Source organism: Rhinichthys klamathensis, unplaced genomic scaffold (genome assembly GCF_029890125.1).
Source record: "Rhinichthys klamathensis goyatoka isolate OS25496 unplaced genomic scaffold, OSU_Roscu_1.1 h1tg000221l_1, whole genome shotgun sequence".
Lineage (NCBI taxonomy): Eukaryota > Metazoa > Chordata > Actinopteri > Cypriniformes > Leuciscidae > Rhinichthys > Rhinichthys klamathensis.
Window position 1 is genome coordinate 2,101,841 of NW_026606745.1, and position 144,179 is coordinate 2,246,019.

General features: G+C 39.3%; 4 protein-coding genes across 10 annotated transcripts; 1 reads left to right on the plus strand and 3 right to left on the minus strand.

The window, feature by feature from the left end:
* The first annotated feature begins 3,875 nt into the window (after positions 1 to 3,875).
* si:dkey-71h2.2 (low density lipoprotein receptor adapter protein 1) lies at positions 3,876 to 41,308 on the plus strand. Of its 3 annotated transcripts, none has more exons than XM_056264481.1 (10): positions 3,876 to 4,133; positions 25,478 to 25,620; positions 26,723 to 26,835; positions 32,226 to 32,340; positions 32,659 to 32,731; positions 32,828 to 32,908; positions 33,012 to 33,130; positions 33,853 to 33,887; positions 39,396 to 39,424; positions 40,518 to 41,308. In XM_056264481.1, the coding sequence occupies exons 1-10, from the start codon at positions 4,049 to 4,051 to the stop codon at positions 40,562 to 40,564; spliced, it is 840 nt and encodes a 279-aa protein (XP_056120456.1). In that variant the 5' UTR covers positions 3,876 to 4,048; the 3' UTR covers positions 40,565 to 41,308. The 3 variants fall into 3 exon arrangements, with proteins under 3 accessions (XP_056120456.1, XP_056120457.1, XP_056120455.1); XM_056264482.1 differs by having other exon boundaries at positions 3,877 to 4,133; positions 39,396 to 39,433; positions 40,518 to 40,605; XM_056264480.1 differs by lacking the exon at positions 39,396 to 39,424 and having other exon boundaries at positions 3,877 to 4,133; positions 40,518 to 41,307.
* Positions 29,031 to 85,265, minus strand: fndc4a (fibronectin type III domain containing 4a). Of its 3 annotated transcripts, none has more exons than XM_056264484.1 (6): positions 84,756 to 85,265; positions 70,396 to 70,511; positions 64,435 to 64,639; positions 54,020 to 54,109; positions 49,241 to 49,374; positions 29,031 to 29,150 (listed from the first exon to the last, which is right to left on the minus strand). In XM_056264484.1, the coding sequence occupies exons 1-6, from the start codon at positions 84,829 to 84,831 to the stop codon at positions 29,124 to 29,126; spliced, it is 648 nt and encodes a 215-aa protein (XP_056120459.1). In that variant the 5' UTR covers positions 84,832 to 85,265; the 3' UTR covers positions 29,031 to 29,123. The 3 variants fall into 3 exon arrangements, with proteins under 3 accessions (XP_056120459.1, XP_056120458.1, XP_056120460.1); XM_056264483.1 differs by lacking the exon at positions 29,031 to 29,150 and adding an exon at positions 44,088 to 44,999 and having other exon boundaries at positions 84,756 to 85,263; XM_056264485.1 differs by lacking the exon at positions 29,031 to 29,150 and adding an exon at positions 44,088 to 44,999 and having other exon boundaries at positions 85,078 to 85,262.
* Positions 85,266 to 92,331: 7,066 nt separating this feature from the next.
* blk (BLK proto-oncogene, Src family tyrosine kinase) lies at positions 92,332 to 106,697 on the minus strand. 3 transcript variants are annotated; one of them, XM_056264487.1, is made up of 15 exons: positions 106,514 to 106,697; positions 106,128 to 106,169; positions 105,824 to 105,918; positions 105,647 to 105,740; positions 105,344 to 105,380; positions 104,971 to 105,064; positions 104,519 to 104,617; positions 103,292 to 103,395; positions 101,227 to 101,376; positions 100,689 to 100,841; positions 99,007 to 99,186; positions 98,823 to 98,899; positions 93,126 to 93,276; positions 92,709 to 92,840; positions 92,332 to 92,606 (listed from the first exon to the last, which is right to left on the minus strand). In XM_056264487.1, exons 4-15 carry the CDS (start codon positions 105,737 to 105,739, stop codon positions 92,404 to 92,406), a joined length of 1,473 nt encoding a protein of 490 aa, XP_056120462.1. In that variant the 5' UTR covers position 105,740; positions 105,824 to 105,918; positions 106,128 to 106,169; positions 106,514 to 106,697; the 3' UTR covers positions 92,332 to 92,403. The 3 variants fall into 3 exon arrangements, with proteins under 3 accessions (XP_056120462.1, XP_056120461.1, XP_056120463.1); XM_056264486.1 differs by lacking the exon at positions 106,128 to 106,169; XM_056264488.1 differs by lacking the exons at positions 106,128 to 106,169; positions 106,514 to 106,697 and adding an exon at positions 106,222 to 106,330.
* A 12,442-nt stretch (positions 106,698 to 119,139) lies between these two features.
* Positions 119,140 to 125,240, minus strand: rp1l1b (rp1 like 1b). The gene has a single exon (XM_056264500.1). The coding sequence runs from the start codon at positions 124,571 to 124,573 to the stop codon at positions 120,059 to 120,061; it is 4,515 nt and encodes a 1,504-aa protein (XP_056120475.1). The 5' UTR covers positions 124,574 to 125,240; the 3' UTR covers positions 119,140 to 120,058.
* Between the last annotated feature and the right edge of the window lie 18,939 nt (positions 125,241 to 144,179).

The following is a 144,179-nucleotide window of genomic DNA, read 5'->3' on the forward strand; positions in this document are numbered from 1 at the left end:
CCTACCAATAGACCCTGAATGAATATTCAGCCACTCTTTTATACTGTTGGCTCCTCCCCTATTGGAGCCAACCATTTACCAAAAACCAAGGGGAATATGAAATTTCACAGTGCTTAAGTACTACATAAACTCGCACTAATAAACATTAAACATAAATATATACCCATAAAATACATACCAACATCACAAAATATTCTTCTAAGACATAAATTAACTATGGACACAAAAACATTTCCCACATCACATGACACATAAGGCTTGTTTGAGATGCGCCTTGCCTCGCCTGAAATGTAGTCGAGAGTAGGCGGCTGCAGTGAGAGGAGGAGTGAAAAAAGCGCAGGCAAGCCGGACAGATCTCGCTTCTCGCAGTGGATCAGACACCTGTGAGATCAAAGGCGGATATCGCGGGATTCACGCTCGTGCACGGTGTTGCTAATAAACTGGATGTAATTTAAGTTTTGTTGCTTTTATATGAAAATAAATATAATGAACAAGACACCCAAAGTACTTATTTAATTCCATTTTAAATAGGCCTACATGTTTATGAATAATTTTTTCTTTAATACAGATGTGTTCTTTTTTTTTTTTTTTTTTTTTACATCACATAGATCGCACTGTCAGAGAGTTTGGGGATATCCACACATAATTTATACACATAAAACATTATATCAGAGTTTTAAAATCAAACATTTTAAAAGAGAACAATACATCACGGTTGTTTAAACCAATGAGCATTAAGCTGTGCCGTCAGCAAGTCGTTTCCCATCATGCTTTTGATCAGCGCAGTCGGTGGAGAGCAACTGCGCGCGACTGCAGAATCCGACACGTGCGCCTTGCAGTCGCGAGAGTTTTTTGACATACGTCGGCATGACAACAGAGCAAGGCGGACCGCACTCGGACACATTTCTAACCGGCATGCATCTCGCGCTGATCACCGGTGATCGGTTCTGCGCAGATTTTGCTCATTTCAAACAAGCTGTTAGGTGTGTTCGACATCGGCTGCGGCTGGATGTAACCGATCGGCGAGAGTTGCCGCGTGCAGGCGGGGAGGAGCTGCAAACGGAGACGTGAAGTCGGACACATTCTGGTTCCCGTAGTGACCGCTCACGTGGTGTTTGCATACTTTACCACAGCCGAAGTGAAATAAATGCAATATTTGCCAAATACACAGATATGTCAGACACATTTTCATTCAATACTTTAATGCTTCATACAGCATCTGTTTGAACAAGAATAAAGTTCAAAATAAGCCTATATCAATCTAGTGGAGTGAACGTTTTTTAATCAGTTTTATACTGATAAACATGACTATAACATCGCGACTACATGAAAAGACTGTTTACTGTTATACAAAACGGATTTGTGAGCTTTAGTAGAACAAGGTGTGAGAATAAACACGAAACGCACGTGATCGTTGTCATGCGGTGAATCCGGCGAATCGTGGAACAGCTGTGTCGTCATCAGAGCTCGTGCAGCTGCTCTTGAGAAACTGCGCTGGCTGAGTCCTCCGGCTACTCTCGAAACACTCTCGCGGTACTTCGATGGCATACGTCACAGTCATGTGGCGTCGGCGCTGCATCAAGTCGGACAAAATTTCTAACCGGCATGCACTGTTTCAAGTCAGCCGCCGATCGGTCTGCGCAGAGCTGCATGAAGTCGAACAAGCCTATAGTATCCTCCGTTCCGGGTGACGCCATTATTGCGGAGACGTGACAGTGCGCTATAAATAGCCCTCTATACCCACAATCACGTTTAATCTGTCTCTTTCACACCTAGAATCAACTTATTATGAACAGGTAAATCTATTTGAACGTATGCGTGTGTATGTGAGTTTATTGTATCAGGTCGATGGGTACTTTGAGTTTGAATGAACAAGTGCTATATGTGTCTCGTGTGATTTATTATCAATAAAACTCAAATGCCTAAATTGACCGGCTACACATGTCCGTGAGACCGTGGGGTATCCCATTTGTCATTTTAGGTTTCAGAAGGATGCTCGCCTTTTCAGTTGATGGCTGGATCCCAAATGGCACACTCCGGCCTTGTGAACCTCCTTCGAGTTCACACTTGGTGACGCGAGGAAGACCTAAGGGGCGCTGGCCTCGAGTCCACGAGGGCATGTGAGAGTGTATTTTGCAAGGGGGTAATCCACCAGGCGGAAACTGAAGTCTCCCCGGGCGCCGCCATTGGCTAACAAGCCTTCACCTGCTGTTAGCATTCCATTGACTCCCATTCATTTTTGCGTCACTTTGACAGCGAATAACTTTACATCTGAGACGTTTAAAGACTCCATTTGTCCATTATTTATTTCTAAAGAAACACGACAATGTATAAAATGCTCCATTACCTTGTATCTTACGTTGTGGCCCCGTAGAGGCTTGATGACATCATGCCACCGAAAGTCAAACAGCCATGAAATTCCTCCCCTCATTTATCTGATTGGGCGTTCGCAATGATTCCTGGGTTGGTAACTCGTGTGGAGGGTGCGAAAGTGGGGGCTTCACCGAAGTCCGCATCGAGGGCACAAAGGCGGCGCTCGCGAGCACACTTCTGAGCGCTGAAATGCTGAATGGGACACTCTACGGACTCATACACTTGGCGAGCACGCGCAATTTAAGGCCACAAGGCGCGAGTCCACATGAAGTGTACGATTTGGGAGCCAGCCGATATGCGCCCTAGATGCGCACTTTTTTCCGAGCCCACACTTTGGCCCCCCTGTCCCAAATGGCACCCTAAACACTTGTGGTCCTACGAGTCTATACTTTCGTGACGTAATGCCGCTTTGACTGTCAGGAAGAAGTCTGCTGCGGAGCTCGCATCCGTGTGGGCTCAGCAAAAGTGCGCATCGAGGGTGCATATCGACCGCAAAGGGGGTTCTCGCGAGCACCTTTCTGAAACCTAAAATGACAAACGGGACACTCTACGGTCTCATAGACTTAACGGACACGCGGCAGCCATTGTAAGTCCACAAGACCGAAAGTGCATTATGAAGTGTGCCATTTGGGACAGGGCAGCAGACTTCTTCCCGACACTTAAAGCGGCATTACGTCACGAAATTGCCGATTCGTAGGAAGTCCGTGAGTGTTTAGGGTGCCATTTGGGACAGGACCTATGTTTTTATCATTATTAATGTGAATCCCATCCAGATCTTGATAATAATACGATTTTCTCAGCTTTTTGCTCAAAATTTTTTTTTTTTTTTATGAAACTTAACCACATTCTACTGTTGATTAAAAAAAGAATAATGCATGCATCAAGCTAGAATAAAACGTTATTTTTTTTGTTGTTGTTTTTTTTAAAGCGGGGGTCTGTTCTTTCTTTTGATAAAGCCTATTGCATATTCAGATATTCATACAAAATTATAAAAAATGCTGGCGGTGGCTGGCAACTTTTTTCAAAAACGCTGGCAGGGAAAGAGTTAAGATCGCTCCCTACTGACAAACCAAACATAAGATAAAGTAATAAAAAAAGGTAAAACATTTACTACCTGAAAGAGTAAACATCCTTATTATGATTTTTTGGTGTGTGTTTGTGTGTAAATAGGCTATTTTAATTATGACGGTAACAGGGTTGACAAGTTCAAATATAATATCTTTCAAATAAAATATTAGCTATTATGTAACATTATATAGTCTAGGAAGAATGAATAAAACATTCCAGACTTGAAATAACCTGGAATGCATAATGCAAAAATGACACAGTAAAAGTTATATTAGCTTTTCGTTGTTTAAGTCTTTGTTTACATTGGTCACATCCGGACTTCATGGAATAAACCGGACGAATAATTATATGGTTCGCCAAGATTTGCATGGCTGTTCTCATTTTATTATGAAACGTCAGCGGGTGCGAAGGGAACAGCTCGTGGGTCTCTGTCAGACGGGCAGTGAAGGGTTAATGTTACTGTACAGATACAGGACTGCGAGAGGTGTCTATAGGCTGCTCGTGTCCACTCGCTCCATTACTCGCTGCATGTTACTCTACTTTCCCCATTCCCACAGTAGGCACCAAAGAAGAGCTCTGCACCTGCTCTGCAGACACCTCCTCCAGCATGGATGCGTTAAAATCCGCCGGGAGAGCAATAATCAAAAGTCCTGGAGTTCCGCGGCACACATGGGGAGCGTCCAAGCACGAAAGTGAGTAGCATATGCGTGCCTTTATCTCTGTTTACATCTGAATACAACTGCATCCGTGCTGCTGTTCACGCGATGCTACGATAACACTGCCTCTGTTACACATATTTTATTCGTCATTTTACTGTTTTTTTTTTTTTGCAGTGCGATTTGCCTAACTGTCAATATTGCTTTTATTTGTCTCTGCATATAGAGATATTCACCTGTATATTTATCTGGGGGTTATACAATAATTGTACATTTTAGGCTACTATTGTTTTATTACAATATTCCTTAATTGCATATTATCGGATCATTGACCCTATAACAGTCTGGTTATTGCAAAAGATCTGTTTCTCACTTTTTCCCATGTGTAGACTAAGAAAAACCAATTAGATCGAATAGATGTAACTAACCACTGAGCTGTTCAAGGTTGACTGGCTTTATGAAATGTGTTGAAACTTGGTCAGGCTCAGAGAGACATCTGGCCACAATAATAATAATAAAAAAAAAAAATCACAGTTCTAACTTTCACACTTTCACTGACTCCAAGTCACACTTCACCCATTTATGTTTTAATGATTGAATCAGCTGGTCGGTCCTGTCAGGTTTTGTTCTGTCAGGAGGAAGAATCGAGTGGAAAGAGGGCAGTGGTTTTATGAGACAGCCCGTGTCACATCGGCGGTGACAGACAGGAGCCTGAGGCTCAACGCTCTGTCATTCTGACGTGTGAGATGTGAAGTTCATGGGGCACTCTGGGGAGAAAACATCTCTATTCCCACTTGAACTGTGTGCCAAGCATATTATGCTGGAGAAAATCCGCCTGTCTCTTGTTGCTGAGAGAATGTATATTTGCTAAAAACCAAGAAAATTAGCATAATGAATTATTAAAGTCAACAACTAGGCTATGTCTTGGGAATTTAGATGCGCCCTCCCCGGATTAAATTTTAATGATTTGATCTGTAATGGCTGTCTGTCTCTTTAGACATGCATTGTGTTTCAGAGACAGAGTGACTAGGATCAAGTAGACAAGGTTTAATTTCTGTTTGAGGACTAAAATTGCTTGTTGGTCTACTGGCATTATTTCTCACAAAGGACTAGAGAAACATTTTGCAGTGTCCGAAGATGATTCAAAATGCCAGTTCGATTTTTAAAGGAATAGTAAAAAGGGAAAGGGAAAATTTCTGTCATCATTTACTGACTCTCATGTCATTTCCCATCTGTTGAACATAAAGGATGATATTTTGAAGAATGTCTCACTTGTTATTCAGCTACAGTGGGATGCATTAAAGGGTTAGTTCAGCCAAAAAGGAAAATTCTGTCAGTAATTACTCACCCTCATGTTGTTCCAACCCCGTAAGACTTTCGTTCATCTTCGTAACACAAATTAAGATATTTTTGATTAAATCTGAGAGCTGTCTCACTCCTTCATAGGCTGCTAGGTAATCGCATCTGCCAGCCCAGAAAAGTTAGTAAAGACATCGTTAAAATAGTCCAAGTGACTACAGTGGCTCAACCTTAAGGCCCCGTTTACACAAGAACGATTCCGGGTGAAAATGTAAAAATATTTTAGCGGATGTGCCTTTCGTTTACACGGTAACGGCGTTTTTGGGGGGCTTAAAAACGCAAAAAAGTGAAACCACCCTCCAGAGTGGAAATCTTAAAAACGCTCCACCCTTGAGTGTCTTGTTCCCATCTAAACGGTAAAAACGCAAATCTGCTCACGGTGGCTCTCGTCGCGTACGCTTTTACGTCACAGGCATGCACCAGTACAGGAAAATAACAACCAACATGTCTGATTATTTCCATACGTCGGACCTTCAAGTTGCCCTAGCAGCTCTGAAAAACATACAAGAGTCTTTTCAGCAGTTGTACAAAATATTCTGAGATATTGGTGTTGTTGTGTGGCAGTGCTTCACATTGCCACCTAGCCGCCTGGAGTGCATATACATCGAATTTCACACACTTTTGCGTCACCATTTGCACGCGGATTTCCCAACCATAACGCTCGTCTAAACGCAGAATAAAAAGTGATAACGCTACGCCACTTTTGCGTTTTCTCTTCAGATCGTTTCCGTGTGAACATAGCCTATCAAGCGACGAGAATACTTATTGTGCGCAAAAAAACAAACAAAAATAACAACTTTATTCAACTATTCATTTTCTTCCGTGTGCGCCTCTGACGTGAGTCCACGAGAGCGCCACGACGCATGCGCGAGATCTGAGAAAATGACGCTCACGATCATTTGATGGGAAAGTGTGACAGGTAAGCCATTCATTTTGTGGCAATGGTATAAGGCACTTTTACGTTTTCTCGTTGGTTTCTCAGATTCGGACATCCGGGAAATGCACACTTTAGAAGCATTTTAAACACTACAATCTTCTCAGTTCTCACGCATGCGTCATGGCGCTCTCGTGAACTCACGTCAGTGGCCCACATGGAAGAAAATGAATAATTGAATAAAATCTTTATTTTTGGGGAGGTTTTGCACACAAAAAGTATTCTCGTCGCTTGACAAACTTAAGGTTGAGCCACTGTAGTCACTCGGACTATTTTAACGATGTCATTACTAACTTTTCTGGGCTGGCAGATGCGATTACATAGTGGCCTATGAAGGAGCGAGCTCTCAAATTTCATCAAAAATATCTTAATTTGTGTTCCGAAGATGAACAAAAGTCTTACGGGGTTGGAACAACATGAGGGTGAGTAATTACTGACAGAATTATTGGCTGAACTAACCCTTTAAATTGATCAAAAGTGACTGTAAACACATGCAGTTCTTTAGAACTTTAATCAAAGAATCCTGGAAAAAAAATGATCATGGTTTCCAAAAAACTGTTTTAACACTGATAATAATAATAATCAATGTTTCTTGGGCAGCAAATCAGCATATTAGAATGATTTCTGAAGGATCATGCAACACTGAAGACTGGAGTAATGATGCTGAAAATTCGGCTTTTTGTGCTTCTATACAAAACAACAGTGAAATTAATGAAATATTTCTAACTCAAAGGGGAGCGGATTCTGGTACAGCTCACAAACAAGTGAATAATGAACTGTTTTTGTGCTGGTATGATGAATATTCATGGGAGGATGGTGATGTCTCTCAAGTGTGCATTTGACTTGATGAAGGTCAAAGTTTTCTCTGGCGCTCATTAAAAGTGAACTTTCATGTTTTATGTTGCCAAAAGAGAAAGTTCAAGGCAAGCTAAAATATAGGGCTCCTGCAGATCCTGTAATTTCCCCCCCCCCCCACAGAGAGCTGATGTATTTAAAGTCAGGACATGCTCACAGAGAAGTCACTATCAGTTCTCATTGTGTCATTAAATAACATTGACAGCTCCAAAGGTCACAATAAATGCTGTAAGTATTAGACGCCCTTCCCGTTTTTTACACTGCAAGTTTGTGCAATTTTCATCGTAATAACCCCTGGTTAGGAAATAACAGGTTTGATGAAAAGCAACTTCCCTGTTGATCTCATGTAGACATTAAGAAAATGATTTATAAAAAAACAAACAAAACAAAAAAACATTGGCAGTTGATTACTGTTTAATCATAAATCAATACGTCAGACCCTCTGAGCTGAAAGGTACAGTTGTGTCAATCCATGTTAAAGTAAAGCAAACATGGCTTTGGATGAACCGATTACAGGAAGGATGTCAGCAAATCTATCAAGCTGTGAGTGTGACTAGAAAGCATAGTCTAACAACAGAGAACTGGTCTCTGTGTGTCGTTTTCAATGATCAGAAGTGGGTAGGTGACAGTACACACAGACTGACACACACAAACAATGTTTCTTTCTGGATTCTTTGATGAAAAGAAAGTTCAAAAGAACAGCATTTATTTGAAAAAGAAATCTTGCGGTATACTGTACATTTCTTCACTGACGCTTAGGATCAATTTAATGTATCATGCTGAATAAAAGTATTCATTTCTTTAAAGAAAAATCTTACTAAGCCCAAACTTTTGAATGGTAATGTACATAATGTATATGCATATATGGAAAAATAAAAATCATATAGTGAGGAAAATGATTCTATATAACCCTGAATCAATGAACAAAATGTGCATGTGAGTTCATTTTAAGGATGATTCCTGTGAAAAAGTAGAATTTGTATACTCTTCTCATTTTTGTATGTATTAAGTTCTGTTGCTAGAGAGTTACGGATTCTTGGTATGTCTTTACATTTTATTATTCATTTAGGTCTGTACGTTTTTTTTTTTTTTTTTTATAATTTATCATAAAGCTATATAGCATATTCTTTATATTCATTTTTATATGACATTTATATTGATGTTTCACACATATATTGATTTTGTCTTGCTAAATGTTTGAATGTTGTTGAAATAACTATGAAATAAGTGTGCAAAGTCCAAGTTTCTTCCTTTCTGCTGGTAGCAGGGGAGTTTGAAAAGTATCTGTTTTGTTCAAGGTTGGCTGATAAGCAGTTGTTTCCTCTTTGATTTATTTCTTTCACATGCTATAAAGAGTATTTTGTGTGCGTTTTGACTGCACTTGAGGAGGTTGTTAGATTTTTCAGATGGGAGCTCTGGTAATAAAGTAAGCTTTGTAGCCTTTTTTCACAGCAGGCACCGATGTTCCCAACAGGGTGAAAAATACACACACAACCATTTTTCTAATTCAAGAGTGTGCAGTGCTGTGTAAAAAGACCCCATTAGATTTTATAAGGGTGTCCTGCTGCTCATTTCAGTGTTGGACAAGACTGAAACTATCCTTCCTCTCCCTTTCCTCTCCCCTCCTGACCTGGAAGGCAAACAGGGAAAGAGAGAGAAATAGGCACGCTCCTTTATTACTACTGGCCTCAGTGACTCCCAGACATTGTTATTGTGATCACCCTCATACACTGTGACAGCCGTGTGCAACAGCCTGTCTGCTTTTAGCTGTTTCTCAGCAGCACAGCCTGCTCAGGTCCAACAATAAGGTTTGAATTTCTTAAAAATGACACTAGACCTAATGCCCTATAGGTGACAGAATCAACCTAGCCTGTGAATCGGGACATTGAAAAAGAAACCGCAATGTTTTAATTCATATAAATTTGCTGCGTGCTCTATGTACTCAAAATAAATAACGCAACACATTCTCGAATCTAATTTAATCGTGTGCAATCCACTTAAATTTGTATGACAGAAGTTTATTTTCCATTTGCATTGGTATATGTGAATACTTTTTGTGCTTTTAAGTAGTAAAATTAAGTACGTGTTTTGGAGCAAGATGAGAAAATCGGGAACTTGTTAGTGTTTGATATTTCAGTTATTATGTTAAAGTCACCGCAAAACTAAAGTACTGACAGAAAACGAGTCGACACTGGGCTTGTCTGCGTTCATTATGAAATGTAAGACAAAAATAACGTTTTCAGAGATGAAGGCATACACGTTATCTTTTGTTTTGGTGTCAATTAATCACTTAACACTAAACTACCAATAATATTAGCCACGGGGAGACCACATACTGTTGTCAATCACTGCATTGCATTAATAGAAAGCCAGTTAATATAAAGATTTGTTATACAGAGTATTTTTCTTAAGTTCTAATAGTATTTTCGTGCTGCGACCATGTGTGCATGGGAACATGTGTGACATAGCCATGCGCACTAGGAAGGACACAGCCTCTCTAGGATGCAGACTTCCGTTTGACAGTGATACATGGGCTCAATGAGATCGCCTACTATTGGCAAACCAATGCAATTTGGAAAAGTTCCGAAACAGTTATAACGTAACAGCGCCTTGTTTACTTAAATTACGTGGCAGTTTAATACGCGCTCTTAACCACTGGTTCAAAACAAGATTAGAAGCTTTGCAAAGCAGTGTTTTGAAAGCACCCATCACTAATGTGCACAATTTCTAATTGAGTTAACTGACTTATTTTATTGGCTTCACTCAGCTTTAACTACTCAAGGTATTTGAGTAGAGGTTGAAGTTAAATTTAAGGTCAAGAAAACCCATTTCAATATTTGGAACCTCTTGAAGTTATCATAATGCTCTGGATGTGAATACGCCAGTTTGAAAAGCAGTGAACTGTGCAGCTGTTTTGATGTGTTCTAAAGTGAATATTACATTTTGACAGTTTCTTTGAAATATTTTTTTTTTCCTGGATTAAATATAAATGCATTCAGTTTGAACTGCCAGCTCTCACAACTGTCAGCTAAGAGAAATTTAGCTTTCCATGCCTTCATTTTAAACCAATTAAAAACTAGTCTCTGTTTTCCCCTCTTCTTTGATTTTTTTTGCTTGTTACTTATCTCTCAAATCACTGGCAAATAAGAGCAAAATCCCTTAAGACCTCAGACTCTCTCTGTCTCAATCCTTCTGTCTTCGTCATTATTTTCCCTTAGTGTCTGTGAGCATGGAGACTCCCTGTGGTTTGTTTCCTGCAGGCTATGAATAAAAGAAGAGAATAGGATTTTGGAGAGGGAAACGGATGCACAATGTGCGTATGGCCACACTCAAAACAAGACACAATCCACAAATCCACCTTATTCATAATCAGGGCACTTCACATTCGTGTTACAGTGTACAATGTGTTACAGTGTAGAATTACATAATAAATCTGTTGATAACACTTCATTTGAGTAAAATGTTAGGACTGTGATGTATTGGCACCGTGAGTGATGTATGAATATTTCAGAAGTATTAATTTCCCTTAAAATAAAAGTAACATGCTGATCTGGGTGGTCTCACCAAATACACAAATACGTGGATATGAAATATATTTTTTATATTTATTAAATAAAATAAAATATCGATTTTAGTTTAAAGGTGATATCCAATTACTCCTATAATACTCAACTGAGTCTATATTATCAAATATTTTCATGATTTTAATTAGCTAGCAACAAGATGAGCACTGCAGCAATACTACAAGTTCATTAATACACTTAATGAAGTACCAAGTGTTTAATTTCTATTATTTCTATTCCATTAGAGACATGAAAGCAGCACCAGTATTTTTCCATAGACAGATGAGATGGTGAAATATAAGTCTTCTTTTTACAAACTTATTATGTGGTTCTCTGAAATACTTCAGTACTTAATAATCAGTGCACTTGCTCTCTGTTTTTTCCTACAAATGTGTGCTGCTACAGACCAATCAGAATCAAGGACTGTGTCCAAAAACAAAAAAACATTACTTGTGATGATCTGGTTAATTAATAAATGCATACAATTGCATATCTTTATCCAGTGAGTTTCCCCTCATGACATTAAACAACACACACACACACACACACACCTTGCTCTAAATTTCTTTCTTTGAAGTTGCATTGCTTTTTTCATTAGTCTGAACCTGCTTTATCTCAGTTAGACTGTGAGAGCGGTCAATGATATGGTCCTCCCAAATATTGATTTTCTTTGTTCTCCTTATGTTCACCAAAACTGAACAGCATTATACACCGTCCTCACCTCTTGCATTAGATTGCACTGAACCATTGCCAGGTTGTGAAGGCATAGAGAAGCACCAATATTAATATTTCCATCAGTTGAGTCATGGAATGTGTTTGAGCGATAACATCATATTCTTATTCATAAATTATATTTTTGCTAATATAACTTTTTGTCTCTCTAATAACTCTCCCATAGTCAGTTGTAACAGCCTGAAAATAGGCAGTGTCCCATAGAGAAAGAGTTAAGTAAAGCGCACACTGAATGCATGAGAATCAGCCGTCGCTTCCTCCCACAGAGAGATCCGTGACATCCAAACCTTTTCAAACCTTCAAATTTTCCTGATGCATGTCCAGGTTGTCAAACAGTTTGACAACCTGGACATGCATCAGGAAAATTTGACACTCGTTCTGTCTACCCTCCCGTTTCTCATTCTCTGCGTCTGTTTCTCTTTCTGTCCTTCCGCTTCATCTGACAGCTCTCTTTTCCTCTGTTGATTTTAGGTACCTGTGGTTTCTCTTACAAAAAATATCCCTTGTTTAAAAAAAACCCAGCCTTTTATTCTATTTTAGGCCTTCCCTGCTGCCAGCATTACCCCAGTGAACCCTGTCACTGATAGTCTCTCTTGGTCTGTCTGTCACTCCAGCTACACACGCTCTCGGTGTCTTTATCTGTGCAGTTGGGCTCAGTGGGATTCAAACGGCTCCGCTCAGACTGAACACCTGAAACAGGAGCTGATTCTTTTGAGTTTCAATCGTCTTTATGCATGCATAAATGACACATTCCATTAATAACTTATTAGAGCTGTTCTGTTCTGTACAAAACTATTTTTTATACATCATTTTGTATCATGTTGTAATTTACAGTTTAGTGTTCTGTTCTTTCATTTCAATGCATCACTTCTGCCATAATTTATATATAAACTCATAAAGAAATTATTTTAACTTTCATGTTCTCTTGAGATTGACCCCAATGATATAAAAATTACTTTTCACTTTCTATTCATCAAAGAATCCTGACTTTTTTTTTTATCACGGTTTCAAAAAAAAAATTAAGCAGCAAGAACTGTTTTCAACATTGATAATCAGAAATGTTTCTTGAGAATCAAATCAGAATATTAGTATGATTTCTGAAGGATGATGTGACACTGAAGACTGGAGTAATGATGCTGAACATTCAGCTTTGATCACAGGAATCAATTATATATTTTTTAAATATATATAATGTTATTATATTAATATAATGTATATGATAATAAAAACATATTTAAAGTACTATTATTATTTTTCATAAATGTGACCATTATGGTTTTTTTTTGTGTGTGTCAGTATGGTTCCAGCTAAAATATGGTAGAAACATTTATTTAAAGGATTTAAACAGTTAAACGTGTGTCGATTGTTAATCAGTTCTTATAAATGAAAAGGCCATGAAGTATAAACCTTTAATGTTAAGTATATTTTCAAGATATTTCATTAACCATGGGTCTATCAGAACCCAAAACAATTCCTTGTACATTTATGATTAAAAAATGATCCTCGTTTTAAATCTAACAAGGAATGTGCTATCTGTCACAGCTTGTTGAAAAAAAAGATGAATGAAAAGGATCTAAATGCTAGACTTTATTAAACAAAAACTTTAAAAAATAAATAAAAAAAACACTATGGAACAGAATCAACTAAGCTAAACGTGATGTCAACGGACAAATAAGTGAACTAAACACATAGCTTAAATGAACTGAAACAAACCAATTAACTAAATGACCATCAGGCGCAAACAATAATTAACCCAAGCATGAGTAACCATAGTAACCAATTAACACAGACAAAGAAAACTTATCTAGAAACAGTGAAAAACCTCAAACTTAAGCAAACACAAACATAAAAACGAGGCATAATCCTGACACTATCTAGGCCATAAATTCAGACTGTAAGGCTTGGTTCTGACTGAGCCTCCTCGGGCATACTGAGAGTAGTGTTCATTTCAACATGCACTTCATCTATCCTTTGGCAGAGTCTTCAGTGCTTTGACCTTTAACCTCAGCCATTACTGAGTTCAGGCAGGGTGTTCAGAAGGGCTGCTCTGAACCAACCTAAACCCACCAATCAGCAGCACATGTAGGGGCTGCATTAGTGCCAAACCCCCATGAGACAGCACTTACACCGCACACACCAGCTGAGGCCCTGTGACACACACAGATGCCTGTCTCTCATGATTAGACATCATCATATAAGCCCATTCTATTACTGAGCTCTTAGAGATGGTTTCTCTTTTGATGGTGTATCTAAATATTCTCTGGACAATTAGATTAAACTCTTATCTAGACCATTAGATAAATTAAACGAACATCAGCGGTTAAAGGGATACTCCACTTTTTTTGGAAATAGGCTTATTTTACAACTCCCACAGAGTTAAACTGTTGAGTTTTACCGTTTTTGAATCCATTCAGCCGATCTCCGGTTCTGGCGGTACCACTTTTAGCATAGCTTAGCATACATCATTGGAGTGGACAAGACCATTAGCATTTCTCAAAAAAAAAAAAATGACCAAAGAGTTTCGATATTTTTCCTATTTAAAACTTGACTCTTCTGTAGTTACATCGTGCACTAAGACCGACGGAAAATGTAAAGTTGCGATTTTCTAGGCTGATATGGCTAGGAACTATACTCTCATTCTTGCGTAATAATCAAGAAACTTCAATGCCGTACCATGAGAGCAACAGGCGTAATGATATGACGCAGCGCCTGAAAATAGTCCCCAGCTCGGTAACTTCCTACGTGACCGGGACTAAGTGCCTGCGCCTGCTGCACTCATGGTACGGCAGGAAAGTTTCTTGATTATTACGCAGGAATGAGAGTATAGTTCCTAGCCATATCAGCCTAGAAAATCGCAACTTTACATTTTCCGTCGGTCTTAGTGCACGATGTAACTACAGAAGAGTCAAGTTTTAAATAGGAAAAATATCGAAACTCTTTGGTCATTTTTTTTTTTTGAGAAATGCTAATGGTCTTGTCCACTTCAATGATGTATGCTAAGCTATGCTAAAAGTGGTACCACCAGAACCGGAGATCGGCTGAATGGATTCAAAAACGGTAAAACTCAACAGTTTAACTCTAGGGGAGTTGTAAAATAAACCTATTTCCAAAAAAAGTGGAGTATCCCTTTAAAGCAGAATGTTGTAATAGTATAAACTTTCAGATTGTGACATACTGCATAACAACAAATCATGTGTGAAATAAAATGTTCAGCTATGATTTACCAATCTTATATGGGTCTATCAATATATGGATTTATCCATGCATTTCCCAAATCATTTTTCTTGAAACTATGTGCTCCCACTTAAAAACTCATGCATATTGTAAAAGGGTCGCGTTGTGCCTGCCCTCTCTTATCTAGCAAAACATCCCTCTAAAAAGCAGACCTTGATAATTGGTTTCAAACATGACCTTTGCACATAGGTGACCAACAGCCGATAGTGTTGCCTGCTCCCTTCAAGAAAAGAAAAAAAGTGCTGAGGAAGCTCCCATAACTCAAACTTATAGAGTATGGAATGAGTCATATTACACACTTCTATTCTTACCAGAACTTAGACCTGCATTACAACTTGATGTGCTTTGCCAATACACAGAATTTGATCTTATATGCCTTATTAAATGCACTGTTGGTTGCACTCAGATAATTTCAGGCACAAGTGTGTCTGGCTTCAGATACAACTGAAGAGAAACAGTCCCTTTGTGACATTCAAAACATGTTTACATTTTCTTAAAACAAAATGTTAATGTGCATGCTGTTCAGGACAAACAGAACCTGAGCGCACAAAGTCTGAGCTGCTGTTTTGCTGCTGATAAGACTCAAAGCTGCTGTGATTTTGAGAAAGAAACATTTTGCAAAGCATTTGGATTACTTTGAAATCAAAAAGCAAATAATCCACATTTTTATGTCTGAGGATTTGAGGTGAAAATGTCTGGATGATAAATGGTTACGCTTTGTTGTGAACATTTATTAAAAGTTGTGAAAAGGAAGAATGGCCATAATGTGTAGCAGTAAAGTATAATTCATGCAGCTCATTACTGAAGTTACGACATAACATATGTTTCTTCAACTTCAGACACTTTTTTAAGGTTTATATACTATAGGCGAGGAATCTTAGCCCATTCCTCATGAGCAATGGCCTCCAGTTCAGCAATATTCTTGGGTTTGTATGCTGCAACTGCCTTCTTCAAATACCACCAGAAACCAAAAAGTTCCAGAACAGAATACCAAACCCTCTGTGGCTTATTTATATGATTTTGAGTAAATTTGACCCGACTTTTCGTGTGCTTTTGGGTCAGTAGTGGTGTACGTCTTGGAATTCTGGCATGGACACCACATGCCTTACGTTTGCCTTACTGTGCAGCTGAAACCTCTAAGCTGCCACCAAGTCTTGCTGCAGGTCTTTTGCAGTCACTCAAGGGTATCTGACCTGCCTTCTCAGCAGTGGCGGAGCCAGGGGGTGGCCAGGGGTGGCCATGGCCACCCTTGGCTTAAGCTTGGCCACCCCTTTGGCCACCCCTCTCACAACTGCCGTTTCTGTCTCTCTCTCTCTCTTTTTTTTTTTTTTTTTTTACAAGAATTGCGTTTTTAAAACACAGAACCGTATCTTACGACCACAAAAAACGTGAGACTTTTCAGACGCGCACTCCAACTTCACCTCATCGCCAGGCGCAAGTCAAACGAGTGTGAAAATGTACAGGTGCCGAATAAGCTTCAGCAGTGATCGGAGCATAGTAAATATAGAGTCGATGTTCCTCAACTGGTGGGTTGCAAGACCGTTTTGAATGAGTCGCATATGTCCAGTCAAAGAAACAACAACGTAATACTCTTTTTTTCTGATTCTACTTTTATTTTGAAAGATCTGTGTGAAAGCCTGTGACACTTCTGTCAGATACGGAGAAAAGCGCGTTGTCCTGAATCAGTTGGCTATCTGCGGTAAGATGAGATGTTGCAAGGTCAACAAATGTCAGTAAAACTAACTTTTTACTGTCCTGTCAGACGTTGTACTGTACTTGCACATCACGCGCAAATGTGGCGTGCTGTAGCCGTAGTTCTGTCGTCAATTAACTCGTGAAATAATCAAAAAGGCGATAAAATCTGTGTCAAAACTGCATGCATGTATGTATTTGTTATATATGCGTCACATATGTCTAGACTAAAATATTCTGCCATGTTTAAGGCACAAACTGATAGGCTATGTGGTTTTTTAATGTACGAATAAATGTGAGCACTTTGCATTTGTACTAGAAGATAGGCGGTAATTTTGCGTTAATTTGTAAAGGACAAAATAAAATGCCTAATTTTTAAATCAATTAAAATAACTAATTTTACATTCTGCCATTTATGTGCATGTTGACTTCCGCCTTGTTCACATTCTTGCACATAGGGATTCAAAAGAGATGTTTCCCCCCCCCCCTTTTTAATTGGGTATGATAGAACGGTTTAGATTCTTTATTTTGACTACTAATATAGAAAGTTGAAGAGTTAATTGATTATATAAAATTCAATGAAGGGTAAATAATCTTTGAACTACAGTAGTTATCTGCATGTCTCATCCATGAAGGTGGAACAATGTTGGGGGTTTTGAGAACCAGAACCATGCTAACTGAGCAAGTTTACTATATGACTAAAGAACTTTATCTATAGTGTGTGTCCCCTTTATAAATATGCCTGGAGGTGGTAAGTAGCTAATAACAATAAAAAAAAAATCAAATTCACTCAGTATTCCATGATTCCTAATTCACTACTATCTCAATAACAATTGAATACAAATGAACTGTATTCAGTTGTGTAGGAATACATTATTATAGTCCAATACATTATTTAAACTAATTATTGTGTTAAAAAAAAATTAAGATTTATGTGCCACCCCAGACTGTTTGCTGGCCCCTGCCTGGCCACCCCTATGAAAAAATCCTGGCTCCGCCACTGCTTCTCAGAAATCTGGTTCCAGCGGTTGATAGCTTCCTTTTTAGCCTCATCCAGGTAGTGTAACCACTGTTCCTTTAACTATGAACTTGCGAACTATGCTTGCAACGGTGTCTCTAAGAACATTTAGTGCTTTCGCTATCTTTTGGTATCCTGCTCCTTGTTTGTGAAGGGCGATGAAATCTTCTCTTAACTTTTTGGGCCATTCTTTTGACTTAGGGTGTATTCACACCAGGAAAGTCCGATAGTTCACTTGCTTTGGTCCGGACCAAATACATTTTTATTTTATTTATTTTTTTGGTACAGTTCGCTTTCACACTGCTCTTTTTGCAAGTGAACCAAAATTTGTAAACAAAACCACACGTGTGCTAAGGTCGTCCATTCATTGGACAAGGATTCTCAAGTAGGGAAATCAGGAAGTGCAAAAAAGGCTTAACGTAAATTAACGCAGCATCATCCTTGTATTGTAACTATCGTTACATTATATGAACTGCAAATGTTTTTTTTTTGCATCTATGCGCGATTAGACTAAAGAGAACGCTCTGTGTGTGAATGATGCACACACTCATTCATTCATTCCATTCCAATGATGCACACACGACGCGCAGAAAGACGCGCAACAGATGTAATGTAGTAGGCTACAACAGATCACTTTCCCATAACGCAACTCCGACTACGGAAGCCTGTTAACTCAAAGGCGCAGTGCTTTCTTGCAATTGGGTCGGTTCATGTTCACACCATAAACGAACCGTACCAGAGTTCGTTTGGAACCGTACCGAGACCACCTCTTCAGCTGGGTCTCGGTTCGGTTGTTTGGTCCGCACCCGAGTGCGATTGCTGTATTCACACCTGCCCAAAAGGTCCGCACCAAGGGGGGAAACGAACTAGAGTTCGATTCAATCGAACCAAACAAGGCAGGTGTGAATACACCCTTAGACATTTTTCTAACATGCAGTCAAATACTCAACAAACCTGGCCAGTTCAGATGTTTCATGTGTTCTAGCTCAAGAACACCTGGAGCAAATAATGAAGCCATTGATAAGTTGCATCAGGTGTGCTTGAGACAACACCTGTTTTGCAGATTTGTTCTGTTGTGAGGGATTCTATTCAGGGGGTTGAATAATTTTGAGACTGCAGAAGTCATTAAAAGTTGCTTTTTCAGTTGAATTTGGGGAAATCACTTTTGAAGAAACATTTGTTGTGTTGAGCTATTTCAATTACTTTCGTTTGATTTGTTCCTTGCAAACAGCTGAAAGTCTGTACATTTTGCCAATAAACCTGATTTGCAATGGGGGTTGAATAATTTCGATTACAACTAGCCTATATGAAAAAAAGTATATTTTGCTCACCAAGGCTGCAAAAATCAAGTTTTAATTAAATGTCAACAGATACATTTATTGTTTCCAATCAATTCTCATCACATCTTTGGATGTGTGTGTATTTTAAGGGAGTTTATTTTGTAAGTGTCTACAGTGGCCTAAAAGTGTCCCATAGCTGAAGAAACACTAATATAGAGTATGTATAAATATATGTGCTGTGTTGATTAGACAGCCTGTGTGTATTAGTTCCCATTGGTTGGCAAGTCAAGTAGCAAGTCATTAATTCATTCAGTTTTGGAAGAAAATTCCCCTTGTCGCCTTGAGGCAGACGATGTTGTCTTTCCTCTTTCAGTCATACTGTAAGACAGACCTTGCTTTCTGTTCATTAATTCCATTTGTGCAGTCTTGCATAAGAGTGATAACACTCATAACTATAGGCCTCTGCAGACTGAGAACACTTCAGGGAAAAAAAAAAACTGTGAACAGAGATGAATGAAGGTTTTCAAGTAATTATTTTGTTTTATTCGGCTGTTTTAATCATAAGATTCAGTTGAATTGAAATATCACTCTGGCTCTGAATTTATATTACTCTGCAAAAAACCTTATGATGTAAATACAAAGTTCTGTCATTAAACTCTTGATGGCGCAGGCTGATAGGTCCTTAACGCAATCACATCATTCACCCCTTCACATCGGTCACAATCATTTTAATTTGTACTTTACCTTTGCAGTTTATATAAACCACACATCTCACATATTTCAACAGGGTATCGTGCCTTATTATTATTTATTATGAATTTCTTAAATAACCAAACTTCAACAACATAAGGGCAGATCCTTTGAGCGCTGCTGATGACACTGTGAAGTGACGCTCGACAGATCAAGTATTCCAATGGATAAAAAAAAAATTCATTCGATTCCTCCGTCCTCATTTTCTTTCCTTGCAGCCTTCCCTCGCGTCCTACAGGGGGTGGAGCTGAGACGCGAGGAAAGGAAGCATGCAAAGGAAACGAGGATGCACAAATAAGAATTGAGAAGCACCCTTGATCAGCATTTGCTGTAGCAGTTGCAGCGTGCTTTCAGAAACCCTCCACCTCCCCCAGCTCCACCTGTATAGATATACTACGGGTAATTCATGTATGCTATATTGTAGAGCAGCAGCATGTCTTACTTGCTCACAGCAGCGTGTATGTATTGAAGAAATCTGTTGTTTAATTATGCAGTCAAAAAAAAAAAATTATTATATCCATAATTTGAGGATTTTCATTATAATGGTTTCTCAGAGTTTAGTTTGTGCTATTGTTACTGCTGATGTTTATATGGTAACATCCCACATTGTAGGACTGTCTTATGCCCATTGCCTTTTGTTGCTAAGCAACGGAGCTTGGTCTGACACCAATGTGGCTGTCCTGAGCAGAGAAATTTGATGAAGATATGGCATGTTCAACACAGCCCAAACAGCTCAGGGGCTGAGAACGCAAAATTAAACATTGAGACTTTGAACTTAATGGAATATAAAGACCCTTTGTAATCACGGGGCCAGTTGTTTTTTTGTAGCAGCTTTATTTTAAAGTGTGTATTCCACTTACGGCTGATAGAATCGTTTCCATTCCCCAATTCCTCTCTGCCGTATCATGTCCTATATACTGTCAAGGTAATGTCCTAGATTCTTACGACACTCATTATTTAGACACTAAATTGGAGAGCAGAGATTAGAGGCCTTTATTCAGCTGCTGTCAGCACATATTTAAAACCTTTTATTTTTCTTAGGGAAAACCATTCAAGTCTGAGGTATTTCATATTCAACAATTTGTACGTGATGCATAAAAATGCTAGTGCAGAATCATTCCAGGAATCTAGGCATTTGATTTACTCGTTGCTACGGGCAACTGTCCTGCCCGTGTGTCCATGTGTGAGCTCTCGTTTTAATTAATCATCCATTAATCATGGAAATGCAGTCATTATATTCACTGGGTTTCAACATGCTTGTGTATTCCTGTGACATTTGAATGTAAATGAGACCATTAAGCATGTAGTATAACTAGATCTGTGGCTGACCGTCTCCCTTGCTTTCCTTCATTGCCACGGTTTAAGGCATCCATGTGCTCAATTATCAAATGTGTCAGTGAAAGCACTAGATCTTTATGAATAAGAAAATGATCACCTTTAAGAAAGTTAACTGCTGATGATTCTGCCCTGTCCAATCATGTACGTATGTTTTTATCTTGAGGAAATATTTCAGAATTAACATTGAATTAATACTGTTTTATGAATGTAGTTTATGAATATGCAAAAAAAAAAAAACATTAGAAAATGTTCAATTCTTATTAGGTTAGCACACAAAAACCTCCCTGTAACATTTTGAGGATGTTTGTTTATCCAAATAAAACCTTAAAATAACCATTCGAGAATGTTGTGTATAAGTTCTTATTAGGTTAACTCTCAAAAACCTCCCTAAAATGTTCCTAGAATGTTAGAAATTGGTTCCCAAAGAAATAACCAAACAGGAACCATATACATTTACCATACACTTTCACAGTTCACACTTAATTATAACGATGACGATCTAAAGGAAAAGGAATAGCAGAGAGTCCACACTGCAACTATAACGATAACGGCACAGAGAAACGATATCGTTGCGATCACTTTCAGAACTATGTTTTTTTTTCAGCTGATGAACGATAAAAAAATATTGGCAGCCAATCCGAATTCATCCAGCTCGAGCATTTAAAGCAACTGTCAGGATTATGTTTAGTTTTGTTGTCTTTTTGTCCCTAGTTTGTTCCCTTGGTTACTGATTACGTTCACCTGTCAATCATTATGTCTCCCTGTGTATTTAAGCCCTTAGTTTCCTGAGTTCATTGTCCGGTATCTTCTTTATTTCATGTGATTGTGTGTAAGTTTTTTCCTGCGATCTCCTGCTGTGTGTATATCTTTGTAGAGTAATAAAGAAGAGTTTGTTTAGATTCACCTTCGTCATGCGATTACTACAACCACCAGTACATGACAGCGACATGGTGTGGATGCTAATATAGTCATTGTTATAGTTAGTTCTTGGTGTGAACGGGCATTTAGTGGTAAGTGGAACGTTCTGTGTTTGCTGGGGGCTTCTAGATTTCACTGTTCAAACTGTTCAAAGCGCTTCTAAAAAAAAATTATAATATGCTAAACAATATATTTAAGTTTAAACATCAAAAGCTTAAGCATTGCATCACAGAAACCTTTACACCACTGCAAGATCAGTCTGGAGAAATGCCATGCAGCTTTTGTCTAGCGCAGACACAAATGCAGTTACAGTACGTCTCAGCATCTGTGGTAATCGCATTTTATGCATGCACAAATCGGATCAGTCTATCATGCAGACACATGCACCAACCCAGACGTCACATTATGTGCTGTTAAAAATGCCACTTTCATGCCAAACACACAATACTGGCTGCTTTTTTATTTCACATTGCAACCTGCTCTTGGCTAAACCTGAGAATCCAATTACCATCAACCTTATGGCCTTTTTTGCATTATTTGCTTTACTTCATTGTCATAACCTCTGCAAAGTTTTATGACCATAAACATGTCCTACTTCAATCTAATCTGAGTGAAGGCCTGGAGCATCAACAAAAAAATGGATCAATTATTCATTCAGCAGCCTGGTGAACGTATGCTACATCCCTCAAGTTACAGAGCGATTCTTTACTGTGGCCCAAGTTTTGTGTGTGTCAGCATTCCCACTTTCAGGGATTTCAGCACGACAAATGTGCTGCAACAGCTCAAGGAGATTATACATGCCAGCAAGTAACCCTTAGAGCTTTTCTGGCTTCGTTTGGCTACTTCTGTTGTTCCCATGCCCTGCAGCTCATCTAGGCTACAACATGTCATTTAGAGATGGCTGCAGTGCTGAGTGAGCATTGACTGTTAGTTTTCCTGCCTATTGAGTGCTGAGATAGATTTAGTGTCTTCTTAGGTTAATAATTGACTTACAGTTGAGAAAGCCATGATGGTGGTGTTGTCTTCCTGGCCTCAAACAGCTGGTGCTGCTGGGAGAGCCAGATGGCTCAGAGCAGAGCTGTCAGAACAGGACACAGGACACTGTCAGATTAAATGAGTTTCTGTCCTCCATAGTTACCTTTTTAGGCAAAGGAACATATAAGTAATCAGTTACTGAGTAGCAACTGATCTGTATGTGTAGCATATACCAATTCAGATGCAGCTTCTGAAAAAAGAAATCACGGCTGTTTTGGCCTAAAATTTTATGTGTAATAAATTCTATGTTGAATCAAATAAAACCTTTTTGTTTTTCTGAAGCTACTTTTTGACATGTCTATTTGATGCTTTTTCTCATTTAACACAATAATGACTTTACATGATCTTTTGGTGGGTAATTTTTCAGCCAAATTGTATGTGCAATTAATTTTTGATTAATTAATTATCAGCATTTCATGTAATAATTCGATTAAAAATTGTAATAGCTTGACAGCCCTTGTTGTTATTATTACACATTATTAGGACTAATGTAATATGTGTGTATATATATATATATACACTCATCTAAAGGATTATTAGGAACACCTGTACAATTTCTCATTAATGCAATTATCTAATCAACCAATCACATGGCAGTTGCTTCAATGCATTTAGGGGTGTGGTCCTGGTCAAGACAATCTCCTGAACTCCAAACTGAATGTCAGAATGGGAAAGAAAGGTGATTTAAGCAATTTTGAGCGTGGCATGGTTGTTGGTGCCAGACGGGCCGGTCTGAGTATTTCACAATCTGCTCAGTTACTGGGATTTTCACGCACAACCATTTCTAGTGTTTACAAAGAATGGTGTGAAAAGGGAAAAACATCCAGTATGCGGCAGTCCTGTGGGCGAAAATGCCTTGTTGATGCTAGAGGTCAGAGGAGAATGGGCCGACTGATTCAAGCTGATAGAAGAGCAACTTTGACTGAAATAACCACTCGTTACAACCGAGGTATGCAGCAAAGCATTTGTAAAGCCACAACACGCACAACCTTGAGGCGGATGGGCTACAACAGCAGAAGACCCCACCGGGTACCACTCATCTCCACTACAAATAGGAAAAAGAGGCTACAATTTGCAAGAGCTCACCAAAATTGGACAGTTGAAGACTGGAAAAATGTTGCCTGGTCTGATGAGTGTCGATTTCTGTTGAGACATTCAGATGGTAGAGTCAGAATTTGGCGTAAACAGAATGAGAACATGGATCCATCATGCCTTGTTACCACTGTGCAGGCTGGTGGTGGTGGTGTAATGGTGTGGGGGATGTTTTCTTGGCACACTTTAGGCCCCTTAGTGCTAATTGGGCATCGTTTAAATGCCACGACCTGAGCATTGTTTCTGACCATGTCCATCCCTTTATGGCCACCACGGAGGTGAATCAATCAAAGTTAACTTTAGCTGGAAGTAACATTATTCAAGAACCGCTATAACGCCAAAACAATCTGTTACCTTAAATTATATGTTTATCTCTGTAAAGCTGCTTTGAAACAATTCATTGTTAAAAGCGCTATATAAATGAAGATGACTTGACTTGACTTGACCATGTACCCATCCTCTGATGGCTACTTCCAGCAGGATAATGCACCATGTCACAAAGCTCGAATCATTTCAAATTGGTTTCTTGAACATGACAATGAGTTCACTGTACTAAAATGGCCCCCACAGTCACCAGATCTCAACCCAATAGAGCATCTTTGGGATGTGGTGGAACGGGAGCTTCGTGCCCTGGATGTGCATCCCACAAATCTCCATCAACTGCAAGATGCTGTCCTATCAATATGGGCCAACATTTCTAAAGAATGCTTTCAGCACCTTGTTGAATCAATGCCACGTAGAATTAAGGCAGTTCTGAAGGTGAAAGGGGGTCAAACACAGTATTAGTATGGTGTTCCTAATAATCATTTAGGTGAGTGTATATACATATTATTTAAATTTAGTTTTCTAATGGGCTACAGCAGGTCATAAAAATAACTTTTTAAAGAGTTTACTGCTGTCTGAGACTTTGGCTTACCTGTCACGATAAATATAAATTATCAAGGAGGCACTATTTTTAATACTCTATTCCTGCAGTTCTGATGTTTTTTCTGCCATAATAAATTTATATAAAATAAAATAATAAAACATCTTTGTCATTTTGAAAGCATAATAATCAATAATTCACACTGATATGGCTAACAATTGCTTAAGGTCCATCACTTCAGTGCTTGGTTTATTTAGATTTTTGCTTCAGAATTGCACTAGCAGGGCAGTGGATGTCCAAGTTCATTTTGCATATCTTTCGATCCAGCTCTACACTACAGGGCTTTGTATTGGATTCAAATGGGACCGGAAAGCTATTTAAAGCTCAGTGTGTGGCACAGTTCTCCTTACATGGGAATGAGCCCCACTTCTCCTAATGGAAAGGTGCCGAAACCTACCATCTATGTTCAACGGACGTATTTTTATATGAAAAACATATTTAGTGAATGGATTATTTATTGCATCAAAAAAGTAATTATTCTGTAATGGCTTAAAGGCATCTTTCCTGTGATATCCTGCGGTGTTAATCAATAAATCCACATTCACATTTCAGGCAGTTTGTTTTGAGCCTCTGATATTTGAAGCCTTGAACATTCAGCTTGTTTCTTAAAGGGGAAGTTCACTCATAAAGGAAAATGTTTTATTTTGTGTTTTAGAGCTCCCAGAGAACTGGACGGACACCAAGGAAACACTCCTGGAAGGGATGGTGTTCAATGTGAAGTATCTAGGCATGACTCTGGTCGGCCAACCTAAAGGAGAAGACATGGCAGCGGCTGCCATCAGGAGGATTGTAACCACGGTCAGTCATCAGAGGAAAAGCGGGTCAAGGGACGTGAGGATAGTGAGGAATGATCATGAGCCAAGTCGGCACAAGATCTTACTCAAATCCTGTTTATGCCTTTGGCAATTTGTAGTGGTATAAAATGTGTATGTTGTCACATAATAATAAGAATATATGATAAGTATTATTATAATATATTAACAATAATGAGCTACTTGAAGACGCTAGAAGAACTTTGTAAAGAATTGATTGATGCTTCTCATTAGTATCAAACTGATTAACAGATCAAAACAGAAAGCAAAAGCTTTTGTGATCAATAGTTTAGGGCCTCACAAAGACCTTTATACTTTTTGGTGATAAAATGTTGTACTGAACAAAAGAGTCAGCCTTTCAGTACAGTCTGTTTCCTATTTCCTATTAATGTATACACAATATAGTTCCTTGTTCTCTAGAAAGCAAATGAAAAAGAGATTTTTCTTCCTTATGACAGCACAATCGAATCAGAACAAGACAACTTTCTCTCCGAACTAATTGTCAAGACTGAATCCTTGAGATGAGTTTCATTTGTGTTTTAAATCAGTATTTACTGTCTCCTGGGAAGGGAGAAAGACCCTCCAGATATGCTTTGCCTGATTTCCTTTTGTCCTTGACAAGTCCCCTCTCTCTCTCTCTCTCTCTCTCTCTCTCTCTCTCTCTCTCTCTCTCTCTCTCTCTCTCTCTCTCTCTCTCTCTCTCTCTCTCTCTCTCTCTCTCTCTCTCTCTCTCTCTCTCTCTCTCTCTCTCTCTCTCCTGCATTTCAACCAGAATTTCCCCTCGTCCTCAGCCATGTTGGCCTTTTTTCTTTCTGCAAGCACACTGCATTGATGTACCCGTGTGTTCATGCCGGGATCACAGCAACACCACTTAAACAAGGCAGAAGATGAATTTTATATATTAAGCGTCATCTCTTTTTAGCTCTTGTACCCATGGAGTTGGATTTAATAGTCCACACAGATTTCGCTGACCTTTTCTGGTTATTGTTCATGGTCAGTGAGTTATGAGTGACATTTCAAAGTTGACTATGACAAAGATGTTTGACCAGGGTTCACACAAATTGTTTATCCTTGTCAACCACATGCAGGCTCGGGCCAGTGCAAAGAAGTTTCGGAAAGTGACCCTCACTGTCTCCCCCAAGGGAATCATCATGTCAGACACAGAGACCAATGACCTCATTGAGGACGTTTCCATTTACAGGTATAAAACCACACCAAAAACAAGGAAAAAATGAGCTACAAATTCGGGAGTTTAAGTTTTTTTTTTTTTTTTATGTTTCTGAAAAAAGATTTTTTGCTCACTAAGGCTGAATTTATTGGTAACAATTTACAGTAAGGTTTCATTTGTTAACATTCGTTAGTTAACACGAAATGACAATGAACAATACTTTTCATGTTAATCTCAACATTATAATAATTCTAACTAATTTGAATAAATGCTGTAAGAAGAACAGATTCTGCATGAACAAATTTGAGCTGATTGTAAAGTTTTACCTATTTATTTGCTCAGAAATACAGTAAAAACAGTAATATTGTGAAATATTATTACAATTTAAAAGAACTTTTCTATTGCAATATATTTTCAAATGTAATTTATTCGTATGATGACAAAGCTGAATTTTCAGCATCATTACTCCAGTCTTTAGAGTCACATGATCCTTCAGAAATCCTTCTAATATGCTGATTTGATGCTCAAGAAACATGTATTATTATTATTATTATTATTATCAATGTTGAAAATAATGTTGTCCTTAATGCCTTTATGGAAATATGATACCTTTTTCAGGATTTTTGGACGAATAGAAAGTTCAAAAGAACAGTATTTATTTGAAATATACATTTTTCTACGAATGTAGCCTAAAAGTTTTTGTCACTTTGATCAATTTAATTGCTAAAACAAAATATTTAAAAAATCTTGCTGACCCCAAACTCTTGACCAGTGTACTTACTTACCTGATCGAACCCTTTAACATGATTTACTGTATGATTTATGTATTATTTATCAAATCTGTAAACATTTTATAACAATTATATTTTAAAACATTTGCATTGTATTTATGATGTATTAAATCATATTTTTGTCAAACCCAGCTGATTCAAACCACATGAAGCTGACAAAGCATATCTTATTTTTAAAAGCCACTGAGTCAATTATTGCAAACTTCACTCCCTCCAAATCAGTTGTTTAAAGATTTTTAGTCAGTCAAGGTCTGTAGAACAACGTGAACAAAGCAGTGAGATCACTAACCAGTGAATCATTAACATTTGAGTGTGTCAAACAAATATTGATGCAAGAGGTGACATGCTTGTATGGTATTCATAAATTTGAGAGAGTATTATAGGCCTCTGTTAGAGGGAGGTGATTTGTTCAGTGGGCATGAGGGGTGCTTTAGACGAGCCTGTTCCCCTTTATCAGCTACAGCAGAGACACAGTCACAGGAATCACGCATCTCTTTAATCCTCTCCCGTAAAAAAAAAAAAAAAAAAAAAAAAAACTTATCCCACATTCTTCCTACTGTCTCATTCTTTTCTCTATCCCTCCTTTCTCTTTCGCATTTTCTCTAGTACATAAACCATGCACACTCTTTTACAATTTTTATAATCACTTTTTTCTTGTATTCCAGTAACATTAAAATGTTAAGTAAAGCGGCCTACATTTATTTGAGATGCAAAATTGCATACATGTTTTTAAAAAGTTATATTATCTTCTAAGCATTATTTATTGAGGTTTGCACTTAAAACAGGACAAACCAACATTAAAAAAATAATAATAATTGAGGGATAGTTCACCGAAAAATTTAAATTCTGTCATTTACTCACCCTCAAGTTGTTCCAAACCTGTATGAATTTCTTTCTTCAGCTGAACACAAAAGAAGATATTTTGAAGAATGAGTTGATGGACCCTGTTGACTTCCATAGTATGTTTTTCCATATATGGAAGTCAATGGGGTCCATCACTGTTTGGCCACTGACATTCTTCAAAATATCTTCTTTTGTGTTCAGCTGAAGAAAGAAACTCATACAGGTTTGGAACAACTTGAAGGTGAGTAAATTATGACAGAATTTTCATTTTTTCAGTGGGTTATAATGAACTTAATTCAAGATACTGAATATGCTAATGTAAAATGAAAAGGCCAATTAAAGCAAAATACATTTATTTGAAAAGCAAACTCGTATATCATTTGAATTAATCTCTTGATGTTTTTGTTTTTTATATCATCTTTGTCTTTTGTTCTAAACGGTATTTATTTTAGGTTTACACTTACAACAGGAAATACATATATTTTCCAAATATAGTCTTAATATAAATGTATTTTGTTTCAAGTGTATATACGTTTTAATGGTATTGAAAACCAAATTACTAATTAATTTTTTTTAGCAGCAGAGAATCAGGTCTGACACAAAACACTCTGTCCTTGTACCTGGAACTCCTCCATCCGTGGCACTGTCCTGCACCGCTCCCTTCAGAGATGCTCTGTGGGCTTCTGGCTATTTAGTGTGATGGCATATGGATTCCTGTGTAAGACAAGGAATTCTGTGAGCTCACGTAGTAGAGGACAAACTGCTCTCCATCGCACAGAGTTTCATCTTATTTTCTTATGTCTGTATTATTAGCCTGATCCAGGTAAAGCACACCTTAGAATAGAGAATACACCCTGGAGCGATGGGTCTTATACAGCAGAATGTAATCAGTGTAGACTTTGATCATACAGCCTCAGTTTGACTCTCAAAGGAGGCTGGAGAATAAACACAAGTACCAGGGGACCATAAAATCACAGTTCAGTCGGAATGCTATAATAAATGCTATTTCAACCCAGACCCTGAGGGGGTCTTGGACAACCATTTGGAGGGTGAAAAATGGGTATTCTCTGCCTTTTCACGAAGTGGTGGGGGTTTTAAAAGAAGGAAACATAGTGCTGATGATATGAATACTTTTCCTCATCTTTATTCACTCCTTTGATCCCCCCCCCCCCCCCCCCTCCCCACAGCTGAATATACAAATAATGATTAAAAAAACGCAGCCGTTCTATTTTTAGTGAAAAATAGGAGATGATGTTGTTTGTCTAGGCTCAGTAGGAGCTGTCAGCTTTATTACATCAGAAATTGTAAAGGTTTGAAGGGCATTCTGGGTCTTTATTTCATTTTTTGTTTCATTTCCGTCAATGCTCACTGCAATTTAGGATTTTTATGTGCCTTTTTATGCAAATAAATATCATTTTCACTACTGCCACTACTGACAGCTTGTCTCTTGAAAAGGAAAAATCTATATTTGTGTGCAAGACTTTATTTTCCTAAGCCACAAATCTTGCACAGTGATTTGTGTAATGAGATTCACTACACTCCTGCATTAAGTGTATGGGGGTTCATGAAAAGATTAAACCCCACTTTGGCTCCCCCCTCCCCCATTCTGGGAATGTCATATTCCACTGTAATGTGTTCGGCAAGAGAAGGGAGCCAGTAGGGCATCACTGAGGGAGCAATCTGTGCCACTGCCAATGCAAACAATGCCAAGGCTATAATAGGCTCTTATGCTAGTCAGGGCCACAAGGTCATGTTTGTTACCCTTGAGTTGCATATGTGGAGGCTCCTTTTTTTTTCTTCTTTTTTTTCTATTTACAATGTACGTGGCCTGACTGAGGCTCTATATGTGTTTGTTGAAATTTAACAAGCGTGTGTCTCTTCATTGCCTAAAGCAGAACGCATTCATGTTAAGGCCAAACTCACTTTGTGCATTGCCATTTTACTTTATCTCTGCTTTTCACTTGGCCTGGATTCAGTTTCTTTGTGTTGCGTTTTCCCATTCATTTACGGTACAGTAGGATCTGATAACAGATAGGTCTGCGGACACATTGACAATAAAAATAAATAAAATTGCTCAGTAAACAAAAAGTTAACATTGAGTGCCTTTCATTTTAGACATTTATTTTGTTTTTAGCTCCGCCAACCAAAAAAAGAAGATGAAAATACAAAGAAAATAGTTCAACAGCAAATCAAATGTTTCTAAATTGCGCATCTTCCAGCGGAACACAGGAGTGGTGTTACATTTCAAAATGATTCAGTGATTTTGATTTAATCGGTTGAGTGAATGATTCAGTGACTCACTAATAAAGACGTCACTTGTACTTGCATCACAATGCAGAAAGAGTAAATGAAAAATCCCTACCTGTAGAACTCACAGACAAGTAGAGTGATACAAACACTGTCGTTGAACTGTATACATATTAGAAAGGTTCATTTCAGCATAGCTGAGGTTGTTTATGATAACATTTTCTCCTCCTTTAATTCTGTTCAAAAGGAGCTACAAACAAGCTAAATTCGGGCCATTTACCATTTCCTTTCCTCTCAGCTTCACGCTCTTCAATAATGAAGTTGTGCAATGCACCACAGACTGGAATAAATGATAATTCACCACACCCCCCCATGTTCAGAGAGAGAAAGGGGAGGGAGAAAGGGAAAAGAGAGTCTTGGGCATTGCTATTTAGGTCGTGCATCAGAAGTAGTGCACTAACAATTGTAGATGAAGTGAGATCAGAGCTCTGTCTTCCCTAATGTATCTCATTATTTCACACAAGCTCTTTTGGTTTGGTGCTCTAAATTCAGGTCCTTTCCCTAAAATGACAAAAAAAGAAGGAAGAAAATGAAAATGTCCTTTCAGGTTCTTTTTTTCGGTGGAACATAAAGTACAGAATGTTGAAGCTGGTCTTTTCCATTCTGAATGTGGATGGTGACCATGGCTATCAAGCTAAATTTTCAACTTCAGTCTATTCTTTAAACAAAGGATTGACAGATGGCTTCAGAAGATTTGGAAAATAGTGCACAAGCGAACTATTTTTAAAGATGTTTTTAAGTGCCAGCTGTAGTGCCCATCCACTTTCATTTACATTTATGCATTTGGCAGATGCTTTTATGAAAAGCATTTTTTCTTCTTCAGTTTTTGCATTCCCTGGGAACTGAATCCATGCTCTACTGTCTAGGCTACAGGAACACTTAATTGTATGGAAGAGAGCAGTGTAAATATTCTTTAAAATATCTTCTTTTGTGTTCCACAGAAAATAATTCATTTGGAACGATGATGACAATCAGCATTTTTTTGGGTGCACTATTCTTTTAAATGCAGAAATATGTCTTAGTACAGTTCAACCATAGACTTTACCATCTCACTTCTGTTTTGGCTCTGAATAGGTTTTTCTTATGGATCTGAGAGATTACAAACCCATGTTACTTTTTTAAAATACAAATCTGTTCTCAACAGGAATCATCTGGGTTGGTTTGCAGACTTAAATGACCATACTTCAATTGGCCGATGCAATTATTACTGCCGTTAAAAGTTAGAAATGACTCAATAAATTAAAGAAGAGTGTCATTGTCACTGAAACTTCAAACAGCTTGTTGCATTGTCTCTGTAAAGTAAAGCTGATGATTTTCACACACTTTTGATTGATGTTATTGACAGATTTAAAAAAAAAAAAAAGAGTCATAACCAAGTCTCTGCCAGTAGATTATTAATTCCTGGAAATGTTATTTAATTATATGAGTATTTATGAACAAATACAGTCCACAGTGAAAAGCTTTTATTTCTCACCTCTGCAGAATATCTTACTGCACAACAGACAAAACTCAGGATAAGGTCTTTGCCTACGTCTCCCAAAGCCAGTTCAATGAAACTCTGGAGTGCCATGCCTTCCTCTGCCAAAAAAAGAAAATAGTAAGTGTGTGAATGCACATAATGAACATATTTGGCAAAACATATAGGCCTAATTCCCAGGCACATTGTTTTGTAAAAACTTTTCCATTTTGATAGTATTGCAATCCTTCTTCACCATGATATGTTTCCTTATTAATCATTACCTATTTTTTCGCTACAGTTTTTATGTGATTGTAATTGACAAACAGGTCGTTGTTGTGTAAGCCACGGCCTTTTCTCTTGACCCGTATCTATAGTAGGTATCTAGCGCCATCTAGTGGACAAGAGCATCATTCTTCAGAAACCCTCTGATTTTGTGCGTTCATGTGTTTTCCACAGGCTCAGGCTGTGACTCTGACAGTTGCACAAGCTTTTAAAGTAGCTCTAGATATGTGGGAAATCGCACAGGAAGGTGAGGGTTTTGTGCCACGTTTGTTTATATAGGCTATTTGGCACACATTCCATGGAACAGAACACAAATATTCCTGTCTTCATTTTTCCATTGCAGACAAAAGCAAGAAAGTTCGCACATGCTACTCCTGTTCAGACCCTGAATCTCAGCCTGAATCTGAACCAAACCGTGTTTCAGGTACATTTATTGGTTTAAACACACACTGCTTTGCTTGATGTTTGTCTTAATTTTTTTTCAATTCATGGGAATACCCTTTATTTTCGTTCTTTACTTGTGTCAGAGGAAGAGAAGACTCGGGCTCTGATGGAGCACAAACTGAGGAAGCCCTTCTTCCCTTCCTTCCTTTCACCATCTCCACGCAGCAACACCAGGAGACGGCCAATCAAACATGACTCCTGGGTATGATGTCATTAGCTTTTTTTGTCAACCACTACCGTTCAAAAGTTTTGGGGGTCAGAGAATAGTAGTGCTTTTCCGGGAGTCTATTTTGAATCGTTTCCATATTATGTGATTGAAATGCCAGGCAATCCTTTCTGATAACATTAAATCTAGTTTGTCTTTTGTCCTGCCTGGTGATCTGAATCCTTACTTTAATTAATTTTCTGAAAGAGTGCCAATATTATGCAGAGTATCCTCTCCAAAATGAAGGTCAGTTGTTTTGACACCATGCCAAAATAGGTAATTACTATATTGCCACTGGCTAATTGCCATTATATTGTCAGTCAGCACTGCATGACCTGTCCTGTTGATAAAGCACATAGTCACCACTAAGTGGCATTCTTTGCTTTTATGCCGTATTTATTGATTAAATGACCACTAGGCGGAGAGCTACCCATATTGGATCCATCAAGCTCTCTGTCTGCACACCATGTTCAACCGTGCCTTTTGTTGATGACTTTTTTTCAGCTGTGATTGTATTCCATTCACTGTTTAGGCGGTTCTGAAACCCAATTAGAATATTCAGTCTGCTGGTCTCAGATAATGACTGTCACAGAAGGCCCGTCTTTAAAGCTTGCTGGTGCTGATGTTGTTCAAGTCACTCTCTGGTTCTGCAGTTATGATATAGATGTGATCTGTGATGTGTTTGCTTACATGGTTATTGCATGTTCTCTCATTCTCAGGATGCGGAAGATGGCCTCGATGATGCGTTCTCAAGGTAAGTTTCTTCCCTTCTACTCACTTTTAATCACACATAAGCCTCACAGAAAACTGTGAAATCAGAGATTGTTCATTCAGGATAGTGTTTATTGGAGATTTAATGCTTATTGATATTAATAACTTACCCGTCAAAATACTCTTATACATATTCAGAAAAAGAAAAGAACTGACTTTGGTTAAAAAAAACACTACCGTTCAAATGTTTGGTGTCTGTGAGATTATTTTAATGTTTTTGAAAGATGTTTATTTGACCAGAAATACAGTAAAAACAGTAATATTGTAAAATATTGTTACAATTTAAAACTTTTTTTTACTTTAATGATGGCAAAGCTGAATTTTCAGCATCATTACTCCAGTCTTCAGAGTCACATAATTACCGGTATAAGAAATCAGAAATAATTATAATATGCTGATTTGATGCTCAAGAAACATTTCTGATTATTTTTAATGTTGAAAAAAGTTGTGCTGCTTCATATTTTTGTGGAATCTGTGATTCTTAGAAAGTTAAAAAGAGCAGTATTTAGTTGAAAAAGAAATCTTTTGTAATAATATAAAAATCTTTACGGTCAATTTTGACCAATTTAATTAATCATTGCTGAATAAAAGTTTATTGAAAAATCTTACTGACCCCAAACATTTGAACGGTGTATATTGCAGCATTTTGACTGCAGTCTAGCTTAGCAAACGTCTGAAAACAGAATTTAAAAATAAAGGAGATAATTTACCCTGAGATGCACTCAGATTCAGTCAAGATTTCTTTGTTGATTCGCTGCCCCCTTGAAATAAATATGTGAGTTTTGTAGCATTTATCCATGTGTGGTAGCTTCAAGGCCATCTGTATGCTGATATGGAACAATTTGTAAAATATCCTGCCTCATATAATCAGCTAATGGGTTCAGGCTTCCTCAGGTGTGACATTATGTCTCATAAAGTGGAGATGGCGTGAGATTCGGCACACAGTAGGAGCACTGAAACACATTAACCATCGCAGCTCTGGTTCCGATTAACAGACATGGTGAATCATTTTATTCCGAGTGTCTCTCCATACACGGTTATTAATATCAATTCAAACAGAGCCCTGGAAATGAATGCAATGATAGTTTGGAGTTATTCACGTTTAGCAGCAGATGGAATGTAAAGAGTTCATAACTACTTCATTCAAGCATTTCTGTGTACAGTTAAAGGTGGTAGATTTATAAACAGAAGTACCAAAACGATTCATTTGCTCTTATTTTCCAGATTAGCAGATAGTCAGTGGTACAGCAGGTGGGGTTTGGGGAACACAAAAACAAATAAAGAATCTTTTCTGTGAAGGTGTGGATCTATTGTTGCAGCAGTAGAACTTTAATAAAATAATCAAAATACTCAGGATAACAGGGAACCGCTGGAGAAACAGAAACCACACATTAACGCAGCCAGAATAGACAAAACACAACTGAAACTGAGGGCTATATATACACTAAATATATATATATATATATATATATATATATATATATGCAACTAAAAACTGAAAAGTTTTTCCTTTGCTTTTTCACATACAGACAACAACGTTATCAAAACGATTCCTGTTCACAAGAATCCACGAAAACTACTAATACGGCTGTGTTATACTGTCAGGCCAGTAGTTGGCGATGTCACTTTGTAATGAAACACTACCCGCCTAACATGTAATGCACATCACGCGTTCATAAATTAGGGTTCTTGTTGTTTTCACAGAGACAATAACGGTAGCGTTTTCAAAAACTAGCACTTTGAAACCCAATGTCAAAAGTTTGAGTTTCCAGGCCCCTAAACCGCCGTTGTCATTTAAATGAACAGCCAAAATGCATAAAAACGTTTCCGTTTTTAGTTGAAAACGGTGTTGTGTAAACGGCCCAAATGACAACAGAGGAAACACAGGGAACTTAAAATACTTTCAGTATATAAAAAGTAAATAAAAATAAGAAAATAAAAGTCCTTGAACAGAAACAGAGAATCGGTGACAGTAAAATAGAACAATTAAATAAGTAAAATTAAGGTAGAAAAACTTAAAAGTGTAAGTGTAAAAGTATACATCTGGATGGAGCAAGCAGACTTAAAGATGAACTGAACTGAAAAAAATCGACGTTGATAACGTGTTGTTTATGACAATTAAAAGTAAATTACACTAAAAAAAATATTAAAAATATCAATATAGCTTTTTTTAAGCAACACAAAAATTGCGCTTGTTACGCTGGCAGTTTCGATGACGTCACTGGCATGGTAGGACACGCAGAGGTGCATAGGCAACAGCTGCAGGTCCTAATACACCGACGAAAATGAGCACTTTTAACGGCATGGGTTACGCATTTGAACCTGTGAGGGACAGTCCAGTAGTTTCTGGCTACCACCACCACATGGAGGATCAGTTTCAGGCTCCACATAAAGCACAGGATCGTTTGGGGCGTAGTGACTGGTGTGGGTGTGGCCTACTAAATAGTCTGTCACTAAAAAATGCTCACTACAGACTCGAAATCCAGGGGCTGTCGGAAAGCTAGACAGTTTTAAGGAAGCTAACGTTAGCCTTGACTTGAGGGCTGGTTTCCTTGTCAAAGGTAGCCTGTGAAAATGTATCGTAACCCCAGCTGCCTTAGCCCTATACAATTCATTACTACAGCCAGGGGCAATACAATATGAACCCCCCCTAGACCTGTTGGTTTCTGTTTCCCCAGCCATGTCAGCTAGCCTCAGACTATTTACATGCTATGGCTGCTCTGCTGGTGTTGGTTGGCAACAGAGTAGCCTACCATGCCAGTGACGTAGCCGAATGTTGAAATCCAACATGGCGGCGCCCGTGTAACAAAAACAACATTTTCAACGTACAGTTTTATCCCTTTTGACAAATTCTGCCATTTTAATAATTGTACCAATGATAATAAATAAAATTGATCTGTTATGTCACCATTTTTCAAATTTCAGTTCAGTTCATCTTTAAAGGGTTAGTTTACCCAAAAATGAAAATTCTGTCAGTAATTACTCACCCTCATGTTGTTCCAACCCCTTAAGACGTTCGTTCATCTTCGGAACACAAATTAAGATATTTTTGATTAAATCTGAGAGCTGGATCACTCCTCCATAGGCTTCTTAAGGGATCGAAACTGGCCGGCCCAAAAGTTATGAAAGACATCGTTAAAATAGTCTGAGTGACTACAGTGGCTCAACCTTAAGTTTATCAAGCGACGAGAATACTTTTTGTGCGCAAAAAACAAACAAAAATAACGACTTTATTCAACTAATCATTTCCTTCTCTGTACGGCCGTGATATTTCACATAATGATATTGCGCAAAGCTTCTAGGTTGCACGTTACACGTAAGCTCACTATTGGCCGACGCTGGTCATGTGTGTGATGCGTGACGTACAACCTAGAAGCTTTGCGTAGTTTCACTACGTGAAATATCACGGCCGAACAGAGAAGGAAATGATTAGTTGAATAAAGTCGTTATTTTTGTTTGTTTTTTTGCGCACAAAAAGTATTCTCGTCGCTTGATAAACTTAAGATTGAGCCACTGTAGTCACTCGGACTGTTTTAACGATGTCTTTCATAGCTTTTGGGCCGGCCAGTTTCGATCCCTTAAGAAGCCTATGGAGGAGTGATCCAGCTCTCTGATTTAATCAAAAATATGTAAGGGATAATCCACGGCTAGCCATGCATTAAAGGATTTTAATGCACGACGTAGAGGCGAAGAACCACCCGACGCGAAGCCTCTACGTCATGCATTAAAATCCTTTAATGCATGGCTAGCCGTGGATTATCCCGCTTATACCTCGGTTATTTGCCAAGTTAATAAGAAGTTAAAGCTGTAACTGATGTTTACAATGTAATTTTTTAACAGACGTGTAAAAATGACGGTTATTTTCTTAAGTTACGGCTGGTTAGTTCTAGCACTCCGTCCGCTTTAAATAAAGTAGAGCCATCGGATTGCTTTTATTTGAATGAATTATCACATTTATTTAAATTCATTATTAAGAGAGAGAGACAGAGAACTGAAAGAGAAGAGAGAGAGAGAGAGAGAGATGCGTGCGCGAGTTACCTATGAGCGTCTCTTCTTTAAAGTCTACAGTCCCTCGTTGCTTAAGCATAGGCCTATAACTTAATGATTCATGGATTTATTAAAATTATTTATGAATGATAGGCAACACTGACAGTGACAAGGCAAGCTTTATTTGAACTAATCATGTCATTTATTTAAATGAATTAGCTGTATGTCAAACCACACTTTTCTTACGCGGATGATGAACGCTGGTGTCTTTTCCATTTTTCCTGTAGCGCTTTAAAACTGATTTAAAGACGGCATTGCTTGACTTGATGTCTTTATCCCTTATGATGTTGTATTTTGTAATGTGACGGTTTATACCTGCTCTGAGACACATCAAACTTGCAACACTGTATTCGCGTCCAGCGGTAGACTGAACAGAGGCATAAAACTCCTGAAATGTCTCATTTAAAAGAGAAGCAGAGTAATGTTAGGTCTCGAAATCACAATTGTTCTGTCTTTGGCGCAACAAGTCACTGAAAGTGTTAACTGCCCATTTAGTTGTCTTTTTCGTATTGACCTCATCTTTGTCGTCTTCGATCTTATCTAGCTGTCTTTTCCCTAAAAAAAAAAAAAAGCCTAAAACGTATCTAAGTAATATACAGTAGTAGGCTATTTCGTTGTCACCCTGCCTCTCCAAATGGATAACTGACATTAACAAAATGCAATAATGCAGTAACAGCTGAAAAAGTACTTGGGTGTGTGTTTTATTTTATATTTACCGGTCAATAATGCAATCGCTGCTGTCTGTCCCATAGAAGAACATGACAGCCCGCGTATGTTTTGGAACTATTGGGGCTTACATGAACCACGTGACAGCCATCGCGAGCGATCAAAGAGCGTCGCAACTCTTTCTCTCTATGGCTCTGAGCCTACCTAACGTTTTCATGTGTCTCTCTCTCTCACTCTTTTGCAAGTGTAACTCTGTTACTATGGTTACCAATGTTTATAGTAGCGGATTAATTTCGAACTGTAATCAAACTGACGGGAACTACCTGTGCATTAAACGGTTTTACTGCACACCTTCCAGCCAATCAGAATCGAGTATTTAAACAGCCCGTGGTATAAGTACCTCCGCTTCGCGTCGGGTGGTTCTTCGCCTCTACGTCGTGCATTAAAATCCTTTAATGCATGGCTAGCCGTGGATTATCCCTTACTTCATTGCTGGCATACAGCAGGACAGAAACAGCACTCATCTTGCCAGTAGAATCCATTATTATAAGTAATGTAAGGGGCCAAAAAGCATCATGATTCTTCTAAGTGATTCAAATGAGGCGAATCCTAATCAGCTCTTTTCTTTCACTGAGCATGTAGAAAAAACACAATAAAAATGTAAATAATAGATCTAGATCCCCACAAAGTTTGAACAGTGGCATGCTTGGGAGGATGTGATGGTTTAATCATAGCTTACTGTCAGCATGTGTCATGCTCTCTCTCACCTGCCATGCAGCAATATGGAGGTGGAGGAGATGGACGCAGGTAAGTGAGGTGAGAGAAACCGTACCGCGGAATGACATGCCTCGCTTTTCATCAACCATCACTAAACCTCACTGAGAAACTAATATCATTACACTTCAGACTTAAGTTTCCTTTATGGTCACTGCCTGACAAGATTTCTGTTTCACTTCAACACAAAAACTTACAACAGGGTTCCCAATGAATTCCCATGACCTTTTGTGATTAATCTTTTTTTTATTTTTTTATTATTGTTTTGATTCAGACCGATTCGCTAATGAATCAGGTCCGAACGATTCAGTGAAAAGAACTTGTTTCACTCACAATTTCTTACTTGCAGAAGATTATAATCTACGCTACCGTTCAAAAGTTTTTAATAAAATGATTACTTGTATTGAGCAAGGATGCATTAAATTGATCAAAAATATAAAAAGTTAGTCATTTATAATGTTAGAGAAGAATTCTATTTCAAATAAATGCTGTTCTTTTGAACTTTTTATTCATTAAAGAATCCTGAAAAAAAAAAAGTATCAGGGTTTCCACAAAATATTAACTGTTTTCAACATTGATAATATAAAATGTTTCTCGAGCAGCAAATCATCATATTAGAATGATTTCTGAAGGTTCATGTGACACTGAAGGCTGGAGTAATGACGCTGAAAATTCAGCTTTGCCATCACAGGAATACTTATATTACATTTGAAAATATACTAAAATAGAAAATATTTCACAATATTGCTGTTTTTACTGTATTTTTTATCAAATAAATGCAGCCTTGGTGATGAACCTGGTGAGATTCCTTTAAAAAAAACATAAAAAAATCTTACTGACACCAAACTTTTGACCAGTAGTGTATCTGATTAAATGTTTTAGAGCATGCATAACTAAATAAAGTTAAATTCCCTGACATTTCCAGGTTTACGATGACTGTGGGAACCCTTTAAAAGCATTGTTGCATGTGCATCTTTCACATCTTTCAGTGTATTTTTGAATTTAGTTTTAAAATCCAATTTAATCTTTGAAGTAAACTTTTAGGATTTAAAAGAGAAGAAGATTAAAACAAGAAGGAAACATTATAAGAAATATTAAAGATTACCCTTCCTGTTCCCTCAATCAGACTGGCAACGTCCCGCAGCAGAACCGTGTCTGAGGATGCAGCTGTGAGTCCGGTGGAAGATCATCTCCTGTCCTTCAGCAGTGAGGACTCAGACTGAACACACACACACACACACACATCACTCTCACCAGCCTATCAGAAAGTGTCACGAACACACAACGTGCAACTTATGCTTCAGCGATGGACTCACTCACACCACTGCCACTTAAAACAGCAAACAATACCACAAAAAAGCATCACAGACGTGCATGATTCAGCTATATAACTTTTGAATGCCAATGTACTTGCATTATAACACTGTAAGTTCAGGGTAAGAACTTGACAATACAACATGTATGAAACCGCATGTTGTTCTATTGTACTCAAGCGTTTGTGTAAGTAGATTTGCTACCTGTATAATGTAAGGAGTGTAAATCTTTTCAACGCATTGGTGCTATATTGTAGATACTTTGGTTATGTTATTTAAATATACAATAGTTACAAACATGTACTTGAAAGGGTGACCAAATGTACATTCCACAAAACTGATGTTTGTCCTTCAGCCCAGCATTCTTCAAGACTCCCACGGCATTCATCTGAAAGTCAGATTGCATGGTTCATTTCAGTCGAGTGCTTTGTACTGAACAAAAGCCACTGAAACGCAAGTGTTACAGGATGTACAGTACTAGATCCGCATGTGTTAGCGAACTTTAGACGTGCAGTTACACACTCTAGGTGAACGTTTACAATAAGTATGTACTGTAGAGCTGTTCAGGACTAACATTTGTGACACAAATATGATTGTGGGTCAGGGGACGTTTGCTTAAAGGTCCAGTGTGTGATTTTTAGCGACATCTAGCGGTTCGGTTGCGAGTTTACACTAAGGGCTCAGTCCACCGCTCACCCCTCCTTTCGAAGAAGCTACGGTGGCTAAAACGGGACAAACATCGTCGTCTGAGACAGCAGAGAATAGCCAGCATAAACCAAGTTTCTGTACCACAGTCCATTATAAACCACATCATGGATAAAGTTTCAGGTGAGGATCAAGGGTCTTAATACATAATATAATGATAGTAATCAGCTGATTGTCTCACGAACGTAACCAGCACATTCTCCCCACATAGCAAACCCGATAATACAGCGAGGGAGAAGAACCACATGAAACTATATATTTTTTCTAACAGGGTAGTAAAAGTTTAGCTGGCTAATATGAGCTGTTACTGTGGCTGAGCTGGTTAAAGCGTAAAGCCTTGTTTATACTGGACGCGTCCGCATGAGCCCAAAGGTGCGCGCGGCAAAAATGACGTGATTGTAACAGCGCGCGCGCCTCCGCATCCCCTAGACACCATTTACTACAAACACAATAGGCTTTTTTTCTCTGATTTTGGAAACTCGATCGACTTAAAATACTTTATTTTAAGGTTGGTAAAATTTCGACGGGTTGGTGATTCCTGTAACTGTTTTACGGTCAATGACAAGAGTAGCCTACTAATCAGCTGTCTCACGAACGTAACCAGCGCATTTATCCCCACATCGCAAAGCCATAACACAGCGAGGGAGAAGAATTAAGTTACATGAAACAATCCAACTACATATTTACACCACTGACAAGGGAAAAGTCACTACTCACGGTGTTTAGCTTCTTCTAGCTTCCTGCGGCTTCTCTTTCAAGGTAGTGACGAAACGCGCTCTGTAGCGCTGTGTGTTCGCGTTCGGGTACTGTAGAAACATGACGTCACAATATGGCGACCTTCATAGAAGGGGATTCCCGCGCCTATGTAGATATAAATGCCTCATTCTAAGGTAATAAAAACATTACGGTTTATTAAGTAAGTTCTTTATACACCACTGAACACATAGTTATGGATGTCATATTGCATTTCTGTTAATAAATACTCAAAAATGTTACACACTGCACCTTTAAGCAATCATTAAGAAATAATTTTCTTTCCCAGAAAGCAACATAGTGTCGGCCCGTGTGGAATCCACGTGTACCAGATGTGGGCCGGATCTGGGCCAACACTATGTTGCTGTCTGGGGTGGATCATGGATTTTTTCAATATTTTAATAAGGCCTCAAAACACTTCAGATTTCTTTCTTTTTTAAGATCCAAAATATTGCAGTCTAAAAGCCTCTCACAATGGGCTTCCAAGTGTTAGATTTATTATTATTACCATTATTATTTATGTTCACAGATGCTTGTCATCAGTTAAACTTATTTTTTACTTTGTTTTAAAAATATGTAACTTCTTAATTTAAGGACTGGACTTTTTATTCTTTTTACATTTTTTTTTTTTATATATATATATAATCCAGTCAGACAATGTTATGTCACACAAATGATGTCAAAATCATCACTGATTTGGTTTAGACAATCATCACACATTCATTTAGCAAAAATAAATGCCATATTCTGTCAAATAGAAACTAGATAGAAAGACAGAAATGTATATCTTATTTCTATAGGCTCTGACATTTCTTTGCTTTGTAAGTGCTGAAGTAAAGAATATTACAGAAATGAGTTCCATCAGTCTCTAGCAACTAGCGTTACATGTAATATACTGCCATTCTGCCCTTTTTAAGTGATATTAAACACAGAAATCTCTTCTTCATCATTTAACGTTCCGTCTTAGAGCCTCAGTAGCTCTGTCAGCTTTTTTCTCCTTCGTGCATTTTTGAACATGCAGTATTTCTTCTCGACAATACAGAATTTTTGTTTGTTACATTTTCTATCCTCCTTAAAAGTGGGATAAGTTTCATTTCATTTGATAGAATATATACTGTAATAGCATTATAACTGTAGCTAAAGTTCTTAGTTCAGTTTGTGGTGTTCTAGTTATTTTGGTTAATCATATTGAAACTCAGTGGTTTGATTATTAATGTTTGATCTGATTTGACTGCTAATTCATTTCAAATAATCACTGTTTTCTGTGGAAGGATTTGAGACACTTTCAAAGTCTTTAACGATTGCAACAACCATAGTGAAACAAAAAAAATGTATATAATATCTGAAATGGTTTCTAAAATATTGTGTAGATTGTCTCTATAATGTGTGATTGTCTTTATAATGTGTTCTATTTGATTAATATTTTGTAAAGTAAGAAATCAAAGTTGGTGCTTTAAGAAAATCTATGCAATCTATGTTTTGCTTTATATACACGTACTAATTGTATTTAATCATCATGAAACCATAATGGAGCTCAAGAGGTAATTTGCATATATACATAAACAATTGGTTGATATTTAATTATGTATAATAAAATATTTGTTCAAAAACACAAAAGTGTCATATCTTGTGATTTTAGTAAATGAAGAAATTGCCATTAGACCAAATCATATTTTTATATAGTTCAAAACAATGGGTTTCTATTTTGAAAATATTGTTCATTTGATTGATTCCCTAAAGTTTTATTAATATGAATTACTCTGAAATGTACTTTGCTTGGTGGTTGAATACACCAATAAATGAGATCCCACTCCATTAGCATGTTTTTGTTGAAACAAACAATATATGGGTTTCTGCATATAATATTTCTCTCAAATTCCAAAAATGCTAATGTCAATAAGCAAGAAAAAAAAAACAAGCTTCCATCAAGTCATTCATTATCTTTATTAAAACCGATAAGGAGAAAAAGAAGATAACACAATCATCTAATTAGAAGAATAAATATGAGATTAAGAGCATAAAAACCATAAAATAAGCATGCACCTTTCATCATGATGTTTATGGCGTCTTTATATTCTTAATAACAAACAATAATTCAGTTAGGATATTGTTTTTGTTGTTGTTTTTTAGCATGTTTTGTATACAACACAGTGAGATTAGCAATTACATTGTTCAGTCTGGCAGGGCTTTGAGATTAGCATGTAGTGGGCAAAAAACTGGGCAAATATGCATATTTAGAATACAAAAACAACTGGTTAGGAGGATGAAGAGATGACAAGCAGAGAGATTTGGCGTCAGTCTGTTCCCTCTAATAAGCAGCTCAGTCACAATTCCACTAGTTTTACTGACTAATGAAAACAAGAGCACAAGCTTAATCTAATGACCTGCACACATCCTGTACACATCCTATCAGACTCAAAAGAATTGCATGCACAAACCAAACACAAGCTAATAAAGAGTAGAAACCCTGTCATACTGCAACAGTGCCATATCAAAAATACACTTTCCTTCCTTTCTATACAAGAGGAAAAAAATCGCAGATTTAATCTGATATATTGCAGGAAAGTTTTGGGTATTCTCCATCCATCATACAATATAGGCATCCAGTCATATACGCAATATGATATTTACAGTCCCAGTGGATGGCTTTAATATACGTGCGTATGGGTGGGCCGATATTGAGGTGTAGCTGATGTGCTGCTCCATGAGGATTCTTGACTGTGTTATGATGGAAGGGCCGATAAACTGTCATCCTGATACGGCGGATGGTGCGACTGACATCTACGAAACTCCCATCACACCTCAATGATGTTGATAGATGGCACAGACTGGTGGAACTGCAACAGACAGGAGGACAAAAAAAAACAGAAGAGTGATTCTCCTCCGAGGGGCCCGTTCATCAACGCCTACAATCGTTTGGGACAGGATGGCTTCCTGGATGGATAGAACGCCGCTGGATGTATTTGCAGCTTGAGATTTATGCATATATGGCTGTGAGCACTAAGATGTAATGCACACAGAGACGAATGAACATCATTTTGCTCTGTAGTAGTGCAATATGTCAAAATGAAGGCCATTAGGGTCTTGGCGCAGGGGGTGACATCATCACATGGTCTGATATTGATTTTATCACGTGTCTAAAAGGGCTGATTTTTTTTATGTGTTACAAGGACTAATGGTGTCACATAGTGGAACGGGTGAAATGTGAAGCATCTGTTCTTGCTTTATCACTTTGAATTTCCAACACAGAGAAAGTCACAAGTGCCAAGTGAAAAGCTACAGGAACATGAAGGCTCAAAGGCACAATGGTGGTTTTCCTGAGATGGTTTATCATAGAAGTAGGCCAGTAGCTCTGGCATTTGATCCAAAGTACTTATTATGCCGAAAAATGTCTCTGATTCTAAAATTAAGTTTCATGCATACCATCTACTCAAACTGAACCCTTCCGAGCTCCAAAAGGTAACAAAATATGCTTTATTTCATTCTTCTGTAATTGTTACTCTAATATCAGGGGAGTTTCATGTTTTCGCGACAGGTAGAGATCCATCCGTGTTAGATATATAGATCCGGGTCGCTAAAGATGGCACAATGCAGCATCAGGCGCGACGCAAGTGTCTTTGCTAGTTTCAGCCCGACGCAGTTATCATTTTCACGTCCTACTCCATGTTGTTTAAATAGCAAATGCATTTGCGCCCATTTGTGCGCCCATGGGTCTGAAAATGAGGTGTGTTCAGGCGCATAGTTGGCGCGTTACTATTTTGAGGCAACTGAAATAAACTGCCCCATTGACCAACTGAAACCTGCTCTAAAGTCAATGGTGCAATATTTATTTGTTATTTACAGAGCATGTTAGTGATATGCGCCTATAGGCAGGTCCACAACGCGCATACATTTACATTTACATTACATTTAGTCATTTAGCAGACGCTTTTATCCAAAGCGACTTACAACTGAGGACTAAACCAAGCGAGTCATCGTGAAGAGGCAAAAACAACGCAAGAGGTGCTCAAAATACAAAGTTCAGACATAGCTCGGAGTAGCATAAGCCAGGCAAGCGAGGATTTAGAGGAAAGGATTTTTTTTTTTTTTTTTTTTTTTTTTAAAGCATACAAAGCATTTCAAAGCATACACTTTGTCCCGTAGATGGTCTGCTCGCGTGCTTCAGTTTCCTTTCTAGAGAAGCGTTCAGTTTTTCCGCTTGCAAATTTCGCCATGTAAATAGCAAATCCGCCATGGCGCGAGCGCAACTGACTTGGGGAGATGAGAGAATTGGAGATGAGACTCTGGTTGGTTTATTGCACGTTACGCCCAAAACACACCCATTACTCATTAAGAGAATAGAGACAACCCTTTAAGACCATGCGCCGACCATTTTCCCCATCGTTAAACTAGCAAAAGTGGATTCGTGCGCTTGCGCCGTGTGCTTTAGACGGTGCGCTTGCTGCTTAGATCATTAAAAAAGGGCCCTTAAAATGATTGTTTTCATAATATGTCAAATTTCTTCGTTTTCTGTATCAATGTTTCCTGCACTGCTTTTCATTCTGTTGAACATTCAGTAGTATTTACTTTGAGTTGTGAGTTTGTATTTAATCACAGTCTGTTTTGAATTCAATAAAAATACTTTGTACTGCAAAATGACAATAAAAGGTCTTCAGTTGGATCGTCCTTGAAGGCTGCATGCAAACACTAACAAACGCTAAACTCAACAAGTGTAGTCCGATTCATGAACTAATAATGACTCAGATGAATCAAAAACATAGTGCAAAAAGTATAGTCCTATTCTTATGAGCTGGTTCTTTTAACTACTAGTTCAAAAAGATACCCATTTTACAATATGACTGAGATATCCCTAAATGAATCAGAATCAAATAATTTCAAGAGAATCTGAAAATCTGTATCGAAACCCAGCCTGACTATTATTTTTTATTCATAAACAAAAATGATGATTCTGGGACACTGACACACTTTCTCTAGCAATCCACTCAGCATTACAGTTACTGTGCAAATATACAGTAAAGCTCCATAGGCTTAGTTGATCTCACAAAACTTGTACAACAGAGAGCTACCCTGAAGCCTTCCACATGAGTCAGGGTTATGCAGGCCATAGTGTTCGGTCTCATCCCTCATTGCTGGCAGGTTTCATCCGACAAATAACAAAAAGGTTTGATCAATCAGCGGTTTTCTCAATTTCGCAGTTCCTGGGCAGACAATCTTTGTGAAAAGTGAGATGGATAGCAATCTAATGCTTTCCTGATTTCTGTCTTAGTCTTTCCGCAGGTGTTAAAGTGATCAGGTTGTTTTTCCTTGTCCTCTTGGCTTGAAATGCTTATGCTACGCTTTTCATTAATAAGAACTAATGAAATGTTTCGGGAAATGTAATTTCAACTCAATCTGTGTTTTGAAAACAGGGGGAATTGTGGGGGAAAGCACAAATGCATAGCTGTTTTGCATTGCAATTAACTTTTAAACTGGAGAAGATATCTACAGTGGTGTGAATAAGTTATTACCCCCATGCTAAAGTTGCCTAAAAAGAGGAATAAAAAATCATCTTTTGGAAATTGATCTTAATGCCTTAATTAGAAAAATGAGGAAAAATCCAACCTTTAAGGACACCAATTTTCTTTGTGTATGAATAATGTATCATAAATAAATAAATGTTCTTCCTTACAATACAGGGTGCATAAGTCAGGCCCCCCCTATGTTAAATTCCCATAGAGTCAGGCAGATTTTTATTTTTAAAGGCCAGTTATTTCATGGATCCAGGATAATATGCATCCTGATAAAGTTCCCTTGGCCTTTGGAATTAAAATATCCCACATCATCACATTCCCTTCACCATACCTAGAGATTGGCATGGTGTTATTTCAGTTAGCCTAATAGCTGGTTTGATTTGCATTGAAAGATGATCTTATGGAAAGTACCCCATGCCAATCTCTAGGTATGGTGAAGGGAATGTGATGATGTGGGTCTATTTTAATTCCAAAGGCCAAGGGAACTTTATCAGGATGCATATTATCCTGGATCCATGAAATAACTGGCCTTTAAAAATAAAAATCTGCCTGACTCTATGGGAATTTAACATAGGGGGGGCCTGACTTATGCACCCTGTATTGTAAGGAAGAACATTTAATTATTTATGATACATTATTCATACACAAAGAAAATTGGTGTCCTTAAAGGTTGGATTTTTCCTCATTTTTCTAATTAAGGCATTAAGATCAATTTCCAAAAGATGATTTTTTATTCCTCTTTTTAGGCAACTTTAGCATGGGGGTAATAACTTATTCACACCACTGTAATTTATAATCAGGTTTAAAATCTGTTACAGCACATTCGTTTAAAGGCTAATATTACATTTATTCAAGCAAGGACGATTTCCTTCACAATGAAGATAAATATTTTTTCTGTCATGACAAATCTCGGAGTGTTTGGCATGGTAATAGATATGACATTGTTGATTTTTGGTCATGGCGCAATAGATCTGCTACGCTGCTGCAAAGCGAGTGCTACTGCCAATACATACACGACACACTGCCGTGTAAGACATGCTGCTGCTGTACAATATAGCATTCATGAATTACCCATAGTAGATCTATACAGGTGGAGCTGGGGAAGTGGAGGGTTTCTGAAAGCCCACTGCACTGCTAAGGCAAATGCTACCCAAGTATTTGAAGGTTGAGCAGCGAGCTCATTGGCTACTGATACGGCAGGAACCAATCAGCTTTGCCTATAGATAATGATGTGATTATGAACAGGTGAGTAAAAGGACCTATTAGCCAGCACCATCTAGAGTTTCATGACAGAACTTTGTATTTGTCCTACAAAGACAGAAGACTTCATAAGAAGTCACATGGACTGCTTTTATAAGGGTTCTTGATCTTATTTTTTAAAGCTTGACATCCCTTGGTTTCTCTTCAATTTCATTGTACAGGAAAATATATACTTGTTGATTCTCACTCTTTGTGTTCCATATGGGTTTAGAATGACATACAGTAAGTAAGTGACAAACAGGATTTTCCTCTTTCTTTAAAAGGGATGTGTGGTTTAGACAAGACGTTGAGTTGAGAAAGATTCCCACCTTGCTCCGCAGCAGACCTCCGCTGTGGTGCTCTGGTGTGCTTCTCTCTGAAGATGGCTTTGCCTTCTCTTTGCTGTTGCTGGAATCGTTGTCCTTTATTATGTCATACTGCCGGCAAAACAAGGCAATTACGGCTGCAGAAACAGAAAAGACACAGAGTCGTCATACTAATGTATACTATTGAATCTTATAGGATCTTTAAAGCCATCAATGAAAAATTATCATTAAAATACAGTATAGTGCCATTCAACTTTTTTCCTTGACCTTTTGAGATTAAACAGCTCGATTATGAAAACATACAGTAACTTTAATATTCAAAACGTTCTCCTCAGTGGAAAAAAAAGTGCTGAACGTATCAACATAGATTACTGTTTATAGGGTCAGTTTGGGTCAGTAATATACATAAAGAAATTAATACTTTTATTCAGCAAGGTTGCATTAAAGTGACAGTAAAGACATTTATATTAATGCAACATTTACATTACTACATTTACATCTAATGTAAGATTTACATTTCAAATAAATGCTGCTCTTTTAAACTTTTTATTCAAAGAATCATAAAAAGTTGCATCACAGCTTCAACAAAAATATTAAGCAGCACAACTGTTTTCAACATTGATAATAAATTATTACATAATCAAATATACTGTATTATAATGTGACACTGAAGACTGGAGTAATGACTGCTGAAATTATTGATTTATTTGTCATAGGGAATAAATTACATTTTATATTATTTCACAATATTACAGATGTTACCGAATTTGTGATCAAAATAAATGCAGCATTGTTGAACATAAGAGTCCTCTTTTAAAAACATTAAAAAACCTTACTGACTCCAAACTTTTGAATGCTTTTCAATGTCACCTGTTAGATGATCAGAAACTTGGTCCACCCAGATACAGTGAGGAAATAAGGAGAAAGGCACGGTGGCCGAGAGAGCTAACGCGCTGCAACTGAAGAAAACACATGCAAATAGAAGAAAAACACCCGCAAATTAAGAAAACATCTTCATCAGCTTCACAACACATGTGTGCTCCAAATACTCACAACACAACCAAATACAGAAACACGCTGCAAAATTTCACAACACAAATACAGAAACGCGCTGCAAATAACACAGACCACAACGGAAATGTTTCCAGGGGAACCAAATAAGTGACGAACCCGGCTGGGACGTGCTGGTGCTTAAAGCTTAAAATTCTACTTTATTTATTTTTGCAAAACATACAGATTACATTTTTTATGACATACAACTTGTATACAATGTACAAAATGTATTAACAATATGTTCAATGTCATCAGAATACAAATGAGAAAAGAACAATGAGCTGAAAACTAAAATAAATAAATAAAAAAGATAAAGAAGAAAAACGTGAAGGAAATATATTTATCTATACATTAGTTACAGTTATAAGAAATGTTAGGTAACGTAGGGTCCAAAGTTTTAAAGTTGAGACACAGATATATAACGCATATTTTAAAAGTTTTTTTGTAAAGTAAAAATAAAAATGTATTTGCAACCGTTATGTTAACAGCATTATATTTCTGTGGTAAGAACAGCTCTTCAGCTGATGGACACCGTGCTGCGTTGTCATGGGAACATCCCAGGTGAAAATAATGAGGAAATTACGTTGTCTTTCGTTGCTCCCTTCATCAAGTGCGTTCCACACGGCTACATAATGGCACACTAGAGCCCTGCTCACTCCAAAGTCCCACTTTAAGGGCTCTGCCATCTGCCCTTCGAAGGGAGTAGGGCATTGGGAAGCTCACGAGCAATAAGCACGTCCCAGCCGGGTTCGTCACTTATTTGGTTCCCCTGCAAAGATTTTCGTTGTGGTCTGTGTTATTTGCAGCGCATTTCTGTATTTGGTTGTGTTGTGAACTTTTGCAGCGCGTTTCTGTATTTGGAGCACACGTGTGTTGTGAAACTGGTGAAGATGTTTTTTTAATTTGCATGTGTGTTTTTTTCTATTTGCACGCCTTTTTTCTATTTGCACGCGTTTTTTAAAATTTGCATGTGTTTTTTTCTATTTGCACGCGTTTTTTTTCTATTTGCACGCGTTTTTTAAATTTGCACGCGTTTTTTAAATTTGCATGTGTTTTTTTCTATTTGCATGTGTTTTTTTTCTATTTGCACGCATTATTTTCTATTTGCACGCGTTTTTTTTTTTATTTGCATGTGTTTTTTTCTATTTGCACGCGTTATTTTCTATTTGCACGCGTTTTTTTTTTATTTGCATGTGTTTTTTTCTATTTGCACGCGTTTTTTTCTATTTGCACGCGTTTTTTAATTTGCATGTGTTTTTTTCTATTTGCATGTGTTTTTTTTCTATTTGCATGTGTTTGCTTCAGTTGCAGTGCGTTGAGCTCTCTCGGCCACCGTAGAAAGGAGGACATACATTATTAGTTCTGAACGCCAGAACAACAACACTATTGAGCAAAATAAGGAAAAGTTTAATTATGAGGCTTTGATGACAGAAACTTTTTTAAAGGGCACCTATGCCCCTTTTCTCCGATGTCCCCAGAGTGTATATGTAAAGGTTTAGCTCAAAATACTCAGAAAAACGCACCGTTTTCGTGTGTATCCCTTTACATGCAAATGAGCTCCTGCTGCCGGCCCAAAGGGTGGAGCCTCATGAGCTCGTGCTCAGTGGCAGATCAATCGTATCTCACGGAATGATAATCTTTAAACAGAAACTCTCAGTAGCGGTGTTCATCGTTCATGTTCATTCTTACATCCAACAACAAAACACCTCAATTGCTTAGGAGATGTTCTTGTCTACAGCTGCTATGGTGTCAAAACACTGGCGGACACAGTCCACAGCTCACTCAGGGCGGGTCTATGCTAAAACTGCAGTGTCAGTCAACAGGTGTGGGAGGGGCCTGTGCAAAAGTACGTCACATTGCCCCGAATCTGAAAACGGCTTGTTCTGAGACAGTGCTTATGATTTATGGGGATTAAAAAAAAAGCACTGGGTGGATTTTTATCATTATAGGGTGGTTGTGTACACACACTGCCAACACACATTTATGTTCAAACGCCATGTAAAAGTGCATTTTACATAATAGGTGCCCTTTAACAACGTCATTGACCATTTCGGTCTGATCTCAAAACAAAAAAACTGACTATTTAATCATAAGGGTCAGATAAAGGGTGCCATGAATATTTATTGATTAAAATCTAAACATTGGTGGACTTTACCAACAAAAAACTTTACATGGAGTTGACATGTTCATTAATTAAAGGAGAACTCCGGCGCAAAATGAACCTTTGGTCTAATTACACATTGTTACCTAGTCAACCGTTATCTGAGATTTGTTTTCATGATTATCGAATGTAAATATTTTTATCTCTAAAAACAGTTTAGCCTATAAAGCTAGTATAACGCTAGTATATTGGGCATAGTGTAATGACAAATAAAAATCGCTTGTTAATACCACTAACAAGGCTGAAAATAAACCCACACTAACACGGTAGCATAATGAGGGTCCCTACCTTCAAACCGAAGCATTGAGAACTTTGTCAGTGTCCAGACAGTTTAATAAGAAGATATTTTAAACATACAGTCAACTTCGCGTATACAGGCACAAGCCATCTTTGAAATACAGTCTTTACCAGTCGATCTACGAACGCCGATCCAAGTGCGCTGGTGAGAATGTGAACGAGCTATAAGTTGTGATAAGGTGAGCGCGAACAGCAGGCTTGGATCGGCGTTCGTAGATCGACTGGTAAAGACTGTATTTCAAATATGGCTTCTGCCTGTATACGCGAAGTTGACTGTATGTTTAAAATATCTTCTTATTAAACTGTCTGGACACTGACAAAGTTCTCAATGCTTCAGTTTGAAGGTAGGGACCCTCATTATGCTACCGTGTTAGTGTGGGTCTATTTTCAGCCTTGTTAGTGGTATTAACAAGCGATTTTTATTTGTCATTACACTATGCCCAATATACTAGCGTTATACTAGCTTTATAGGCTAAACTGTTTTTAGAGATAAAACTATTTACATTCGATAATCATGAAAACAAATCTCAGATAACGGTTGACTAGGTAACAATGTGTAATTAGACCAAAGGTTTATTTTGCGCCGGAGTTCTCCTTTAAAGACGTCAAAAGCTGAGTGGCAAAATTGGGTTCTGTTTTATATCGGTTCAATAAAAAAAATGTTTGTTGCATTTTTAAGTGTAAATCCAGGTTGACCGAGTGTCTTTTAAATCAGGGTAGGGGCTGCCCCTGATCTTCATCTTGCACACGTTCAGCATCCTCTGGATTGTGAGGGGCAGTCAGAATTTCTTTCAGTAGTCAAAGCCCAGCGGTGCGAAGACATTCCTTGTTTCCTGGAGTGGCAGTTGCAATTGAGCGCATGAATTATTTTGTGACAGTGAGGCAGACTGGCTCAGTGCATTACGTAAGGAGAGAAGTGCTTCTATTTCCTGTGCCCTTCTTAAATTCAAGCAGTACATTTCATATTTGATCAGTTTAATGCATATTATGGTTTCGTAAGGCTTTTTAGGGCTGGCATACATAGTGGAATTTCAAGTACAATTTAATTCAAGTGATGTTAAAATTATTCAGGTGAAAAATTAATAACCATTAGCAAATCAAAGAAAAAAGTATGATCCGCTCTCTCTTTCTCAGACTCATCTCTCTCTCGAAGTTTAATCATTTATGAGGTGATGTTTGCAAGCATAGCTTTTCTCAGTAGATATAAACGGTCATGAGAGAATCCTGAACAGACTCTGCAAATTTATTTTGAGCTGACATCAGTGTCTCACCTGCCCACATTAGAAGCACCACCACAATGATGATCATCTCCCCTGTCTGCAGCTGTCGGGCTTTATCCAGGCCTTGGACTGTTGGGTCATCTGTTAGATTAGAAGACAGAGGTGAGTGATTGTACTGAGAACTGAATGCTCATTTATAGCTGATACAGTCATCGCTGATACAACTCTGATATTAAAAGTGGACAGTTTTTATTCTTGTGGTCATGAATCAGAAATTGATTTTAAAAAGTTCTATGCACTATGGTTTAAAAGTTTGGGGTATTTTCATGGAAGGCTTGATACAGTTTTCTCAGGATTTATTGATGAATAGAACTTTTTTTTTTTTAAAACAGCATTTACATTTGTGGTCAGAATTAATGGCACCCCTGGTAAATATGATCAAAAATGGCTGAAAAAAAAATCTGCATTGGTTATCCTTTTGATCTTTCATTACAAAAATTAGCTAAAATCTAACCTTTCATTGAAGTATGAAGTAAGGGGGGGGGGGGGGGGCGGGGGGGGGGGGGGGGGGGGGGGAATCACATTATTAAATGTTTTTCTCCAAAATACGTTGGCCACAATTATTGGCACCCCTAGAATTTTTTAAGAGTTAAATATCTCTGAAGTACATTCCCATTAATATTTACCTTCTTTTTTTTTTTAGCACACCAGGAGCATGAAATTGTCTATGACTTCTTGTTTCACAGGAGGTTTAAATATGAGGAAACACAAAGGGCAAGTTCCCTTAATCATCCATCATAATGAGTATATACACTCACCGGCCACTTTATTAGGTACCCCATGCTAGTAACGGGTTGGACCCCCTTTTGCTTTCAGAACTGCCTCAATTCTTCGTGGCATAGATTCAACAAGGTGCTGGAAGCATTCCTCAGGGAGTTTGGTCCATATTGACATGATGGATGCCATCATGTCAATATGGACCAAATGCACACAATTGCCGCAGATTTGTCGGCTGCACATCCATGATGCGAATCTCCCGTTCCACCACATCCCAAAGATGCTCTATTGGGTTGAGATCTGGTGACTGTGGAGGCCATTTTAGTACAGTGAACTCATTGTCATGTTCAAGAAACCAATTTGAAATGATTAGAGCTTTGTGACATGGTGGAAGTAGCCATCAGAGGATGGGTACATGGTGGCCATAAAGGGATGTACATGGTCAGAAACAATGCTCAGGTAGGCCGTGGCATTTAAACGATGCCCAATTGGCACTAAGGGGCCTAAAGTGTGCCAGGAAAACATCCCCCACACCATTACACCACCACCACCAGCCTGCACAGTGGTAACAAGGCATGATGGTTCCATGTTCTCATTCTGTTTACGCCAAATTCTGACTCTAACATCTGAATGTCTCAACAGAAATCGAGACTCATCAGACCAGGCAACATTTTTCCAGTCTTCAACTGTTCAATTTTGGTGAGCTCTTGCAAATTGTAGCCTCTTTTTCCTATTTGTAGTGGAGATGAGTGGTACCCGGTGGAGTCTTCTGCTGTTGTAGCCCATCCGCCTCAAGGTTGTGCGTGTTGTGGCTTTACAAATGCTTTGCTGCATACCTCGGTTGTAACGAGTGGTTATTTCAGTCACTGTTGCCCTTCTATCAGCTCGAACCAGTCTGGGCATTCTCCTCTGACCTCTAGCATCAACAAGGCATTTCCGCCCACAGAACTGCCGCTCACTGGATGTTTTTTCTTTTTCGGACCATTCTCTGTAAACCCTAGAGATGGTTGTGCGTGAAAATCCCAGTAGATTAGCAGTTTCTGAAATACTCAGACCAGCCCTTCTGGCACCAACAATCATGCCACGTTCAAAGTCACTCAAATCAACTTTCTTCCCCATACTGATGCTCGGTTTGAACTGCAGGAGATTGTCTTGACCATGTCTACATGCCTAAATGCACTGAGTTGCCGCCATGTGATTGGCTGCTTAGAAATTAAGTGTTAACGAGCAGTTGGACAGGTGTACCTAATAAAGTGGCCGGTGAGTGTAGTTCTGATGTGCATCAAAAGATTGTTGAGCATCACAAAATAGAAAGTGGCTATAAGAAAATAGCTAAAGAATTGAAAATCCTCATTTTGACCATCAGGGCAATAATTAAGAAGTTCCAATCAACTAAAGATGTTAGGAATCTGCCAGGAAGAGGACGTGTGTCTATATTGTCTTAATGCACGGTGAGGAGGAGAGTTTGAGTGGCCAAAGACTCTTCAAGGATCACAGATGGAGAATTGCAGAGATTACTTGTCTTGGGGGTCAGACAAGTAATCTCAGACAAGTAACCCCCCCCCCCAAATAAAAAAAAATCAAGCAACCCCTACATCCCCACATGTTGTTTGGGAGGGTTTCAAGAAAAATCCTCCTCGCTCATCCAAAAATAAACTCCAGCATATTCAGTTGTCAGACACGACTGGAACTTCAAAAGGGACCAGGATTCTGTGGTCAGATGAAACTAAAAAAAGGGCTTTTTGGCAGCAACCAGATGTGTTTGGTGCAAACAGTGATACAAGTATGCCTACAGTTAAATATACTGCTGGATCTTATATGTTGAGGGCCTATTTATTCTACTATTTTTTCTATTCTTGTTCAGATACATGGTATTATGGATTCTAGCAAATACCAACAGATAAAAAAAAAATCAAAACCTCCTGCCTCTGCTAGAAATCTTATAATGTGCCGTGGTTGGATCTTCCATCAGGACAACGGTCCAAAACAAAGATCAAAATCAACACAAAAATGGGTAACTGAGCACAAAAGGAAGCTTCTGCCATGACCATCCCAGTCCCCTAAACTGAACCCTATAGAAAATGAGTGGGCTGAACTGAAGAGAAGAAGCACCAACATGAACTTGTGAATCTGAAGGATCTGGAGAGATTCTGTATGAAGGAATGGTCTCTGATCTCTTGTCAGGGGATCTCATCAGGCATTATAGAAGAAGACTCAGAGCTGTTATCTTGGCAAAAGGAGGTTGCAAAAAGTATTTAATAACAGGGAGATAATAATTAAATAAAAAGAAAAGCATTTATTTCATAATGTGATTTACCCCCCAATTTCAAATTCTTTTACTTCAATGATTTTTGCGAATTTTTTGAATGAAAGATCAAAATGACAAACAATGCAGATTTATTTTTTACAGCCATTTTTTATCATATTTACCAGGGGTGCCATTAATTCTGACCACAACTGTATTTGAAATACAAATATTTTTTCTAACATTATAAATGTATTTACTGTCACTTTTGATCAAATTGCATTTTGCTGAATTTCATAAAACAATTCTTACTGACCCCAAACTTTTGAATGGCAGTGTAAATAAATACATTTTAGTGCTGTCAAATCAAATAATCGCTATTAATTGCATATGACATAAAATGTAAATATATGCCTGTGTATACAGTATATTTATATATATATATATATATATATATATATATATATATATATATATATATATACACACACATATAAACTTATGTTTAGATCCAATTGATGACGATTAATCGATTTGATAGTACTAATACATTTATATAAATGCATTTAATATATAAATAACATTTAACTGATACAAATACATAAACCACATACTCCCAGTGGCCTTAGAAACATCATTATACGAGTTACTTATAGTAATACATAATTTATTTTAGAATAATCCAGGTCCATCCACAAGGAAAAGAACAAATTTATGTTCAGAAACGCGTTGTATATTCGCCAGAAATTTTGGGGCCGTTTACACAACATTTTTTAAAACTAAAACAGAAAAAATTGTATGCGCTGTGGCCGTTCATTTACACTAATGTTTCTTTACAAAGTGTAATACAGCACTTTTTGTCGTGTTTGTGGATTCGTGTGAATAGGGATTGTTTGAACCAGACTGATCTCATGAAATGGCGTATGTATGACACGCCAATTCGTATTTCCATTTTTGGCGTGCTATGAACACGCATAATCGCTTTTCAGCGTGTTTATCAACGCCGTTGACTTAACGTTACATTACTGTATATGTAAATATATGACCTACCCCAACCCCGTCCCTAAACCTACCCGTCACTGGGGTTAATACCATTTATGAGTGTTCCCCTACCCAGGGGCGTAGCAAGCTTTTTAAAAGTGCGGGGGATGGATGTGATCAGGGCCCTGATTAAGAATTCAGAGGGCACAATGTAATGTTGGCCCCTTCTTAGGCAGGACAAATGTAGTTTGTCCAAGGACATTTAAATTTGGCATTAACATTATGCTGGGGTAAAGTTCATAAATGATCGTTCTTTCTCATTGGATTTTGTAAAACTATGTTGTGTGGACCTCGGCCCCTCTAGGGGGGTTCGGGGGCATGCTCCCGAACTGTGCACATTGAACTAAGAAAAAGCATTGACTTGTACCTAAAGAGGGTTCAAACTTATTTTTAGTTATGATATAGAGTCTCAGTCTACATTACATTATCACTGGTGTTTTAGAATGCCAAACATTTATTATAATAATATAATAATGATTTATATAATTATTCCTATGATGGAAAATCCATATAGCCTAAATGTATGCTACTGTAGAAATGAAAATGAATATTTCAAAGTAAATTTTATATTATGCTATAGAATAGGAAAATTACAATACTTTTGTCCTAATTTCTTCACTTGCAAGAAATAAACCCTTGAGTTTTATTTTGGAGAAAACACCAGATCACCATGCTGAATGATCGCGTGAGCAAAGTGCGCACTTTTCTTTAAATCACGCAGCACAAACAGAATGCCTACTTAAATAAAGTATTGTGCTGTTTAGTCTAAAAAACGAAATATAATACCAAAAACACTCGACATGTCAACAAAACATAAACATAACATCTTCCCAATCCCAAACACATATCAAGCTTATTTAAAAACCTCGCAAGCATAAACACTCATTCAAAGTACCTGGAAAAGGGAGATGTAAATAACCATAACCATAAGTTCCCGCCTCCTCAGCACGAGTGACTGAAAAATCACACCAAGAGAGGCGGGACTTAAGGCAGAACAGCCAATCATCAGCCGGTCACACTCAGAGCCGGTGTCATGTTTGAGAGGGAGGGGGAGAGGAGGACGAGCCGCAGCGAGCGCACACACAGACCGGCCAGAGAAACGGAGGATCGACTGTAGTGAGGCGTTTGTGCAAAACTGCGGAAAAACTGCAGAAAAAGAGCGGGTGTTGAACCCTCTCACCGGGAAAAGTGTGGGTGTTAAAACACCCACATCCCCCACGGGTGCGACGCCCCTGCCCCTACCATCCTAGGAAAAAAAATATCGCTCCCCAGATGTAGATCTACATTTTGCTTCGTTTCGCTCGGACATTTAACAGCGTGTACATATACGCGGAATCACTCGGACATTTAACGGCGTAGACATACACGCAAAAGATGACGGTTCGTTTCGGCGTGGACATACACGTGGATAGCTCAAAATGCGTATAGATAACACGCCACTTGACTTGAAAGTGGCGTGTATGTTTACGCAAAGTCATGATGCCATATGTTGGTCTATGGGTTTTGCATATCTAACCAATGATAAGTATTTAAAAAAGGCTTGTAACTAAACCTTGTATCTCCATTGGATCCTCAAACTGTCAGTCAAACCTCATAACTCCGCCCCATCTCTATCGTGAATGAAGTGCCACAAGCAGTTTGGACTATCTCTGCTTGTTTGCAATTCAAGGATAAATAAAGAACTTGTTCTCTGAATAAGTACAGGATTTTCTTAACTCAAGAAACACTATATGAAAGCCAATGTTTTATGTATTTGAGGAGCGGAGAAGACTGTCTTAATTTAGTAACGTATGTCTGCAATTCTCAGAAATTCACTGGTCAAAAACATCGTAACTCAATATGATCTTGGTTTTGGTAAAATTTTAATAACATAATGATGACACATGTAAGAGTCTGACTATAGCCTATATAAATTCACAATATCAACCTTGACAACAAAGTTTTAATTATTTTAAAAATACTGTGCGCAAACCATCAGTAAACCATAAAACAGGTTAAACCACTTGGGTCACATGGATTACTTTTATGATGATGCCTTTACTACCTTTCTGGGGCTTGAAAGTGGTAGTTGCGTAGGCTGTTAATGGAGGGACAGAAAGCTCTCAGATTGGAAAGCTCTTCAATTGTATTCCAAAGATGAATGAAAATCTTACTGGTTTGGAATGACATGAGAGTAATTAACAGAATTTTCATTTTTGGGTGAACTATCCCTTTAAGCACAAAAAAATTACTCATTTAAATGGCACTTTTAAAAATGTTATACTGTATGTGTTTAAAAGAATTATAACACACACGTGCACACACACGACCATACAAAATTCAATTCAAGGCTGAATGCAGCCAGCTGCTTATGTGATTAATTTTTACTTTTGTTTAGCACAGCATCCCAATCACCACCACCGTCCAACCTCAGCCTGATCTAACCAGCCATCTGTCTTCATTAATCCAGTGTTAAAGGGATTGAATTCAGGCCCATTTCCTCCCCCAAATATCTTTTAACCTGTGTGGAGTTGGTCCAGAGCACCACTCTTCCCAATTGCTGGTCCTTTCCGGATAAAAGCGGCTGAGACACTGAGACACCTGCTGTCATAAAATGAACAAGTAAGGGGTACTGAGATGAGCGTTCGCTCCCGTTCACATTCTCCGCCACTAAAGAGTCAGGTTAAAAGACAGTGAAACATTCCTCTCATCATTCCCATGAATATTATAATGATAAGTGTAGAGGTTTTTCACTCATGTGTGGAAAATGAATACTGTGCTCCACACATTAAGCAGGTTCAACATATCCTTGCCACTTCTCTCACAGAGATAAGAGCCTTATGTGGGATGCAGTGCTATTTATCTAACTGGTCATGTCCCAAAAGCCATACAGGGGAGCTCTTTAGAGAACTTTAAAGGGAGCTGCTATAACGCCAGACAACAAGCTTCCTCGCTTCTTCTTTGGCCCAAGGAACCAAAGCAAGCTCATTAATTCCACTATAGCCTGGGATCAGTTCAAAGATGCTGTTGCACATGTATGTATCACTGTGACATTCTCATGATGAAGAACACAAAAAGAATCACTGCAGAGGCACTTTAAAATTATGTCATAATTTACTGTGTTTTCCAAACCCCATAGGCTGTTTACACACTGCAAGTCTTAATGCACAGATCTGATTTTTAGTCCCACCTGTTTACATTCACTTCGGACATGAATGCAAAAATGACTGCCCAAAATGCCTTGTAATCTCTTATACATTTTCCACCTAAATACTGTGGGAACATCATAATACGACAATAAAAATCTATCTTTGTTGGGAAACGTTTTTTCCCCTTGGAAAAAATTCCAAGGGGAACCGGATACACGTGTTTAGACATAGGTCAGATGTCCAGATCTTGGATATGTATCTGATTAAAAACCACATTTGGAAGAGGCTCCGCACAGATACGGATTTTTGTGTTTAAACGTGTGCCAAAGATCTGTATCAGATGCAAATGCAACCCTATGTGGAACACAAAAGAAGATTTTTTCCATACTGTGACAATGGGGTCCAAAACAACATGTTGGACCCAATTGACTTCCATTTTATGGATAAAATGTACAGAGACATTTTTCAAAATATCTCCTTTTGCAAAAATAATGACATAATCTTTATTTTGGGGTGAACTATCCCTTTAAAGGGATATTTACTCACCCCTTTATGCATTTACTCACCATTTACTCACACTCATTTCGTTCCATCCCTGACTTACTTTTTTCTGTGGAACATAAAAGAAAATAATTTGAGAAATGTCTCAGGATTTTTTGTCCGTACAATAAAAGTCAATGGTAAGTCAAAAGGGGTTTGGTTACCAGCATTCTTCAAAATATCTTCTTTTGTGTTCTGCAGAAGAAAGAAAGTCATACAGTACAGGTTTAAAACAACTTGAGGTTGAGTAAATGACAGAATTGAGATTTTTGGGTGAACTATCCCTTTAAGTGCCTGATCTGTATTGATCATCACAGAGAAAGCATTGTGCTTGCTAGAAGTTTTTTTTTTTAATTGTCTTTCTAGTTGTAATTGTGATGGGTCTTTCCTCATCAGGATGCACAGGTTTGTTTGTTGGGACGGCAGGGCCCGGGTCTTTGATATTGACACAGCTTCTACAGACGCAGTTCTTTGAAGTATCACAGTAATTGAGTCCAATGGGAATCATCTTCAGCTAAGTCTGACAGCACACGAGAAGCATTGGCCAAAAATACCTAAGAGATGCAGGTGAAACGGTCTGAAGTCACAAAACAAGATACATTACTCGATGACTTGGCACACTTTTCCTTTCTCTCTTTCTATTATCTCTATGAAGACTACTACTTTCCTTTTCGGATTTAAGATATTTGTCAGATTCCTTAGGCAATTATGGCAAGTTGACTTTGAAAAGCAACACTCTACATTGGATTGTGTTTCCTGTTTGTAAGCAGATGGCAAATACTCCCTGCTAAGTCCATTGCTTCTCATTTCAAATCCATGCACCGCATGATGGAAGAGGGAAGGTTGGAAAATGTATTTAACCGTTGTATCATGATGAAATTCGTTATTATAGCAACAGAGAGAGATGCATGAATGCATTGAGAGAGACTGCACTAATTTAAAAACTCCTCTGAACATGCAATAAATCACTGGGTCATGAACTGAGTGCTCGGGTTATAACACGTAAATGTCTGTATTTGAATGATGCTTGTTAAATTCTTTCTCTGGGAGGAAATTTCATTCTGAGGAAATGGAGCCATTTGTGTCAGAAAATTAATTTTTAATTTGTAAGAACTCATAATCAGATCAATATGACTTTTTCTATGACCGATTCTTAAACCATTACCCTCAATACTGAACACTGTGGAAAAAAAAGAGAGAAAAAAATATAAGAAGGATCAAACAATTAATAACAAAGGAAGATCGCAGCATAATGGACTTGAATAAAAAGTACAGTGACAAGCATTTTAGAAAAAAATAGATGGATGATAAAGAAAATTCAAATAAAAAATATTAAATGTATTTAAATAAAGAAAAATAAGTATAATGATAAATAATAAAGTAATATAATAAAAAAGTATCAACTCAAAATAATATCCACATAGCAGGTATAACAAGCTGAATAACTTACAGCAAGCCAGTCATTATCACAAAACAAACACATCAATATAAAAGTATTTTGTGCAAATGAATGTCAAACTGCATTATCTCTTACTTAATTACATGCATGACATCTGGATACACAACTTCCACAAATGCTTTCATGTCTGTCGATGGATACATTTATAACATGACTGAGCATTGTATACATTTATTAAACAGTTTTATAAGATGTATCAAAATATTTTTTTCTTTTTTTTTAAGTGTACTGCGCTAGAAAATTTAAAGACAGAGGCCAGAAAATTAAAGAAAATGAGAAATATTTTTAAAGGTCCTTGAATTTCAGCCACTATAAAAATGAGAAAATATAAAAATAAGATTGATGACTTTTTATGCCTCATTGAAGTTGAAGTCCACGCTTCTTCTGTTCAGGCAATTCTAATGACAGGCATTCCCTCTTCAGTTTGATGAATTTTAGACTGGCTTTTTACTGTACACTGCTGTCAGCCAAGATGACGCTAAATTCAAGCAACTACATGAAAGAAACTACATTTTTACCTATGCAATCATTAAGGAAGCTTTAGAAATAATTCTAAATGTAGTTCAATTGAACTAAAGCTCTATGGAATCATATGTTTTCAATAAATTAATTATACACCTTCCTGTATCAGCAAGAGTCTAAAAAGTCTTCTGATAAATATAATGCTTTGAACATGCTTTTTCAGTTTAAGGCAGGAGAGCGTTAATGACATACTGAGCATGTTTTCTGAACTACGTGTATCTTTGAATGCTCGGATGATTAATTTTGAGCGCTCCCTCTGCGTTGGTGTGCACAAGCTATCTGGATGTTTTGTTGTTCTCAACATGGCTGGCAAAAATAGCAACTCTCATGTTGAAGGCAGCTTGATTTATCTGGTTTTCAGTGCTAGATTTTAAACAGAAGAGAAAATCTCTCAAAAACATCTCGTATCAACACAACATGGCCTCACACTCATGGCCTGCTATTAAGGATCACCGCTCGTGCCGCACAGCATCAAATATACAGCATATCCCCCTGAGAGGCAGCGAGTTGATTAGAAATTGGGGCTGAAAATGAGAGGCAGTAACAAGGTCTACCTGCATCCATGCGTAAAGTGTTCATCAATAATTAATTGGGTTGTAGGAAAGAGAACCGTTTAGCACAATGGCAGAATCCACTGAGAATGTAAACGGTTACTGCCCTTCACATTTTATGTTTCACAAGATGATGGACAGCAACAAAACAAGTGTAAAGAATGATATACCAATGTGGTGTATGAGTGAGGGTGGGCTGTTACCTTGGTTTGAACTGTTTGAGGGGAAACGGTCAGTTTTCTTCAGGGTTCTGAAGTGGACACGTTTGCTGGCCTGGCTCTCTCCGTACAGGCCGATGGACTGAACCTGGATGATGTAATCCATCTCCTCCTCCAGGTCCCACAGCACACAGGATCTGCTGGTGGTGTTCACTTCTCTGATAAACCTCTGCATTTTGCCATCCATTCTCTGAAAGAGTCAAAACACTTGATTGGTATAGATCAGAAGAAGCTGTAATTATGTTATGGTTCAGTGATGTATATTTATATTATATGTATATTTATGTACTGTATATGTTACATAATAAAGCAGAATGCAAATTCAATTTGCATTCATAGGATAAGGTAGGGTAAAACAATAAGTAATAAAACAATAAAATAGTCTTCTTGACCATAGATGTTATTAAATCTCAACACATTTATTGAATGGTTATGTTCTTGACATTTGAATTAAGGGTCGTTCACACCAACAATGATAACTATAACGATAACTATATTAGCGTCCACACCAACACACAATAACGTTTCGTTTATTTTAAGCATGGGCTGCAGTTATGTAGTCTGCAGCTTTAAATGCTCAAGCTCTTTAAAGCAGGATAGATTCTGATTGGATGTCATTGTTTTTATCGTTCATCAGCTGGAAAAAAATCATTCTGAAACATTCCGTTATAGTTATAACTTTTACATTTAGTATGATTTTTGCTGCCCTACATGCCAGTGGCATAAAGGGCAGTAAGTAAGTAAGTATGATTTTTAAAACTAAATCTTTATTGTTATACTTATAGTCTTTGGTGTAAAAGCCCTTGACCATTCATATGAACATCAACATTTATAATAATTATTCCAATTTTGAGTTAGAATTTTTGTCATTATTTAATAGTGATCTGTGAATTTATTTTATGTTGGATATTGGAGTTTACTATACATATGGAAAGTTTGTATGTCTATTTCAGGGAGTTTAAGTTTTTATTTTGAAGTGAAAAGTAAATGTGAGATTAAACTCCTCAGAATTGGGGCAGAAGGACCCTAGTGAAATGTTATTACTGGTGTTTTTATTTATTAGTTATTGTATATTTTCTAAATCCATTAACTAAATGTATATTTTAGACATCTTCATTATCAATAACTTTATTTCAAATTCATAGTTCATTGGTATTATGACAATTCCTATAATTAAAAATACACATCATTTTGCAAAAAATGACCCTTTCACGATTTATGACATTCACAAATGTTTCCAATTACATCCTTTAACAATAAATTGAATGATGCATGATGATTCTGCTCATGCTATAACTCATCTCTGAATATGTTGTTGCAATTTACTGTAGGAGTAAATGCACACTGTTCCTAAGTGGTATGTATATTGGGGATTTATATGCTGTGGGTTGTGATAAGCTGTTTTGTAGTCCAGGTCATCTCTAGTCTAAACTACCAAGATTTAGATGTTCTTTCAAACGGCAAAACCGTTAAAAAAAAAAGTTCCTGTAGAATTTACAAGATCTGAAACATCACCTTCAGGGCTTTAGGCTGGTATTCGCTGACATTTCAAACAGCTCATGCTGTCTAGACGTCAGCAATATAGTAACAGTAAGGGCTTTCTAAGAAGTCACCTAATAAATATAAATCACACATTAGGGCACTAAAGGATCTTCTCGAAGCCCTGAGAGCCAAATACGACAGTCTTTCATTTCAGCTATAATTCTGCCCTCTAACTTAACGTTGCATTTAGCTCTGCCTCGGTTGCTCTTTAAAGTCTGTGAATAGAGCCAAAGCACTTTCCTCTGCCCTTGAGCTCTGAAGCAGCCTCTAGGTGTGGGCAGGTCTGATGAAAGTCCTTGACTAAATTAACAATGCATTAATCTGTGAGTGTCGCCTGCAAAGCCATTACAGATGTGCAGACAACCGATTGCATAACATGACTGACAGATATATTTGTAATTGCTTGAATGTGAAATAGGCGTATCGCGATATTCTGGTGTTGACGATAAATTATATTCAAAACATGAAATATTGATATTGTGTTAAATAAGGGTGTGACAATATACCGGTATTGGCGATAACCATAATATTTTAAATTAATAGCACACAATCACATATGATATTATGACACGTAAATAATCCAGCACCATTACCTGCTTGACATCCCAATGTACAATTGGTGTCGGTATTGCACCTTAACACTACCATCTGTCATAAAGCAGATGACGCAGCGCGCGCAGATACTACTGCCTTGCAAAATCATGTCGTCCGATAAGTCAGAGGATAGACTCTACCCACACTTAAAAAAAATAAGCTTGCCAGTATGGGAGTTTTTTGGATTTAGAGAAAATTACTCCTTAATCAGCCCAGCCTGCAGGACTTGCTGATCAACAGTGAGCGCAAAAGGGGGCAATACCAGCAACCTGTTCACCCATCTCGCATTTCGTCACTATACAGAGAGTAAGTTGTAATTATTTTGCTAGTCCTGAAACGGGAAATGTTACATTAACCTGCTAACTGCTGACACCTTTCTGTGTTTTGTTATATTTACAGGCTTTTAGTCCAAAAGTATGCTCATTCGGATAATTCTCAGTCTCAATGCTTTCATAGTGATGAGGGCTCAGGCTTTCAAGGTGCTAGATCTTCAGTAGTGCTCTTGCTGCAGGACACAATCAAGATGTCCCTTGCTAGGTTGAATTTGGACCCACCTCCTCCTGTTTTAGGCCTTTCAAACCTCTTGTATCATCCGGTTGCACGGCCGGAGGACTTGCAGATACCTAGCTGTACTGACTTTACCAAAGTGGTCTTTGCATTTCGCTCGGCTCCCTCATCCAGTCCGAATTGAGTAGCGCACACAATGACAGCAATAACTGAAGCCAAGGAGAAGGGACTCTGTAGCATGCCTCCTGTAATGCCATGTATTTCTTCCATAGTGGTATCTCCAGATGAAGCCCTGAAACATGAACTCTGCTGAGGTATCCCACTCTCGGATTAGGCCACCAACTCACCCTATGCCTACTCACCGTCACCCACCGAGAGATAATAGACACTCTCCATACTGTTGCTAGTGTTTTAGGGTCTGTGTAGGGACACTTTACAGACAACAAGCGGCTCCTCGAAACACTTGAGAAAGGCTATTGTCTACAGTTCCGTCGAAGACCCCTAGCAACACCCATGTCTGTCATACAGTGATCCAGGACCCTTGTCAGTCCCTTGCCCTATCGTGGAGGTCCAAAACCTGTTGGAGAAGAGTGTGATAGAGTCAGTAGCCCCCCATCTATCCCAGGGGATTCCACTCAAAATATTTTTTAGACCAGAAGAAAGATGGTAGCTTCAGGCACATCCTGGACCTCAGATGCTTAAACAAGAGCCTCAAGCATATTCATTTCCTCATGTTATGGACTGTAGATGTCAGACATGTGATCGAACTTGGAATGTGGTTCACCCTTCAGACTTGAAGGATGCATATTTCATATTCCAATTGCCCCACACCACAGAAGGTCCCTGTCGTTACCTTGGATTTGAGGGTAAACCTTAAGAAAAGCTCCCTAACCTGACACCAGTCATTGTGTTTTCTGGGCATGCACTTGGACTCCAGGTCAATGAGAGCCACCCTCAAAGATGGCAGAAATCAGGTATTGCGGAGGACCTTAGCAAGGTTCCAGGTTCATTGTAAGCTTCCCTCTTTCAGCTTTCCACAGGTGGCAGGTCTTCTCACAGCGACCTCATCGGTTATCCAGCAGGGTCTTTTGCATCTTCGTCCATTCCAATGGACAAGACCACAGTGGTATTTTAATTCAACCACCAGGGAGGCATGAGGTCTCTACACTGTCTCCAGTTGAGGAGAGTGCTTCTATTGTGGGCAAACAAACACTTCCTGACAGTCAGAGAAGCACACATTCCCAGTTGCTGCAACAGTGTGTTACTTCTCTGTTTGGGGCCGAAACCAGGGGAATGGTGTCTGCAGAAGGAGATTGTCGATCATTCTGGAAGATTTACGGAACAGCAGCAATGAACCTCTTTTCCAACAAGGCAACAAGACATTGCCTGATGTGGTTCTCGCCGCAAGAGGAACAAGGATTCCTAGGGCAGGGTGTCCTGGCCCACGAATGGCCAGACCTCCTTTTCTATGCCTTTCCCCCCATTCCGCTCTTCTAGTCCGTCCTGAGGCTGGTACAGGAGAAGCACCACAGACTTATTCTAGTGGCCCCCAGTTGGCCATACATGCCTTGGTTCAGCCTCCTATTAACTCTCACAACTGGTCCACCTCAGCCACTGCCAGCTCGGAAGGATCTGCTTTCACAGATGGACAGGGCACTGTGGCATGCTTCTCCGGACAGGTTGAAACTGTGTGTCTGGCCCCTGGGGATGCTTACTCAATATTCAACAGAAGTAAGTAAGGAGTAACACAGTCATGAGTGCTAGGGCACGTCACACTTATGCAAATTAATGGAAACAGTTTGTTTCATGGTGTGCAGATCGTACTCTCAGCCCAATCGATTGCCATATCAGCAAAGTGTTGGACTTTCTGCAGTACTTATTGGACGCTGGACGTTTTCCAGCGTTTTCCAGCCAACTCCGGTCAATTTTAACATTGAGCTCATTTCGAAGTTCGAAGTCCGCAGTAGTCGATTGTCGAGTTCGCGTGCGCGATCATTAGTTATATTAGTTACCAATGATCGCGCGCGCGAACTCGACAATCGACTACTGTGGACTTCGAACGAAAACAGGAAGTAAATACAGGTATGTGAGCTAGCTGAATTAACATCATTTTTATTAATATCTTTCACATCTACTGCAGTCAATGAGCTCAATGTTAAAATTGACCGGAGTTCTCCTTTAAGGTGTTTTTGGAAGCCCTGTCAGCACAATGGGATCCTATGGGGCCGGTGTCAATCGGTGCAAATAGGCTAGTGGTGGCTTTTCTTGAATGAGCTACAGTATGTGGCTTAAGCCACCAGCATGGGTAGTGTATACTCAGTGAGATTTGCGAGTGGTGTTGTACAGGATGTGTTCAACACCCTATGAGCCGATGGATCAAGCTGATATTAGAAATCTTTCTATGAAAACTGCTTTACTTTTAGCCATAACATCAACCAGAAGGGTCAGAGAGTTACATAGTCTGTTGGTGAGTTTGCAGTGTCAAGTGGGGGCCAGAGGGCAATCAAGTTACACTTTGGCCGGACCCAGCTTTCCATCCCAAGGTATTGTCAGCTCAGTTCACAAATCATCCTATTCAGCTGGCGGCATTTAGGAAGGAGGACAAGGCTTTCCAAGCAGCCCTTTGTCCAGTTCATGAATTGAGGCAGTATATGACTGCCTCAGGGCGTACCACGGACCAGCTATTTGTCTGTTTTGAGTCCGGTAGAAAAGGTGCACCCTTGTCAAAACAAAGGCTCGCTCACTGGGTGGTGGACACTATTGCTGAGGTGTATCGTAAGACAGACCATTATAATGCCTGCATCTGTTAGGTGTCATTCGACTTGGGCTGTGGCTACTTCTCGGGCAGCATTGCGTGGCGTGCCCCTCTCGGAGATATGTGCAGCAGCCACATGGGCATCACCTTGCAGGTTCACAAGGTTTCACAGGATTGATGTGGCTCCTATTTCTTTGATCAGCTTCACTGTGTTGCCAGAAAACTTTTAACTATCTTATCCTGTTCTTTACAAAGCAAAACTAATAAAACTTTAAGGGGGAAAGGTGGCATACCATTTGAAAAAATGTTGCTTATGAATAATTTAGCATACAGAATTAATTATAATAAAAAAATTATGTATATTTAGGCAAATATATAAGAGCCAAGGAACGACCAAAATTATTTGGATATTGGGCAGTCAAAAACAAATGTGCAAATGTCTCTTCTGCTTGTTTACAAAAAGAGCACAAGCTGCCAATCTCTACATATTTAAAATATTAGATTTGATGGGGTATATTTTTGTAATATTTTGTTGAAAAGTGATTTACCTGTTGGGAGATGGAAAAGCCAATGATGATGTCACCCTCAGGCACCTCCCAGGACACGGTTGCTGAATCAGCTCTCAGGTGCATGACTGACACATTAACCGGAGGGGGTGGACGGTCTTGAAACACAAGATAGATTAAATTAACTTTGAATCTTTGAGCCCTAATAATTGATATAACCTGTTAGGCTTTATTGCCCACTTATACTATGGTTGCATTAGAAAGCTTAAAAATGCTGCCTTCGGAGGTAAGAAAACATCAAGGCACGTTTGATTGCAATGTTAGCTTCACTTTTCACTTCCTGACTCCTGAGATACTTCATCTGACTGATTTTTGAAGACAGCATAGATGTGTCCTTTACAGTGAAGGACACATCTATGCTGTCTTCAAAAATCAGAAGACACAGGATTGATATCCCACAATCCTGTGCGTTCCATTCTGTGACAGTTGAGCTAAAAAAATAGATGGCATCTGAAAGTTGCGGTTGGTGGTCAGTTTGTGTGTAAATATGTGTTTTTGACCAACTTTTTCCACTTTTGATGTCATTTCTAGCGAGAAATTAGAATTTTAGTAAAAATATATTCGATTTGTTATCACCAAAGCTCTCTCTATTTTGTCTTAGATCATTAAACCATTATTTTGGCTCAGAAGTCCAAAATCAGTTTCATAATTAATAATTAATAATTTGTTACATTTATATAGCGCTTTTCTGTGTACTCAAAGCGCTTTACATTGAAGGGGGAATCTCCTCAACCACCACCAATGTGCAGCATCCACCTGGATGATGCGACGGCAGCCATAGTGCGCCAGAACGCCCACCACACACCAGCTTATTGGTGGAGAGGAGACAGAGTTATGAAGCCAATCAGTATATGGGGATGATTAGGAGGCCATGATGGACAGAGGCCAATGGGCAAATTTGGCCAGGATGCCGGGGTTACACCCCTACTCTTTTTTCGAAGAACATCCTGGGATTTTTAATGACCACATAGAGTCAGGACCTCGGTTTTAACGTCTCATCCGAAGGACGGTGCTCTTTTGACAGTATAGTGTCCCCGTCACTATACTGGGGTGTTAGGACCCACACAGACCATAGGGTGAGCACCCCCTGCTGGCCTCACTAACACCTCTTCCAGCAGCAACCTGGTTTTCTCAGAAGGTCTCCCATCCAGGTACTAACCAGGCTCAGCCCTGCTTAGCTTCAGTGGGCAACCAGTCTTGGGCTACAGGGTGATATGGCTACTGGTTTCATGAGGTTTCTCCGTCCCTAAAAGCTGGCTGCAAAGTCATTGCCTGATAGAGCAGCGAGGCAACAAGTCAGCTGCCTAAGATTTCGGATGCAGCCTATGTTATAAATTGTAGAGTGATAATAATAGAAATCACTGGCTGCTGTACTTACACTGATATACTGTTATAACATTTCCACTCTAATATTAGTGCAGCGAAGAAATATTTTCAAGAAAACCTCTAAAGCAATAACCTACTATCAAACATCAAGTCATGGACCAGCTATTATACCTTCCCATGAAAACACAACAATAATCTACAGGTCTGAAATATGTTGCTGTGCACTGTTTTTATTTGCTGTCCTTTTATAGACTATCTGAGTCGCTTGCCAAGAAAGCTTTCCAATCTGACCAATCAGATTTGGGAAGAAAAGCATTCTCTCTATGGCTCTATCTCCTCTTACCAGCTTGCTCTCTGAGGGTCTACAGCTTTCTCTAAAAGCAAATATAGTTTTATGCAAAGCTACAGTACATTCCCTTTTTCCTTAATGCCAGTACAACCCTCCTGAGCAACATGTTTAAATTGGGATCTTTAAAAGTAGTTTGGGTCCATTATGCTGTTTGCTATACTACCAGTTAACCACTTCATTTGTGATTAAACGAGTCAGCGTTCAGAGGAGGCGACAAAGTGACTGTATCGAAATCAGATTGACAATGGCAAAAACACCAGGGATCAGCCAGGTTTCATAAAAACTCAAAGAAAGGAAGTGTTCACTTCAAAACAATATGTTTTATTGAAATTGCTTTCCGAAATTGATTGAATCCAGCGCATTTTGTCCTATGTGGGACTTTTATGCAGGACCTTTTTTTTAATTCAGCTCAGCTGTAGGGTGCCTGATCATGATTTAGGAAGCAATAGACAAGCTAATTAGTCTATAAAAAAAACAAGGAGAACAATGACAGATTCAAAAGTCAAGCACATGCCTCTGTCGGTGTGGTGAAAATAGAAAGGCAGTGACCTAGACTGAACTGCGAGAGCATTTTTTAGCATCTCCTCTGAGCAGTGCTCTAATGGACTTTGTGTGTTTGTGTGGGCGATTGCAAAAAGGGGAAGGGGTGTTGTTTTGTTCCTGCACCCAAGCCCATGCAATAACATCAACAATAACATATACAGACTCTTAGCTAAGTTACATAACAGCTGTTTTGAAATAAGTTGTGGCTCGTTGCACAACGATTCTGTTCCAGATCTGTACGATGCATCTTTTCCAGAGGTCCACAAAGTTGACAGGCCCTTTAAAAGAGTAGTGTACAAAATAATGCCTGAAAATCATATAAAGTCAAACACTCATATTTCTTCTGATCAATAATAAAATTGCATAAATATATATAATTAAAATTGTATACAATAAATTGTGTTTTAAAAATATGCCAAATTTGGTAACACATGCCTGAAACTCATATTTCTACTAATAAATATTAAATTAGCATAAAAACAAGTGTTTTACAAATTAATGTATTTTAAGAATATGCCAGATTGGGTAAGACTATATATTTTTTGTCATTTTGTTATGCCAGAGTGGAATTTTTTGGGGAATGGAGGTGGCCCAGGAAACAGCTGGCCAAGCACATCATCACTTTCAATAATACCCCATTTTTTTCTTATTATTCTCTTAATTTGTTCTCCCTCTGTACTATACGTAGTGACAAAAATGGGTCTGTTGTTTTGTTTTTGTTTTGTTGGCTTAGGTGGGTTTCTTTGTAGAAGTGATGCCCCTATTTACAAATTTGGCCCTGATATATGCATGCTTTCTGGAGAGTTGTGCTTTTATAAACCTGTTCCTTAAAACGTGACGTCATCTCTTTTGCTTTACACTCAAATGAATTGTCTTGGTCTCAAATTCTCCTGACTCTCTTCAATTGCCCATGAGGAACATTTTCCTTCAACCACTTAGGGTGGAAGCTTTTAGCATGCAGAATGGTGTTCCTGTCAGTAGGTTTTCTAAACACTGAAGTGTATAGGGCACCATGATCGTCTTTAAAGATAGTACTGATTAATACAATCTTTACTAAATTCCAAAGTCTAATGATAATGTATTTGAAGTAGGCATTCTTTTCCTGGTTTAAGAAAAAATCTTCTTCCCATTTTCCCAGAATAGTGACCCATCTACCGTACAGGCCTGTGGGATTGACAATATACCACTGTCACTAAGGAAAGGGGACAGACAAAAACAACTAAACCAGAAAGTTTCTGGATTGACAAACTGCAGGCTACTAGATACCCAGGCCTGAACGAAGAACTTGATTTTAGTGTTTTCCTGTAAACCACACCCTTTATTTCTATTTTTATTTTATTTGATCTATTTTTACTTTTATATGTTTTATAGTGTTGTAGTGTAGATGTTGTATCCCAAAAACAATAAAGGCTTTTTAATCTTTCTTAAGAGAGTGCCTTGGAGTTTCCTGACTTGTTGCTACATATGATTATCCCATCCAAAGAGCACCTCAAGCAAACATTTTGAGTCCTGGAAGCGCTCCTCTACAGACATTTGCTATAACGGGGTTGCCTTAGGTGGGGATCGAACCCGGGTCTGCAGTGCTTAAGTGCAAGGTGTCTTCCACTGAGCTATCTCCCCAACAGTTGAACCCAAAAGCAGAAGAGAAATGATCCAGAAAGTCTGTTGCTTTCCAAAAATAATCTTTACTTGAAGAAAAAATACAAAGTACAAATAAACAAGGAAAGCCGAGCTTCCATTAAACAGAGAAACAAAATAGACACGAGGGTCAAAAAGGCTTAATAAAGTACAAACTTAACTTGAGAACTGGTCACAAAGCACTGAGACACAGAGTACATAGTCTCAAGACTGAACACAAAGGCAGGGAACAAACAGACTTATAAAGGGCTAGACACAGGTGATGGGAATGAGGGTTAACGAGCAGAGTGCTGAACAAGGTTAGGGACGTTGGCACCATCTGCAGGAGTGGAGAGAACAGGACCCAGAGTATAAGTGCCATCTGTAGGCCTGGAGTAAGCATGGCATAGAAGACTCAAGGAGAGCACCCCCTGCTGGTCAGGAAGGGAACAGCAACCCAAAGATGAGATCTTTACAGGAGCCCCTCCCCTAGGAACGGCTCCCGACGTTCTTCTGGCAGTTCCCTCGGGCCCGGTGAAACTCTGAGATTAGAGTCGGATCCAGGATGTCTCGAGCAGGAACCCAGGTCCGCTCCTCCGGACCATAGCCCTCCCAGTCCACCAGATATTGAGTTCTCCCGCGGACCTGGCGAGAATCAAGCAGTCTGCGGACCGTGTAAGCTGGCCTGCCATCAATGATGCGAGGTACTGGGACAGGCATCCTAACTGGGGACAGAGTAGAGCAAACAACAGGCTTCAACCGGGAAACATGAAAAGTGGGGTGAACCTTCATGGACCTGGGCAGATGGAGTCGATAGGAAACTGGATTAATCCTCCGGAGGACCTTGAATGGACCGATGTATCGTGGGGCCAGCTTGCGGGATTCCACCCGCAGAGGAAGATCTCGGGTTGACAGCCATACTCTTTGCCCTGAGCGAAGCGTGGGTCCCAACCTCCGGTGTCGGTTAGCCTGCCTCTGTTGTTGTCAGGTGGCTCTCAATAAGGCAACACGTGCTCTTTGCCAGGAACGTCGGCACCGGCGGACCAGCTGAGTAGCAGCAGGGACGTCAACCTCTGGCTCCTGTCCAGGAAACAGAGGGGGAGAGAAACCATACTGACATTCAAAAGGAGACATGTCTAGGGAGGAATGGTAAAGGGTGTTATGTGCAAATTCAGCCCAAATTAATCGAGAGCTCCATGTGGATTGATTGTCGGCAACCAGGCATCTTAATGTCCTTTCAATGTCTTGATTTACCCTCTCTGTCTGGCCGTTGGACTGGGGGTGGAAGCCAGAAGACAGACTGATGGAAGATCCGATGAGCCGGCCGAATGCCTTCCAGAACCGGGAAGTAAACTGTGGACCCCGGTCAGAAACCATATCCTGCGGGAAGCCGTGGATCCTGAACACATGCCTCATCAATAGTTCTGCTGTTTGGTTTGCTGTGGGGAGCTTGGGCAAAGGTAAGAGATGGCAAGTCTTTGAAAATCTATCCACCACCACCAGAATTACCGTATTTCCTTGAGACTGTGGTAGGCCTGTGATGAAGTCCAAGGAAATGTGGGACCAAGGGCGTCTGGGAATAGGAAGTGGGTGTAGCAAGCCTTGAGGATGGGTTCTAGACTCCTTATTCTGGGCACAAACGGAGCAAGCAGCGACAAAGGCCCGGACATCTTTGTGCAGTTTAGGCCACCAGAACCTCCTCTGGACAAGCTTGCATGTTCTGGTAGTACCCGGGTGTCCAGAAGGGAGGGAAGCATGAGCCCACTGCAATACCTTAGAACGCAGACCTTTAGGGACAAAGAGGCGCCCAGGAGGGCCATTACCTGGTCTAGGCTGCTGCAGATGAGCCATCTTGACAGCCGTCTCAATATCCCACTGGATAGGGGCCATCACCCTGGAAGTGGGAATAATGGGTTCTGGAACGGACTCCTCCTCTTGTGGCTCAAACTGTCTCGAGAGTGCATCTGGTTTGAGATTCTTGGAACCTGGGCGATAGGAAAGAGTGAAGTTAAATCGGTTAAAAAAGAGGGCCCAACGAGCTTGTCGAGAGTTCAACCTCTTCGCCTCCCGGATGTAAATGAGGTTTCTGTGGTCCGTCCACCTCCTATAAAAATTGGAAAAGCCTAGAAATCGCTGTACCTGCTTCACAGAAGTTGGATGGGGCCAACCCAGGACTGCCTGAATCTTGCCAGGATCCATATGGAGGCTCCCCTTGGACACATGGAAGCCTAGAAATGAGACTGCTGGAACATGAAACTCACTCTTTTCCAACTTCACAAAGAGTTTGTGTTTCAGCAGCTGGACCAGAACCTGCCGAACATGCTGAACATGTTCCTGGTAGTTGCGGGAAAATATGAGTATGTCATCAAGATACACAAACACAGATGTATTCAGCATTTCTCTAAGAGCATCGTTAATAAAGGCCTGGAATACGGCTGGGGCATTAACCAGGCCGAATGGCATTACCTGGTATTCGTAGTGGCCCGTTGGAGTGTTGAATGCAGTCTTCCACTCGTCTCCCTCACGGATTCTCACTAGATGGTAAGCATTACGAAGGTCCAGCTTAGTAAATATGGTGGCACCCTGCAAGATCTCAAAAGCCGTGGTCATGAGGGGAAGAGGGTACCGGTTCTTGATGGTAATATGGTTTAAGCCTCGGTAGTCTATGCAGGGTCGGAGGCTGCCATCCTTCTTTTCAACAAAGAAAAAACCAGCTCCTGCAGGTGAGGTGGAAGGACGGATGAATCCACTGTCCAGAGCTTCTTTGAGGTATTTGTCCATGGCTAATCTTTCAGGACCAGAGAGAGATTGAGCAAGCGGTGATCCACATCTCCCCTACTAGCTGGATGATGGAAAACTTTCTTCATCTCAGAAATGAAGTCTTGACTGTTGGCAGTAAGTAAAGATCTCTGATCCCACAAGGCTGAGGCCCAGTCCAGTGCCTTGCCAGAGAGAAGGGTAATGATGTAAGCCACTCTACTACTTTCAGTGGGAAAACTGCTGGGCTGGAGCTGGAAGGCCAGTGTACACTGGGTAATGAAACCTCTGCATCTCTCAGGACTGCCATCGAATCGTTCAGGGGCTGGTAGTCTGGGCTCTAATGGTAAAGCAGCCATGGATCTAGGTGGAGGATCAGGAGGTTGGTCTCGGGATGAAGAGGCTTGAGACTGGTTACTCAAAAGGTGAAGGATCTCTGCCAGAGCCTGATCGTGCCTCTGAACGGTAGCAGCTTGATCCGAAAGGGCTGACAGAATCCGTTCTACGTTTGTGGGTGGTGAACACTCTTCCGCTGGGCTTGCTTCCATGGTTCAGTCTTGCTATAACGGGGTTGCCTTAGGTGGGGATCGAACCCGGGTCTGCAGTGCTCAAGTGCAAGGTGTCTTCCACTGAGCTATCTCCCCAACAGTTGAACCCAAAAGCAGAAGAGAAATGATCCAGAAAGTCTGTTGCTTTCCAAAAATAATCTTTACTTGAAGAAAAAATACAAAGTACAAATAAACAAGGAAAGCCGAGCTTCCATTAAACAGAGAAACAAAATAGACACGAGGGTCAAAAAGGCTTAATAAAGTACAAACTTAACTTGAGAACTGGTCACAAAGCACTGAGACACAGAGTACATAGTCTCAAGACTGAACACAAAGGCAGGGAACAAACAGACTTATAAAGGGCTAGACACAGGTGATGGGAATGAGGGTTAACGAGCAGAGTGCTGAACAAGGTTAGGGACGTTGGCACCATCTGCAGGAGTGGAGAGAACAGGACCCAGAGTATAAGTGCCATCTGTAGGCCTGGAGTGAGCATGGCATAGAAGACTCAAGGAGAGCACCACCTGCTGGTCAGGAAGGGAACAGCAACCCAAAGATGAGATCTTTACATTTGGTAAATAAATATACTATTTGGGACACTATTTGGTAAACATCAAAAGTGTAATGTATTTGTGGAAAGTGGCAACAAAAAAAGCATAGCGTCTAGAACAAAACCTATAATGCATCACAATGCTGAATGATCACTCTCAGTATCAGACTGATAATCAATGTCCTGAGTTGATGCCCAAGGAGGTCACACTAGTATGGCAGCACTCCTTTCCATGCAGCCATGATCATCATGCACAATGGGGGCTGATTATGCTGGTCTTCCTTGCCCTCAGCAATAGCTGTGTAAATTGGATGGAGAGAGGTCTGACTCCAGCTCTGCGCCATGGATAATTATTTAGAGGAAGAAGAGGGCCACCTCGGTGAAGGCTGACTTGCACATCAAAGCGTCTATAGGTCACATGCATCGAATCTTCAATTTTAATGAGTCTCCAGGTTTGCAGCTACATCATTGTTTTTGTGTAATTCTTATTATTAAGCTGTACATATACACACTGGCGGAGGATGTATATGTTATATAAGATATTTGTACAATGTCACACATGCAAAGAGGCCGCAAGTCGGACTGGAACGTGGACAAGGGAAGTATACGTTCGGCTGTTGGCACATTAATAAACAGCACAATTGCGAGAATTAACAAGTCAATGCTGGGTCGCTTACATTTATAGACAATATAGCCAGCTACTTTGTTTTGCTTCATGAATGAAAATAATTCCAAACAAACCAAGAGCTGTCTTGCAACTGAGGAGCATTTTTTTTTGTACATGAATGAATCAGCTGTGTTGAACGAATCGCTTGATTGAATAATTCAGTCACTCACTCAAAGTTCCACTCAAAGTTAAAAAAAATAAAAAAAAAAAAATAAAAAAATCACTCACTCATAAAGATGTCCCCGTAATGAATCGCTGAGAAATCGCCCGGTACTTTTGGAATGCTGCTCGACTAATCAGATCCGAGAGCAAGAACTAACTATTGTTTCAAGATATTTTCTGCATCCAAACAATTTACAGACACATTTGTCAGATAATAGAAGGGCTAAATAATTTTGTTTTTGTCCATTTGAGAAGAAATCACTGCTATAGTGTGTTGTTACAGGAACTAAAAGCCGGTCCAGTTTCATTCCATCTGTCCGGCAGATGCTCAGAGAAAAATTAAAGATTTTCATAAACTGATATCATGGGAGAACATCTGCAGGGGTCATTTCTGCCACATCAACAATTGTATTTGCACCTCAGACTCATGATTACGACTGGTGATTTGTCACAGAAAGCAGTGCAGTTTGATGGCAAATGAATGTACAGAATGTACTAATGACATAATGAATTGCCTTTTTTTTTTTAAATATATAAACTTAATATAATGAACTTTCTTCACTGACTGGGAAAAGGTGGTTCTTGTGAAATAATTCACCAGGTTTTTGTCATTTTAGTGACATTTACCTCACTCTTCCCCAGCAAGAGCTCATTGTCCTTGAAGTAATAGGGTTTGAGAGTAGCTTCAAAATACATGGCCAGACATAAGCTCTTTAGTGATGAGGAAAATAATTGTTTAGATAAAGGAAGACGTGAGTTTTGGTGGTCTGGCAGGCATTTGCAATGTATTATCTCACTGCCTGAATAAATTAAAATAAAATTGTCATTATTTACCCACCCCAACTCATTCCAGTCTAAAATTATTTTTCCAAAGCATTACACATCTCTAAGGTTTTGTTCATTGATTTATTCTGCTAAGCTACAAAAACATATTATATTATATATTATACATGTCTTAAATCTTAAATAAACCAGCTCCCACTTTTGTTGTAAGGAAAACGAAAGCTCAAAAATGTTGTAGTATCTCATTTTGCATTTAAAAAAACCATACTGGACAGCGAAGAGTGAGAATATAACAACAAAATCATAGTTTTTATGTGGATTATTGCTTTAAAGTCATGTTGCAGCAAACATATGGAAGGTATCAGTCTTTAGTAACTACTGTTGTCTATATCCTTACTAAAATATATGTCAGAAGTTGAAGTATCTTGCACTGCAAAAGTTGATGAATATACTGATGCAAGCTTTGCTTACTTTCATTAGTACCTAAAAAGAAGGGATTTAAATGTGTATAGCGCTAATAAAGCCTAGACCCACATAAAAACAGAATACATTTTATGTGAAATAAGTCTCACTCTCAAGCAAGCACAAGTCAGATGCACTCAAATATGTTACATAACAGAAAGAGGAGAGCAGGTCACCTTGGTAATACACTGAGCATACAGTTAAAAAGCAAGAGGCCACATGAGATACAGACATCCTGTCAGAGTAATCCACATGTAACAGGCACATAGCATTTCAGCTGGTCTTCATGACTGAGAGTAGACACGGGCAATTCCAATTACAAATCCACATGCAAGTTCAACTACAATCCACAAGTATATGAAAGCAGAATAAACATGTGTTCAGAGTCAGCCGCATTTAAATAGCATCAAGGCAGAATTTTGCGTGGCTTTGATCCAACTAACTTAAAATACACAATTATGCTGCAAAAAAACCTGGATTGCTTTTCCCTCCTTTTTTCTTTAAATGTTAAGTAATGCAAGTCCTCCCAACTGTTTAAATTGCAAATGTGTATATTGATTCCTTCAGCCTTCTTATCCAAATTAAGGATTTAAAAAGGCGGCATCAAAGGTCGGTTTGGTGAATGCAATAAAGAGAACACAACAAAAATGTGTCATTTGTCTTTACCACCTAAATGTGGCATCTCTCTCACACGTCTCTGTCCAAAATGTTATCTCATGCTCTAATGTCCTCCAGGCATGCAATGGATTCTGGAAAGGGATTAGTTCTTCATGATAGATTTTGTGAAATGTTATGCTGTCTGATCCTTTCAGGGTAGACAATGCACTCACAGATGGAGCTGTAGGGTGTTCTATCAACACAAAGCCGTAAACTGTATAGGCAGCGCGTCTCAGCCTCAGGGGAGCACTGCACTTTCCCAGCAGAGCGAGATGTCACTGTAACACCAGAGCACCCCACACTTCAACGGTCATTGGGTTTCCCAAGGACAAGATGGAGAACTCAAGCATAGGATATTTTGCAAGAGCAACATGATTGCAAGTATGGGGTTTATACATACAGGTATATCCACCTTCTTCTTTTTTTTTAAATCAGAGCTATTGTAAACTTGAATATGCAAGGGTTCCAGTGTCATCCACTTCTGGTTGTTTAAGATGTAGGCAACAAAAACAGTCTGTTATGTTGCTTGATATTGCAAACTTTGTTACTATAGTATTTGAATGTATTATGGTAATGATAAACACATTGTTTTGTAGCGCAAACAGTTTTACCATTTTTGCGCTACAAACCAGTTTGCTAATAATTACGACAATACAATAAATAATTTGGTAATAATTATTAGTTTGCAATATCAAGCAGCATAACAAGCTGTTTTTTTACAGCTACAAATGACACCGCAGAAGCCTCGTACATTCAAGTTCCAAGTAGCCACGCATTCTCACGTTAAAAATGAGGTGGATAGCAGCTAATGAATTGGAGGTCTCGCACATTCACAGAAAATGTCTTACCATTATTGCAAAATAAGGTGGATAAACTTGCTTATTTTAGACACAAAAGTTTGGGTTTTGGGTTCAGTTTTTGGCAGTTTTGCCTGGCTGTGTTCTCTAGTTAGGTTCCTTGGTTGTTAATTGGTTTGACGCACCTGTTTTAGTTCAGTTGACTACCCTCCCTCTGTATTTAATGACTTCTTTTTGTTCATCATTCGGTCTTGTCAATGTTAACGTATACCATCCTTCTTTATTCTCCTGTATAGTAAATAAAGATTGTTCCATCGAGTCTCCAGTGCCTTGCATGTTGAAGACCGATCTGTGACAGTCAGTTACTTTTTTTTTTTGTTCCGCAAACATACAAAGTCACAGAGTCAGCTGAGCTGCCACATGTCTCTTAACACACAATAGAGGCGTTTCATTCCTGAACGAATGAATCAGTGGGTTTGAAAGATCCAGTTGAATGAATGATTCAATGACTCACTCATAAGGAGTCGTAACAAAAATAATATTTTTTACAGTATATGTCCAGTTACTATGTCTGATTTGCTTCTTTAATGAAAATACTTCCAAACAAACCAAGACCGGCGCATCTCAGAGCAACATGCAGAAGTGGTGTTTCAGCGTTGTACTTCTAAAGATGGTCACTTGTTGCCATGCTGGCGTAATCATGAAACCTTCAAAAAGAATCACTGAAAAATCCCCACCACTAACCCATCGGGGTAAATGAGACACAAATGTGTACAATGTCAAGGGTACAATTTTTGCATATCTTCTGACAGTCAATGATTTTTAATTCAATTCAAATGATATTTTTGGCCTTGTAGTATAATATGTAGTTTTCAATTAGATTTTAATGTCCTTATTTCAAGGCAAAGACACATATTAGAGTCAAAATAGTTAATACTTCTGTCATTGCGTGGAAATGTTGAAAGCCAAACAACACATGCATAGTCTCTCTTATTATAATGAGTTTGAAATATGAGTGGTTTCACAGTGTAACATTAACATGTTTAATGTAGATTTTTGTCTGTGAGCTATCAAAAAACGAACAATTAAAATAAATCATCTCATTTATTATAAATATATAATAAATCGATTGATTCATTTCGTAATTACACATTGACGAATGAATCGAGTGTCTACCCAAAAATATCAAACTGTACATGACTTACAGATCTCACAGACGGACAAATACCTACGAATACTAATGAGATCACACTGACATGCCTTCCTGCTCCACCATATCACATGTGCACTAGTACCACTACCACCTCATTTCCTTCTGACAATGACGTCCCTACCCTAGCTATGGAAACTCATTTGATTGGTTTGCAGGCTCTAGCAGTGATCCGTGAACACTTCGCCTCCCTGGGTCCGCAAGAGATGAAATTGGACAGTGTGGCAGTTTAAGGTCAATGTAATTGGTGGCCACAGTCCACCAGGTCTGGCCTGCCGATGCAATTCTCTTGTCACCTCAACACGAGCCAGATGAGGTGTTGGAAGCCGGACCATTTTTAACAGGAAGCCAATTTCAGCACAAATGCTCTGGATTTACACGACATGGCCAGAAGTATTAGAACACAAACACCACACCCATATCTATGCTATGCTTGTTGAATATCTGATGGAAAGGTTTTCCATCAAGACAAAATAGCATCAGGTCTGTTCTGTCTGGCTCACAGTTGCTGTTTCAGTTTGGTGTCCATTCATTGCGGTTCAGGTCTGCCCATTTTATCATATAGTGTATATTTTTCTATTTCACCAGCATCAAATTTCGTCTTGATCCAACGTGAGTTTAACCGAAAGTGAAGTTGCTGTAGTATTTTGAGTAGTGCATTGCCCTGGATGAAACTAGCTAGCTCATTTCAGGTGTCTGTTGTCAAGTTAAAGACACCAACTCTGCAAAGAAGCTGTTCTAGATCATAAACTAGGATAGATTTCAGGCTGCATGATCATAATTTCTAACATATACCTCTCTTTAAACTGAATCAAGTAGCATCTATTGTGCTGTATTTGTATTGGACACGACAGTCCGCATGCTTTTGTGTTAAGACTCTGCGCTTATGCATGAGTGTAAAGGTTATTTAGTGTAATATGCACTTGTAAATTATTACTTTTAATATGGAGTTGTTGAGAATGAATGTTGCACTCTTTGGTTGTTTTCTCTGACAGGTGTAATCTATTTTGCAAAAGGAGAGGCGTCCTGGTTTCAAAGGAGCAACTTTCAGGACTGGAAGTGTTCATATTTCAGACAGAAACACTGTGATTGTGAGAACAGAAGCACCAACTGCTGCCTTATCAAAGCTACCACAAAATCCCAGATGACTCAATGAGGAAAAAAGGGAAAGGATTAGGAAAATATTTTCCGGACATGCTTCCATGCCTTCAATTGCATGCATGAAAATTCAACAATAATTCTAGAGGAATACAAGAAAAGCTATTTTGTAAAAAAAAATGTGGCAGGATTTTACAATATTTAAGCTTTTGTATAGCTCAAACAGTAAAGGTGCTAGCAAAGCCATTAGTTCATTTTCTGTAATACAACGAACTGCTTGTTTTTAATTCATCTTTAATTTAACCAATGCAATAACACAACTGCAGCTCAGTGGTTGATTTCTATGTTTATCCTGACCAGAATTATATGGGGTATATAATCTCTTGGTATAATCAAACTAATCTTTTACATTTATTTGTAATAAATAGCATAACCACTCATCTTACTGTAAAAGTACAACAACTACTTGGCAGGAATATGCTGAGAATTCAAACTGTTTTCAGTCTCTCTATATCTTAAGCACAATTTGGTCAGAATGTTAACATCTGTATTTGTTTACACCATATTAAAAGGATGCAAAATAATGGAGATCGTTGTTATCTCGAGGTATCTTTCGTTTTAAATTTGAACAATTTATGTAGCCTATTTCATGGCATGATTTTGCTCAAAGACGCAGAAAAAGACCCAAGCACAGAGGATCCAAGCAAGCCACCAATGGTTCAGTTGATCTTATTTGAATAAGCACAATTGTACCCATTCAATACAAGACAGAACACTGATTATCAGACAAACGTTTTATAGTAAGAATAAACTTACTTGCTCCCACCAGAAACATTTCACTACCGAAGAGCAACAGTCCGACTGAGTTAACAAGGACAAGAATGCGAGCCATTATCTCCACAAATGTCAAATCCAAATGAATGTAGTTATCTTCTTTTGCTTTTAACAGCTTTGTTTATAGCAACATTATAAATGATTATGTATTAATCTAAATAAACACATATTAAATAAAGTACAGTAAAAATCGCAGGATGGACATCATGTTCGCAAATCCCATTAAAACACGTGCCGGAACGTCCATGTCAGCTGCAGGTATAATGCTGACTTTCCATCGACTTCCAAAATAATTCCGTCTTACTTCAAATTCATGCTCGATTCCTCCGAAACTGCAGGTTGTGACTGTGAGGAAGCGTCCAGTTCAATCTCAGGTTCGGAGGTGTTCAGATCTACCGCTCGTTCATGTCAGTGTTGATCTTGAGCGAGCGCGAGCGCGAGGCGATCAGCACCACGGTCAGCTCCAGCGCTGATGCGCGCGAACACGAGACAGAGAGACCGCAGATCTCTTCATTTATGAATGCGCGCGCATCAAGACAAAGTGGAGATACCAGTGTAGCTACATTCCTCAATGAGTTCCCCTCATTCATTACAAAGCTGTAACCATGCATTGACATGGATGAGGTATTTTCGTTTTCCCTCCATGAAAATGTTTTTAAGAAAATCTTTTTTTAATGATTTAAAGGTTCTGTACCCTATAAGGCCATAAGGTCCTATTTTTACAGACGTTAGTGTGTGCACTTCAGCGGACACCTGTAAAGTATCTGAAATGCAAAGTAAGAGGCCTTCTCCGCTTTGACCTTCACAAAAGTATATTGCAGTGAAGTTCAATATGCTAAATCACAGTAAACCCTCTAACAAAATTAAACTTTAGAGAGTGACATGGTTGTTCTGCAATGATTTTTAGCCTTCTATCTAAGTGGGAAGATTTTTAAAGGTCAATGCAACGGTTGCCTCTTAATATGCATTTCCAGGTACTTTGCACCCTTGTGGCATCAATAGGAATATTCTAGAATTATCAAATTAGCTTAATGTTAAAAATCATATGCAGTTTACTGAATATGCTCCACTCCTAAAACTATATAGGACAACGCCCACTAAAGCCCATTGTTGTATTTTTCTATACATTTTGAGGGATGTAATCTCTCTATACTGTATTACACATTAGATTTGTACTTGGAATATTTCTAAATTTGGTCCAAAAGTCTAAGGAATAGTGTCAGTAAACTATGAATATATACGACTTCAACAATTTATTATGTGAACTTCTTACCCTTGTTTAGTAAACAAAAAATTTCTTATTTAATTGATTTTAATTTTGTTACAGATTGCCTTTGAGAGTTAATACAGTTGGATAGCTGATAAAGGAGATGAGCTCTTTTTCCTTCTCCTTTATCAGCTATCCAACTATCAATCCAAACACGTTCTCTATAAATGCTAAGGCATATACACTTAAACGGTGAGAGGGCTAAACATTCCAGACAGACCCAAAGTTCATATATGACTTTATGGTGCATTGGTAGAATCTAACAGGTTGAATGCAATATTCTTTCTTTGTGCAGTTATGAATGCACACGCATGTAGTTTCTATGAAAAGGTTTCCAAAAAAATTATAATAATAAGTCACATAAAATTACAAAACATTATCACAAATTTCCCATTATAATCACATTATTTACAAATTTAGGCGTGCATTTTTGCTTTTCCAATTTGATCACAAGGTGGCGCTGTTCAGAAAAACGGAATATTTTGCTGTAATTTTAATGCATAGCCTTCACATTAAGTACATTTAGAGATCATTTTACAAGACTGCTTTGAGATTATTCTAAGATTATTCTATGTTCTGCTGTGCTTTTAAAGACAGACTGCAGGTCCTTAAATGGAATGAAGGTCTTTAATGTCCTTTAGACACCTGTGGAGCAGATGTAATGTAATCATACATTACATTAAGTGTAATCATAAGTAAGTAATCTGTAATCAGATTGTAGTCATTGTAAAATTGGTTTTATTTCAATTCAAATGTTTCCAAAATCAATGGAATTGAGAAAGTAAATTCCCACTGTGAAAGAAATGTTTCACAACAGTCGTCTCTATTTGTTTGGTAAATATAAAAGAATAAGAACCTACAGCTATTGATTTTTGCTGCAACAGGCTCTCTAGAGCTTTCTAATTGTTTCTGCGAGAGGGAGAGAGAGACCATGGTCAATTCCATCAGCAGAAAGGACAGTATTCAAGGTCACAGAAACATTAATATTTATGTGAGGATGTTTCTCCTATAGATTGATATTAGTCATCCACTGTCCTGACTCTGCAATAGTTTACGCTCTAGGGATCTGCGGTGTTGCTGTGTATATTTAAAAGTCTCTCATTTTAATTGAATTACAAATCAGGAACTTCTCTGTAATATTCTTACTTGACTCAAATTAGTTTATTATGAATGTATTGAAAAGAAAACTACAATGTTAGAGATCGGACACGTTGCAGGCCTGATTTGAACCTGCATCATCTGCGTGAGCACCATTCATGCCTGAATATTTTCCGAGTTTTAAAATCAACATAAAAAGCTGTTCGCAAACCCATTCTACTTATCTAATATATTTCAGAGTGAAAGAGAATTTTTTTCATTGAGGACAAAAAGTAGGAGTGAATTGTCAAAGATAAGATCATAAATGTGCACAAAAAGAAATTAAATTGTGTCATTTTTGATTTCATGTTGACTCTGAATTCAAACATAAAAACTTCCGAGTTTCATATCAATATGCAACCGTTCTACACATTGGGGGGAAACCACACCAGAACATTCTTAATGTGGAGCAAGATGTGTTAATCAGGAAATAACACGCTACTTTTAAAATGGGTACTTTTGCAAGGCACTGCGTTTGGTCAGTTTAGTCAGGTTTCTTGTAGGTAAGGAGAATACCCACCTGGATGCATTTTTAGAATGGGACAATAAATCAAGATTTTATTCCTCATTACTTCCTTATTGTTTTGTATTCATAACACTCTCTTTCCAGTTTCACTGAGTATACAGGAAGGAGGGAGTGACTGTGTGAGGAGAATATTTTGGTCTTCGATCGAGGTGCGTAAATGAAACGAAGCACAGCAAAGTCAACCTATGGACAGAGGTTACTCAAACGCGGACAGAGCTTATACTCAAACGCGGACAGAGGTTACTCAAACGCATACAAAAGCTAAAACAAGACAGACCCCTTTGGATGTTGCTGCTAGTCCCCGTTCATTGGTGTAAAACATGTCTGCCCGAATCTTTTTGTTTTGTTGTTCTCAATGGCCTCGACTACCCTGCATGTTAGTAATTTAGACAATGTTATATAGAGACATGACACACGATTATTTCTGTTTGTAAGGCAGAATGACTGCACTGCAGGGAAGTCAGAGGCCCTGAAGTGAACTTTATCAGAACAGGCAAAGAATTGTGGAGCAAAATGTTGACTCAAGTTCACTGGCAGATCATAAGCCTTGAGCTGCACGTGTTTGATACAGAGATAATAGGGATAGATAGTTCACCTAAAAATGAAAAAATGTTATACTCACCCTCAGTTAGTTCCAAAATCGTATGACGTGTTGAATAACGAGCATTTGTTGTTCCAATACAGTTATAATTAATGAGGACTGGAGCGTTCCAACTTCCAAGCTTAAAACAATATAAAAATGTGTCATAAAGTTGGTCCATGATGCGTTGTAAGTCTTCTAAAGTATGATACATTTGTGTGACATACTGAAGATGAAATCTTTGACCATTGCCTCCACTTCATAAGTTAAAGGAAGGGAGAAGTAACGATGTTTGAATCTTTTCAATGAATCGGTTGATCCATTTCACAAACCCATTCGTGCAAGAATCGGACTGACTCTGATTCAACTCAATAATTCAATAACCAGTTGTGAAGATTATCATTGATGACAGTTTATAAATAGTATAAAACCAAAATATTGTTTTAGTTCTTCAAACAAAACTGTCTTATATGGCTTCAGAAGACTTTTATAGAGCTATTTTTTAAGCTTTAGTCTCAAATTCGCCTTCGTCTAAAAGAATTCTACAGAAGAAAGAATAGGCCTATCACATGGATTCGGAACGACATGAGAGTGAAAAAACGATGGCAGAATTTACATTGTTTGTCTTGAAGTAAATTGTTAAATGGGAGAGGGTGACATTTCTTAAAGAACACATTATTACACAGTACATGCCATGGGGTACATGAGAATATTGTTATAGATATAGCAGGTTAATGCCGTCTGAGTGAAAGAGACAATTGAAGAGCTGACTGTTATAGTTTAGGCTCAGACAGTGTCAGTATCCAATTAAGAAATTGAGGCTCACTGTCTGGCAGATGATTTATCAAGCGAGTTTCAAAAGAAAAGTGCAGCGTTTGACCAGAGATATAAACGATGTCGTCAAATAATGTGATCTGGCACATTATCAGAGGCTACAGTCTACTCTACAGAGATGTTCAATGCTACAAGTAGGCTGACACAAAATCATTCTTGTGCTTGACTACCCCCTGGTGGAAATGTCTGAGACAGATTGAAAGAGGAAACGTGTATGTGCATCAACTTCATTTATAACTCATCATTTCAAGTTCCAGGTTCCAGGCCAGCCAGCAAAAATATGGAACTAAGCATTTTCTGACTGAGGTTATTATATCTTTTTTAATTCAGACTTCAAAACACACAAAATCCAATATAATTCCAATGACTATACCTCCTGCAAAAGCTTTTAAACGGACTAAAATCAGCACAGTTCTTCAGGATGCCAGTCTGAAAGGTCTATAGCCTTCAAACGACCAGTGTTATTTTAGTATCATTGAGATACTATAGGGTTTACTCATATTTTGAATTAATTTGACTTTAATTTAGTTCAATTTTAAGTAATTTTGTCTGGTTTTTGAAATTTTTATAGCTTTACTGACTCATTATTCCAATTTTGTTAATTTTCAACAAAACAAATTTTAGTGTACCTTAAATTTCTATGGCTTTAGTTTAAGTTAAATATAATCACCCTCCTTCAAACTTTTTAAATAATTTTTTTTTTTTTTTACTTGTCAACTTGCCATTTTTTAAATTATTATTTTACTACATTATCAAAACGTTCAAAGCAGGCTGAATGGTTCAGCACACTATAAAGCTGTGTTCCAAATTAAATCATTTGTAACTGATCCTAAACGACACTGATAATCAAATGGATTTTACAGTTTTATAATATTTATAGGCTTTTTTTTTTCTTTTCAGACAGTTTTGCTTCTGCCAGGAGATAACGTGGAGTGGAGATTTTTTGCAGCCTAGCTGTTGGAACATGGCCAAACTGGATGTTTAAATCAAAGAGGTGCTCATTGTATATTTTTCAGAGAAAACCTTCTGTAATCTCTATAATGGGTTGACGTTTCTGCAGACAAGCAATTTGTGATGATGCATTAGAATAATTGGTCTTCCATACATAAATCACACTGCTTAGTGAGGGCTGGCCAACACAGAGAGTTTGCTGACTCCAAGTCTAATCCTCTTATTTGTCTTATTTATATATATAAAACACTCATATATTCATATGCATTTCACAAATCTAATGATGCATCCATCTAATATTGCAGTGAAAAGCTAGATAATGAAAAAAGTATGACAGACAGTAAATGTGCTCCGGATAACGATTCATTACCACTGTTACTGTCAACATAGCCTCGTAGCAGAAGAGGCAGTTCATTGGTCAGCCTCATGATCATTCCATCAAAGCAACGCTATATATGAACAGATATCAAGTAAGGTTGCAGAAGTTTGTCCTGCATCATTAACACAGCTTGGGAGCATTACTCAAAAGGTTTCAGCATGCACTTCCCAGAAATATTTTGCTTAACTGGCCACCTTTGATTGTGCATGAATGCTGGGAAAAAGTTCTGCAGCGTGTTTGGAATTCCGAGCCATAGAGTGCTTTCCGTGAGAGGAACGCTGACTCACTGCGTCCTGTTTCAGCTGCAGACTGGCAGGCAGGAAACCACCGGAGCAGCTCTTGGGTGTTGGTTGCATTCTCACTGAGTTATCTCTAAACATATAAAAGCCCCTGGGGTGAGTTTAAGGCAGGGAGAAGTGCTGTATGAATGCTGGGGATTTCTCATATTCATCTGAGCAACCAGAGATTTGCACTGTGAAATATAGAGAACCGTGCTCCAAAGATCATGCTATTTAAAATATCAATTAAGTTTATGATTGCACCTTCTTTTAAGTGAACATTTTGAAAAACATGTAGGCTATTCTTAATAGCTTTCAATTCTAATTTGGATCTTATGTACTATTTTTTTCCTAAGGATGAACATATTTCATTATATGATGATCATACTAACTGTTCAATAGTTTGGAGTCAGTAAGATTTTATTTTATTTTGAAAGAAATCAATACTTTTTTGTTTGTTTTTTTCTGCAAAAGTGACAGAAAACACATTTATAATGTATAATGTTTCCAAACATTTTAAGCAGCATATTAGAATAATTTCTGAAGGATCATGTGACACTGAAGACTGGAGTAATGATGCTGAAAATTCAGCTTCATGAATAAATGTCATTTTAAAATATATTAAAATGGAAAACAGTTATTTGAAATTGTATACTATTTCACAATATTACTGTTGTTACTGTATATTTGATCAAATAAATACAGCCTTGGTGAACATCAGAGAGTTTTTCAAAAACGTTAAAAAAAATGGTCAACCCCAAACTTTTAAACAGTATAGTGTATATGACCAGATAATCACAAACTACTTCATCTAACTCTTTAATCTATTCCTGATTAACGGAACATTCACAGTCTGTTATCTCAGGAGGAAGTCTTATAATGACTAGTTCATTTTATGGTTTCCTGTAGACAGTCAGTTTATTTAAAACATAATGTGCATGGTTTGACTGAAACTTCAAGGTAGTAAGATATAAGAAGATCCTGTTTACTGAATTTTAAAAACAAATGTGTCATAATTCAGAATTTTCCAAAAGCTTTATCAGAGAGTTTTATAGCTGAAGTGTGTAATTTCTCTGAAACTAGCATCACCACATTTAATTGCATAAATAATAACTTGTGAAACACTCACCCTGTCTTCGAAAGTTTTGGATAAAACAACGCCGCCACAATCTCATGCCATTGGTTGAGCCAGTGATGTGTTGGGCTCAAACAAACCACAGAGCCACTGTGTTCATATTTTTTGGTGGAATCAAACAAATGGCTTACTTACAGTTTTTTATATATTAAGTTGTGATAGAGGGCACATGAATTTAAAAAGAAAAGAAAAGATGTGCACGGATAAATCATTTATAATAAATACTGCAATATTCAAAAAAAAAAAAAAAAAAGATTTGCCCATTTTGATTTCATGGTGACTTAAAAAATACCATAAGACGACCAAAAAACAAATCCCAGAAATACACTAAACCTTGGCAACAGTGACATAAGTGTAAAAAAAAAAAACATTTATACAGATATACAAGGACGCAATCTTGTTGTTGCTCTAGTATATTCCCCATAATCCATTGTTTGGTCCGGTGTTTAGTCCATCCTTTCATTCCTTTCATGTGTTTTTTGTACCCCATTTTCTATTATCGCCTTTTCAGTTCATCTATCCATTCATATTTCAGAATGGAGGCTATGGTTGCATCTCGTACTGGCCCTCAGTAGCAATGAAAAAGTCATTGAGTGTGTCCTGTAGGTGGTCAAAAGTGGGCCTTTCCTCAGGCCTTTCCTTCCAGCAATTCAGCATGATGTCATAGAGCTCTTCTGGACATCCATCGGGACACGGCATTCTGTAGCTCTTGTCAAGGTTACGGATCACCTCCGGATTCGTCATACCTGAAATTGTGAGGAAAGCACAGCCCGATTGTTAGAAATCTACCCATCTATCCTACACAGTTCTGAATGGGAAGCGAACCCCAAGAGAGAAAACCCCATTACCTGGATACGGTACTCTGCCATATGTGACAATCTCTGTCAAAAGAACTCCAAAGGACCAGACGTCAGACTTGATGGTGAAAGTACCAAAGTTGATGGCCTCAGGGGCCGTCCACTTAATAGGGAACTTCGCACCTGATCGGTAAATAAGACACATCGACAGGCGACAATAAGCCTTTCATAAATGTGATGCATGCATGGAAACTAACTCGTAATTTGATGGTATCAGTTATCAAACAAAATACTATAAATAAAGCCACTAGGACAAAAAAATCTGCCTTGAAGTGGTAAAAGTGGCAAATCTCAACATGGAAAGATGCTATTTTTGAACGTCAGTAGCTCGCACCCAACCTTTAAAGTTGTCAGTTAATCGTATATTGTCAAAAGCACTGCATTGTGGGAATAAAGTAGTGAACTGACCTTCTTGTGCAGTGTATTCAGTTTCTATGATCCTGGCAAGGCCAAAGTCTGCTATTTTACAGTGCAGGGTCTCAGAGACGAGAATATTAGCGGCACGCAGATCTCTGTGAATGTAGTTTTTCCTCTCGATGTAAGCCATGCCTTCTGCAATCTGTAACATAAAGAGAGTTAAGTGTGCAGTTTAGTGGATAACAATATTTACTGTTACAATTTAAAAGTGAAACATTTTATTTGTATTTTTTTTATTAGGTTAAATATTATATAGGCTATACTGTATGTGGGATTGTGGTTCATTTGTAAGATCAAAACACAATTACACAACTAGATGCTAATTTAATAGCTACTTAAAAAAGATCTGCAGTAAAGTTTTGTTGGCTATGATTGTCACGGTGTGGGTTCATGTCTTGTTCCTGTCTGTCTTGTGTTCCCCCCATTATTGTGTATTTGGTTTAGTCCTGTCTAGTTTTCCCGCTCCTCGTTTGTGTTCATGTTTTCCACCTGTGTTCCTAGTTAATTTGCCCAGCTGTGTCTTGTTTCACTCACCCGTTCCTCTGTATTTAAGCCCTGTGTTTTAGTTCAGTCCTTGTGAGTTCTTAATGTTGTAATGGTTGCTGTGTCCGTTTTTCCAGTCTGAGTTTCTTTTGTTTGTTTGTTTGTTTAATAAATGTGCTTGCAATTGGATTCACTCTAGGTTCATTCTTCCCGCAACGTTACAGAAGAACTCACCCTCATTGAATCCAGCAGCATGTTCGCCAGTGTCTCTTCTCCAGCCACCGAGCGGAGGAGAGGCCACTCTTTTGAGGGGACCAGGTTGGTCAAGTTTCGTGGGACACGTGGAGGCCTCAGTAGAGGAGGTGGTCGAGAGGAGCCCCGACACCACTCTCCACGCTGGCCACTCTTCGACCCTGGATTGGTGATGTCCAGCCCAGGGCCCCATTCGCCGCTGTTCCCGTCCAGCCCAGAGCTTCACGTCAGCCACGTCCAGCCAGAGCTTCACGGCAACCACGTCCAGCCAGAGGTTCACGTCACGTCTGCCCAGTCAGAGACTGTTCACGTCACGTCTGCCCAGCCAGAGACTGTTCACGTCACGTCTGCCCAGCCAGAGACTGTTCACGTCACGTCTGCCCAGCCAGAGACTGTTCATGTCACGTCTGCCCAGCCAGAGACTGTTCACGTCACGTCTGCCCAGCCAGAGACTGTTCACGTCACGTCTGCGCAGCCAAAGACTGTTCACGTCACGTCTGCCCAGCCAGAGACTGTTCACGTTACGTCTGCCCAGCCAGAGACTGTTCTCGTCACGTCTGCCCAGCCAAAGACTGTTCTCGTCACGTCTGCCCAGCCAGAGACTGTTCTCGTCACGTCAGCTCAGCCAGAGACTGTTCATGCCACATGTGCGCCGCTTGAGCCCTCAGCAGATATGGCCACTGCTATGCCTGAGCCCTCAGTGACCGCAACACTGGCCATTATGGCCACAGCCATGTGGTGTGAGTGGGCTGCGCACACACTTGAGCCGGTGTGTGTTCCTGAGACGCGGTCTGTTCCTGAGACGCGGTCTGTTCCTGAGACGCGGTCTGTTCCTGAGACGCGGTCTGTTCCTGAGACGCGGTCTGTTCCTGAGACGCGGTCTGTTCCTGAGACGCGGTCTGTTCCTGAGACGCGGTCTGTTCCTGAGACGCGGTCTGTTCCTGAGACGCGGTCTGTTCCTGAGACGCGGTCTGTTCCTGAGACGCGGTCTGTTCCTGAGACGCGGTCTGTTCCTGAGACGCGGTCTGTTCCTGAGACGCGGTCTGTTCCTGAGACGCGGTCTGTTCCTGAGACGCGGTCTGTTCCTGAGACGCGGTCTGTTCCTGAGACGCGGTCTGTTCCTGAGACGCGGTCTGTTCCTGAGACGCGGTCTGTTCCTGAGACGCGGTCTGTTCCTGAGACGCGGTCTGTTCCTGAGACGCGGTCTGTTCCTGAGACGCGGTCTGTTCCTGAGACGCGGTCTGTTCCTGAGACGCGGTCTGTTCCTGAGACGCGGTCTGTTCCTGAGACGCGGTCTGTTCCTGAGACGCGGTCTGTTCCTGAGACGCGGTCTGTTCCTGAGACGCGGTCTGTTCCTGAGACGCGGTCTGTTCCTGAGACGCGGTCTGTTCCTGAGACGCGGTCTGTTCCTGAGACGCGGTCTGTTCCTGAGACGCGGTCTGTTCCTGAGACGCGCGGTCTGTTCCTGAGACGCGGTCTGTTCCTGAGACGCGGTCTGTTCCTGAGACGCGGTCTGTTCCTGAGACGCGGTCTGTTCCTGAGACGCGGTCTGTTCCTGAGACGCGGTCTGTTCCTGAGACGCGGTCTGTTCCTGAGACGCGGTCTGTTCCTGAGACGCGGTCTGTTCCTGAGACGCGGTCTGTTCCCGAGCCAGTGTGTGTGTTGTCTGTCCCCGAACCAGTGTGTGTGTTGTCTGTCCCCGAACCAGTGTGTGTGATGTCTGTTCCCGAGCCAGTGTGTGTGTTGTCTGTTCCCGAACCAGTGTGTGTGTTGTCTGTTCCGGTTCCCGAGCCAGAGTCTGTGTTGTCTGTCCCCGAACCAGTGTGTGTGATGTCTGTTCCCGAGCCAGTGAGTGTGTGGTCTGTTCCCGAGCCAGTGAGTGTGTTGTCTGTCCCCGAACCAGTGTGTGTGATGTCTGTTCCCGAGCCAGTGTGTGTGTTGTCTGTTCCCGAACCAGTGTGTGTGTTGTCTGTTCCGGTTCCCGAGCCAGAGTCTGTGTTGTCGGTTCCCGAGCCAGTGTGTGTGTTGTCTGTCCCCGAACCAGTGTGTGTGATGTCTGTTCCCGAGCCAGTGAGTGTGTGGTCTGTTCCCGAGCCAGTGAGTGTGTTGTCTGTTCCCGAGCCAGGTAGTGTGTTGTCTGTTCCCGAGCCAGGTAGTGTGTTGTCTGTTCCCGAACCAGTGAGTGTGTTGTCTGTTCCCGAGCCAGTGAGTGTGTTGTCTGTTCCCGAGCAAGTGTGTGTGTTATCTGTTCCCGAGTTGCCGTGGTCACCCGAGGGGTCTTCACCGCCGTGGCCGCCCGAGGGGTCTTCACCGCCGTGGCCGCCCGAGGGGTCTTCACCGCCGTGGCCGCCCGAGGGGTCTTCACCGCCGTGGCCGCCCGAGGGGTCTTCACCGCCGTGGCCGCCCGAGGGGTCTTCACCGCCCTGGCCGCCCGAGGGGTCTTCACCGCCCTGGCCGCCCGAGGGGTCTTCACCGCCCTGGCCGCCCGAGGGGTCTTCACCGCCCTGGCCGCCCGAGGGGTCTTCACCGCCCTGGCCGCCCGAGGGGTCTTCACCGCCCTGGCCGCCCGAGGGGTCTTCACCGCCCTGGCCGCCCGAGGGGTCTTCACCGCCCTGGCCGCCCGAGGGGTCTTCACCGCCCTGGCCGCCCGAGGGGTCTTCACCGCCCTGGCCGCCCGAGGGGTCTTCACCGCCCTGGCCGCCCGAGGGGTCTTCACCGCCGTGGCCGCCCGAGGGGTCTTCTCCGCCGTGGCCGCCCGAGGGGTCTTCACCGCCGTGGACGCCCGAGGGGTCTTCACCGCCGTGGTCGCCCGAGGGGTCTTCTCCGTTCTGGTCGCCTGCGCATCCTGCTCCGCCCTGGCCGCCTGCGCATCCTGCTCCGCCCTGGCCGCCTGCGCATCCTGCTCCGCCCTGGCCGCCTGCGCATCCTGCCCCGCCCTGGCCGCCTGCGCATCCTGCCCCGCCCTGGCCGCCGCCTGCGCATCCTGCTCCGCCCACGTTCCCTGGTCCATGCCCGCCGTTGCAAGGCTCTTGTCCTGTTCCCTGCGCGGATCTGGCCCTCCATCCCTCCCCCAAGACCGCCTCCACTGCACCACCCTCCTGAACCTTTTTTTTTTTTTTTTTTTATGGGCGTCGGGAGCCGCCCATAGGGGGAGGGCTATGTCACGGTGTGGGTTCATGTCTTGTTCCTGTCTGTCTTGTGTTCCCCCCATTATTGTGTATTTGGTTTAGTCCTGTCTAGTTTTCCCGCTCCTCGTTTGTGTTCATGTTTTCCACCTGTGTTCCTAGTTAATTTGCCCAGCTGTGTCTTGTTTCACTCACCCGTTCCTCTGTATTTAAGCCCTGTGTTTTAGTTCAGTCCTTGTGAGTTCTTAATGTTGTAATGGTTGCTGTGTCCGTTTTTCCAGTCTGAGTTTCTTTTGTTTGTTTGTTTGTTTAATAAATGTGCTTGCAATTGGATTCACTCTAGGTTCATTCTTCCCGCAACGTTACAATGATATTATTAAAATCAACCCAAAATATTTTTGTTTAGGTTTGGTTGATTGTAATTATGTATAATATATTGTTATTACGAGTAAGTACATGTACGACATACGCTTTTACATTGCCTTTACTAAAAGTAAATGTAAGTTGAAATGACTTAAACATCCAAGTTGATAGTAATTCAGGCAGCAACCTTTTTTTACAGTGTACATAGGATTTTTAGGTCGAATTCAGATAGTTTTGAACTCAAAATTAACCTTAAAGTGGCTTTGCTTTGCGAACATATATACATCAAGCATTTGCATTTATATATCATTGCATTTTTAGTTGCAATGCAGACCATGAAAAACAGACAGCATCAACACAGTGGTCTCTAACAGGAAGTTGCTTTTGCATAGAGAGCGAGATTACAGTCAGTCATGCATGGCAGGGGCTTCAGGTCCTCGGTGGAAAAATGTACGTAATATCCTGCCCAGAAGATATTAATCTAAATTTGTGGCGGTTGTTAGAAGTGTTCAGATCTAAAAATGTTCAGACCACGTGTCTACAAAACCAAAGACCATTTCCTCTACATCTCCCTGAGAGTGCAAAACAGTACTTAAAATAGTTACAGAAGTTGAAAATCATGTACAGTATAGGTGTGCAGATTTCCACGCACTGCAGCGTTAAAATGTGTCCTGACCTGTTCCATAAAGTTTTAAATCTACAGTAGTGGCCAAAACTGATTTTAATGACCCTACAAGTTTGAATAAACCATCAAAATATGAGGAATATATGAAATTAGCCTTTTCTAACGGGCAGCTTTTTTTTTTTTTTGTTCCTGCGGCTTTATTTATAGTATATTTTGGTAACTGATACCATCAAATTATGAGTTTGTTTTCCATGCATGCATCTCTGTTCTACATCACATTTATGAAAGGCTTATTGTCGCCTGTCAATGCGTTTTATTAAACTATCAAAATATGAGGAATATATATATATATATATATATATATATATATGCTGTATTTACAAGGTATTTCTCTAAAAAAAAAATATTTGGGAAAAATAGGCAAACTATAGTTACAGACTTTTTTTTTAAATCCATAAAACAAAAAGCCACAGGAAAAGGCTAAAATTTTCATCTACAATATTTCCAGTTATTAATATTTCATTGACTCTCTATGTTTTTTGCATGTATTCATAATTTCTTTGTAAGACAACCTGGCCAAAAATGATGTCCGCACAAATTGCCATATTTCATTGTGTTATTATCACACATTAAACAATTCACTTTAAGCACAACCACGCAATATGCTTAAAAAAATCTTTAACAAATTTTTTATAATATTTGAATATGGTAAAGATGTCAGTTTTCCTAGACCAGAGATCACTTTTGGCCACAACTGTACATTGCAAGAGAAATATCAATTAATTGGTACTAAGCAATGAAGACAATTAAGGGAAATCATAAAAGAATAATTATTCTTACTTGAGCAGCCATATCAATCAGCTTGGGAAGTTTTAATTTATGGCCATCATCTGTCTTCAGAAAGTCTAACAAGCTTCCTGGAATAAGACAAGAACAATTATATGGTTTGGACTTTGGACAGTCACAACATCATTTAATTAAAAAAAAAGAAGTTTAGAACTAATAATGTTGTGTTAATACTAACCATTAGCCATGTATTCTGTGACAATGAAGATGGGCTCCTTGGTCACTACAGCGTGCAATTTGACCAGTCTCTCGTGCTGGAGCTGCTTCATCAGATTCGCCTCCTGTAGGAAGGCCTCTGGCTCCATGGTGCCTTCCTTCATAGTCTTGATGGCGACTTTCTGGTTGTTTTTGTAAAACCCTACAAACAAGAGCCACAGGCAAACGCAGGTGTATTAAATAAACTTGCGAAGAAAACCACATCGATCTACGGCAGCTCAATAAACACAATTTTCATGACAGATAATACTAATGGTTTGATTCTTGAGAAAGGGCCTAGAATCAATAATTCATTATCAGATATGCTGTAAAAAAATAATAATCGCAATATATATGTAAACATCCCTAAAGCAAGATAAATTTACTTGAGAAACACCATTGTCAAAGATATTAAAGGGATAGTTCACTCAAAAATGAAAATTGTGTCATCATTTACTACACTCATGTTGTTCCAAACCTGTATGAGTTTCTTTCTTGTGCTGAACACAAAAGAAGATATTTTGAAGAATGTTTGTAACCAAACCGTTTCTGGACCCCATTGACTTCCATAGTATGAAAAAAAAATAAAAATACTATGGAAGTCAATGGGGTCCAGAAACGGTTTGGTTACAAACATTCTTCAAAATATCTTCTTTTGTGTTCAGCACAAGACAGAAACTCATACAGGTTTAGAACAACTTGAGGGAGAGTAAATTATGTCACAATTTTCATTTTTGGGTAAACTATCTCTTTAATGCTTGTCTTCTGAAAATATACATTTATTTTTCTCACCCAATCAGTTTGTTCTTGTTTTGGGCACAAACCTCACTAAATATTGTTACATAAATGAAATACAAATACAAAAAATAAATAACACAAAAAAATAAAAAAGATAATTGTATGAAAACAAATATTGTGGCAAATAAAGGTATAAGAACGTTTAAAGAATTAAAGAAAGATTCAAAGAAAATTTACGTTTTGAAGAAAATTGGGCCAGAGGTTTTTGAGACTTCTGATTAATGTTGAAGCTGGTGGTCAAAGTCAAAGCCCCAGTGAGGTACAAATAATGTATCATTCGTGTGGCAAAAATATGACAGTATCACACAAAGCCACATGACACACAAACACGTGCCCTTGAACAAACAAATTCAAGGCCAGTATAATTACAATTTTACTCTGAAGGGAGGTTTTAATTTTGTAAATTACATTTCGTATTAAATTAAGTGTCGGATTAACTTAAGTCTTTAATTAAATTGTGAAAAATAATATTTGGTCATTTTAAGATACGGAGGCAATACTGCAACATTGACTTGCACAAAGACTTTGCTGATGTCAGAATACTAAAAACAGAATCGGCTCCTACTTTAGATTACATCTGAATTAACTTTTAAATCAAAATAACATGACTACATATTTTTATTTGGTTAGTTCTCCAGAGCAAAAAATACATGTCCTCCAAATGTTGTACAGTACCAGATTTGTTTTTTTATTTGACTACCAGGGTGTTGTGTGACCAAATTTTAATCGGTTTAATCAAAGTTATTCCTTTATAATTATCAATGTAATCATCGTCTTATAGGAACCATGTGCTTGCAGAGGGAAGAATAAGGATTTTTTTTTACCCAAAGGCAACGTTGCGTAACTGAACTTTCTTCTGCTTCTTACCCATCCACACTTCTCCAAACTGGCCGGCACCAAGTTTATTCACCATCTTCAGAGTATCTCTGGGAATCTCCCACTCATCTTGAGCCCAGGGTCTCTGAGGGTCAGCGGTTTTACAGGGACTTCCCAGCCTCTGGCACAAACCATCCGCTGACCCTATAGGTTCAATAAAGAAGTTTGGGAAAAGAACAAGAATGTTCAGAGGAGAGTCACAAACTATCAAATTAAAGCCAAGACTAGCATCTACTTATCTGGCAGAAATTAAACCATGCTTACTGATTTTGTCTGGGAAAAAAAAAACACAAGACATGCACAAACCAGAATGTAGAACAAATATTTAGTTAAACAGTTCTATAAAAAGACACAACAAACCAAAATGGGGCGAGATTGTGGACTACAACTGAGACTGAAGCCGACCTATTTATCTGGTGGTTAAAGCAACCGTTTGTCACATTTTCAAAGCTACAACCACAGAAAGCATACAGTGGAAGAATCAGAAAGGGTCCTTGGTAAAGCAACAACCTTTGCTCGGAGTACTTACTGGAGTAATACTTCACTAGATCTTGAAGAGAAGAAAAGGTCATGGAGGGAGAGATGTAGTAGCCACCATTATCAAGGGCTCGGATCTTATAGTGCTTGACCACATCACTTTGCTCTGGGGTGGAGTCTCTTAAAGACAGAGAGAAAGCACCTGCGGAGGATCATTCAGAAACAGCAGTCAAATAACGCGGCTGATCATTACGCCGTGCTTATTTTCATAAAGATCCCCTTCACAGCCAGCCAAAATCGACTGAAATTTTTTATTTTAAAGCACTGAAATAGTCTGCATAAAATTTGAATCAGTGTGAACCTGATTTCACCGAGTACCACATGTTCCTTGATCAACATCTTTGTTGATCCCGGAACAACATTCCAATCAACCAATCAGATTTGAGGGACAAGTTTACAGTTAATGTCAAGTTTAGGCTTACAACCAGGAGTTGCTGCTTCTACATATGTGTTTTTCACCTATCATTTCCCTCTGATTTAAGGGATCATTTATGGGTAGAGCTATGTTTAGGGGTAGGGATCGGACGAAATTTTCAGACAGGAATGTTGTTGAGCAAAATATGTTGATCCAGAAGCATGTCTTAGCAAAATCAGGTTATCACTGAAATAAGTGTCCTAAGAACTAACACCTGTCGTCCTAGGCTCTGTAAAAAATAATCAAAGAAGCAAACTTTAAGTGAACTCTCAGAAACTGATCATTCCGAATGTTCAGGATTTCTCATATCAGTCTTTGGAGGGCTGAAGAAAATAAAATTGCTGACATTTGCTTATAGCACCTTAAAAAAGAGCTTATATAATCAAAAATGAAAAACTATTTCCAGATATTTTAATGCATTTTCTGTATGCGTCTTCAAGTACAGTGTCGTACTGTTCAAAACATTTTGTGTGTGTGTGTGTGTGTGTGTGTGAAAGAAATGAATACTTTTATTCAGCAAATATGCATTAAATTGATCAAAAGTGACAGTTAAGAAAGTTAAAAAAGTTTTACACTTTTGAACTTTCTATTCACCAAATAATCCTGAAATAATTTATCACAGTTTCCATAAAAAATATTAAGCATTAAAACATGCTGTTTTCAACATTGATGATAATAATAAATGTTTCTGGAGCAGCAAATCAGCATTTTAGACATTATGTGACAATGAAGACTGGAGTAATGATGCTGAAAATTCAACTTCATGAATGAATGTCTTTTTATAAAAGATATTTAAATTTCACAATATTACTGTTATTTAATTTTTATTTTTTTATTTGTTTTATTTGTTTATTTTAATCAAATAAATGCAGCCTTGGTGAGCCTCTTTTAAAAGCATCAAAAAATCCTACCAAAGAGATTTACCCAAACTTTTGAACGATACTATATACAGTATATATAAACACAAACTAAACAAATTGATTGAGTGTCAATGTTTCGTGCTTATGGACCACCACACCAAATTATGCATTACAAGGTTTACTCAGAAAAGTTTCAAAATCGAACTATATCTGCATACAAACAAGAAAATTCCAGTGAAGACTAGTTTCTGCACTTCCCCCTGCACAAGTACACAAATAAAACAAGAAAGGATATCTTCCATCAAGCTCTGAGCAAAAGCAGATGCAGATATCAGTTACATAGTTTCAGCTCTTTGCATGATGTGAACTTGAAAAAGAGCAGCAGATGAAAAATTCAGGCATGCACACATTATCAATGAAAAATTTAAGCCTCAAGTTTTGAGGCTGTGGATCCAGTGCTCCTTTAAATATGAACTTAGTTTGACTTGTCTGAGGTAAAAACAAAAACCTTGACAACCGAAAATACAGTAATATTATATTATGAAGTGTTTTCTTTCGTATTTCTTTTTTTTTTACGGTAGAAATTTAACTAATACCATATGCAGTTCTTGCTGCACTACATTTTGCCTAGAAAAGTAAATAGTGAAATACTGTATCACTGGAAATTGTTTGAAATGTTGTGCACTTTTGTTATTGGTCCTAAGTAGTGAAATGTTGATGTAATTATTTAGTGATTATGTGAATAAATATTAAAGGGACACTGAAGGTTATTGGGATCTGACCTTTGGTTGTTTCACTTTCTCGCACAAGAAATGCACCAGGTTTGTTTCCTGGCGCTAACAGAAGACGCTCTGTGTCTCTGCGACTCATGTCCTTGAAAAACCATCTGGAACAGAAAACAGAACCAATTATACAATAGTTAGTTCCGAGTGACATTCCAAGAATCCTGATATTATTATGAACAGCATAGCAGTGGAATGGATTTGGTGACTCCCAGCTAACAAAGATAATTTTGCCAGCGTTCAGGGGTGAATCTGGGATTTCAATATTAAGGGGCTTAGTGAGGGTATGATAAAACATACATTTTTATATGGTTTCTGAGGCGATCACAAATTTATGTACAGATTATGGAGCTAATCACAAATTGTTTGGGGGGGGGGGGGGTCTGGGAAGAAATTTAGGGGGGCTGAAGCCCATCTTAAAAAGTGGCCTAGTGACGTCCTTGCCAATGTTCCCATTACTTAAATTATGAAAACGTTTTTTTTTTCTTTCTGAATGTTCCTTGACAAGTTCAAAACATCCAGTTTTTTTAAATGTTTTAAAAACATTTTCTGGGTGGTACGAATGTTAAGGGAACATTTAAAAAACGTTATACGAACATCCAACTAAAACGTTTCAGGAAAAAATATGCTCCATGAACCATGTATTAACAATGTTTTTGTTAAAGAGCCGATAACTTTGACCGAATGTTCTATTAACATTAGCCTACTGGAAGAATGTTTGTTCATAACTTTGAGAAAACCTTGCCAGAACGTTACTCAAAGTTCAGAGAACACGAGAACTTAAGTCTCACGTAAACTTAAGTAAACGTTTAACTTAAGTAAACACGAGAACACGAGAAGTCTGTTAGTTTGGCTACGGATGAAATACAGCAGTGCTGAATCGACAATTCGTACGAATTTTACGAGGTGGCTAATTCGTAACAATTCGTACGACCTCACTCGTACGAATTAGTACGATTTTTGCTAAATCGTACATATTTTACGAGTTGCCCAATTCGTATGAATTCGTACGAATGACCTACCCCTGACCCCGCCCCTAAACCTACCCATCACGTGGGTTTGGACAAATCGTACAAATTCGTAAAAATTCGCCATCTTTTAATCACTCGTACAAAATTGTACGAATTGGTCGTGAGATAGCGTTGGAAATTCACAACAACAGACAACACTTTATGGGATATTGCTTAAATATACAGTATGCATGATATGAATTATATCTTTGCCTACCTCTCCACCTCCAATGTTTGTGCTCTTGCCACGAATGAACTTGGAATATATCCCTCATAACCTGTGGCCAAGGACTTCGCCAACCACCATTCACCAGTCCTAAAAAAAACATGGGACAATTAGTTACTTGTAATCACTTGGCTCTTATTTGTCTTATTTGTGCGTGTTTATATATTATTTTAGCTGATGTTTAGCATTTATCAATTTAAACAATTAATACAAATATAATTCACCTGGAACAACGTGAGAAAAATGTGAGCAAAATGGATTGACGGATTTGCCCACTATGCCATTCACACTTTTATTAAGTTCACAAAGTTCGAACCGATTTTAGTCTTTGGATTTATGCACAATTAAATATCCGATTCTTTAAGTGGACATCTTCTCTTATTATAATACATTAGAAGCTGAATTTTATTTTATTCAAAAAAGTATCTATATTGTTTACTCACTCCTTAATAATCTTGAGTCTGTCCCCTTTTTTGAATTGAAGATCAGTATCACTAGCAGGCTGGAAGTCATATTGAGCGATAACAATGTCTTCATCTAAAAGAAATTTTAATCTGTTAAAATATGCAATTCAAATAAATACATAATAAATCTGTTCCATCTGTAACATTTCCTTCTATGGCATAACATGTGAACCACTACATGTAATGACAGCTTCTGGCCTTTAAAGTTTTATTTATTTTAGTTTGAACACACGATCTGCGCCCAGCAGCATTATGACTATGATGTATTCAAAATTATTTTGAATCAATTAATAATCAAAGAAAAACACTCTCGTGATGCCATATTCCGCAACAACAAATTAATATGTATTACCTTGATTGTTGCTTTGCTTCCTGTGATCTCTTGACAACTGTAAATCAAATTATTCATTTGCTTATTGACTAAGATGTATTTAAAAAGATAACATGTAATAGAAATGTATACATGTGAGTATAATATAAACTAAACATAATATTCAAGCAATATAACACAGATCGAATCAGCACTCATCAAGAGTAAAAGCAAAGGACTAAACAGAAAGGTGACGTTTTTCACTGTAAAGCTCAAAGGGCAAAGTAAGACAATTTGTGAGTAAAATCCAGCTTATCATAATTTGTTTTAAAAAGCAATACTTACATGAGATGCGTTAGAATGTGAGGAATTATGATGTTCATGCCCTTTACTCTTTGAGTCTTTGCCATGTTTCTGGTCACTACAAGCACAACCCATCCTTAAGATAAAATGTAATCATCTCCTTAATCCGTGTTCATTGAACTTTATTTCAACTAATCGATTTGTTAATTGCAATCACACCTATGTTCACCACAGTCAGTCTCTGCAGTTCTCTACTCGGAGTTCAGTAATAGTCCAGAAGAAATCCAGAAAGGTCCAGAAAGGCATCATGGGTGCTGAAGAAAAGAAGAAAACATTTGATCAAACTTATAATGATATCCCCAGTTTGGTGGTTTACACTTTAGTCTTTAAAACACCTAACCAGTAATGTTTTCATTAGTATAAATAGATCACATGATGTGCTCTAGTACAAGTGCAAATTTTAAACCAATCACACAAATAATAAACCAACATATGAAATATTACATAAAGAGTGACTGCTTACTCTTGTGATATGAAAACAGATTCCATAGGACGGAAATATTAACTAGTGAAAAAGATAAACAAGATAAAGTTTGTGTGTGTGTGTGTGTGTTTACCATGTTTAACAGCTTGGTAGGTTAAACTAAATCAAAGAAAACAATTTTAATACGATATGATGTTGATAGTTTGCAGATAATCGGAGGTCATTAAAAATAATTATGGTCACTGGATACAAGCATCCTCATATATTATGTATCAAATTAAACAATACTTGAATGTCAAAATATGAACATATTTTCAAAAATAGTTTATAAAGAAATAAATGTTACTACTATATGGTCAAAGCAACATCTAAAAGTAAAATATAAATTTAAAGTAAAAAATACATAGTTTAGTTTGTATACTTACATTTTTGTGGCCTATAATAGATTTAATAATCCAACTTTAGATTCTTAATTTCTGAACTAAATCAAGAGTGTTTCTCTCTTTCAGACACATACAAAGACATACTCAGTCAGACCATCTACACACGCACATGCACACGCACACACACACACACAATCTGCATTTGAGGCCCGTCATGTGCCCCGAGAGATCACATTAGTTGAAAGAGATAAATAGAGATCAGTAGTTGTGTTTATTTAGCTTATACCCCTCCCTCCCTCCCTTTCCTCTGTCAGTGCTTAATTCACAAACATGCCTTCGCATGCATATGATGAGCATGTGATGTCAGACATTAAAGCTGCAGACAACAACATAATTTAACATCCTCATTTTTAGTAACCGTTTAACTCGGAAAGACTTTAGACAAATTCATGATTGAGTATTACGCTGTGCTATTTGTAAATAAGGAAGTCTGAGGATTTCTTAGAAATACAGAAATAGCAGTTCCGAATACGTAAACGCATTTAAAGAAATGAAGCTTTCTTTGAGAATCATTTAAATGGATTTGGAAAGCCGTGTTTCTGTTTTAAAGGCATCTTTCATAAAAAAATATGCATGGATCATAATATTAAAAATCTTGCTCAACCACATGTAGGCCTAACTGTAAGACTATGTGAAGTGCTCTGAAGATACATGAGATTTAGCTCGCAGCAGCTGTGTCACAGGATGTTGTTGACTAGCCCCTATAAAGACAGTGCTTTCCTTTTATAGGCACTGTGGTTTTCTTCAGTTAAACTTCAGTTATTCTGATCTCTACATTTTGCACGTTCATTTACTCTGCAGATGTAATTCGAAGTTAACAAATCATACATGTTTTTGTAGTTCTAATCATGTTAGGCCTTCAAGACTCAAATCAAAATGAGAGTTCTGTGTCTCTTAGTCTTTTAGCTCAATCTATATCCTGAACATTGATCAAATTGACATGAAGCAGATGTTTACGACATATATTTGTCCAATCAAATGCTTTCTAGAATGAGAATGTCACTCACCCTAATGCCAAAACACAAAAATTACTTGAATTGCTTAAAACTTTTGGAACACAGAGAATGTCTTAATGGATATTAGGTGTGAAAAAAATATGTAAGAAAAAAAATAATGATGCAGTGTGTAGGCCTACCTTGATTTGACTTTGGATGAGATATCTGGAAGGCTAGAGAAGCTCATCTTCTCACATTCTCTATAAAAGTTCATTTATCCAAGTTACTCCAAAATGTAATAAAAAACTTTATATTGTGTATAATTTAGTGTTTGTTTTCTCCTTGTATATAATTTCTGTATAGATTAGTAGGCCTAGTAGCCTACTTATACCGTAAAATAAAATAATGATGTTTTAACTGAAACAATCATATTTTGTATAAAAATATATAGCCCAATATAATACAGCATTTAAATGAAAATAAGCTGTCTTACATTAAACTTAGGCCGTTTAGCTGTTTATTGCAAATTCTAAACCTATTTGAGTTTTAGGTCTGTGAAAAAAAGTTATGCAGATGGCACACGTAAGTCTGCGAGATGTATGTTAAAGATCACTTAATCTGGAAAGCATCTGCTGTTTACTAACATCTGATAGAAATCTTTAAGATGTCAGTTTAACATCTAAATCATTACATCTTAAAGACATCTTCTAAACGTCTATTTGACATCTGACAGGAAACGTCCTATAAAAGTATTGCAGATGAGCAAACACTCTAAAAAATACGTCTTCCAGATGTAAACACACACATCAAATAGACATCTCTGTGATGTAGGCTACGTGTGCTATCAGGGATGATGGGCAGCCAGCAATAAAATCCTTGAGAGCTGGAGGTGATGATTGTAATGCTCAAACTCTCCACAATCCCTCCGAACCCGACCGAATTTAAGGTGCTATTCTCTCAAAACCTTGACTTCCGCCCAATAAAATCTGGCAATACTGTTTTTGTTTAGCGCACCCGAGACTCTGTCAACACGGTAGATTTGAATGTGTAAAAGTAAACGAGATTCGAGGACTAATGGAGTCCCTCTTAAAATAAAAATAAATAAATAAATAATAAAAATTATAAAATTATAAAAATAAATAAAAATTATTTTTTTAGAGAAAATTAAGGGAACATACGAAATCGCATACTTCGCCTATAACAGCATGTGTGACAAAAGTAGTACGACCTCCTACTTCCGGCGAGATTCTGAAGTGTGCATCTGATGGACACAATTGGCCCAATCCCAAATGGCACACTTCATGTGCACTTCGGTCTTGTGGACTTACAATGGCTGCCGCGTGCGCGTGTCCGTTAAGTCCGTGAGACCGCAGTGTGTCCCATTTGTCATTTTTAGATCTCAGAAGGGTGCTCGTCTGCGGTCGATTTGCGCCCTTGATGCGGACTTTTCCCGAGCCCGCGCTGATGCGGACTCCACAGCAGACTTCTTCCCGACATTCAAAGCGGCGTTACGTCGCGAAAGTGCGGACTCAGAGGAAGACCGCGAGTGATTAGGGTTCCATTTGGGACAGGGCCTAAGAGGCCACGGGAGAGGATTTGTGAATGGCAGTGAAGCGACGCAACTGACTCTGGTAGGTAACATTTGACAACATGGCAAAATGTAGATTACATTCGTACTATATAGAACATACTTTTTAGCTGCTTTGAAGTCATTAATTATTCAAAATAAGTAACCTACTCAAGAGAGCGATTTCGGATGCAGCCACACAGTCTATGGTAGGAACCAAGCCTGATGAAAACGAAATTCAGAACCACATCCCAGATAGCTAAGTCTATTTGATGTGATGTTTACATCTGGAAGACGTATTTTTAATTTGCCCATCTGCAATACGTCTATAGGACGTTTCCTGTCAGATGTCAAATAGACGTTTTGAAGATGTCTTTAAGATGTAATGATTTAGAATGCATGTTAAACTGACATCTTCGAAACGTCTATTTGATATCTGACATGATGAAACGTCCTATAGACGTATTGCAGATGAGCAAACACTCTTAAAAATACGTCTTCCAGATGTAAACATCACATCAAATAGACTTGTGCTATCTGGGATAGGCCTTATCCCTTATCTGGGCCAGTTCACATGACGATACCTATAAAGATAACGATAAAATATATCGTAAAAAAATCGTTTCTCAGTAAAAAGAAAAGTACGATATGGAATAACTTTCCGAATGATTTTATCCAGCTGATTAACGCTAAAAACATAGATAGACCATCAGAATCTGCTGTAATGAGCTCGATGCATTTAAAGTGACAGAAGCAAGCGCTTAGATTAAACAGAACAATATCATAGTGTGGATGCTAATATAGTTATCGTTATCGTTCTTGGTGTGAACCGGCCTTTACTCTTAGAAAGTGAGAGAGAGAAAATTTTGATATTTAACTATAGGCCTACAAAAAACTTTTATATTTTTTTCTTATATTGTATTCCATATTTCATAAGTAAATGCATTTCATATCGCTATTTGCACTACTCTACTCCTGTCCTGTGTCTGTCACTTGGCCAGCTGAGCTCCATTACAGGCTGATTGTGAATCTCTGTCCTTCACTGTCAGACACACAGCACCTCTAGTCTACACAGTACGCCTAACGTTAAAATTGGCAAAATTGTGTCCATTACAAAACGTCCACTAGAGAGCAGCAAAGCTTTTTTTTTTTTTACGATATATGCCTTAAGCATATATTGGACATGAATATCAATGTGCAGTTAACAGCTATTTAAATGTGAGAATGAGTGTCGAGATTTATATAATTATTATTATATAGACCCAACTATAATTAGATAATTAGATGATTTTTTATTTACATTTCTAATTTACCTAATTATTTTTTTTGATCATTTTGCTTTTTTAAATAATTATTTTCATTTAATCATGATCACTGAGCAAGCATTATCTTAATAAATTATGTAATTAAACATACTACTTGAGTATCAAAACCCAACCTCATTTTAATTTTGCTATATATTTTTTTAAAGAAAGTGGAAAGGTTTAACATTAATTTTCCTTCCACTTAAGATCTTTTTCATTTTACTTTACATTTGATGATAATTATGATGGATGGTGTGGTCATTTTAATTCTGCTAGAAAATTAATTTGAAAGAATTTGTAGCGTATGTCAAAGACGTCAAAAACACTTTCTATACAGCTATATGTCACCTGGTGTGAAATTCTCTGTTATTACAATGCAGGGTATATGAGACTGAAAATGACATCATTCCACTTGATCATTTGAACAATTTTGAGTAACAAAGGAAATGAACGATAATAAACATCAAACAATAGGTTGTTGATTAATCATATTATCCTAAGTGAACTCTGGTTTTCCCATATAATCAGGAAGACATTTATCATATTAATACGAGAACTCCATAAACAATGATAACAAGGAAGTACAGTAAACTTTAAATCACTTCAAAGTTGTTTCCTCTCAGTTCCTGTTTTCCTGTCAGAATCACTTTTTGATTGCACATAAATGGAGAGTAACAATGTCACTCTCTGGCCAGGTTTTTTTGGCGGACCACCTGTGTATGTGATGTGGAGTCTAAGGGGCCCCTCTGACATGCAGTGCAGGTGTGTGATGGGACTTTGTTGAGGTAACACATTCATCTTTTTCCCACTCTGGTTTTCCCAGAGATTGCGGATACTGTGTCCCCACAACCCAGGTCCCCAGACACTGCATCCTGTCCAGCAGTATAACCTGAATAACAGTGGAAATGAGAGAGAGAGAGAGAGAGAGAGAGAGAGAGAGAGAGAGAGAGAGAGAGAGAGAGAGAGAGAGAGAGAGAGAGAGAGAGAGAGAGAGAGAGAGAGAACGAACCTCGGTGCCCTGCCCATATTCACGACAATGTGCTAGCCCTGCAAAATTCCTGCTGCACCATGTCTTATTGTGTTATGTGTGTGTGAATATACACACACACATATATATACACTACCGTTCAAAAGTTTGGGGTCAGTGAGAATTTTATTTTTTGGAGGAAAGAAATCAATACTTAATTTGATCGAAAGTGACAGTAAAGACATTTATAATGTTACAAAATATTCTATTTCAAACAAATGCTGTTCTTTTGAACTTCCTATTCATCAAAGAATCCACAAAAAAAAAAACTGTACAACTGACAGACCAACAACTGTTTCAACATTGATAATAATAATAAATGTTTCTTGAGCATCAAATCCTCATATTATACTGATTTGTGAAGGATCATTTGACACTGAAGACACTGACACTGGTGATGCTGAAAATTCAGCTTTGATCACAGGAATAAATTACACTTTACTATATATTCACACAGAAAACAGCTGATTTACACTGGAATAATATTTAATACTATAACTGATTTTTGTTGTATTTTTAATCAAATAAGCGCAGCCATGGTTAGCAGAAGAGAATTCTTTTAAAAGTATTTAAAATCGTACCGACCCCAAACTTTTGAACGGTAGTGTATATATATATATATGCAGTATATGTAAAACTGGGGCTAGTTGTCACACTTTCCACTCTAATGAACATTTGAACAAGTCAATTTCTGTGCAAACACTGTACCCAAAAAAGTCTTGGCGTAAAAATAAATAAACTATTGAGGGGTGGGCGACATGACCAAAATCTTATATCACGATATGAGTCATTTTATATCACGATAGCATAACGATATATATCACAATATAGTAATTTTTTATATCAAAATGTAATATAAAAAAAAAAAAGTTGTAGAACCAAATGTCAAAGTATAGTCAAGTTGTTTACCAGGCTTTGTTTTACACATAAATTGAAAAACCCCATAGGAAAATCTCAAAGGAACCAGCGGCGAATTAAGACTTGCGGGTTCTGATGTCATACCTGCACCACTCTATTATACCACAGGGCTGTTGAATGCTTGAATCTGATTGGTTGATGAACGTGGTGTGCAATTATTTTCAGGGAAACGCACGGCTAAAGTAGTTCCAGGCAGGTCTTTTTTTTGACCGCATTACAGTTCCAAGCGATTTCAGTTATTTCAAAGGTCTTTACAGCCGACAACAGCAAAAGAACCAAAACCCACAACGACACTGACCAAGCAAACAAATATAGTAAACAATAGGATAAAAATGACTAATTATCTCAATGTGCCACAAAATTACTCCCACTCTAACCCCCCACTCAAATATGTTGTCAGCGCTGCTCTGACGATGTTTTCAGTAAAATAGTTGAACAACTTAAAAGCCACATGACATTTCTCACTAGCGAGGTAATAACGGCACTGTTCTTGAAGCTGATAAACTTACAGTTTCGCTATTAGTAGACGCTGCTGCCAAAAACTGTTAAGAGGTGCACAGACTCAGGTAATTCACACACGCTTAACCCTCCCCTCATAACCTTCCCTAATTTAAGAGGGTTCTGAACTGTTTTTAAATCAAAGTTGCTACTAGAGAAAAACACATTTGTCTCATTTGACTTTTTATTCAAAAGTGAAAACGTCCCTGTGTGAAAACCAAGGGGGTAATCCATCGACCAGAAGTTGAAGCCGGCCGGGTGCCGCCATGTTGTAGCAGAACTTCACTTGCGTTAGCATTTCCATTGACTCCCATTCATTTTGGCGTCACTTTGACAGCGAATAAATTTACATCTGAGGCGTTTAAAGACTCCATTTGTCCATTATTTATTTCTAAAGAAACACGACAATATATAAAGTGCTCCATTACCTTCTATGTTACATTATGGCCCCGTAGAAACAGTTTTAGTAAAAATAGGCTAATGATTGCGTCATAACCACTCGACTCTCTGTCGCGCTGTACAGAAATGACCGTACAGACAGGAGGAGAAGCTCGCAGGCAATCGGGGGGACGTCCCGTCAAGGGAGAAGCCCATAGATAATGAGTCCATAAAAGCAACGGAATACTTACTCCTGCTCACTCACACCAAAGAACTCTTTGCTCAAGTTCCCCGTCTCTGCAAGATTAACGTTGGCAATTTTCACGCACAGCTACTAGAAGATTAACGTCTGTCAGACAGGTTGCTCATGTCATCAAGCTTAGTTTGAGTCGGTTTGAGTCTGCGCGTCAGGAACGGAAGTGCTCAGAAATCGCTAAAAATGGGCTTCAACTGTCTCAACTGAGTTCCAATGAGATGGCTCTGTCCATTTCTTATACTGTCTATGGTGAAAACTAGTCTAAGTGAAAATTGCTTGTGCATGTGCATCTTGACTATGAACTCTTGTGCATAAAACAACGGGTAGGCCTAGTAGATTGATGTAAGAGTCTGCTCTCTCACACGGTTTGCGTGCACCCAGTCCTAACCGTGCCAATTAAGCAGCACCTGAGGACAAAAGAGAGAGAAGCCCCTATTCACAGCCTTGTAGGGTGCTTCCTCAGTGGAAGAGGGGAAAGCAGCGTACTGTGAGAACATTTTCTCTCTTCCTCTCACCGTGTGGGAAAACTCCTCTGCCCCTCTCACACATCAAGCCGGACAAGGACTCACTCATTTATTTGTCCTTTATTAAATGAGACCATGGACACATCAGTTACAATGACACTGAACAATGCTCTCAAGGGCCTGTTGTTTAGCCCTGGCTTCCAGGACTGCTTTATACATGGTACTTCCTATGTGGAATCAGTTTTTGTCAGGAGTTGGTGGTCTGAAAAGACACGTCCTTGGCACTGGAGCCATATCCTACTGTAAAAAGACATGCCAGGACTGATACAATGATCAATGATTGGCTTATTCTCCTAGATTTGTGTCCTGATTGTGCTCCCAAGAATTGCCTGTAAATCATAAGACAATCACATACTTCTCATATTATTTTACACAGGTTAAACTTAAGTGTGTAATTTTAAAAGAAAAGTTTGTCTTTTCATTGGGCAATATGAATGTACAATTTGTATAGGCTTTGGAGAAATACAAAAATCTACTGAAATTTGTGCTTTTTTTTTGGAGAATATCTGTTCAACCCTGTGGGTTGTGATAATTATAATAATAATGGTTTGATCTTTCTGATGTATTGACCTTTTAAATATTATTATTATTTTTAATTGTGTATATATATCATTATTTGGCCATGTCAAGTTCAGTGTTATGGGAAAAAAAAAATAGTTGTCAGATTTTATTATGAATTTTTTTTATATAAACAAAAATAGTGACTGTGAAAATTGTGTTTGATATTTGTAAATTCCGGCAGTACAGTATACATTATAATTTGTCTTTACATATACACAAATTATAACGAATACTGTACACTGTAATCATTTTCACCCATTTCAGCTTAAAAACTTAAGTTCAGTTGCCTACATTTTTAAGCGGAATCAAATTGGCTGTACTGTACATTTCAACTTAAATTATTTAAAACTGACTTTAGTTGAATCTTGTATAACTTGTAAAAAAAAAAAGTTGAAATAGTTTAAATAATGTTGTTAATGTAAAAACATGCCATGACATTGATCATATACTTTTTATAATAATTTATATACGTAGTATACTGTTGTATATACATTCCAAAAATACTGTGACAGTCAGCAACATAAGGCAAATATTTAGAGAATCAGCCATTAAAACATAAAATATATATATATATATATACAGTATGTGTGTGTATATTGAAAAGGTGGACGAGAAAGACTTAAATTACTTAACATAAAATAGTCTTCTTTAAAAAGACAAGTGTCCTCTGTTACACTTGTAATTGACATCCACCTGTATGTGTGAGGCAGGAAGTCCTGGCACAGAGCTTAAAATGGCTCTTCTCTTGACCGACAGGCTGGCACACTTGTTTTTCCTGGAACATCTGGAAGCATGAGAGTGTGTGGAGTCACACTAAGCTGGTCTTTGCAGCTGGCTACAGGCATAACACTCAAAGGTAAACAGGGAAAAACAGGGAAAAACCCCTTGCATTATCCTCCGGAATAGATGTCTGTATATCCCAGTGTTGAGGGTGGAAATAGCCCCCCTATCAGGGAGCAGGTGCTTCCTCCAGCAAGTCTTCTTATTTATCCACATTTACAGCCATGTTTGGGCAACCATGGACACCAGCTCAAGTTCAGTGCTGCACAGGTGGACAAATCATAAAAAAGGGGGATCGAATTCATAATCTCAAAGTAACTCAGCTATTAATATGGCAGATTTGATCCCTGCGAGAAGCAGTGAGCTTCAGTATCACTGTATGCTTGACTTCTGGGACACATTGGTCTGTCATCACTTTTTGATTATGATGCATTATTATCATCATATTCCTCATATATACTGTATAGGGTAAACACCTATTTATTGAAGTTTAAGTTTAAATAACACAACCCCCCCCCCCCCCCCCCCCCCCCATATGGTTGTAAAGAACGTTTTAACAAAAGGTTACATTTTCTTAACATTTTTCCTTGAATTAACAATCTGAACCCCTTTCCTTAAAAAGGTCAAATCCAATCTGATAATTGAATGGACTTATTGACCAGGGGTTCTATATATGATATCATTTCCTGATTTAAGGTTGTTGTTTTTTTTGCACCCTTTTAAAGCAAAGAAAGCAGTTTCTGTTTCACCATTCGACTATAGCTTTTAAATTATTACAGTACTATTACAAATAAAGTTAACAGGAGAAAGCAATAACCTTCTGTATTCTCTGCATACTGGCATGCAAACATAATTATGTATACTCTTCCACTGGTCCGTCTTTACATGATGCTGAAATCCAAACGGTCGCATCGTCTCTCTCTCTGTAAAGAGATGGAAGGCACTCTAGGATATTGTGAGAACTTGCGAGATTAGACAGCTGTGTTTTGTCGGCTGCTTCAGCCCCGCCTTCGAGTGTGGCACTCGGTCGATGGGAGTGACACCAATTATTTATGTCACATTCCCTCCGGAAGCAGAGGATGGAAACTCAACAAGAGAGGACCATCCATCAGACTTGTCCAATGGGGCTGTATACCTATGACTCCAGCACTGCAAAGGCAGGGAATGAAGTCTCTTAGGACAGTTTCACTTACCCTGTCAGAAAGAGACAGTAATTAAAAGTCCCAGAATATACATACCATTTAGTCTGCAAATATCAATTTTAGACTAACGGATTGTAAAAGGTGATGCCATATTAAGGGGTGTTAACTTGAGTAATTGGAGTTGTCGTGGAATCCTTGGGCTCTGCCCCTGTTCGGTGAACTGGCCGGCCTGTTAAAAACACAGCGAAGTTAGGGAGGAAAAACAAAATGCAGGTTGTTTCAGATCTCTCACTGGCTGGGAATTGACTCTTAACTAGGTGGTTGATGGATGAGGTGGGTCAGGTTATTAATAGTTTGCTGATTTTCACCTTCAATATTTTCAGGGGGCATATTTTATTGTGTCATGAATGTCATAGTATGATCTATTGAAGGTTCAGAGACAAAGTCAGCTCCCTTGAAATAATTTTCCTCTTATTCAAAACTTCTGAAAGGCACAGTGACCAAAGCAACAGGGCATTTGTAATGCGAGTGGACAGCAGAGTTACGGAAGATTGATAAGAGTGGCAGGTGTCTGTCATTGCACATGCATTTTACTGGAAGAAAACGTATTTTAAGTGACTATAGTATACGGTCACCGGGATTTTGCCAAGTAAGACATGGTCCTGGATCAATATTTCTGTCCCAAAATGTAGTCCTTACCGAATCCCTTAGCCATACCCATAACTTTTCCCTAAAATCATAGGGTAATGAAAGGTGAATAACACTGATGTTTAAGTACTTGACCCTGGTTCTAAGCCTAAACTTGACATAAACTGTAAACTTGTCCCTCAAATCTGATTGGTTGATTGGAAAGATGATCCAGGATCAACAAAGATGTTGATCCAGGAACATGTGGTACTTGGTGAAATCACGTTCACCATAGTCATACATAGAAAGAGATTAGAATACTAATGAAAGAGTAAAGTCTATTTCACCTTACATAATCTTTCAGGCTAGGTAGGTCAAATGTACAAGTATGGCTGACATCTCTACAAGGTGTCATTAGTGCTTAATGCTTCAGCCACACGTCGACTTAAATAACAATGACCCCATAATTCAATTAAGCAATCCTCTGGAAGGATTCTATATGTAGACAAGTACATCCTAGAGATTTAGACCTTAAAACTGGAAAAATAATCTTTTTTTTAGAAATCAACCTTTACAAATAGCCACATATCTACTCCAACCTTTTTTTTGTCATTTGAAAGGTAAACAAAAATAAATAATTATAAAACAGTAACATGCAGATGATACATCAGAGATTACTACTCACGGCCTAAGCCCAACCTAAATATAGACCTTATTCGCAAACACCGGAAGTAGCTAACCGCGGCCATATTGTTGACATGACATCTGTCCTGCTGCCCCTAGCCGCGCGCAGATTTGAGTAGAGGGGAGCAGTAGCCTGGCTTCATCTCGTCGGTATCAAGAGAAGATAATGCTATTATTTGATGTGGGTCCACACCAATGAAGCTTAAGTAAAGATCCGTCCTTATTGCCACTTTGCCAGCCGTAACTTATCCGGATATTTATAACGATCTCATTCATACAGTATCCGTATACAAACTACAATGCACCTCAACAAGGCAACATAGGCTAATGAACGACACTCGTCTCATTCGTGGAGGTGGAAAAACAAATTCTTTGTGACATGCAAGATTTGTTGTATTAAAATGTAAATGCAAAAGAAAAGGCATGAGAGTCGGTTGTTTTTGTCAATTTTAAGTTTTCAAATGTTTGCGATTTTAATATAAGTAAGTTACATGGTTACATATTTGACCACTTGCTTGAGCAACTTAATATATAGAAGTAATGCATGGAATAATTGGCTTACGTTGTTGAAATAGTGAGTATGTTTTAAAATAAAAATAGTGAGTACCAGGGTGTTTGTGGTACAGCCGCGGATCAGTTACGCACTGCAAACGCAGCATATAAAGCACTATAGCGCGTCCTGCTTCTGTACCGTATACGCACTGCACATGCATTGCACACGGATTATGTGTGAAACCTGTGGTAAAATGATGGGAACAGACTTTTCTATGGGGAGTTGGCTGAAAGTTTAGCCTATTTATCCTAGCTAGCCTCTCTTGCGCTGACTCAACTCTGTCTCCTTCCCTTCACGTTTTCTGACAGTCGGTAACTTATCGAAATCATAAAAACTAACTCCGGGGTTCTTGCTGTTGTTAGAACAGCCGTGTTTTACACAACACACCATCGCGCTGTTTTAAAAAAAAAATACAGTGATAATACCATGGATAATACCGACGCTGCCTCGCTTGTCAATTGACAGACTGACAGTTGCCGTGGTTTCTATGTCAACAATATGGCCGCCGCAAACATTGATGACGCAGATCGAATAACATCTATACTTCTATATTGTTTTTAGACAAGAACTCATATTTAAAACCAAAATGATACATTTAAAAAGGTGCGCTCAAGAAAAGCCCCATGACTTTTTCAGGCTTTTTGATTAATTTCTCAAGCTAAAAAATAAAAACCATTTAAGCTTAAATATGTTTTATTTCAGGCAGGAATTTAGTACATTCAAGTCACAAGGAATTGATCATATTTAAGTTAACCATTACCTTTTGGCCAGCAGAAAAGACACTGCAATGAAGGAACCACATCTGCATGTGCATCACTTCACTTTAAAGTGTTGCGTGAACACATAAGAACATATAATCCTTTTAGATGTACAATCCTTTATGTGTTGTGGCAAAACATCTAAGGCATGTCTTAACGTGTACACCTCAATTCTTATAATACACAATATGATGTAATATGGGTGATTGTTGGTGTACATCTGCATTTAGTACACTTACTTTAAAAGCAAGCATTACTGTACATATTCTGACTAAGCCCGATGGTGATCTTCTGTTATGGGATTTAGCAGGGATACAAATGTTTTTCTTTTACCTTTTATAATGATCTCCCACAATCAAATATGAAAGCCACATTAAACACTCTGTCAATTCAATACACATTCATTCTTATGCACTCATACACACAGGTCAGGCCCCCTGATTTCCCTTACACGTCACCATGTGATTTTCCATTTGCAGTGTATTTAAATAAAGGGACATTTTAGTACACTTGTATAGCAGCACACACATACATGAAATATTTGTAATCCTTTATCAGCAGTCCCTTATTCCCCATGGCTAAGGCTTACAACCAAGTGTTTTATATGAATAACTGCAATTACATTGTTTTGACATACATTTAATACAATTCTAAACAAGTTTCTACCATAAAGCTAGAAGAGCTTCCTGTGCTGGTCAAGTTTCAGAAATTCCCTTTGTACAGTCCCTTAGCAGTAATGCTGTGCGTTTGCATATATAATCTGCATATACAGTACAATGGAATCATAAGTAAAGTGCATAATTTTTTATAAATAACATTATATTTTATATTATATTATATTATATTAAATAAATAAATAAAATAAGGGGTCCAAAGTGCTACTAAGAAAAAAAAACTCAATTTAGGTTTATAGTATTTATAAGGTCTAATTATAATAGAGAAATAACCTCTCTGAAACCATTTTTACATGCTCAAAACTATCTTTCGTTCTTTCCTCTGATGTCGAGGAAGGATTCTACGGGTTGGCTTTCAGATGATTTAAACCATTCTGATTCTTTGTCAGTTCCTCGTGAACTTCTTCGAAGGAACCTGGCTGAGATTCCATGGATGACTTTGTCATCTGCTTTTGCAAGGCATTTTCAGATGATTCCCATTCACTGTCCTTTGAATCATCATTAGTCTCATTTGTCTGGTCCTGCTCTTCTTCTGCTGTATCCTCTGTAATATCTGAGAGTTTGCCCTTCTCATTTCCATTCAACTCTTCAACCTCGTCTTTTTTCACACAAGAACTCTCTCTTGCATCATCAGTTTCATTTGTCTGGTCCTGCTCTTCTTCTGCTGTATCCTCTGTAATATCTGAGAGCTTGCCCTTCTCATTTCCATTCAACTCTTCAACCTCATCTTTTTCCACACAAGAACTCTCTCTTGCATCATCACTCTCATCCTCTCGAGTCTCTTCGTCTTCAACTTCATGTTCATTATCCTCTTCCCTCCTCTCTGGTTGTCCAGTGGCTGAGAGTTTGAGGAAATTCAGAGCATGAACGAACATCTTGAAGGTTTTCTGTGCAGTTTTTTCCTGTGGTTTGCCCTCTGATTCTACGACTTGGTTGTGTTCTTCTGTTTCCGAGTCTTCTCCATCAGCATCAGCCCCATCCTCAGACTCTACCAAACCATTAGATAAAGTTTCCCCATCTGGGGTTTCATCCATTTGTTTTGGCTGTAACACAGGCTGTAAAGCTGGAGTATTGCCATCATGTTCCCCTTCATCTGTCTCCAAATCTGGCTCGGTATCATCCTCCGCTTCATCACCAGCTTCAGCTGATTCACCAATGTTGGCCACAAGACCACATTTATTTGCAATTATCTCCACACCATCATCTTCTGTCTCACTTTCTTCACCATTATCATCAACACTATGTAGGACAACATCACCCTTGTTCTTAAGAGATGTTTCGTCCTCAACCACCTCAAGATTAGTCAAAACATCAAGACACTCTACTTCACAACTGACAGATTCCTTGTCTTCCTCAACGTCTGATTGACTTTTGTCTGTCTCTTCTCCAGTTGTCTCATCGTCAGGTGTTTTCTTTCGCTCTGCCAGTTCTACCCCAGCATTCTTGTCTTCTGCTGTGGTGCCATCTTCAACAGTAGCTTTCTCTTCAGACATCTCAGTTTGAGCTTCAGCGGTCCCTTCATCTGCTGTGTCCTCGTCACCTGTATCAGTCTCTCCTGCAGTTTCTGCTTCAGCAGTCTGCCCATCTTCTACAGATTCATTCTCAGCCATCTCACACTCTTCTACAGTGTCATCATTAACTGTCTCACCCTTTACTGCAGTTTGATCATCACCTGTATCACCATCTTCTGTAGTTTCATCTTCAGCATCTTCTACAGATTCATTATTAGCAGATGTCTCACCCTCTGCAGTTTGATCTTCAGTTATGTCATCCTCGTCAGCAGTTTGTCCATCTTCTACAGATTCATTTTTAGCAGCTGTCTCACTATCTTCTGGAGTTTCATCTTCAGTTATATGATCCTCTCCAGCAGTTTGTCCATCTTCTACAGATTCACTTTTAGCAGCTGTCTCACCCTCCTCTGCAGTTTCATCTTCAGTTATTTTATCCTCTCCAGCTGTTTCACTGTCTTCTGCAGTTTCATTTTCAGCCGCCTCATGCTCTTCTCGAGTGTCGTAATTTCCTGTCTCAACTTCTTCTGCAGTTTGTCCATTTTCAGCAGATTCATTTTCAGCCCCCTCGTGTTCTTCTACACTGTTGTTGTTTCCTGTCTCAGCTTCTTCTCCAGTTTCATCTTCTGCTGTTTGTCCATCTTCTGCAGTGTAATTTTCATCCACCTCATCCTCTTCTGCAGTGTTGTCATTAACTGTCTCAACTTCTTCTCCAGTTTCATCTTCTGCTGTTTGTCCATCTTCTGCAGTGTAATTTTCATCCACCTCATCCTCTTCTGCAGTGTTGTCATTAACTGTCTCAACTTCTTCTACAGTTTCATCTTCTGCCGTTTGTCCATCTTCTGCAGTGTAATTTTCATCCACCTCATCCTCTTCTGCAGTGTAATCCTTAACGGTCTCACCTTCTTCTCCAGTTTCATCTTCAGTTATTTTATCTTCTCTAGTGATTTCTGCTTCTGGAGTTTGTCCATCATCTAAAGTTTTATCTTCAGCTGTTTCACCCTCTTCTACTGTTTCACCCTCAGCAGTCTCTCCATCTTCTGCAGTTTTACTTTCATCTGTATTAAGCTCTTCTTCAGTGTCATAATTAGTTGTCTCACCATCTTCTGCAGTTTCATTACCAGCTATGTCATGCTCTTCAGCGGCTAGCGCTTCAGCAGTCTGCCCGTTCTCTACAGTATCTTCACCAGTGGTCTCACCCTCTTCATAAGCTGTTTCGTCCTGCTCCTCTGATTCTTCCTCAGTGTATTCTTCAGTTGCTCCCTCCTTTGCTGTTTCAGCCTGCATTATATCATCAAATTCACTAATGTCATCATTTGCCACATCTTCATCTAATTCATCTTTAATCTTAGAACTGCTTTCACTTTCTTTGACGGCCATTACATTAGAATCAGTCTCATCATTCTGCTCTTGCTCTTCATCTTCTTGTTCTGCTGCCTTATGTTGTGCTGTCATCGTGTTATTAGACATCTCAGCAATTTCCCCAACTTCATCCACATCTTTCCTTAAATGTTTGTATATATTTGATTGTTTCACAGAACTATCCTCTACATAAGTGCTGGAGGCATTGTCCTCCTCTCCACCCTCCTCACTTTCTTGTTTTTCATATTCTTCCTTAATTTCTTGGTCACTGGAAGCAAAAATTTCTTTATTCACCCCCTCTTTCTCATCCTCCTCTTTGACAGCCTGAAGCCCCACATGTTCTCTCTCCTTCTTACTGGCTGTAGATTCACTGGCAATCCCCCCGATGTTTTCATTGGTATGAGACGATTTCTTTATCTGGAGAATTCTTCTCAAATCAAAGTCCATCATCACAGGGGCAGAATTCATCATTTCCACAGGTAGCACATGTTTGGATGCCATTTTCTTTTTCAAGCATGTGTCACAAGGACAATATTCATCATCGCTACGTTGATCACTGAAATCAGTCCCTGTCATTGTGTAATCATCATCACTTTTAGCAGGTTGCGGATCAATTGATTGGTTGCTCATTACTTTCAGGCGCCTCCGCTTTTGCTCCGTTTGAATGGTAGATTCACGTGACATTGTCTCTTTCGGTGGTCTTGGTCTTCCAGCTCTGCCATGGATTTTTCTTAGTTCCCTGCCAATACTCGTTTGTATCCGTCTGCGGACTTCATCTTGCAATTCACTTATCATGGCGTCAAGCTGCTCATTGTCATCCAGATTCCAACGGACTTTGAACTCAGCCATTGCATCAACATAATTTGTCATAAATTGTTTTTCTAATTTGTTCAATAAATTCAGAACCCATACAGGATCAGGGTCTTGAGAAAGCCTTTTTGAAAAATGACCTCTTTGTAGTGTCGGAGCACTGCTTGAACTTGTGTCCTCTTGACGGTCTGATTCAGTTTCATTATTATTATTTCCCGAACTCTTGTTTGATGAAACAGGTGTTTCAATGAGTTCCCTTGGAGTATCGTTATTTCTGATAGTCTCGTCAGAGCCTCGGACATCTTTTAGCTTCTCTTCAACTGTGTCCTTAGTCTCTGGGGTCCACTGAGCTTGACTGGCTGAATCATCATTTGATACTGGTGTTTCTGAAGCTTCCTCTTCCACGGTTTCATCAACTTCCTGTACCTTTGTCAGGGCATCCAGGCCTTCACATTCTGTATTGATTTGGGCTTGGGTGCCGTCATTGACACTACTTTTCCCAGAACCTGTTGAGCCACTGTTAACATCTACCCCTGATGATGACCTGGCTTTGAATTCCTTGTCCAGATGGTTGTTTCTTTCCTCAGATGTCTTCTCACTGTCTGTGGGGTCACAAAGCCAAAGGGACTTAAGCATGCTCATGAGCTCCTGGTATTTTTCTTTTTTACCGTCTTCATCACTAGAACCAAAGTCTAACAACTGTAGATTTGCCAAACAATCCAGAAGGCCTTGCGCTGATGTACTGAGCTTACGTCCATATACACGAGACACCTCTGGTAAGCTATTGCATCTGTGTAATTTGGAGCTCAGCAAGACTTTCATCACCAGAACTGAGGAATTAAACATCTTCGGTTCTTCTCCCCTCTGAGAGTGATCACCCTCAGAAACTTTTTTGTCAATAACTCCCTCTGCATTCACCACATAAGCATCTTCCATCTCAGGTTGTGTTTCAAGCTTGGTTACGCCATGTCCCAAAGTTTCATGTTTATTTTCATCTCCTGAAGGCACATGTGATGTGCAGGGTGGTTCTATTGAATCAAAGTTGTCGTGAAATTCATCGCCTAAGTCACACAAGGTGGTGTCTGATGGGATTTTCCTCAGCCATTCATTTACCACCTCAGTTGGGGAGGCATTTGGCAGGCAAGAAGGACTCATCTCAGACATGTCTTCATCCATCTTGTGGCAAGACGAGTCACTCCCAATCCTTTTCCTACATTTGCTACTTTTTTCACTCTTGATGTCACTGACATTTGTTTTACAAGATTGTTCTGCTGCTATATTCAAACAGTCAGTGTGTTCTTCTCTTGGGTCTAGAGCAGGAACGGTCTGTGATAACATGCTATCATTGGAGCCGGTAAGTAAAATAACAGTTTTTTTGGATTTTTTGGGAGATTTTGGTGGGATAGGACTGAGATGGTTTCCTGAGGTAACAGATAAAGTCGCTGAATGACACCGGGATGTATTGTCCTCAAATTTCTGTATCGACCTGGTGCTTAATTTATTGTTACTTCCATTGACAGTTACTGTAGTTTTAACATCATTCTTTTGACCATTCACTTTTAAATGAGATGATGAACTGGATATATTACTCTTTGGTCTGTCAATTATTTCAGCAGCATTTCCTTCTTTAGCTGAGGCACTTGAAATTGGTCTTTTCTGTTGTGTAGAACTGCATTTTGAACAGACACTTTGAGATTTATGGGTAACATCTGGACTTCCAGTTTTCTCTTGACCTGTGATTTCAGTATGTACAGACATACCAGAAGCTTTGCTAGATGGACGAATCTCTTCGGTTGGAGAGCTCTGTCTCACTGAACCATTGGCAGATAAAGTATTTAAATACTTTGTTTTGGAGGATTTATTGCTTGCTACATCATCTTTGTCCTGGTTTGTGTCTCTAGGAAATTTAGAGCTGCAATGAGAGCATTTGGACTTCGATTTACTAGAGACATTTGACTTAGTCGATGCTAAACTTTTAGGTCTTTCCTCTGGCGTCCGTGTTGTTTCAGTTGTTATTGGTACTGTAGATTCTGATAAACACTGGTCAGATCTACCACATATTTCAGTCTTTGATGAACCAGATGTTCTTGAGTTAATTGAAACAGCACCTTCATCTATTTCCTCAACATCATCAACCTCATAGTCTTCAACTATCCCAATAGACACTGACGTGCTTGTTGGTGTTAAAACTCTTTCAGAGTCTGAACTAACTGAGCTGAATTTGGACTTTGCTGACTTTTTAGAGAGAGGACTTGCAGGTACTTCTTCATGTTCAGAGTCTTTTTCAGATGATGCCATTTGACTTGATGACTTGTTTATTGCACTGCAAACATATTTATTTGAGTTCTCTGTGTGAGATACTTTTGATTGAACACACACTGGACTCTCACCTCTGTTTAGTTCCATATCTACAGTGTTTGTGGCTGTATGGACCTGACTCTCAGAATCCTTAGACTTCTTGGATCTTGTAGATACGTTAGACTTGACTGACAATTTGCTTGGTGATCTGTTTGCTTTTTTATCCACACCGGCTTTAGACACTTTAGATTCTGCAGATGTATTAGACACCACACTTGTTGATCTTCCGTCAGGCTCTTCAGCTTCTGAGAGGAGGGACTTTGCAGAAGCATTTGATTTGGTAGGCACAACACTTGATTTAACAGTGGCATCAGATGTTGTAGATGGGGTTGACTTCACAGACAAAGAGCTTGTTCTTTCTACCAGTTTATTTGCTTCATCGTCCTCCTCCGCTGTTCTTTCTGAATGTTTTGATTTCTCAGATGCAGAAGATTTTGCAGACATTGCACTTGATGATCGAACATCTCCTGTATCTGTGTTTCCAGTTTCTTTAGGAGCAACTCCTGAAATATTTGACCTCTGAGATGTTTTAGATGTTACTGATGCTGTACTTGGTGCTCTCTGCTGTACATTTCTAATTAGCTTGGAATCTTCTGACTTGTTTGATCTTGCAGAAATATTAGAAATAGAGGACAAAGCACTTTCTGTTCTTGCTTCCTTTTGTTTATCTTCATTGACAGGGTCTTCTGGACCAGATCTTCCAGAGACAACAGATTTCAATGGCCTCGAACTTGGTGCCCTCTTCACTTTTTGTTCATTTGGTTCAACTATGATTATTTCTGAAACTTTCGATGCTCTGGATCTTACAGAAGAATTCGATTTTGCAGACACTGCACTTGGAGCCCGTTCTTGGATTTCTTCCTCATTTGAGATCTCATTTTCATCAAGTGTGGCTTCAGACAGTAGTGATATGCCACTTGGAGGTCTATCTAGGTTCTGAACTTCTTCCTCTGGATACTTTGACTTATTGGATCTTACTGAAATTCTGAGTTTAGTAACACTTGGTGCTTTTACTTCACTTTCTTCATCATAAGGCTCTTCTGCCTGTACTTCCGAAACTTTCGATGCTTTGGATTTTGCAGAGATACTGGTTTTGGTAGAAATATCAGATTTTTCTGACATAGCACTTGGCACTCGGCCCCCTTTTTCCTTATTATCAGTGTTGACATCTGTTGCAGACACATTTGACTTTTTTGATTTTGCAGAAACGTTTGACTTTGCAGACAAAGCACTTGAAGCTCTCTCTTCTACTTGGTCTTTTGCATCAGGCTCTTCTGCCTCTACTTCTGAAACATTTAATGCTTTGGATTTTGCAGAGATACTGGTTTTGGTAGAAATGTCAGATTTTTCCGACATAGCACTTGGCACTCTGTCCCCTTTTTCCTTTTTATCAGTGTTGACATCTGATGCAGAAGCATATGACTTTTTTGATTTTGTAGAAATGTTTGACTTTGCAGACAAAGCACTTGATGCTCTCTCTTCTTGGTATTTTTCATCAGGCTCTTCTGCCTGTACTTCTGAAACTTTTGATGCTTTGGATTTTGCAGAGATACTGGTTTTGGTAGAAATATCAGATTTTTCTGACATAGCACTTGGCACTCTGTCCCCTTTTTCCTTATTATCAGTGGTAATATCTGTTGCAGAAGCATTTGACTTTTTTGATTTTGCAGAAACATTTGACTTTGCAGACAAAGCACTTGAAGCTCTTTCTTCTTCTTCTTCTTCTTCGTCTTCTGCATCAACAAGCTCATCAGTTAAAACATCTGAAATTCTGGACTTATTGGATCTTGTTGAAACGCTTGATCTTGCTGACAACGCACTCTGAGATCGTTCCTCTGTTTGGTGTTCTGCTCCCCGAGGCAAAGCAAATGGTACTTTTAAATTATTCGACTTTTTCAGTCTTTCAGAAGCATTGGATTTAGATGACATAGCACTCAGAGCCCGTTCCTCTGCAACCTCAACTCCATCACTTACAGTGACTCCTGACTGATTGGATTGTGCTGAGTATGCACCCTGAGCTCGTTCTTCTGTTTGGTCTTTTTCTGAGACCATTGATTTAACAGATTTTGCAGATATGTTAGATTTAGAGGACAGCACACTTGCAGATCTCAAATCATCTCTATCTTCAGCCGCAATATCTGCTACCATATCAGATCCTTTGGATTTCTTGGATTTAGAAGAGCTATTGGATTTAGTTGACAATGCACTTGGTGCTCTTTCCTCTTTGTCTGGAGATTTTTCTGTGCGTTTGCAAGTTTCATTAGGTGCTGTTCTGTATTCATTTGATATTTCAAAGGTATGTGATGCTGCATACATTGCAGATAATCGATCATCATCTCCTGCCACCGCTGACATTTTGGACCCTTTAGATCTTACAGAAACATTTGATTTAGCAGATATGGCACTTGATGCTCGTTGCTCTCTGTCTGACAGATTAGATTTTTTTGACAATGCACTGGAGACTCTGTTTTCTGTCTCCTCCTCCTCCATCTTGGACTTTTTAGATTTCAATGAAGAATTTGATTTGATTGACAAAACACTAGGAGCTCGTTCCTTCATTTCTTCTCCTGATCCTGGTGTTGGGGTTTTCTTGGATTTCCTTGATCTTGTAGATATAGTAGAATTTACAGAAATACTGCTTGATGCTCTTCCCTGAACATCCTCATTTTCCTGTGCTTCATCCTGGTCTGCCTCTGAAATTTTGGAGGTTCTGGATCTTTTAGAGATATTTGATATCGATGACAAAGAGCTTGGCGATCTCTCTCCTGGTAACTCCACTTGAGTAGCTGATTCAGCTTCAGGTGTGTTTAATTGCACTGAAGCATTCATTGAATTTAAACATTCCCCTCCTTCTTGAAGAGAAGCTGCTTCCGAAATGTCAGACTTAGATTTTTGTGAGACAATTGATTCAATAGAAACGCTGCTGGAAGCTCTGTCTCGCTCATCCTCAAACTCGCTTAGCTCAATTGACATTCTTGATCTCGCAGAAATATTTGAATTAATCGAAATGGAACTGTGAACTCTCTCTTCTATTTGATCATCATTTGTCAGATCTTCAATTCCAGACTGGTTTGATGTACCAGATTTAACACTTGACGCTTTCTCTTCTATTCTCTCCTCAGATGCCCCATCAGGTGCAGACTGTGTCTCTTTAGACTGACTAGATTTAACAGAAATACTTGATTTAGATGACACAGCACTTACAGGCCTCTCCTCAACATTGTCCTGTGAATAAGCAAGCTCATCAAAACAATTTTCTGACAGTTTGGATCTCACAGATGTATTTGATTTAACAGACATGGCACTTGATGTTCTTACTTCAGAATTGTGTTCCGCAGACACATTGTCTGAGACTTCAGTATTTCTTGATTTGTCAGATCTATGAGACTTTATTGACATGGCACTGTGTGCTCTTCCATCCTGTACGAGTACTTTTGAAAAATTTGTTTTATTTGATTTTCCAGAGGTATTGGATTTTATGGAGATAGCACTTGAGCATCGCTCCTCTATTTCATCATTTACTTTAGTATTCTCTAGATCATTTCCATAAGGGGCCGATAACTCAGACAGAGACTTTGTAGACATTTTCGATTTGTCTGACATTGCACTTAGTGCCCTTTCTTCTGTTTCTGTATCTTGAACATCAATGTCTTCTAGTTGACCATTTGATTCAAAAGCCCCTGGAGTCGTTATGTCCTTTGAGACTACACATTTATACGTTTTTGGTCTAGACAAAGATTTGGGTGAAGCAGATGCTTCAGACCTGGACGCTTTATCACCTACTTCTGGACTGGCAAACCTTCTGGACATTTTAGACTGCCCTGAATATAAAGCTTTGCTTGGTGGTCTTGGTGATAAATTCACCAGAGATGCAGGTGATTTACAGGGTGTAACAGAACATGGGTTTGGTTCAACATCTTTGCTCTCCTCATCTTTGCTCTCCTCATCTTCCTGTTGGCCACAGGATGCTCTCGAGATACTTAGAGGGAGATTGACTTCTTCATCATCTTGGTCCTCCTTCAGTGATGCTAAAATTTGGGAAGAAGAGCTCACGACGGATATAGGCCTCTCATCTTCCTCTACTGGCAGAGTGATCTGAACACTAAATTGATCTTTAGGAAGATTAGAGGATATGACATCTGGCCTGTTCTCGTCATTATCAGATGCATGAATGTTCTCACGCTTGTCTTCTATAGCACTTGTGCTCTTTGTTTTAGGGGACACTGAGCGCACTTCACTTCGACTGCAGCAATGGTTGATGGTACATTGTTCAATCGTGGTGTCCCCCTGCTGCCCGATGGTCTGTTGAATGCAAGTTGCCTTTTCCACTAAATGCTCTGTGTACTCTTCGCTGGACATTGTGCGCATGCTGTCAGTAGATGCCTTCTTGCACACTATTCTCCGCGAGGATGCACTTGAGCTTGAGGATCTGATGCATCTTACAGATCCTTGACTGGGAGGTACAGGATTCTTCCACATGTCATACTCTTGACATTGAGCACAGCAATGCTGGCAATGTGGCTCCTCAAAATGTCTTTGGTAACATTTGGTGCTGTATGTCTCCTCTGCTTCACCTACAGAGAGAGAGTCGGCTTCTGAGCAGCTCTCTGCACTGCCATGAGAGAAGGGATAAGCATCATCAGATACTATATGGGATTCATTAAAAGAGCTCTTTGACTTCTTGACCTCTGTGGACCAGTGCAATGTCTCGTTGTGTAATAGTCGAAAGCGCACTTTCATTTCCATTGACAGGCTTCCATCTTGGTTGACCAGAACTCGCTTTTCAATGTCATCATCCATCATATTTTCTCCTGTATGAGGACAATCGCCTCTGTGCCCTGGAGGTAACGAGTTGGTAGGTAAGTTGGTAAGTCGATTTGGAAACATCTTTTCAGATGAGGTGGACGGTCCTGCTGATCTGTTGCTTGAATCACACTTTGGATGGATGACGCTTCTCTTTGTTTCTAGTCCAAAGTTGACTTCAAGAAAGTAATCACAATATTACAATAAATATTAAATATATTCTACTATTTTTTTTTTACTGTGAAGTTATAGAAAAATTTATGATGACTTTTTGCAGTGTTACCTACCATTTCTCTTGGCCCCCTTTTTATCACTGCAGACACTAGAGCGTGGCTTTATGTTCAGCCTCGGAAGTTTGTCATAAGAGTTCTTCCTGAAGCTGTCCAACAGGAGTGGGTGGAAAGGCTCACGTCCCACACAAACCAAAATGCTCGGGCACTGCAGCAGACTTTGCACACTGTCAATCTGAAAAACATGCAAATCCCTCTCAACATTAGAGAGACTGTCTTGCTGGTTGATTACAACATGACAGAATCAAATTGATTGAGATCAGCAATATATGGCTTAAATTAAACAGCAGGGATTATTACAACTGCCAAATTCTGATGAGGAAATGTGCTATGATGGATTGAAGCCATACCAATTAAAGGTTAATGGCCATGGGAAGTCAAACCATCTGGTGTATACATTTTCCCACACTAATTTTTAATCATGAAAACAGTGATCTGAAAATGTGTGTGTGTGTGTGTGATCCATTATGCAGGGTGTTTTCGGTGCATGAGTCAGTACCCATGGGTCAGCACAAACAAGTGTACAAACAAATAGGTCATAGGTCAATAAAAAAAACTTCATCCCTAATTAAAAAACTAGTGTGACTATATTAATGTTTTTTTTTTTTTTAAACAAACAAAAAAATCAACGAACAACCAGCATAGTATCATAGTTAATCTGAGAGCTTCATTCATTAGAGCGGTGTTAACTTGTGTTATAAATATTGGGGATGGTAAAAAAGAAAGAATTATTTTTATTTTGAGACAGTTTAAGGTTTTAAACTTTTTTTTTTTGATAAAGGAAAAGAGCCCAGAAACATGAGTACTATGGTGCTTCAGTCTTGTCCAAATAACCTTTTGACTGTAGTCATCCAACAACATCTGAGGTTGAACCAGGTTCCAAACTCATGAAATCAGAATATACTGTGTATAAATAGAGAAAGAGTAAAAGTACACACATCAACATCACATATCACTCTTTAACACAATACTAACTTTATGCTAAATCTGCATGCTTTGCAGTTTTAGATCTTCAAAACTTAAATTTTGCAGCGGATTTGAAGATAATTAATTGGAACTGTAGAGGATGCGAGTATCTCAAACTGTATGTTTTCATGGCATTGACCTGCTTCTGTTGGTTCAAAATAGCTCTGATTTGAGCAAGATTAATAGTTATTCTCTGGATGCTGGTGCATCACTGCTGTGCAAAAATACAAGTAATGGAATATCCTGATCATATCTAACAAGAACAGCAGGAAAGGTTTATTCAAAGATGTTTAAAAAGAGTGAATGAAAGATGAGAAAGCTTCAAGGCAATCAAGAGAATGACATACATAAATAAGTAACAATGTAATTCTGTCATACTAAATAAGGTTATAAACAGTCTGTTTGGAGAATACAAATGTGTATATCCAGTTCAAGAAAGATAGGCATCAGTTATCATAAATTTGATGCACACTTTAGTGATCCTGACCCGTATTTGTGCAAAGTTAATGTTACTGCTTGTTTGAAAAAAAGTAGTGTTGAGTGTTTTTTATTATTATTATTACTAGTAGGCCTAATGGTTTCCCTTTCATTTGGAATCTAACATAATCGACAAATGATTCACTATTTAGTGAGGGAGTCAGTCATTAATTTTGACTGAAAGCTTAAAAATGCTGCCTTTGGAGGATGTGTTCCAAGGTAGGAATGCAATGTTAGCTTCACTTCCTGTCTCCATACCTTCATTTGATTGAGGCAGCATAGATGTATAATTTGCTGCATTTGATATCCCACAATACTGTTCGTTCCATTCCGAGATGGTTAAATAATTAATTTAGTTTTCACCAAAGCTATTTTGCTGTAGATTATTAAACCATTTTGCTGCCTCAGAAGAAGTCTTTTTGTTTTGTGAGGTTCCTTTGTGTGCAATCGCTGCCTGCAAAGTCATTGCCAAGCAACAAGTCAGCTGCCTAAGCTTTCGGACACAGCCTTAGTCAAACAACTGTTTTGTGAATGTTTTGGACTCATGCATTAAAATAATCGCTTCATCTGAGTAATTTGTTCTTGAATTGGGCTTACATTCAGGAAACATTATCCTGTACTCTTAAGATGTAACTAATGCCACTCCACAAGATATATGAGACGAAACTACATATTGACGCACACATCATTTTCATTAATAGAGATGAAGAAATTAAATAGAATTATTAAAAAAATGTTGTGAGCATTTTATTTTTTAGCCTGGAGCCCAAACAATATACTAAAATAGGCCAAATCTGATGTTTTGTCATTTGCCTTGCCCATCAACTTAAGCTCAACTTTATGCCCTGGTTACTTTCACAGACAGGGCTTAGATTAAGCCAGAATTAGGCCTTAGTTCAATTAGGACATTTAAGTAGCTTTTATAAACGTGCCTTACGATAAAAAGATTACTGGTGTGAAAAAAGTTTTGTCTTGAGACAAAACGATGGCACTGACATACAGTGGCGGTGCCAGGGGGGGTCTTGGGGGGTCTCAAGACCCTCCCAAAAAACGCTTTGACCCCCCCATTTGACCCCCCACTCCCTTCCTGATTTAAAAATATATAAAGATTTTAAAATGTTTCTCTTCAAACTACGCAGAACAATAGTAATTAATAATTTATTCGACATATAAAAAATATAAACAGAATCACTGCGACGCCCCATTAACGTCGCTGCGCCTTGCGTCATAGCGTTTAAGGCGCTCCCGCGAGCCCGCAAGAGCTGCTATGCTACAGCGGGCACGGATGGTGGGAATTCTGGCGGCTGAGTGGATTTAACGGGGGAAACCAAGACAGCCTCAACTAAAACCATATCCGCGTCGTTCTTTTGGATCGCAGGGGCAGCTAGCATCCAGGGGTTTTAGTTGCTCGTGATTCAAACAGTACCAGTGGCTTGAATAGGCTATTCTGTGTCAAAAAAAGACGCGGCTTTTTGTTTTGCCTGTCGTAATTTTTTTCACAGTGTGCATGGATCTGGTGGTCACTCATTATATCCAGTCTCCTCAAAAAGTGTCAATTTTAACATGCTATATAAAATTATCTGTGGGGTACTGGCTACGTAGCCTATTTTGAGCTAAAACTTCATATACACACTCTGGGGACACAAAAGACTTATTTTACATCATATGAAAAGGGCATTATACCAACCCCTTTAAACTTTAGTTTTTTTTTTGTGAGTAGGCTATCAATAAGTAGCCTATTTCAATCCTGATTCAAGTCAATTCTGTAATTACAGCTACAACTTCAGCAGGCACTACGAAATGGCTGAGACATCAATTAGACAGAGAGACGCTTGAAAAAAGGAATGAGAGATGATCTGTTTTATGACACAGATTAAACACTGTTAGGTAGTAGGTACATTACCGTTCAAAAGTTTTTGAAAGTCTCTCATGGATCACCAAGGATGCATTTATTTGATAAAAAACTGTATTATTATAAAATATTATAACGGAATTTAAAATAATTATATTTTAATATATTTAAAAAATGTAATTTATTCCTGTGATGGCAAATGGCAGAGAAGAAGACAGGAGGAGACTGGACAGAAGTAGGGCAATCAAAAGGTAGTGAGAGCATGACAATAAATACTATTTTGTAAATATGTTTTCTGTCATGGGTGTGTGTGGCTATAGCAATTAAAATTCAAGCATATTGTTTGCAAAATGCAATTGATTAATTAATTAAAAACAAAGTAGTTGATATGCTGTGTTGTTTTTGTTATTAAGTAGCAGTAATATGAAGTTATTAGCCGTGTCCACTGTATTTTTTGTTGGTTTTCATGAGACCCCCCTTGAAACGACCAGGACCCCCCATTGCCCCCCCAATCAAAATTGTCTGGAGCCGCCACTGCTGACATATTTTAAGATATATGTCTGGGACTAGGTTTTAGCCTTGTCTGTGAAACCAGGGGTATATCTTAAAAGATACACAGGGGTCCTGATGGATTCTGTTCTCATTCTCTTACATGTTAAACTTTCAGCCAGTGACAAATAAAGCTTTACTCTCCTGCTTGTCGAGCTATTTCTGGCATTGTCTAGCTGCCATTCGTAATGTTATCCATGTATCAGTCAGGCCCCTGTGGAGGGGTGTGTGCCACTTTACAGCATGTTTTCTATGGGAAGTACATGCCTGTGGCAGTGCTAATAGGATGTGCCTGCTCTACCATAGAGGACCAGCAGCGCTGACCAGAGTCAGCAGTGAGTCCAGCTCTGATGGGCAGGAAATGCCTGGATCGACTCCAGACATTCTGTAGACTCCAAGCCAAGAAGTGTTCCCCGTTTCCCCTAAAGGAACAGAACTTTCTCTGCGTACAGCGTGATGCCACCATTAGCACCGTGCCATACCGTGCCGTACCCTTGTGTGCGAACACATAGAGACAGGTCTTGATTTGATGGGACAGCCTCTGATTGGCGTCGGGGCTGTATAAACTCCTAGCCCCTCACCTTTTATCAGGGTTGCCATAGCTCAGTCCCAGAGGGGCTATTTCTTACACTGCCTGGGCCACCCTGTCCACCTCTTATCTACCCAAACCACCTGCAGACTGTAATTCTTTATTTTTTCCTCTTCCGTGGTCTGTGGCATTTGCCCTTAAGCGCAAGTGGGAGTGATAGTGACTAAAATGAACTTTACGCTCACTGATATGCTCAAGTAATCTTGTTCTCAGCATTATGAGCATTTCATAAATCAAACAATCTTTGGAGACTGTCACTTTCTTTGGTAGACTTGAATAACTAATGCACAAAAATCTCATTTAAAAAGCTCAAAATCAGAGGTCCCACAGCTTGGGGACTTTCCAGTTGTCAGATGTCACTTACATACACTTAGCTTCCTGTAAACATGTGTTTTAGCTCAAATGGGAGCTATTGTTACAAACAAAGGAATAAAAGATTGCTAAAACATTTGCTAACCAATCTGCTCCCGAGCCTGTTTATCAGATCTTGATAAAAAAAAAAAAAATTCCAGTTTCAAACACTAGAGGCCTCTGTGTCCTTGGCTTAGCACATGTGCTTCTCCTCCCAACTAACAGCTGATCTTACATAATTTAGGTCAGTTTACCAACAACAACAAAAAATTTAAATAGCTACATGTACTTTACTGCAGTTAACATGAAGTTAAAATGAAATATTTTATTAAATTTTGGGAGGAACACGTTCAAATGATCTATCCAATCAGCACGAGATGAGGCCTATATATATATATATATATATATTGCCACATCACCTATGTTCCTATGACAGTTTTCTGCATCCCTCTGCCACCCCAACTCCTCACTCTCAGCTGGTTACTATCCCAGTTGGGGATACGGGATACGCATACTCTCTTATTCTATCTGATTATTTGTATGTGTGAACACATGAAATGTCTTGAAAATTTAAAAGCAAATGATCTGCAGGATGTGCAACACCATTGAACTGATCAAAACAGTGAATTCCAGGAATGTGCGCCACTCAGAACTGAACTCAGAATTGATGTTTTATTAACAAGGTTCGGGAGGAACACGTTCTAATGATCAAACAATCAAGTCATTCCAGCCAGCTGTCAGCAATCAGTAATCAACAGGTCCACTCAATCAGCACGAGTAAAGCCTATAAATATACTCAGTCGACTCACCCATATTCCTCGACAGTTTTCAGCATTTGGTTTACCGCTTTGCTACGATGTCCCAAATGCAGTTTTCACCATCCGATGACGAGCTTAACCATGCTCCGGTTCCTCCGCCGCCATCAGCTGGCCCCAGGACAACCTCTCCACCGGATACCGCCTCCAAGCCCCACGTTTCATCTCGCGGGCGCTGGTCTGCGCAAGCAACCCCTCGCACGCCAAGACGCCGAGGTTTACCCTCACCTCCACCGGCGAGGACTCCAGCTTCCTCCCCGGCATCCTCCTATCGTTCGGCCGTACCAACGATTCCGCCTATTGGGAAGTGGACAGTCTTGAGTCTGAGACAAGCGCTGATAAACTCTGATATTCAGCCCTCGTGCAGGATGACTAAAGCGCAACTATACAACTTATACGTTACCTTGCAATCATCAAATCTCTCTCCTAAATCCACCCCAGGTTCCAAGGCGGCCAGCAGGCCGGGAAAATCTCGTGAGGCCCCGAATTCGCCTCGCCCGACTCCGCCACCTTCCCGTGCAAGATTCGGTTTGCCGCACGCTTCAGCCCGCGGCGCCAGGATTTCTGCGAGCCTGGGTCGCGCTCCAGATTCCACCACCACGAGACCTCACTCGCCTCCCGCTTCAGCTGAGCTTTTCAGCACGGCGCTTCCCGCCGCAATGCCATACACAGCTGGGCCCGCCGGGTCACCCTCTGCCTCCCAGTGTTTTCCTCCTGCTGTTTCTAACTCTTTTCCTCTGCAGTGGCCTCCGGCTCCCATAGCAGACGCTAGCGTGAGGCTGCCTCCGCTAGCGGTGCAGGCTCAAACTTTCCACCACCTTCCCGCGACTACTGCTAACCCCTCCCATTTTCAGTGGCCTGCAGCTCAAGCAAGTGCGAGACCGCCTCCGCCTGCAACACAGGCTCAGGCATCTCATTTATTTCCTCCTTTTCCCCCTTATGCTTTTCTCAATTTTCCTTCTCAAGCCCCACAGGCCGACTTAAGCGTGAGGCTGCCTCCGCCGATAGTCGCAGCCCAGGCTTCTCTCCCTTACAGCTCTCTCTTAAATGCCAAATCACAATATTCTCTTTTCACAGCTACCCCGATGCCAGTCCCACCAAACGCTGTCGCTCTGGAGCCTCCCCCAGTGACTCAAAACATCCGAGCACAGATTCTGGCAGGTGCGGATGTAGACCTTTCACATTTACTTTCTCTGCTTCCCGTATCCGATTCTAACCGTCAGTTAGACTGCGGGGATTTTTCAGTCACTTTAAAAAACCAGAATACACATTCATCACGTTTACTTTATTTTTCGGAGTTTTCAATCGCTTTCAGCCACTTCACAGAAATCATTTGCTCAGCCTTCCCTCATAGGCGACGCGAACTGAACGACTATTTAGCGCTGATAGCCGAGCTCGCGTTGTCCTACGGGGGAGGGCACTTTTACACATATCACAAACTCTTCTCAGCAAAATGCGCTGTTAGGGTTTCACAGTGGAACCAATGCCCATACTGGGGAGCACTAGACACTGACCTGCACAGCAGAGTTTTCCTTGGCTGCAGGAATATTTCTTGCGCGGTCTGCAGGTCAGTGGCACATTCCACAATATCGTGCCCTCAAGTTAACCCCTCCGTTCCTCCATGCCCGGAAACGGGACCAGTCAAATCCACCAGCTACACACCAAGACCGGCGACTAGCAACCCATATCCACACGAGGCTAATTTCCGCTCCAGAGCACTTACGGACAGCAAACAGCCTTGCAACAATTTTAATATCGGCAAGTGCACCAGGCAGCGTTGTCGGTACTTGCACATATGCAGCTTCTGTGGCGGTGCTCATGCCCGTCCTGTATGCCCTGTCTTTAAAGATGTCAATAAAAAATCTAAAAATTATTTATCGACTCCCGTGAATATTTCTCGCCTTTCTATCGAACTAGCTCACCACCCGGACTCTGACTTCACTGAATATCTGCTGTCTGGCCTACAACACGGTTTTAAACCGGGAGTGGTTTGTCCGCTCTCCCAAAACATAATCTGCGATAATCTCCAATCGGCTCTCGCCGAGCCCAACGTGGTAGACAACCTGATTAAAAAAGAAGTCGAGTCAGGCTTCATGATTGGCCCTTTTGACGAGCCTCCTTTCAAAGTTTTTCGCATTAGCCCCATTGGAATGGCTACGAGAAAGTTTTCAGGTAAGAAACGCCTCATAGTCGATCTGTCAGCTCCACATAAATCCCTGTTCCCAAGCATTAACAGCCTGATCCCACTCGACGAATTTTCTCTCAAATATCACGACGTAGATCACGCAGTCGACCTCATAAAAATCGTGGGTCGGGGTGCCTGGCTCGCAAAAATTGACATCACTTCGGCTTTTAAAGTGATGCCCATCCACCCGGATTCATGGCACTTATTCGGAGTGCGCTGGCATGGGAAATTCTATTTCGCCGTACGCTTAACTTTTGGATGCAAAAGCAGCCCCAAAATTTTTGACATGCTATCTGAAGCCATTTGCTGGATCTTGTCAAACAATTACGCAATTCCTCACCTCATTCACCTGCTGGACGATTTTCTAATAATTTCGCCTCCCGGCGCCATTCCAGCAGCCCAGATCCTCACAGTTCAAAGAGTATTTGCCGAGCTCGGAATTCCCATCGCCCAGGAAAAAACCATGGGTCCCGCCACATCCATCGAGTTCCTTGGCATTAAGCTAGATTCAGTTAAATACCAGGCCTCCCTGCCCAAGGAAAAAATCGATAGAATAATCCTCATCTCATCTACCCTCGTAGACAGTTCAAAGTGTTCCAAACGCGAACTCCTATCCATGCTCGGCCACTTAAACTTCGCCATGCGCATTATTCCACAAGGCCGCCCTTTCATTTCTCATCTTCTCTCTCTCGCGTCTTCAGTTCACGCACTAGAGGATCTCATTTCCCTAACTCCAGCATGCCACGACGAACTCAGGCTATGGATAACTTTTCTTAAACAGTGGAACGGCCTATCATTTTTCTATAAGGATCTAATTTCCTCCCCCATCGACATCCAGCTGTTCACAGATGCAGCCCCCTCAGTCGGCTTTGGGGGGTTCTGCCAAGGACGCTGGTTCGCGTCTACGTGGCCCCCCCAAATACAGGACACGCTACAGTCCTCCGCATTATTCGAGCTCTACCCTCTCGTAGTAGCAGCCTTCCTGTGGGGGAAAGAATGGACTGCTAGCAGTATCGTAGTGCATTGTGACAATGAAGCTACAGTCCAGTGCATTAATAAAGGCCGTTCCCATTCACCCGCACTGATGCCACTTCTAAGACGTCTAATCTGGATTTCAGCATGTGATCAATTTATCTTAATTGCTAAACACATCCCCGGGTCAAAAAAACAAATTGCTGACTCTCTGTCTCGCTTTATGTTTCAGAAATTCAGGATGCTGGCTCCAGAGGCAGACAAGCTACCAACTCCAGTACCTCATTATTCGGAATTAATATTCCCATAACCCACCCGCAAAAATCCCTCCTCAACATATCGCTCGACACCATTCTCCAAGCAGTTTCCCCCAGAACTCTCCAATCCTATGTGACCGCATGGAGATGTTTTAAAGCCTTCCACTTTTCTTACAACACGCCATTCCCTGATTTTTCCCTCCTTACAATTACCTCCTTCATCTCTTACCTTAACAGCGTTAAGAGCCTCCAAGTCGGGTCCATCAAAAGTTACTTAAGCGGCATCCAATTTTTTCACAAATTGATTCACGGCGCCCCCTCACCGGAGATAAATAATTCACAAACCTCCCTCTTAATTAAAGGCATCCAACGATCCCAGCCCACCCGCCCGGACACCAGACAACCCATAACGTTAGATATTCTTACTAAATGCATTCATACCCTCCGCTCAGGCTACCGATCCCTTAATACCTCTCGCACACTCGACGCCATGTTTATTCTAGCTTTTTTTGGTTTCCTAAGATGCTCTGAACTGGCTATCACTTCCAGATTCAACCCAAAAATCCACCCAGATCTCCATCTCAGATCTTTCAGTGCTTGACAGCGAAACTATCTCTTTTCTGATCAAACAAAGCAAAACAGACCAAACCAAAAAAGGCCACTTCATATATATTTTCAACCTCTCGTCACCAATTCAACCTTTCCAAACTATACTAGCATACCTCCAACTGAGAAACTCTCACGCTAAATCCCATCTCGAACCCCTGTTCATAGACGACTCTAACAAACCCGTGACACGCTTTTGGTTCCAAAAACACCTAAAATCTGTTCTCCAACTATCAGGCATCCTAGCAGAGAATTTCTCCAGCCATTCCTTCCGCATCGGGGCAGCAACCTCAGCAGCCCAAAAAGGCCTCTCCCAACAGCAGATCCAAGCGCTTGGAAGATGGTCCTCAGACGCGTTCCAAACCTACATCAGAACTAATCGTTTCCATATCAAAAAAGCCCACCAAATCCTCATCTGTAAAAAAAAAAAAAAAAAAAAATCCGAGTATCCATGTCTTCTCTTTCTCCATCCAGCGAGTATTGATCTCCCAGCGGACACAGCGAGAGCCTTCCAGGTCAAGCGTCCATGTCTTCTCTTTTCTCCGTCCAGCGAGTATTGATCTCCCAGCGGACACAGCGAGAGCCTTCCCGGTCGAGCATCCATGTCTTCTCTTTCTCCGTCCAGCGAGTATTGATCTCCCAGCGGACACAGCGAGAGCCTTCCCGGTCGAGCATCCATGTCTTCTCTTTTCTCCGTCCAGCGAGTATTGATCTCCCAGCGGACACAGCGAGAGCCTTCCCGGTCGAGCATCCATGTCTTCTCTTTCTCCGTCCAGCGAGTATTGATCTCCCAGCGGACACAGCGAGAGCCTTCCAGGTCAATCGTCCATGTCTGCTCTTTTCTCCGTCCAGCGAGTATTGATCTACCAGCGGACACAGCGAGAGCCTTCCCGGTCGAGCATCCATGTCTTCTCTTTCTCCGTCCAGCGAGTATTGATCTCCCAGCGGACACAGCGAGAGCCTTCCCGGTCGAGCATCCATGTCTTCTCTTTCTCCGTCCAGCGAGTATTGATCTCCCAGCGGACACAGCGAGAGCCTTCCCGGTCGAGTATTTATTTCTTCTCTTTTTCTGTCCAGCGAGTATTGATCTCCCAGCTGACACAGCGAGAGCCTTCCCGGTCGAGTATTTATTTCTTCTCTTTTTCTGTCCAGCGAGTATTGATCTCCCAGCGGACCCAGAGACAGCCTTCCCGGTCGAGTATTTATATCTTCTCTTTCTCCGTCCAGCGAGTATTGATCTCCCAGCGGACACAGCGAGAGTTCCCCAGGTCAAGCATCTTCATCTCCTCCTCCTCCGTCTAGCGAGTATTGATCTCCCAGAGGACGTAGCCAAACCCTCCCAGTCAAGCATCTACGTTTTTCTCTTTCCTGACTGGTGAGGCTTACCCTTTCCGATGCCGTGACCATTGCCACAAGAACCCTCCCGTTCGAACATCCATACTTACCCGTCCGACACCGTAAGCATTGAACTCCCGTCGGACGCCGCGAGAGCTCTCCCAGCCAAACAACCAGGCTCTCCTTGAAATGCCAGCCCGCCAATCTCTGCGCTCTTTTCGGGGGGTCTTTAAGCAGGCGGCTGTCCTTTATTTACTTTGCTTTATGGGGAGTACTCTGGGTTCGGGCCCAATTTCCGAGCTCGGAGCCCTCCCCCCGGACAGCACGCCAAATACGCATAACCATCTATTCTCTGATCATTTGTAAGTGTGAACTCGTGAATTGATGTTTTATTAACAAGGTTCGGGAGGAACACGTTCTAATGATCAAACAATCAAGTCATTCCAGCCAGCTGTCAGCAATCAGTAATCAACAGGTCCACTCAATCAGCACGAGTAAAGCCTATAAATATACTCAGTCGACTCACCCATATTCCTCGACAGTTTTCAGCATCCCTCCACCACCCCATCTCCTCACACTTGCCTAGTTATCTTCCTAAACAGAGATACGGGGGGAGTACTCTGGGTTCGGGCCCAATTTCCGAGCTCGGAGCCCTCCCCCCGGACAGCACGCCAAATACGCATAACCATCTATTCTCTGATCATTTGTAAGTGTGAACTCGTGAATGAAGTGATATTGAATTGAGATGCAGATTTGGAAGGAAGTAGAAATAAAATGGACTGATTTTCCAGTAGCCTACATAAAAAAAGAATAAAGAAGAGAGAAAAAACAGATCCAGGATGTTCCTTATTTTTTATTTAATTCCGCTTATTTTAACATTCAACAAACAGAGCACTTCTGTGAGGTAGCTTGAACAATCAAGTAATAAATAACATAAAATCTTCACTTTTGGACTTTAGTGCAACAGTAAATATAGAAAAAGTCTAATATAAAAACAAATAGCCCCTCAACTTAAAATACCGGCAGGCATGTAAACAAAAAAAAAATGTTTTAAAAGTGTATTAAAAAAATAATGAGAATATATAGGCCTACATTAGGGGTGTGTAACAGTTCACAAAATTTGCGGTTCGGTTCGATACGATACAGCAAAAAGAAAGAAATGCCAGAGAAATTTTCTATTTATTAAAAGAAAAACTATTTTTAAATAAGTTTGAGTTTTCCTACATTTTGAAACTTTCAGGTTTATAAATAGGGGTAATCTTTGAAGGATGAACAAATAATGTTTTGGTAATCACATTAAAAATAACCTTTAAATATATATTTATATAATACCTATTTGAGTTTTGAAGTGCAACATTAAATCCATGTTCATTCACGGCACAATGTTTCTCCTGGTTCCCACGTCAGCGCTGTTTGATCTAATAGAGATCTACGGTTAATAACGGAGAAATTTGAATGCTTCTCACTAGATCTCGCAGCGATGTTATTACTTAAGTGGCGAATTCAAATGTTTTCTTCACTGGATCTCTTAGCACAGTGTCGCTTGATCTCGCGCTGCACAGATGTTACTGGTCCGAACTGATAAATGCTCCGTTAAGCACAATATAATGAGTAGCGCAGTTTCGTTCCGCTTTCATTACGTTTGCCATTTGATGTTGCGCAACGTTGTGGTGATCGCGCTAGCGCGGATTTTGTCTGCAGGAAAAATGGTCCTATAATCGTTCGGTTTGTATGCGTACCGAACCGGAAGCCTCGTACCGAAACGGTTCAATAATTACGAATACATGTACCGTTACACCCCTAATTTACATATATCCGAGTCCTGATCAGGAGGTAACGTCCGATTCCGATCGAGTCTGAAACCACGTGATCGGGCACGATTTCCGATCGCGTGATCGGATCGGGACATCCCTAATTTTCAGCATCATTAGTCTTCAGTGTCACGTGATCCTTCAGAAATCAATCAAATATGCTGATTTGGTGCTCAAGAAACATTTCTTCTTCTTATCAATGCTGGAAACATTTGTGCTGCCTAATATTTTTGTAGAAACTGTGATACATTTGTATATATTTCCAGAAGAGACTCACCTTGTGGCCTTGCAGTGTGTAGAGCTTCCTGATGAGACACTGCATGAGTTCAGAAACCTCATCCATGAAGAGCGGAAGACTGCACAGGCTCTTGCGGTGCAGCACGATGGTCCTCCGGACAGAGGGATCGCTGTTTTTCACAAGCACAATCTTCCTGGAGTGTCTGTGATGATGGTGGCGATCTTCACTCTGTTCAGGAGCTTCCTCAGGTCTAATGGGCCTTCTGTTTGTATACTGCTGAGCGTGTGGATGTGTCTGCAAATGATACCACGGGTTCGAGTAAGCTCCC

Bases quoted from the DNA above. Each gene is read 5' to 3' on its own strand.
- si:dkey-71h2.2 (XM_056264480.1), top strand. From the start codon at position 4,049: ATGGATGCGTTAAAATCCGCCGGGAGAGCAATAATCAAAAGTCCTGGA. The intron at 32,341-32,658 runs GTAAGTGTGTGA...TGTTTTCCACAG, and splicing joins TCTGCCAAAAAAAGAAAATA to GCTCAGGCTGTGACTCTGAC. The intron at 33,131-33,852 runs GTATGATGTCAT...TCTCATTCTCAG, and splicing joins CAATCAAACATGACTCCTGG to GATGCGGAAGATGGCCTCGA.
- fndc4a (XM_056264483.1), bottom strand. From the start codon at position 84,831: ATGGCTCGCATTCTTGTCCTTGTTAACTCAGTCGGACTGTTGCTCTTC. The intron at 49,375-54,019 runs GTGAGACACTGA...CTGTTTCTGCAG, and splicing joins GGTGCTTCTAATGTGGGCAG to CCGTAATTGCCTTGTTTTGC. The intron at 45,000-49,240 runs GTGGGAATCTTT...TGTCTGTTGCAG, and splicing joins GAGGTCTGCTGCGGAGCAAG to TTCCACCAGTCTGTGCCATC.
- blk (XM_056264486.1), bottom strand. From the start codon at position 105,739: ATGGGTTGTGCTTGTAGTGACCAGAAACATGGCAAAGACTCAAAGAGT. The intron at 101,377-103,291 runs GTCAGATCCCAA...GATCCTCCGCAG, and splicing joins AGAAAGTGAAACAACCAAAG to GTGCTTTCTCTCTGTCTTTA. The intron at 92,607-92,708 runs GTAATGGGGTTT...TCACAATTTCAG, and splicing joins TGGCAGAGTACCGTATCCAG to GTATGACGAATCCGGAGGTG.
- rp1l1b (XM_056264500.1), bottom strand. From the start codon at position 124,573: ATGGATGAAGACATGTCTGAGATGAGTCCTTCTTGCCTGCCAAATGCC.